Here is a 143243-nt window from a genome sequence, read left to right on the forward strand (position 1 = left end):
AGGGTTCAATGATCGTTAAAGAGAAGGAAAGGAGAACAGAAGCGGCATAATGAAAGGGTTACTGCTTACCAAACACTCATCAAAGCTTATGTTCGATATGGTAAGGTTACATCACTAAAGCGCTCAACAAAGCCTCAAAAGTCCACCAAATCATAGGACTAACAAGGACTCCACAATGGTAGGTATTCCTCAACTCAATTGGTTCTAAGAGCCAAAATCAATTCACCACGCAAATTCATTTGTTACCATCCATGTCCCAAAGTATCTCCTTTACCATTCTCATCATCGAACTTCACTTACTATGTCATCCCCAAGTACCATGGCTTGTTTACTCCCTCATCTCACGACTTAATACTTCTAGTCTCCGATACCATAAATTAGAATCACATCTTTGAACTCACGAACTACAATGACAACATTCCACCAAAATTCTCAAATTCAGATATGATTAAAAAGGTCAACCACGTGTTCTCAAATTTCGAAAGGTCAACAAGGGCTACTCTATACTAGATTTGGTCAACTCAAAAGGTTTAACAAACTAACTAATTCCAAAGTACGATACCAATCCATTAAGCAACATCAATGTCCTATTGTATTCCTTTCAAGGCCTACACGGATTAGTGCTAACTATCATTCCTTTAATTCTCCACAGGAAACATCGAGACTCTCAAATGAAGTAGCTCAGGTTCATTCCATCTTATGTGCTATGGTAGTACCCATGCTCAATCATCTATAACAAACAAGCTCTCAATAGACATAAATCCCAAGGTGTTTCTCATTTCACTAAGTTCTCATATCAAACACAACTAACAAGACTAACCAAAGGATCCCAAGTTATATTCTCCTATACAACTCAGACCCTAAACAATCAATTTCTCAACTCGTTCACGCTCTCCAATGATACATTCTCTCAAAACTGGGTTCTCTTGAACAGGGGAACTATCCTGCGGAATAAAAGGAAGGTGTCCACAAGGACTCTTATTATAAGAAGAAAACGAACCAAGGATGAATCGGGAGAAAGAATAGAAGAGTAGTTACCAAGGCGAGATAAGAGGAATTTGAAAGACGAATGAACAACGAAATTGGAAGATTAAGGTAAGATACACTGAATACGGAAAGAAATATCGAGAAAGTGGAAGCATTCTTCATTTGGCATAACCAATCTTTAACGGCACCAAAATTAATAACTAACAATCAACAAACCTAACAATTAGCAATCACAAATAGACTACCACATAAAATCCTAAATCTACCCATCCTACCCATCTCTCAAGTTTATTATTTAAAGGTCAAGTGATTTTAGGTGGGGTGCACAAACGTGCGTCGGGAGCAAATAAGCTCTGATACCAACTGTGACACCCTTAAAATTAGCGTTAAATAAATACGTAAATTCTACAGAAAAACTGACAGGATATGTTTGTAATTGGTTCAACTAGACAAAAACCTGTAATTTTTAAAACTTTTTCCTAAACCATTCACAAACATTTCCAACATTTCCAAGAGGAGGGTGCCAAAACCTGCAATGCTAACGAACTAATTTACAAGCCATAGCTAACGATAAGATGATATAATGATACAAACCAAAATAGAAAAGGGAGACATATGTCCCTTCAAAATATATACAAAACCAAAAGTTAAAAGGTTTACTATAAGAATAGCCAAACTAGGTCCAAGGTTCCTTATGCTCACTAGCTCGTCGGTGACCCCAACTAAGCATCATCAACCTGTCAATCGCATTTTATACAAACACGAAAGCCACAATTACGTGGGGAGTAACTTGAGTCCTCCCGACCCACGAAACGTCATATTTAATATAACATGTAATAAAACATGTAAACAACATGATAACCAATTTAATTATCAAGTATTCCAACCTATGACCCCTAACCGACCAAAATAAACTATCATGTGAAACATATAACAAATAGTAATCCAAACTTTATCAATTGTAACCGGCTTACATCTCACCTATTACAATTCATAAAATCACCATACAAGAAAGGGCAATATATCAAAGACAGGCATAAGTTCTTAGTACGGTCAATAGTCACTTTGTAACTCGAGTCTATACCACGAGGTAGGGAAGGTAATCGAACCGGTATCTTGGCTCAGCGGTTAATATTAATAAAACATGGCCAAGACACAACACAACCCTAGCCTAAAATCACAGAGACCTAGACATGCGGATACACACCACCGCACCCAAGACCCACAATTTTTCTAAAACAAAGTGAGTACCCTAAGGAGTCCACCAAAGGGTTGGCTAGTACTTAAGCTGACCACTTACTATCAAAATAAGTAACGAGGTCATGCCCCGACTTGGATATAAATCCACTAGTCAGGAACACAAAGGCTATCAAGCAGTGAACATATACTCGTCAAAGACTATAAAGACCTATCTATGATGAAGGCCGAAATACTCACCTAGGACCTAGTCCCTGACTAGTCCCACTTGAATATTTTAGCCCACACCACACAAGACAAGTAAGACACCCACTTAACCATAAGAGGGCAAAGAGTCCAACTTACCAACATAAATGCTAACATTCTATCATGTGAAAGGCTATATAAATGTCTATTCAGCAGACAATCCAACAATATCCTCAATAAGTATTCAATACCAATTTCCAATTCTAACAATATTAACCATATTAAAGGCTTCAGGGAATCTAGGGCCGTTTCTACAATATAAGAAGCTATTAAATTCAACTAACTACACATGTGGAATAAAGATATAATAAATGGCCTAAAACAAGAAAAAGGCCGATTATCCAATTCATTTAAAATTTCATCCAACCGAATTTTTACCCGCAACCCCAGCCCTGCGACAGGTACGGGTTAAATTGCGGCTGACCAATTACTCAATTGACTGACATCGAATCAGTCAAAGGGATTAAGGCTCAGTTTTCGGCACAATCATCAAAACATTGCAATTATTGCTATAAAATTCATTTTGAGCTTATTCATTACAATTTCACTTTAATTTATCCTATCATGTGTCTACTACCATAATAAGCATACTTCATCATCAAAATTATTTTACTACTAACTTTATTCGTTTCCTAAGACTACCCACATTTTACCTTTACTAAACATATCATTAATAACCCGAAACTACAAGTGATGCATGGAAATCCGCGAAACAAGCAACGGACTGACCCGGGCCAGCCGTGGGCCTGCCGTGGGCCAGCTGCCGCCACCCCTACACCTTTTTTTTCCATTTTTGTTCATTATAACATCGTATGAACACTATTTAATCGTTCCCAATACAACTATGTTAACTTAAACTAACAAAAGACATAAATTAAGCATGCATGCACCAAATTTTATCATGTGAAAATTACTACTCAAACAAAAATCACAAAACATACAAAAACAACAAAGAATGTGACGATTATTCGTCGAGTAACTCGAAATATGTTACCTTAAGCTAGAAAATGAGCAATTAGCACCTTAAAAACCAAACCCTAATATACACTAGCCGCTATCTTCCACAATATACGAGTCCCCAAACTCGTCTTCCAATTCTTCACCTAAACAAACAATAAAAACACAATAATAAGTACATAAACCGAAATTTGCCCAAAATTCGTCTTAAAACAACTTCAAGAAAACTGAAATTAAAATTTACCAGGTTGTAGATCTCGACGAGAGGATTCCGGAAATATAAATTATGCGAAAATCCGATAAGAAATGAGGGAGTTATGTCGAAAATTAGCTTGAATTTTTGTTGAAAATGGTGTTTGGATTTTTAGACATTGAAGAAGGTGATGGAAGCAAAGGAAAATCATAAAAAAGGGAAAGGAGGAGGGGTGCCGCGGTTAGGGGAGAAAGAGAGGAAAGGTGCGGGTTTAGTCGGGATTTTACGAGTCGGTTTTGGCTCGTTTCAATAATAATTAGAACCGTAGGTCAAATGCAAATTCCGACAAGACCAAAGTTTTTAAACACGAGATTACAAGAAAATTGAATACTCATACGAGTTACGACCCATTTCCAAATTCGTTTACCCAATGTTCAAAAGAATTGTCATTTCCCCCCCGATATGCCATTATTTCGAAATAAAAGATTTTACACGGTTTAAACTACTTGGCTATAGCTATTTCCCCACCTAGGATCCCCAAAAGAATAGCATAATAGATAATATAATAAAGTGAAAGATCAGATTGTTACAGAAGACCAGATCGAGGGAAGGTACCGGACAATCAAAGAAAGAAGCCGACTTAAAAAGAAAAGCACCACGGTCGGCGAAGCGCATGCGATGAGGGAAGAGAGAGACCACCAATGCAAGTGGATCGACTTAAGCATCGATTTAGAAGGCGACAACATGAAGCATGAAAAAAGAGCCAGCCGCTTTTCTCGTTAATAATGTTCTGTTACAAGCAACAACGAGACATCTCGAAACTATCAAAATAAATACTTTACCTCAAAATATAATAAAATTATATTTCTTTGAATTATTTTTACTTTAAATACATTAAAATCAAATTTTATTTGATTACTAAATTGCTTTCGAAATATATTAACGGTCCGAAATTACGGGGCGTTACATTCGCTGACAGTCAAAAATTTCAAAACTTCAGCTCATTTCAGGACGTGCGTCTTCTACCCAATACGGCCGGATTTCATGAAAACGGGCGGATTCTCCCGAATCCGCTCGGATTCGACCCCTTTGTACCCGGATTCAGTTCCATCCGTGTACAATGCATATCCCTTGTCATTCTTCCATTCTTCTTCATATCTCGTGTTCTTCATTGTGGGGGCATTATTAAGGCATGGATAGCCTAGGCAATTGTCATCCCCACACTAAGCTAAAGCATTACACATCAATTGAGATCATTAGTCCCTCCCTCACTTCTCTCAAACATGACAATTTTCTTGATCAAAGTAAATAAAAATCCAAAGATGACAAAAATGCAATACAAGAATTGAAATGCGAGTTAAGGAGTTAGAAATATTTACAAACGGTGGTTTAGGGAGGACTCCACCAAACTCTCATTCTTGATGAGATGTCAAGGGGGCATGTTCAAGGTGTTGTTGATGTTGCTCAACACCTTGAAGAAATAATCAAACGCTTGTTCATTGTCATTATAAAGCTCTTCAATAGACCTTGGCCCTTGTTGTCAGTCTTGATCGATGGCATTACCAATGTACCTTCAAATTCGTCGTCCCAAAGACCACAAACTTCATTAAGTTGATCATTGAAAATCTCTTGATTTGATGGAGACAATTCTCCCAATTTCTTCTCTTGGCCAATGAGGCCATCCTCTTCTTCTTTGCTTGATTTTGATGAGCTTTGCAAGCTCTCCTTGTCACAATTCACTTGCTCTTTGAATGGAGCATCTTCAATTTTCTTCTTCCATTGGAGTTCCGACTTCTTCCTATCATCCTTCCGGCTATAATGATCAATCATGAAACACGGTTCATGCAAACGAGGAGCTCTCATAGTCTTGTCAAGATTAAAGGTTATGCTTTCATCTCGCACTTCTAGAGTGAGCTCACCATGTTTCACATCAATCACCGCACCCGCGGTGTGTAGGAAAGATCTTCCTAGAATGATTGGAATGTTGGAATCTTCCTCCATATCAACAATGACAAAGTCCACCGGGATGAAAAACTTCCCAATTCGTACGGGAACATCTTCCCATATCCCTAATGGTGTCTTCGTCGATCTATCGGCCATTTGGAGTGTGATATTGGTGCATTTAAGCTCTTCCATCCCCAACCTTTTACTCACCGAGTACGGCATAACACTCATACTAGCCCCTAGATCACATAAGGCTTTGTTGATCGTGGTGTCGCCAATGGTACACGGTATTGAGAAGCTTCCCGGATCCTTTAGTTTTGGAGGTGAACTCCCTTGAAGTATTGCACTACTCACCTTAGTGAAGGCGATAGTCTCAAGTTTCCGGATCGACTTCTTCTTTGTGAGGATGTCTTTCATGTATTTCGCATAGGCCGACACGTGATTGATTAATTTCGTGAAAGGAATCGAGACTTCCAAATTCTTCACAATTTCCATAAACTTTCCAAGTTGGTCATCAAATATGGGCTTGGCTTGACGACTTGGAAAAGGAAGTCTAATCACAATGGGCTCCTTCTCCTTGACCTTGTCTTCATTTTTCTTTGAAATTTCTTCTTTTGATGATGCTCCATCTTTGGAGTTTTGCACAATTTCTTCCTTATCACTAGCTTCCACAACTTCATCCTCAACTTGCTTCTTCGGTGCTTCATACCTTGTACCACTTCTCAAGTGAATGAAACTAACCGTTTCATGTCTTGGGGGATTACTTTGAGGTGGTAATTGCCCCTTTTGTCTTTGTGAGCTTGAAGATGCTAGTTGAGTCAATTGGGTTTCCAACATCTTGGTGTGAGCTAGGATGTTGTTGATGGTGGTTTCCTTTGCTTGACTATCTTTTTGCATTTGAGTGAAAAATTCTTGTTGATTCTTTTGCATTTGGAGGACCGCTTTTTGGACATCAAAACCTTGGTCATTTTGGTGATTGTATGGATTTTGATTTTGGTAACCTTGGTTTTGATTGTAAAAGGGTCTTTGATTTTGGTTTCTCATGGGAGGTGGGGTGTATGTTGTTTGAGGATTTTGAACATTTTGGCTTTTGTATGAGAGATTTGGATGGAATTTGGTGTTCTCATTGTAATAGTTGGAATAAGGGGTACCACTCTTGTATGCTTGGAAAGCATTCACTTGTTCATTTGTTCCCCTACATTCACTTTGATCATGTCCCAAAGTTCCACAATTCTCACATATCCCACTTGGGATTGATGAAGATGCCGTCATGGCATTAACATGATGCTTTAGTGATTTTGAGACTTCTTCAAGTCTAACCATAGCTTTTTCAAACTTCAAATTGATTGTGTCAATGTGAGCACTAAGTTGAGCACCCAATTGAGTAACGGAGTCCACTTCATGCTTTCCTCCTCTAGTAGCCTTGCGAGGTCTACTATATTGTGAGTTATGGACCACCATTTCCTCAATTTTGTTCCATGTTTGATTGTCATCAACTTCGGTGAACATTCCATTTGATCCCATGTTGAGAATGTTCCTTGAATCTTCATATAAACCGTTCCAAAATTGTTGTACCAAGAACCATTCGCTAAGTCCATGGTGAGGACATGAGCGACAAATTCCCTTGAACCGCTCCCAAGCTTCATACAAAGATTCTTCATCCCTTTGCTTAAAACCCGTAATTTGAGCTCTTAGCATGTTAGTCTTTTCCGGTGGGTAGAATTTTTTGTAGAAAGCTAGAGCCAACTTCTTCCAAGAATCTATTCCGAGAGTGGCCTTATCAAGGCCCTTCAACCATTGTTTCGCAGTGCCAATTAGAGAAAAAGGAAATAAGACCCATCGTATTTGGTCTTGAGTTACACCGGTTTGAGAAATTGCATCACAATCGTTACAAAAGGTTTCCATATGAGAATGAGGGTCTTCACTAGGCATCCCCCCAAATTGGCTTCTTTCGACTAATTGGATAAAGGCGGATTTGGCAATAAAATTTCCGGTTAGATGTTGTGGTGTGGGAGTACCATTGGGTAGGTTCTCCTTGGTACGTACGGAATGTGATGAAAATTTAGGCATTGTAGGTTGATTTTGTGGGGTATTTTGTAATGGGTTCTCCTCACCTTCTCTTGCAAAAGGGTTGATGAACTCAATAGTTGGTTGAACAACCTCACTAATACCTCTCAAATTCCTCCTAGCAAATCTCCTATTGTTTGTCAAGGTTCTTTCAATTTCACGGTCAAAAGGTAACAAATCACCTTGTGACCTTCTACACATGCAAAATATCAAACAACTTGAAAACAATTAGAACAAACCTTCAGGAGTTTTACTTCTCCAAGGCAAAGAAAGACACAACTAATAACAATGTAAGAAAATCTAAATCAAGTAAACACCGTCCCCGACAACGGCGCCATTTTTGATCGGTCCGTTTCGTGTTCACAATTAAATAGATGTGGTCGTTGGGTCACGTCCGAATCAAAACACAATTTATAACTTCACAAACAACTCTACAATTAGTAAAGAGGCAAGTAAAGGTCGGATCCCAAGGGACGGGAATTGAGATGAGATTTCTATTGAGACTAGTGGTGTCTTAGGGGTGTTACAATTTGGGTTGATGTAGAAGGTCACTAAACTAAAATAGCAATGGAAATAAATAAGCAAGATGAATTAAAAGGGTTGTAAACAATTGATAAAAAGCACTAGGGTGTCATGGGGTCATAGAGGACGAAAAATTTATTGATTTCCTGCCAAATTATCACGTCTAAAGATGGATATTGAGCCTAATAGAGTCCTTATGTCATGGGAGTGATAAATGACAAGCTTGGTTACACGTCTAAGTAATCACTTAACGCCTAAAACTAAGTTTAATTGACGGAAAATAAAATTTAGGGATACACTTAGTGATAATGACAACAATTAGGGGTACCATGTATGTTTTAAAAAGTGTAGGGGTACCATGTAGAAAGTCAAAAAATTAAAGGGTACCATGTAGAATATCCCATATATTTATTTATATAGGTACCCTTTTTTTCATTGTTTGATTTTTAGTAACGCTAGACGTTGATTTAATAATGCTTAGATTGATTTTCTTACTATGGGTTTTGTTTATTGTATCATTGCAGATTTAAGAGTAAGAGTGTCAATTGACGAGATAAAGAATGTAAAAGAGGTGTAGTCTACCAAATGTATATGTAAATGTTGATTAGTCTATTAAATAAGATGTGTATGTCATTATTTATACACTTCGATGTAAAATTTTTGAACATGGACTTATTGTTCTGCCGGATGATATGGAAGTTTTTGGGTAGTTGGTTGCATTCTTGTGTATGTATTGTTTGTTCAATTAAATATTGGATTGTTAAATTTATGGGAGGTTGCTACAGAAATTTAGGTAGCAATTTTTTTTAAAAAAAATACCTATCTATGGCGTCGGTTCTAAGTTAGAAACGCCACGAGCTATAGTGACGGTTTTCAAGTAAAACCACCACTATAGATAATCAATGGTGGCGGTTCTTAAGTTAAAACCCGCCACTATAGATAATTAAAGTGTTCATTGAAATACCTATGGTGGCGGTTTTCTTACAATAACCGCCACTATAGATGAGTTACAGTGGCGGTTCTTGTCTAACAACCGTCGTATTATATAAGTCTATAATGACGGTTTTGTATAAGAACCGCCACTATAGGAGAGCTATAACGGCGGTTGTACAACCACCTATAACCGCCGTAAAGTTTATACGACGCCGCGATAAACGACGCACCCTAAATCTCTAAAAACCGCCACAAAAGGTCATTTATAACCGCCACCGTAAAGGGTTTTTCTACTAGTGATATAAATAAAAGGAGTATAAAATTATAAAATACAAAATCGTTAATTTTTCTTCGAAAATGACTTAATGCATACTTAAACTATATAAAACAATAAAATAATATTATTAGCTACGTGAAAAAAACTCATTAAGATAATTTAAGCAAAGTTATAAAATAAAATCATTAACTTTATGTTAAAAAAAATTCATGACATACTACGGTTTTTTTTCTCATATTAAAATACAATTAGGTGAAATATAAAAATTTGAAGGTATAAAAATTTGGAATGAATCCTCCTATATAATAAGAGAATAAAATTCTCCAAAGTTTTCCTCCAAAAAGGTATCAAGCTAAATAAGAAAACAAAAATACTTCTTTCTTTAAATTATTATCATTTCATCAAAATATAACCTTTTAATAAAATAATAATATTTTCTTTTAAAATCTAAATTATAATATTTTAATTAAAGAAGATAAATTCACTATAATTTTATAAATTGTAAATTTCTAAATTTTTGTTATGTATTATTATATATGAGAGAATGACTTGACACATTTTGTATAAAACAAAATATTAAACTGGTATAATTAGCTTCATCACAAAAAAAATAAAAAATCATTAACATAATTTGAGAAAATTTATTATTTGTAATCATTAACATAATCTAAAAAAACCGCGCATTTGCGCGGGATCTATACTAGTTTTATACTAATGGGGTCGAACATAGATCATGAGTAACATCTCATGACTTTACCAACTAAAGCATCTGCTATAGATTGTTTAGTCAAACCTGCTAAAAGTCTTGAATATGCCAAAAGTTCTCTATGGGGAGTGTTTGGTAAACAGTAGATTGGTGAATTTTCAGCATATTCAAGCCTTTTAACGTGTTTGACTCACCAATCTACTAATTTACGTGTTTGGTAAATGGCATATTTAAACAGTAGATTGAGCTTCAATCTACTGTTTTCCAACATGTTGTTCCATCCAGCATATTTACATTAGTAGATATGGAAAATTGTATCTGTCAACCATTTACATATAGATACAACAATCTATTAACTTAAATCCGTTAATTATCAAACACTATTATTAAATATGCTAATTGAAATATACTAGTCAAACCTGTCAATCCAATCTGTCATTTATAATCTGCTTAACTAATCTGCTTCTGCTATTATAAATCTGCTGAGTACCAAACATGACCATTATCCAGGTTATTAAAAAGGGTTATTTCATGGCAATAATCCAACCTAAGGCTCGTCTTCTCATATTAATCCAACCTAGTGTTTAACTGAGAAAAATCCTAACTTTGACATCATTTAACTTGTACTGAACTCATCCTATAATTGACCTGATACAACAGGTTTCTCAACAGGTGACCATATGGATTCATCTCTTTACTATTCTTCTTCTTCTTCTTCTTCTTCTTCTCCTCCTCCTCCTCCTCCTCCTCCTCCTCCTCCTCCTCCTCCTTTTTTTTTATTTCCTTAATTTATTATTCCCATCAAATCTAACACAAAATTAACATCTCCGGTCCAATCATTTCTGGAATTTTTAATCAATGCCTATGATTCACACTTAAATGAGATAATCTTCAATACCCCTAGTAGTCTTCAGTCACCTGTAACTTTTCCTTGCTATAAAGCTTTGCAGGGGACCTTATGAAGGGTAGGAAATGTGTAACCAAATAAACCCAGAAAAATCAAAATCTCAAACCCCAAAAATTGAATTTGGTTTGAATTTATGGGCTTAATTGGGATGGATTATAGGCGGGGGTGAGATGGCGGAAGGAGTGACGAGGTCCGCAGGAGCGGAGGAATATAGGGAAGGTGGATGGTTGGGGTGAAGCCGTGGAGGACTTCAACGGCGGCGAAATTACTGTGAACAGCGCCGACGTTTTTAAGAGATATGAAGTAGGTGCGTGTGCGGCGGCGAGGACGTTATGAGAGATGGCGACAGATTTCATGAAGGTTTTACGGTCATTACAACGGGATACTGCTTCTTTGTTCTCTATCTTTGAAATGGGTATATTGTTGAATGTTGAAGGTAAAAAGAATTGAAATTGGATCCGTCCATTATTTTTCTTCTGAATTTTGGGTAATATGTGAAGTTATAGGAATTAAAAATTGATGATTAGGCAAAGGTGATGATTTAATAAGTTTATGTGGATGATGGATTGATGGTGGTGGTGGGAATATAGGGGGAATAAGTGAACGTTGATGGTGGCAATAAAGAGGAAGAAGAAAAGGGTTGGGTTTGGGTTTATTATAATAACAACAAATAATAGAAAGAAGAAGAATGTCAGGTGGTTTTAATTTTTTTTTTTTTTAAATAAACCTTGACCTGATCAATAGGTAGCCGGTTACTCGGTGTAGTGTAAGAAAAATGAGGGGATAAATCGGATTATTGTGAGTTAAAATAGAGCATGGATTAATATGAGAATAAGAGACATAGTTTGGATTATTGGCATGAAATAACCTTATTAAAAAAGCAAATAATCCAACGAATAATTCACGCGGTACCCTTAAAGTTTGTCACTTTGCACGAAATACCCAAATTTTTGATCCAGAAATCTTAAAGAGGTCATAACTCGTGTTTACGAGTTCTAAAAGTGACGAATTTTTTTTCCAAATCGCTCATCTTTCCGAGAACTACAATTTGAAAAAAAAAATTATCGCATTTGGATTCCGCTACTAGGAGTTATTATGCGTTAAAGTTTTTTCGACCGAACAAACTTTGAGTGAGCATATCTCCTGGTCACGAGTTCCAAACTCGTCAAACTTTTTTTTCAAATCGTAGTACTCGGAAAGATGATCGATTTGAAAAAAAAAATCTTCACTTTCTGAGTCCATAAACACAAGTTATGGCCTCTTTAAGTTTTTCGGATAAAAAATTTGGGTATTTTGTGCAAAGTGGCCAACTTCAGGGGTACCGCATGAATTATCCGATAATCCAAATAATTCACCCTAAATCGAGTCCATTTTTGAAATAATGGTCAAAAATAAAATATTTGTCGTTTTGGGTCGGTTTTGAAAATATTTGTCAAAATGGTGTCCACGTAGGCTCGGGATTTCTAGACCTGAAACACGCCACTACTAATGGCGTGTTTTGTGAAGGAAACACGCCATTAGCAGTGGCGTGTCTTTACAACATTTTTTTTCCTCAACTGACTGAACTTAAAAAAAAAAAAAAAAAAAAAAAAAAAAAAAAAAAAAAGATTTACATAAGACACGCCATAGGGGGTGGCGTGTTTCCCCTCCGAAACCCGCCATTCCCAATGGCGTGTTTGTTTTAGTCCATTTTTTAATGAAGTTTCTTTCCCTACTCATTATAAACACGCCATTGATAGTGGCGTGTTTTAGGTCCAGAAATCCCGAGCCTACGTGGACACCATTTTGACAAATATTTTCAAAACCGACCCAAAACGACAAATATTTTATTTTTGACCATTATTTCAAAAATGGATTCCCCTAAATCGAACCGTACCCCATACCCTCCCCTCTATATAAGTTCGATAAAAAGTCGACACACCCATCTAATTTAGGGTAAATGAGTCCCTACTGGGCTACAATCCTACCTTTAACTATCAACCTTCTTCGTATGCTTCATACTTTTATTACTCTTCAAATTCAAATTCATTGAAAAATTAGTTAAATATTTTCTTGGCAAACCACACAAAAAATCAAATTAAATGGAAGACGTAGAACATTGTAATCCTGGTACTGTTGAACAAGTTTTTAGGGATTTCAAAGGCCGTCATGTTGGTTTAATTAAAGCCCTTACTTCTGGTTATTTCTCCTCCTTTTCCCGACATTTTTCAAAATTTTCATTTTTTTTTTGGTTCAGCTTTCTGGGTTTTTGATTATAGTGTGGTGTGAACTTTTTGGGGTAAAATTACTGTGAAAGATTTAATCTTTTAACCGTAGGGTTTAACGCTGACATGGTGAATTTTTATTTTTTGCAGATGTTGATGAATTTTATGCACAGTGTGATCCAGGTTAGTGTTAATCTCACTTGGTTGTGAAATTTATTGTTTGAATTTGATTTTTTGTGTGTTTGCTTATATATGGTTGAACATTGATGAGACTTCTATTAATGTGGTAATGTTAAGTATGAGTAATTATCGCGTAAGACCGTCTTATAGTGTGAGACGGTCATTTTAGTGAAATAGAAGTAGTGTTTAACGAATAAAAGACTATGATCCGAAATAGTTAGTTGTATTAAGCTTTCATTTGCTTAAAAGTTATATTAATTGCTTAATTTATTGGTAATGATGTTTATTGACATGATATATGATGTTGGATGGTGATGGTTTTTCCAAGTTTTGTAGGGAAAACTGTGAATTTTTTTATTAAATGATGTTCAGAATCAAACAAATTAACAAAAGGAGGCTGAGTTTAAAGAAATTATCGAAAATGGGTCCACCTAGGACAGATAGATAGTCGCTCAGCTCCATAGCGTAGTCGTCCTCTTGGTAAGCGACTTGACCACAAGTCTTTTGTTAAGAATTTTTTTCCAACAAGGCTCAAGTCGCCCTCTGGCTAAGTGATTGGGATTTGAAGTCGTCGTGGGACTGAGCGACTTTCTTTCTGTCCTACGTGGACCATTTGCGTTGTCTGACTTCTTTCAACTTAACCCCTTTTGTTAATTTGTTTGTCTCTCAAAGCCTGTTTGAATTTTGTTGAGTGCTGTGACTCCATGTATTACATTCAGATGACTTTGTTAAACAGTGTTTATTTCACGCGAATCATTGAAGTTGGTATACTTATTATGTTGATCAACTGTGCACAAGTTGCTTAGCTTTTTCTTGATTAGTTAATGAAATTTGAACTGGGATCCTGTCTCAATGCTCTGTGTGTCGTGAGAGTCGAACATGGTTAGTTGTTATATAGTGGGTGTCTGTGCTGTTGAGAGATTGGCAAGTGTTATTTCTGTAATGGTGAGGCTGGTGCTGGTCTTTAGTATTTATTACTCCTTAAATCATCTACTGTTGTGTCACATTGCAAGGTTCTTTGTTGGAATGAATTTTCTGGGTGATTCGTGCTCGTGTCGATTCATATAAATAGGATTCTGATACTCGTTTTGTAAAACATGTGCTAGTACTTTAATGGTTACTTAGACAATATCAAGAATCAATAGACTTGCGTCAGATTTGAACAACTAAATAGCATAAACACAGAATCTGACCGCAACAGTCTCATCTCATCTCATGTCGTGTTGTGTTGTGTTTCTTTTATTCGTTTTCGCTCCTTCATTACTGTTGCATGTCTATTGGAGGCAATGCATTTTTGAGCCTTTTTCGTTAGTATAGCGTTGGTAATCGGCAAATGGGTCTTTTAGAATTATCTTTAGTTATCTGGTAGTCTAGTTTTATATGTGCCTCTAACTGTCATTTTGAAATCACCTACATAGATTTAAATTTTTTTTTACCGGAAATCAACTGAAAGAGAGTAGTTCTTAGTTTTGTCATACGGTATCTTTGTATATTAGTTAAATTTGGGGTTGTGAATGTATGTTGTCCATGTTTGTTATAGGCAACTTATAGCACAATACTTTCAAGATAATATTGCCAATAACTTATATACTTCCTCTTATCATTGTTTCTCTTCTATTGTATTTCCTCGTCTAATCTCTATTTTAGCTGTTCTTTATTATATTCCTCATTTTCACCTGTAATCTTCAGGTCATTAATTTAAGTTTCTTGCTAAACAGAGAAAGAAAACCTATGCCTGTATGGGTTCCCAAGTGAGCAATGGGAGGTCAATCTACCTGCTGAAGAGGTGCCCCCTGAGCTCCCAGAGCCTTCACTGGGAATAAACTTTGCAAGGGATGGGATGAACAAGAAGGATTGGATAGCTTTGGTTGCTGCCCACAGTGATGCCTGGTTGCTGTCCGTTGCATTTTATTTTGGGGCTAGATTTGGCTTTGATAAGGCTGACAGGTATATCCGTATATATAGTTTGTATGTCTGAGTGCTTGTGTAGTCATTAACATCAAGCCGATATCAGTGGTCCATATGGCCTTCAAGTTATCTCTTCTCCGTTTTATTTTCAATAGGACCTCCCACTCCCTCACGAACTCTTCCGATGGTGTAATCTGGCTATTTTCTGAGTGTTCAATCGTGACCATGTATGTTTTTTGTCATTATTCTAGCGGAATTGGTTTTAGTGCCCTTGCTTTATGTTGTTGAGAATTAAATAGGCTAACAATTTTAGCCTATTGTCAGACTGTGAGGGGAGTCATAAATAGTAATGTGGTCCATACAAGATTTTAGATATCTTTTTTTATCAGTTTAGCAAAGGCGTCATTGTTTTTGCCTGAAAATTTAGCGTTTCAATCTTTGCGTGATTTTGCGGACTTATTCTTTCTAGGGTTAGAAGTTATAACTTGCATTCCCGGCATTTACATGTTTTGATTCAATCTTGAGATGATTATGCTAATCACCACATTTTGTTTGTTTCAGTCACTAATGTTTCTTTAACCCTTTTCTTCAGCTACGGATCACTTGTCTGACACTATGAGTCTATGACACAACACTTCATTTTAGCCAAAACATAAATATGTTTCACAAAATTGCTGGTTTCGACATTAGCTTTGTTTGAGTAACATTGGTTAGCATTCATGAAGGGGTCCATCAGCAGTCTATTGGCAAAATGAAGTGTTTTATGAGTTACGTTTACTGTAGCTTGCTGTCCAAATTTCTCCGTTTAAATTCTTGATGACCAGGAGTTAGGGGATTCCTAGGTCATTTATTATTACTTGCTTTTATGATAACTTGTGTGCAGGTGTTACTCTAACCAAAGTGTGGTCTCTTTGACTTCTCATATTTTTTTTGATGTAGGAGGCGGCTGTTCAATATGATAAATGATCTTCCGACTGTATATGAAGCTGTGACTGGCAAAGCTAAGAAACAAGTGGAGAGGTCTAAAGTCTCACAGCACAGCAGCACTAAATCAAAATCACATTCAAATTCGGTAAAAACTCGACTTTGTTGCTTTATTTGGCTTGTTCACTATCTGTATGCTGGCTTTTTCCTTGTTGCACACTTGTCAGTGGCGTGTTTTCATCGTGATTTCATCTGCCATGGTAGGGAGTGATACTGGTCGATATTATGGTTGACACCCGAGTCATGACTAGTAGTCTAGTACAACTGATACTAAACCAATACTGTTTTTATCATGTTTGCGTTCGGGATTTGTTTGGTTGAAGCTCAATCCAAATCATTTGACCTGGTAGGGAGTTAAGTCGCTAACTAGATTGCTAAAGTAATTTATACTTCTATTTTAAACTAGTTGAGACTAGGTAGAGCATTATACGCACTCGATTATGTTGTCAGAACCGATTTGAACACCAAACCATACAATAGTTTCACCGCCTTATTTCTTTCCCTACTTATATTCTGTGCATTATACGGTTTATTGGCTTATCTTCAAAACATATCAATCCTGCTCATTGTTTGTGCATGGGGGGGCGATGAAAGCAGCATCCTGGAATGCAGGTCAAGCATGCAAAGGCTGTTCAACCAAAGGAAGAAGAGGAAGACGAGGAGGAGAATGGTGATACTCTATGTGGGGCCTGTGGCGATACCTACTCATCTAACGAGTTCTGGATATGTTGTGATATCTGCGAAACTTGGTTCCATGGTAAGTGTGTCAAGATTACACCAGCACGTGCTGAGCACATTAAGCAGTACAAATGTCCTTCCTGCAATATCAGTAAGAAGACTCAGCCATGACATTGCTCAATTTCCCTGGCTCCGGGTTTGGTATCTCATTGATTATGACTTCTGTTCATTAGCTCTTGTGAATGTTTTTGGAACTTGTTAGTAGGATCTAGGATCTCGGTTACTTGATCACGTAATTGCTTAATCTTCCGTTTAGGACTTTAAAAACTTGTTTAAATATTAGCGTCCTAATGATGTCTTTACTCGAACACAAAAACTTTATCTTAACTACTCATTTTAGTATCATCGGCTTATTTGCGAATCTATTTATCTGACAATATCCATCTGGCAACGCTATGCTGTTAGTCGGCTATAAACCGGGGCCGGTCTCATAATACGCTTATTTCAGGACCGTTTATGGTTTGATGACCGGTTTTTAAAGCGACAATATTGAACTTCATAAATTTCACTACACCATTGTGTTTTATGAGAACTGACTTGAAAAAAATTGTCGAGTTAGGAATTCGTGACCAAGAAATATGGTCACTCAAAGTTTGTTCGGTTAAAAAAACTTTGACATACAAAAACTGTAGCCACGGGATTCAAATACGACAAATTTTTTCAAATCGTAGTTCCTGTAAAGATGATCGATTTGAAAAAAAAAAGTTATCAGTTTCTGGACTCGTAAACACGAGTTATGGCCTCTTAAAGTTGTTCGGATACAAAAATTGGATATTTCGGGTAAAATGTCAAACCTTAAAGATACCGCGTGCATTTTCTGAAAACAAATTGATACTCCCTCCAATTTCCTATTATCTTTCCTCTTTCCTTTTTCAAACAAGTTTGATTATCTTCCCCGTTTCCTTTTTTGGTAAGTTTTATTCATTTTTTTATTAATTTCTCTCCTAAAAAATCAACAACTCCCATTACTATCTATTCTTTATTCATTATTCATTCTTTATTATTGACAACTTACAATACTTTATTCATTCTTTCTTCCCCTTTCTTAATTTTTGTGCCCAAAAGAAAGGGGAAGATAATAGAAAATTGGAGGGAGTATATTACTATTAGTTTAGGTGTAATGACTAGAACGTGGTGGTAGATGGATAGATTCCTTCATTATGTTATTGACCAAAAGGATTCAATATATTACAATTAAACTTTAGATAATCCATTACTTTTATTGTGTAGGTACTTCTCTGTCTTTCTCCATTACTTGATGCTACTTAGATAATCCAATCCTAATCGAGGTAACTCAATCTCGTTAATGTAAAACGGTTTTAGATAAAAAAAAAAAGGGTTTTTTGTCAAAAACTACCTTTTATTTAGGGTCATTTGTGAACAACTACCTTTCATTTTATTTTTGGCTTTCAACTACCTTTCATTTCTTCATTTTGCGAAAGACTACCAAAATTCCACTTCCGGCGATAAAAAGTCAACTTTCCGGCGTTGAGTTACCATTTCATGTTGAATCTAACTCTTTAATTCATAACCCTAATAATAGATGATAAAGATTGATTCAACCCAACATTAATCACCTCAATTTGTCTATGTCTTACCCGAATCAAAGTCCTAATCACCGAAATAAAATCATCATTGATATTAATCTTAACATGGTAAATAATTCTTCAACAATAATGATCGATTGGGCCATGTTGGCAAGATTAACTCCTAGTGTTAACTATTCGAAAATAATCATGAATTCTCTCTTATGATCACTTATGTGGTATTATCTCATTAGTTTTCGTATACCCACCATCTTACCATGAAAAGAGAAAGAAGTACTTCAATATGACTTAAATGAACAGTAGATTGATGAATCATGTGTAGTTTATAAGGTTGTTGAAATGTAAGGGTAAAGGTGAAAGTGGTAGTAAAGGTGACGACGGAGATGGAGATTGAGATGGTTGATGCGTTGGTATTGTTTTAAACAAACTTTTGATAAGGTGTTGGGCATGGAGAGGAACTTTTTCGGATTTTGTTGGGTGAACAAAGGGAGAAATATGGGTTTATGTGTGAAAAAGGGAGAAAAGGGCAAGTCAACGCCGAAAAATTGACTTTTCTTTCGCCGAAAGTAGATTTTTGGTAGTCTTTCGCAAAATGATGAAATGAAAGGCAGTTGAAAGCCAAAAATAAAATGAAAGGTAGTTGTTCACAAATGACCCTAAATAAAAGGTAGTTTCTGACAAAAAAACCCAAAAAAAAATGAATAAAACAGATTCAATGACCAAAAAATCATGATCCATATAATATAAAACAGTTGTGTGTTTTATCCACAGAACTCAGAGAAATTGATCAGTAATCTAGACTGTAGAGCCCATAGAATCATAGATCAGTACATAACCCGAGTAGTAGTTGGCTTATACGATAAATTGTTGGAACTAACTTCCTACCTTATCAAAGGGCCAATCTCTAGATGAAATGCGATGATAACAAACCCGGAAACTGCATACATATGCTGATATGCACAATGTACAATGTACCCGTCACAAATGAGAATTTTGTGATCTTTGAGAACGATGATATTACTGCCAAAAGTTAATAACATTGCATCTCATTCCAAAGGAAGAAATCAGAATGAAAAATAAACAACAACACACTTATTTATATCACTACATTTGATTTCATTTCATTTCATTTCATCCTTAAACCTAAGTGACACCCTCTTGTGTCTTAGCAGAGAGCCGCTTAAGAAACTCATAAGTTGTGATCATAGCCGTGGCCGACATCGACATAGACGCCCATCTCGGTCCCAACCCACGATAACAAGCCGTCCACCCGCCTTCTCGTACCAAATTCCTAACAGTCTGACCCACTGTCGGACCCCTACGCCCATTCCCATTCCCATTCTCCTCATTGTCCAACACTTGCACTCGAGTCTTAATAGTATCCAATGGCATTGTAATCAAAGCCGATACACCACCTGCCAACGCTGCGCTCACTCCTTGGACCGCCATTACCGCTTTTGAACTCGGCCTATACCCCCCGCCATTGTTGGTATCCTCCTTTTTGCAATAATAGCAACTTATTCCACCCCAAATTAAACGCTGCGCAACAGAATAAGACGCCCACCAGACCGCATTTGACGGAGCATAAGTTAGTATCGATATCCCGAACCCTCTATATAACCCTCTTAAACCGTCGACTTTTACGATCTTTTTAAAAGCATCAACACCATTAACATACTTAACTTTGTTGTTGATGTGGTGATCCTGAACCATCAGTCTCTGGCTCACCACATCAACTGGGGTCCAGACCAGCTGAGCCGCTACGGCAGCCGACACTCCAGCTGCGGCATTAGCAAGTGTCGCTGCCGTCGGCTCTGGGACACCAAGCCCAAGGGTGGCGGACCCCACATTCGACTTAGTAACCTCTAACGCAGTCATGTAAAACGCTCTAGCGGGAATTGTGCCGGTCAAAGACGTCCCAAACCCCCTGTACAGCGCCCTGAACCCCTCGTTTCGTACCAAATTGAACGCGGTTCCGATACTTGATCTCTGTAGCTGGGCTGCAACTGTAACTTGTTGTCTTGTTTTAAGAACTACCACCGGGTATAACGCCGCCGATACGCCGGAGAAAAGAGCTGCTCCTAGGATGAAGAATTTGGATTTGTCAAGCATTTCCCAATTAATTTCAGCTGGAAGTTGAATTTCTTCACGGGATTCTTCTTCTGCTGTTCTTAAATTCATTTTTTGGGGGATTTTGGATTTACAAAAAAAAAAAACCCAGAAAATCAACACTAAAAACACAAGATTATATACAAAAATCTAAAAAGTGATGAGTTAGATGTAAAAACATGATTATATACAAAAATGGAAAGATTTGATGATGGGATTAGTGAAAATTTTAAGAAGATGGGATTTTTTTACGTTTACGAACCCAGATTTTAGAGCAAAATATATAAACAAAAGAAAAATCAAGCATTTCTGATCAAAATTAAAATAAAAAAGATGATTTTTTTAATAATAAACAAAATTAGGTTAAGATTATCATGTTAAAGATAATAAAGATTGAATCTTTATGATAATTTAGGGGGAAATGTGGGAAGAGTGAAGAGAATTGGGGGTTTAGGAAAAGGGGGAGGAGTTGGGAACTGACACGTGTAGGTAAGTGTTAGGGCTTTGCGGATGTTCCTTTATTTTTGGGGGTGTGTCTGGTATTAGCACGTGAGTGTCACGTGGGTCTGAGATTGTGTTCGGTTGCCCTTATCCGTTTGTGGGTTTGGTTCATGTAGCTCGTCATCTGCTCTTTTAGCCTTTTTAGGGACCATGAAGAGAGCTTTTGGACAAGAGAATGTGATTCCTTGATCTAAATTTGGATCATATTTGTATTATTCCCTACGTTTTAATCATTTATTTACCTAAAATTAGTTATTCGAGCTGGGTATTTTTAAGTTGAATTGCTTAGAGTCGGATCGAAATTGAGTCATCCAAGTCCAATTTACATTCTAATTTTATCGTGATTAGAGTACTACTCTCCCCATCTTGGTCATTTGCTTAGTTATTTCATTTTCTGATATCTAATTCATTTATTTACCTTTTTATAATAAAAATGCTTCTAATGAATAATCTTGAGTGAAATTCCCACGAGATCCAAGTTCAAGTCTCCTTAAAAGAATATTGTGGAGTGTTTATGGCAGGAGTCTTGTCACTCTCGAGTGACTAGTATACGTGGTTTGCAGGATATTATGTATTTACGTATACTCGGGGATTTATCCAGTGCACACCAAAGGTAGCGGCTGTAGATCCCCTCGTCATAAAAATAGAAAAAAAATACATTTGATGTGTGTGATATTAAAGAGGCTACAACAAAAATCATTTAACTATAGTAAATATGATCAATTTTTATTCAACAATAAAATCAACATAATATTTCACTTCATAAATATTAACAAAAAAATGTAGAACACAAACTTTACATTACCCCGTCCGTCCCGGTCATTTGTTGTCCTTTGGTTTTAGCACAAAGACCAAGAAAAGAGGAGAAGACCAATTACTAAATGACATGTGGATGAAATTGATTGTGAATCATCAAATTGTTCATCAAATGCAATCCTAAAATAGAAAGGACAACAAATGATTGAGACACCCGAAAATGAAAAAGGACAACAAATGACCGGGAGAGAGGGAGTATTAATTAAGAGTACAAATTAAAACGTATGTAGATCGAACAAGTAACAGCATCCGTTGACTTTCAAGCATTTGACAAAGCATTAGAACTCCTACCTCGCAACTTCCTTCTCTTAATGCAAGCTTTCATGCAAACCACAATCCACACAACTAGCCTAATGAGATTAAGTGCCGAGACCATTAGCAACAACCCAAACAAGATCAACACCGAAACAAGCGTAGGTGCATCGATTCTCGAGTATCGACTCTCATTCGAGATCATTGATCCGAGAAAATTCACCGCCAAAAACCCAATTGATGTGTACATAAGTTGTAGTACAAGCCATACACAAAGTTTGTTCCTAAGAGAAAATCCACTTACCAATAGGACCAATAAGGCCGAAACCGGTACAAATGTTAATGAGAATGTTGAGTAATCATCGGTCAAATCGGGTCCATTGGTATTCATGTTGATAACGGGCACTGCTGATGCCGCGGCTATAATAGCCGCGACAATCAGCAGTGCTCCCCGGTGTTGTTCTAATCGGATATTGTCAAAGGTGAAGAATTTTTTCCATGATTTCTTGGACCTTTGTTGTCTAGGAAGTTCCCTTATAGCGATTTTGCGTAGAGAATTAGGTGACGATTTTGGTTGAATTGCGGATGAAGAACTAGCGTTGTAGGTGGTGGCTCTTTGTGCATTCGATTGTAACATGAAATTGAGTATCTCAAGGCTTTTTATGTCTCGGGGAGAATTTTCGACCAAATCTAGTGCCGTAAGGCCATTGTTGTTCATCGCGTTTAGTTCAATTCCTGGCCTTGACATCAAGTACTTCATGATCTAATACAACAAGATAACAAAAATGATTCAAATAATACATATATATCGGCTCAATTAGATGATAATCAACCAAACCTACATAATTCGCTAGTAAGGTTACTAAAGGGTCACTTACAATCGATTTAAACTAGATAAAAATATACGGACGTTTGTGACTGGTCTTAAATTAAGACGTACTAATTTGAAATTAGGTAATTCAATACCAAATTATCATCATTATTAAGACAATCTTAAATTCCCATAGGTCCACTATGAAGAAAAAGACCAGATTAGAATGATTAATAGAGAAGTAGTTTTGTTTCAAAAGGTTGAAGTTGATAGCACGTCATTTTGCCTTGAAAGACACATCATTCGATCTAGACTTTGAAAGGTTAGCTAGATAAATACAAGAGTTGGGTTGCTCATGATTTTCATTTTTGTCAAGGAGTTGGTGTCTCTTAAGATGACTTATCCGTCTTAAAAGTAAAACAGGTTAAATACACTCCACATAATTAGATAAAGATAAATTGTTTTGCTAGTCTCTAAAAGCTCTCCTTTTGTCCTATCCTTCTACTTGACGTCTCAAGTTTAAGACGGATATATGCGTCTTAGACAATAATTTGTGCTTTCTCATTATATCCATTTAAAGATTAAAATGGATTAAATATCACCGTATTTAAATAGATGAGACAAGTTTTTTTTTTTTTTTTTTTTTTTTTTTTTTTTTTTGTTAAATCCTAAGCATTTTAGTAATTTTGTCTCATCTATCCTCATTGACCGACCTACTCTATATTCAGACTCGGAATTTAAGTTCTTTTCGGGAAAAAGTTAATAACAGTATAAAAAAAATAATGAGATTTTAATTTAATGTAATTACTAATTAGTGTACCTCAAAGTTCTTGTAGAGAGCAGCCAAATGCAAAGTAGTATATCCATCATCATTCCTTGCATTTAACAAGTCAACACCATCATTTTCACCTACCATCACCTCCTTAACCAACACTTGCAAAGCCTCCAAATTACCAAACTTGACACACAAGTGCAAAGCCATGTCACCCTTATCAACCGTCATCCGAATCGACTCAGGACACGCCCGAACCAACTCTTGAACCACCTCAACTCGACCACCCTTCATAATTGCGAAGTGAAGGGGCACCATCCCTTCCTTGCTACGAGCAAGGCAAGGATTGTGCCCCACACGCAATAAATCTCGCATGATGTCAAGGTGACCCTTGGCCGAGGCGAGATGAAGGGGTGAGTGGCCGAGGGAGTCTGACTCGGACACTAGTCGAGGGTTGTGCCTCAGCACTTCCCTTGCAAAGTCTGCATGGCCACGTAGGATCGCGACGTGGAGAGGAGTTTCATGGAAAAAAGTGGTGGTAACTCTATCGAGAATTAATGGATCGTCTGTTATCAAGGTTTTGAAGAGTACCACGTTGCCTTCGATGGCAGCTTCATACAGTTTCTTCTCCATTTCCATGTCTATGTTTATAATTTGTGATACTATAGAATGCGTTTTGTACGCTATTTATTGGAGAAATAGTAAATAATATGGCAAGTGGTAACAGCTAAGAATTGAAGTGTTTCGTAGTGGAAAACGTTGACTATTTGACTTTTCTAATATGGTCAAACGACGAAGAAAAATGAGAAATCATTAAAATTTTCATGAACATTGAACAGGTCAAGTAACGTGGGCATTCATGCTATATTCATGTTATTCCGAAGTACGAATCGTTACGGTGAGCTGTCGATAAGTTGTTTCAGGTTTGAGTCATTTTCAAGTTAATGTTTACATAAATGATCAGTTAGTAATGTTTGTTTCAACAAGAAATCATCAAGTAACTCGACTTGAGTAGGGTATATATGTGCAAGTCTATGTTTGCAAATAGGTTCAGTTGGTAATTTTTAGTTTGTTTTCGACAAGAAATCATCCGGTAACTCGACTTGGGTAGGGTAGATGTTCGCTGTAAACAATATAACGGGGGGAAGAAAAATAAGGAGAAGAAAAATGAAGGGCTAACTTGATATAATTGCTCAACACAATACTGCAGTTTTATCTGTGGATTACATTGTTGGCTAAACCCTGCCGGCTGCTGTCGATTTACAATCCCGCGTTACATGTGAATATTGTAGTCGTACCTCAAAATTGTTACTCCGTATCATTGAACCAAAGCTCGCCGGTATTCTAGCAAGTAGTCCAAAAGATGGACAGATCCACGAAGGTTTAGCAATTAATTATAATATTAGTCTCTTGAATTCTGCATCAGCTCAAACCACTGTAGGAGAAATCATTAAGTCGTCAGAAAGGGAATAAAAAAGATGGGGGGAAGCTGGAAGTAGTACAATAATAAGTTTGATGATAATGATACCTGTCTTAAGAGATCAGCCAGTGTTCTTGGAAGTGCCTCGATGTTCCGCAGAACAATGTAGTATGGGAATGGGAACGAGTTGAGATATAGATCAACCTTCTCTAGTTCTCCACTCTTCTTGAACCAGTAGCGCTTCATAAAAAAAAAGGAACTAGTAAGCAATGAAGCATAGACCAAAAAGTATACTTAATTATCCTGTTTTTACAGGGGAAAAGATTAGTGCCCCCTTGATAAATTTCTAAATCTACAACTTTTTCTATGACATACCGGGAAAGTCAAAATAGACTCTTTTGCGTTATCTAGAACAATAAACGCCACCATACAGTTTTTGTTCAAGAGGTCCCTAACGCGGTGCTCGAGCTTTTCGTTCTCATGGAAGCGGCCATCAGCTATGATCAGAACAAGCTGTTGTAACGGGTTCTGACCAGAAGGCGTTCTAGCATTTGTAGCTGCCTGTTCTAACATTTTGTTCAAATACACGAGGAGATCAAGCATTGGCTTCTCATTTATCGTATTCTCTTGTTTAAATGTCAGGCTTGAGATCATCTGCGCCACACACCAATAAATGTATTACTACCAAATTATAATCTTGCAAAGAATTAAATACGGTATTCACACTTAGTCACTACTTTGACCTCAAAAAGTCAAATGAGAAAAACGCTTAAACAAACAAAGTAGCTCAATCGAAGTTCATTAGTTGCTAGGTCACTAGAGTACTGACCTGCATCCCTGCCTCTCCTGTGAAGGGTTGATCGAAGTCATGTAGTAACCTGACATTCCCCTGTTTCCCAAAGCTTGTAACAGCAAGCTTTCCCACTTCCAGCTGAGACATTGCACGACAGACAGTGACCAGAGCTTCAATGGCGAAATCTCCACAGCAATTCTCAGACATACTACTAGAATCATCCACCACAATCACGACTTGGTAATCACGTTTATTAGGCTTGGTACGTCTCAACCATATCTTATCTTTCCGATAGTGACTAGCAATGTAAGGAATAATCTGTTCAATGAGCAAAAATATGAGTAAGATGAAACATGAGCACCAAATTAAGGAAAATAATATGGAGTACGGAGTATAATATAAGAGGAAAAAGCTTACTTTCTTCATGTTGATCCTCTTGCCGGTCCGGTAATCCCCTTGAAGTTTGCTAGCTAGTGTGGGTTCCATGATGAGACGCAGCTGCTCAGCCAATTCCTGAGACAGCCTCGTTGTGCGCAGTTCGTAGTTTCTCCAACGTGCACCAGCATCCACTTTCATGTCGTTGAATTGCTCAACAAGCTCATCAGCAAGATCTTCCGATTCACTTACCTCACTTTGATCACGATTCATATGAAAATTCTGCATTGAAACTAAACTCTCCCCAGGATTTCCATGACGAACATCATTTTCACTGACAGGTTCGTTATCATCAACAGACAATTCTTCGTGATGTGCATCAGGAATTGTCATACTTTGATCAATCCTACCAGTGGGAAGTGAATGGTTTTGGACTTGCTCAGTTTCATTATCCTGACTATTGGACGCCTCAGCTGTACCATCCTCGTCAGCATCAAGTCTGTCTCTGTCAGGCCTGTCGTTGCTAATGTTATGTTCCATCTGATCAGGCATTGCAGGTCCCAATGCCTGATCAGTATGCCTGTCAGACTCTGATGTATACCTATATTCATCTGCAGCTTCATCCATCACTTCATCTATAGGTCCTTTGTCTGTTTCTGGAAGGTCAGAAGAGACTTTGACTCTCTCTTTCCAGTCTTGGAGTGCATCCCCCAGGTCCCTTAAAGGGTTCGGCTGATTTTTCTGGAAAGGGGAGGAATCTGGCTCTGGTAGTTGTGATTTTTGCCGGTCATCTGTGGGATTTCCCCGCAATGAGTTGCCCAAAGTAGCGTCTATTTGGCTGGAATCTTCGCCCGCATTGAAGTCATTCTGAATATCACTACTTGTAGGCCACATCGTTTGGACAGATGACTGTGTGTTAGGATAGTGGTCAGCTGTCGTGTCGGAATTTTGATGCTCAGACACGTTCGTTGAAGGTGTATCAATATTACCACCCATTTCCTCGTTATTCTCCTCTGAATTATCCTTGGATTCATCATTCAAATGATCAGATTCTGCTTCTGCTAGAGTTTCATCTTCAGGGACAACAGTTTCATTCTCCAAGTCTCTATTGTCGCTGTCATTTTCTTGTCCTTCATTTTCATTTTCTTCTACGGGATCAGCCTGATCCACATCCATTAGATCGTCTTGGTCCTCTGAAGTTTGATTTGGCTCATTGAGGTCTATATCAGTGGGATCAGCATACATATCCTCCTTATCAATATTCATCCCCTCAGTTTCATCCTTGTCGGAACCCCCATCATCATCATCATCATCATCATCTTCTCCACCAGATGCATCAGAATTACCTTCGGCATGTCCATCAGTACCAGCAGAATCATCCTTAGCTCTAAGCTCCCTGTTATTAGGATCCTTGTCTTCCACCGCAGACCCAGGCTCATATTTCTCTTTGGTAGCATCAAGATCCTTATCCTCTTCCTTGTCCCATAACTTCTCGTCAGCGATCTTTCCGTCCTCCCCAGTGGCTCCCATCTCACTTTCCACTTGATCGACTTCATCATTTTCTTCCTCACTTGCATTATTCTCATCAGCAGAATCTTCACTGACGCTCAATGCGGGAGCATCAATATCATGTTCCATTTCAATGCCATTAACATCCTTGCTCGGGATTTCTTCTGAAGCATCCTCCTTTTCTTCCTGTGCACATCAGAATGGCATACACAAAATGAGGCACAGATATTCACATCTAAAAATACAATTCTTGCAACTTTAGTAGCAACCCTCTTTATACTAAAAGAATAAGTGTGCTCAAACATTTTCCCTCCAAAATGCATTTTCTTAAAAAAGGAAACTAATGACAATTAAGTGCATTAACTTAAATAAGAAAACTAATAATAAGAAGTTATTTCATTAAACTATTATCTTTTCATCAAATTATATTGTTTTCACTAAACTCTAAAACTATAATCATTAAATTAAAACAAAATAAAATTGATATATAACTAATTGTTTTATTGATTTTATTATTATACAATGACTTGACTCATACTCCATATAAAACAGACCTGTAAATTGTTATTATTAGCTTTGTGGTTAAAAAAATGTTTTTTCATTTGAAGTACATTTATTTTGTTAATTTTCTGGATTAATTTTCAGTTTCAACCTTTTTTTTTCTCAAAGTAAAATATAATGATGAGAAATATACTAAAAATATAAAACTAATATACTGTGGTATATACTAGTTATCAGTACGGATTTACGGGTCATTCTAAAAAAAATATTTGGGCGCAATAAATACCTCTTTAGAAGTTCCCAATAGCTGATTTTCATCAGTTATTTGGTCACTAACATCTTTCACTCCAACACCTTCTCCCATGCCAGTCCCACTAACATCTTCAGTTTTATCACCAGCGTCATCAACTTGGTCTTCAGTAGGTGTCCCGTAGCCTTCAGAAAACAAGCAAGCAAATACTTCGGCAAGGTTATGGGTCAGAGAAGATACCTGCACGTGCAGACTCAGTTAGGATTATGATACATCACATAATACCACCAATTAGACAAGTCGTAAGGAGTATACATACCAATTGGTGGACAGCCAAAAAGTCATGCAAAAGACCATCACAGAAGGTCAGTGCCAGTGTCAAGAGTTCTTCAAGACGAATAAATTGCTGACCCATTTTCCGAGATAGGCCATACACATTTGCCAGTTTGCCCTAGATGAAGAAGATTTCATTAGTGCACAAATAGATAAAAAACTATTACATCAAACTACACTAACAGGCTTGAATATGAAGCCTTACAGCAGAAGTCATTATATTTTCAAGTTCCTGGCTTATAAGGTCCAGTTGTAGATCTGCTACATACGAATCGAAGAGATGTTTCCCTGAGTTGATATTGTCTGATGACGCTTCGGCAGGATCACCCCTGTTACTCCAAGAACCTATTTTCTGAAGTGCATTGGTGATATAAATGCATGTACTATTGACACAGGAATACATTTCAGCTTCCATTTCAGATAGACCTTGCGGTGACAATGGTTGTTTGCCATGCTGCTCAGAGGAAAGGAACAGCTTTTCAAAGTCCTGTGCCTGCAATTCAGACATAAAATAAGCTCTCTCAATAGGGGTAGCCAATTGAAATGAATCATGCAACAATAATTGGGATACACACAAAAAATATAAGTTAGGAGCTACAACGACATTGGAATAAAATCAATAAATATATAAATATTTACATATATACATACATGGAGTTTATATACCTTATCAAATATATCCTGAAGATGCTCAAGCAGAATATCGATTGCCCTCTTGTTCATTCCCTTCTCACGCAAAGCAAGAAGATCCTCATGAAGCTCTCTTATGAACCGAAAATTCTGAGCGATGGATTGCTCCATATCCTTGGTAATCACAATAGCCCGCATTTGAGCTGTAAGTTTTATAGATGGACCAGCACCAAGTAATTCACCATCTAAGTATGCCTGTGAAAATTCATATTGAAAAATGATAAAGCTTTGTCAAAATACTCTCTAAAGATTGGAGGAAGATAGGGAAGAATGAAGAGTGCTATTGACAGTAAGATCACATTCCCACCTTAGAATCCTCAGCTAACTGATTCTTTTCCTTAATGAAGGTAAGGACGTCATCTGCTGCAGTTTTGATGTTTTGACAGGTACTCAAATGAGTACTTTGAATTGTTTCAAACATCAAGGATTCTTCATTCAATGTTGAACACAAGGTATCAAACAGTTCCTGCAAAAGGTTGACAAAAAATCATAAAACAAAGTTAAAAAAAGTAACAGAAATGAATCGACGACACATAGTACGTAATCCAGTCTGGAAATTCTCAGAGAACAAATGGTTACTTTTTGCTGCCACATGCAACGGAGAAGAACATGTTGGTTGGAACACGTAGCAACTCCATTATCGTGTCCCTCAGTCAGTGAACAACTGACTGATAGCTTTTTTAAACAGTGACTGAATTCTCTGAAGTCTTTCAAACGCCTGGTAAAATCATAAGCAGTAGCACGTTGCTCCATTTGATTTATCATTAGGTGTCCAAGAAAGCTGCTTGATCGATTAACCTGCAAGGCACCAAATAGATATTTCTCAATCACAACACTTTGTAACCAAGGATTAGAAGACACTTCGTATTAAAAGTGATACGTCCTAGCAATATTGGTTCATTACAATTTAGAAATCAGCAGTTACCAAGTCCACAAAATAGTCTTTATTATTTAAGCATCTTTACTACAAATTTTTAATACAACTAGATAGCCTGAATCGAAGAGTTAAAAAGCAATAAAGTAATATCTTCATCTTAGCTCCTCTGTGACATTTACCTGATCAGGATTGAAATCCTTGTGAAAATTAAGGGACATCTGTTCTAGATTTTTCACAGATGCCAGACTCTTGAAGTAGTGAAGATTAGCACATCTCCACCTCTCTTCCAAACTCGTATTGTTTGAACTTTTGGATCGGTAGGAAGCAACATCAGTTTCTTGAGAAGACAAGCTTTCAAGCTTCACCAGCAAATGGTTCACATTATAGGCAGGCAGAAAGAACCACCTATCTGATTGACACCTTTCATTTTGATCCTGCAAATTTGCAGTCTTAGAACCAAGTAACATGATGTCGAATGCGAGCTCAAATGGTAGAATATTGAATTTCAACTCCCAGATCCAGAAAGCATTGTAAGACAGCTTCTATCTAAACAAATGAATATGAGTAAAAAAGATGCATAAAAAGAAATCTGATGTGATAATATCCTTACATCCAACATGCCAGGCTTTGACTTAAACAATGTACTGCTTTCCAGCAGCTTTAGAAGACTCGATTTGTGTTTTGACAATCCGGAACTTTCCAAAAGCTTTAGAAGATCAGTGAATGCTCGTGTTTTCACTTGTAACTTTCCTTCTTCCTTCCATATTTCTGCAGTTTCCACCACAGTTCTACATATTGTTTCAAGGCTATACCATGCGCTACTCCAATATCCTTCGTAAGTCTGCCCTGGACACTTCAAAATACCGTTGCACCCTTCAGCAATACTATCCACTGCAAAAAAAAAAAAAGAAATTTAGACAGGTTAAAGAACAATGGTAAAATTGGCACGACGAGCACATTTTATAGCACGGAGAAAAAAAGATTTATAATACCACCGAACACCCCGTAAAAATCATATTAAATGTAAAAGATTAGTAATTATGTTTATTTCTCTGACAGGTACACAAGTAAACGAGCATTTTAGTAAATAAATAACCTTTCAAATCATTAGATAAAGGAATTGCAGACTGTGTCCTCAATCTTCCAAGTTGCAGGCGCTGCACAGCATTATCAAACTTGTTCTTCCAATCATCATACCATACAACCCTACACACAATTTATCATGTAAAAACAAGCGTTTAACAATTCTGAAATGAAGTGTAAGCATCAGATGATAATAATTAATAACCACCTGTTAACATCACTAAATTGCGACATGTCAAAAGCTGAGAGTTCTCCACTCTTGACAGTGGCGTGGCCAATTTTTAAAGATTTCAAACTTCTTCGAGCAGATTCCTGAGTAAGAACGAGCATAACTGGCTGCTCGAGCACATCCTACAATACATAAAGGTTGAAGGCACGTATAAACTCCTTTTATTCAACGAGTACAAACGAAAGACAGAAATGACTAAAGGTAAATTATCTGAATGCCATGTGAAACAACCAAGAGCCTATTAGCATTGGGTATTTCTTCCCATTAGATTCATAACTGAAATAATCTATTAATTAATAGAAAAGAAATAATATAAAATAATTCATTAGAGCATGCATAAGCTTAAGTTCCGAATAGCGCGCCCCCACCCTTGGCCGGAGCTAGCTAACACTGCTGGAATAAAAAAAATTGCATGCAAAATGATTTACGCACGGTGTATTTTTGCATAATCCTCTTCAGCTTTTGGCGGTTCCTTTTGGAGTTCTCCAAGTAAAAGTGCTTCTCAGGACGCTCCCATCGACACAGCTTCACAAGATCCTGAAGCTCCTTTTTTATACTTCTTGTGCTGGTTTCAATGTGCTTCATGACACTGAATAAATAAATCAAAGAAGCACCCACGTTTAATCCTTCCCTCCCAAAATAAAACTAACAAAATTTAAGAAAGAAAGATTGAAACAGTGGAAAGAGAACCGCGGCAATAAAATGAACTCACGTTGGTAGCGATTGTACATAAAAGCCGAACACATTGTAGAGAATATCTCTACTTTCCTTATCCGTACAACTGCATAAAAGTTCGGTAAGTTTGAATTTCAAATACGGATCCCACTTAAATGAAAAGAAGCTACGAGAACCACGTACCTCGTGTATGCTCCAAGGTATAATCCAGCATTAAGTTGTCCATAAAATGAAAGGATAAGCTGTAACCGCCTTCTAAACTCACCCAAGCTGGATGTCCGAATCAACTCCTCTAAGCTGCAGAAAGATAATCAGTCCACATTATATTACAAGTGACTAACTTCACTACAAATAAAGTTACTTCTATTTTCAAACTACATTAACACCACTACCTTTGCAAGGTGGACTGAGCATACTCCGCAATATCAGCACCATTCTTCCGGTGGAGAACTGAATACAAAGGAAACCATAACTGCAAAAGGAAAGTGAAAAAGTTTAACACCATAAATACATGATATGACAAGAACTCGGCTAACATAAAGTAAAGCACACAATCACCTTTCCAGCATTCATCTCGAATTGGACAAGTACTTCATCCAGTATCGTCTCCCATGTATCGAACTCCATCGTTCGAAAAGAGGAAATCAGAGATAGTATACGTTCCAGTTTATCTGTCACAATACACCCAAACAGAGTAAGTCACTGTTTCAAATCTTGGCAAAAATAAAAATTATGAACTCTTGCTTGACCAAAAGATCGAAGTGCCCACCATTTAAAGGAAGCCTGGCTCCATTTTCCTGTAGAGACTTGACTCGGCTGACAAGAAATTGCAGGCCTGAGAGAGCCTTAAGTACGGCAACAAATACGATAAGTACAAGCAACATTAGAATGCAATTGGCTGAAAGTTGAACTCTACCATAGTATCTACCTGTCTATCTCCACCAACTTATCAAAACAAATCAATTAAAATAAATCTGGGAGTGCTGAAGACTAGAAAAAATTCTAATTAGATTGTCGATGCATTTTTTCCGTTTTATGAAGTTAAGTTCCATTAATTGTCGATGCATTTACTGGGAGTTCTGAAGACTAGAAAAAATTAGAATTTTTGCTGCAGAGCGTTCCAAACTTGTCGGTGAATTTTTTCGAAAATAGAGGCAAAGAAGATTCATGTCAGCCGACCCCAAATCATTTTGGGATTAAGGCTCTAATGTTGTTGTAGAGGCAAAGAAGACATTGCAAACATAAAAAAGAATCCAATATCAGATTTTTTTAGCTTTAAATATTCCAAGAGGAAATTCACGGTGCATCTTTACCTATAGGGATAGCTCTTTGTAAGTAGTTTTCATTTAAATTAATAAAAAAAGGATAAATCAAGTGGTGTTAGTCCAGTAGTAGCCGGGTTAAACTTTGAAGCTTGCAGAAATGCAGGAGTTGAGAGGTCCCGACTCCCGGGTTCGACTACCAGCTAGGACGATGATCACTTGGCCACTGCAGCCCCCGAAGGGGGTGGCTTACATGGTCCATGTGGTGGTGCGGGAATGCATGGGCCCGGGGGGATTCAACCCCCTAGTCATCAAAAAAAAAAAAAAAAAAGGATAGCAAATATCAAAATCTATCTCCAATAAGCAGTTTAAATTTACCTGGCCAACAGAGGTACTTGGGGGAAGAGCCAAGAGCATTTCTGTAATATCTAGGATTTTTTGCAATCCTTGATCTTCATCCCTCACCTTCAAAAGGGAAAGAACATCTTCCCTTAGAGCAAGGAGCGACTGGATCATGCCTGCTACGACAGGAGGATTTGAATCCTGAAGAAGAAAATTTATCAGCAACATTATCACAAAAAAGTGAGAGTTGTTATCCACGATAATAGCCTCATAGTACATACTTACGTAAGGCAGTTTTACATATTATTGTAAAATTGCAGTTTATTTTACCCATATACTTACGTAAGGCAGTTTGACTACCAAATTCTTTTATACGAGTATTTACGTGAATAACATTTGGGTTTACATTATCTTAGTCTATAACCGTCTTCCAGGGGACATTGTCACTGTAATACCTTGTAAAAATTCCGCACCCCAGTTAATTTCTCAGGAATTGGGAACTTTTGCTCGTGCTCCAGACAAAGACGGAACACATGCTCAGCAACAAGCCGACCATCCAAGGAGGACGAATTAATTCCAGTCAAATCTGGAAACAGAGAGAACAAGAAGAACCTGTATTTTACTTGATGAATCCTGAGAAACAATGTTGACTTGGCAGATTTAAAAATAACAATCTACCTTTGACAACAGAAGTTCCAAGAGCGTAAGTTTTAATGAAAGAATGTATCTTATCAGCTTCAGAAAAGTGCACAATGCCAGGCTGCAGAATAAGAACTAATTTAGTAGGGCCTATACGTATCTCATGTTATAACAGTACCCTTGGAAAAGAGTAACAGAATTGATATGAAACAAAAACTCATTAGAAACTGAGTGCCCCTCTCACTAAATGCAAGGAAAAAAAGAGGCTAAGGCGAGGTTCCTGAAAACATACAAGTTCAGCGAGATTACTTGACCCAAACAACTGATTGTGTGCATTCACCATGGTGTGCATCACTGACTCTGGAACAATGTTCCATTGTCCAGAGCTTTCAGACTGATCAGTAGATTCCTTCTGCAAATCGAAGTAGATTGCTCAACAAATGGTGAAAATGTATTAACACACTACCACCGTGCTTACAAACTGAAACTTACCCTTTCAGTGCTTTCTTCATCATGAAGTAATTCCTTCCACTCTGAGAAGCTATCGCTTGAGAATGCATTGCCTAGAGATGACAAATCAATTTCACAAACATTGTCAAGGTTGAAGGCACGAGGTTTGAATTTGTACAATTGAGCTTCATTGTCCCTTTTAGTTTCTTCAAGAACTTTCACATCCTTCCAACAGCTCGTAAAGAAATTGAAAACATTATCAATTATCTGATGCACAAAACATTGTGGCAAAGTGAGTGTCCGGGAAACTCCAGTTAAAAGATCCTCACCAAAGAGGACGCAAGAATCAAAGAGCTCTCAGAAATTAAATCCTTACCCTGAAAGATGCATTATCCAATGTTTTGGTATTGGCGACAGTATACACAACATGCCTGAGCATGCAATCAAATAAAGAAGCTTCGGCTTCAAAAGATGAAACCTGTAACAGCATACAATCACTCAATATTCTAACCAATGTAGCATAATTGATACGAATATGCCTGAGCATGCAATTAAATAATCTTGCACCATGATAGAATATATAAAACAACTATTCGCTGGGACTTAGCGGATTAGGTAACCCAGATTTTAGCAAATATTTTTCAAGTCCTTGACAAACATGATACTAACCTTTTCTTCCCCATCAACTTTTTCAGTTGAAGTGATAAGCTTCTTCAATAATTCCATCTTCTCCCTCCAAATAGACAAAGATAAATCAATGGTATACATGGGATATTTGGGAGAAAGGACGTCAAGCTGTATGTGCCTCTCAAAAGGATACTTGTGGGGAAATCTCATGAATGAATAAATAGCATCCTGCAATACCTTACATAAATTAGATAATAGACAATGAGAAATGACATAGTATACAATAAATATAATGCTGGTGGAAAGGCACCCAATACCATAATACAATGAACTTTGCTTCCTTGTATTCTTCCAAGAAAATCCTTCTCCAGGGCATTTGTTAAGAGCAATGACATGCCTAGTTTCATTTCGTACACTGCAACTTGTATCGGCTGGATAATATCGACATAACTACTATACTCCTCGGCTAAGCGGCCCACAAACTGATTTGCTGTGACCTAAGTGGAACAATGCAACATTCAAAATTTTGGTTGACCTATACTTCTATACTCATTTAAAATCAGTCTTCAACCTACAACTTAAAAAACACCCAAAAGAAAACTAGCCACCATTTAAGGCTCAATTGAACAACCTTGTCTGACCAGTCTGTATTGACCAGACCTAACCCCTACTTAAACAGAATAACACGAATGTGACTTTCTAATCCAAATTAACTTGATTCGACATGAATGGCAAAAATTTCCGAAATGACACTACCAGAACTGTACCAACCTGAATATGTTTACAAGGTCTATTGTGTACCGTTAGCGAACCATGTGAACTAGTGTCACTTTTGTAACTTAGGATCATTACTCCAAAGGAGTTGAGGGAAGCTTATAATAAAGAGGGACAGAAAGACATACCTGCCAGTTACTAGCTCGACTAATAAGTGATGGCAATGTCATATTAGTCTCCTGAAGAAGCTTTAAGCCTAGCTCGACATTCTCAGAGAACTCTCTACACTCCTCTTTCAACTTGAAAAATTTTCCAGGATCCGAACGAAACACAATCTGTATGTGTAAGTTCAATCAGTTAGCAAAGAGCTATGAATTAGGAAATGAGAAATTCTTCAAAAACTCTTGTACACCTCTAATATTAGCTACAGATCGTCTATGGCAAGGTAAGAGGGTTGGGCGTATACAATCATCCTGTAAGGGCGTAATGAAAACCGACTGCTATATTACAATAATAAGCGCAAACCGGTTTGTAGTCTGTTTGAATCATTTGTGCAAGGTTTGCAATTTCTTAATGAAAAAGGGCCAAAAAAAAGTGGATATCACAGAGATAAAGGACAAATGAGTATTCACAGAAAGAAACAGCGAACACTTTAAACAATTACATGCCTGTTTGGCATATATCACAAATCTCTGACCCATAATGGAATTAAAGAGACATAAAGACAAAGTTCCATCAAGTGCTAAGGGGGTGTTTGGTTGGAGCTTTTGGAATGGATTGGAATGGATTCAATCCATTCTAGTGTTTGGTTGGGGTGATTTGGAATGAAGTTAGATACCCAATGGATTCTAACTCCACCCCAACCCCTTGGAATCCCATACCCACCCTCCTACCTTGGATTCAAACTCCATTCCCCCCTTATATAATTTATGGTGAACCAAACAAGTTTAGGCAAGTATGGATTTAGAACCCCATACTACTATACTATCAAACTCCATTCCATTCCATTCCAACTTGTTGAACCAAACGACCCCTAAGGAAACTAACAGATTTTCCTATACCTTTTTCTGCAAACGTTTGCGCTCAAATTCATATTTTTCCAATAACCTTGCTTTTTCTTCATCAGATTTTCTTGAAGAATGTGAACCCGCCAAATAATCACAATGCTGTCTGACCTGAAAATATCAAACAAAGAGCCATATATAAACATACAAAAGTAGAACACCCAATTTTCAACAAAGCATTACAATCTGGCACTAACAAAATTATCAATACCTCAATTTCCAAGGAAAGCGAATCACATTTTTCTACTAGCTTCTGATACTTGGAACTATATTTTAAAGCTGGATCAAGCTCATCACAAGCAAGAAGAAGGTGAAACCGTAGTCCTCCAAGTCTCAGCCAAGCAAAGCTAATCCGAAGCAATAAATCTAAAAAAGAAACCAAAAGTTAAAATTCCTGTAAGCATGTACAAGTACTAACACAAACAATCTATACCAATACTACCATCTGAAGAGCCCGTAATATAAACTTCTTTGACTAATGGTTCAATGAATGGTTTCACGAGGGAGAGGAATCTCTTATGCCTCGATGACGAAAGAAGTGCAACCAAAGCTTCAACATCGACTTCCTGCAATGTGTATCAAATAAACAATATGAAACCTTTCTCAAATACATTATATGTTAATTCAACTCGACCGCAAGTATCACACACGACACAGTGCGGAGTGAAAGACATGACTATCTTTATGGAAGTTATCGTGTTGCAGTGTCAGACACTCGTAAGTTGTAACAATACCAAAATGCAGAGTTCAAACTTCAAAGTAACATATTGGACGTCTGAAGTTCATAAGAACCAAAATTATAACTTAAGAAGCTAGAACAAACTACCTTAGAGACATTCTTTCGTAGAGACGCAAAACCTGAACTGATGGCCACAAAGTCTGTGGTAGTGAAGGACTTTCTGTGGGCAGATATAATCTGAAAGCAAAGGATACAAAGCTAAGAGAGAGAAAGAGAGAGACATCTAGCGTTTTAGAAAACTACATGAGCAGGATCACAGATAGCATACCTGCTGAAACAATGAACGAGCAGCATGTAAAAGAGAGTAATGTAAATCTTTACTAGGACTGACGCCACGCAGAATATGTAATGAAGCAACCCTAAGCTTCAAACGATGTAAATGGTAGTCCTTCATCACAAACGCCTTCTTCCTGCACAACATAATATCTATAAATGTGATACCACAGCAACCAGTAACAAATGACAACCCCGACAGGTTTTTGTCAGGAAAACTTATAAGGGTTAGAAACTGAGAGCCAGAAAAGATTAGAGAAAAAAATATGTTTGGACAGAATGAAGCTGAAGCTCAAAAGCGTTGAATCACCCAGCATGGAATATAAACTTTCTTCATTCAGGAATGAACAAAATTATACAAAAGCCATGAACAAATTAACAAACAAAGATGACCTTCTATATCTTAATATATGGACACGAGAACAAGCAATCAAACAACATTGGAAATAAGAGTTCTCTGCGTATCTCTTACATAGTAAGGTGAACAGTCTTCGTTTTAACAGGCTTGACAAGTATACTGGGAAGCACAAACTCAAAAGCATTTCTTCCAGAAGGCTCCTGAATAAAGAGTGGATAATTTAGTTCAAGCTGAAATACACACAATTAAGCTAGTAATATACATGTATTTACCACTGCTTTACAGGAATGAAACGAGCATACCTTACTAAAGGCATATTGGCAGTTCCACAAGGAGGAATGCCAGTTGCACCACATAGCATGAACAGAGCTGACAACCTTTGAACTAGCTGCATCACAAATAGAACAATTTTTTTAGATTTAAGACTTCTAAAGGATACTATGATGTCAAATAAAACACACTCTACCTTCAGGAATTTCTGACCATGCGTCAACTGTCCAAACCATTTCCTGATGAGGTACGAAGTCTAAAGGTGTTCTCGAAGAATACTTTATTGAGTAGTCACAAGAATATTTTAGACGCTCATTCAACCCGGATAGAAGCTGTAATTCGCAACAAAAGATTATAGGTTAGCCGACCCAACATAAAATAGAACTTGTCTTTAATGATAGTGCATATCAAGAAACATGCTCTACTAATATCCAACAACAAACAGCTAGAAATAAGCATGAAAGAGCACTTGAATATCATAGTGCAATGAAAAAACAGCCTTCTTGGCTAAAGACAGCTAAGAATACACGAATCAGGAGAAGTATCCTATGGCAAAATATGGTGAGATACCGTATGTTTGCTGAATAAATCTCATTTCCAGCGTTTCTTATTATACAAGGACCATAGAGCGTTTCGAAAAATCTAATCCAAAATAGAAGCCCCGGCACGGGTATATAAAATGACAGAAAACTGACCGTGCAAATAATTTTATGATCTCAATATGAATCTGGACATTGTAGCTAACTATCTTGCTTTGTTATCTTAATACAATCTCAATAAATAGATTTAGGAAGACAAGTGTCATTTTCCATGCAACATAGTACACGAAGAAATACTTCAAGGGACACTAAGAGCATCCGCAAAGGTGAGGTGCCCCATATTTTATCTCTCATTTTCTTATTCGTCCACCTCATTTTCCACTAACTTTTTTATCTACCCTCCCCATTTTATAACTACATCTTTGCAATAATGAGGTTCCCCAACAACATAAATTTACATACAAAATATGGGAACCTCCCCAAAAAGCACATCAATTTGCCTTACTTTTTCTTTTGGGAACCTCCTCTAAAAATAGAGGAATCCCAATATTTGGGGAACTTGGTGCGATAATGAGGAGGTCCATTTGAAGAGAGAGAACGCAAATGAGGAGCTAAAATCCCACCTTTGCGGATGCTCTAATAAGTCAGTTGAAGAATAAAACGGGAACTGTATTACAAATGGTGAGACATATCAATCTTACCAATTCCATGTCGCTTCTATCAGCAAGGACAATTTCTGAAAGATCTTCGAGCAATAACAAATCTAGTAAAAGGCTTGTGTCATCAGCAATTGGAATACTTTCCATCCAAGTCTCGAAACCAGACATGTTGCACATTACTTCCGGAATAATAGTACAGCATTCAGAAGCAGCCAGAGCATATGCGGTTGTTGGCGAAGCGGCATTCATCTCCAATTTGTTCTTCTCACTTTCGTATCTATTCAATAACATCTTTACAAAAGAGAAATAATGTTAGATAAAACAATAATACCGACTCCTCCCTCAAAAAATCCAGTATGATTAGGCATTGGTGCGTACCAGATACATCTCCTCTAGCCGCTCGGCAACATTTTCCACATTTCTGTCAAGACAAGATGTCATGCAAACACCTACATCCCAAGAGAGATATTGAGTATTTGTGGGCTTTAAATGCAACGGACACACTACAAAACTGAACATGGACCATTTTTTTTAAAGAAAAATAAGCAAAAACCGAAACAATAATATTTCTTAAACCCGCTCTCTAGAACTCTTGTTCATTGTTTGGAGCAGTAGTTGTACAATCATTCACCAGATTTATTTCATATTAATGGAACTTAAATTCATACTTCAGCTTCACACTAACTGATGTTTTTGAACATCATTACTATGACAAAACATTTAACTTAGTTGCCAGCCAAGAGTTTTGATCAGTAAAAGGTACAGTCAGCATAGCAGTTTTCTTCAATCATTCATACTTTCTTGTGCTTAAGGTTTGCCAAGTTTAACGAAGAGATAACAGTAAATCTTAGCCGTAATCAACCAATGAAGAGATAACCTGTATACCATGTACTAGCACCATGCAACCAATCATAGCTCCAAAATGGCATTCATTTCAGGAATAACAATCCAAAAAATAGATCTTGATTCATGTGTAAAACAGATGCCAACATATCACAGTGAACCCAGAAACTGCTTTTCAAGTGTGAATGCCAACATAAAAAAGAATCTACTATACAATTCAAAGGCATACACGTCTTACAAGAAACAAAGAGACATCACGGAGGCTTGCGTCTTACCTTGCATTGCAAGAAACCGAAGATCTGGCTTGGTTGACGTTGCAATCCCAGAAATGAGAAGATCAACTACAAAAATCAACGTTTTCAGCAGAATGCACGCTTGCAACTTTTATTAAAACTAATACATATACAAAGCATACTTACTCTGATTCGTGGAAATAATTTTACTAGGCCAGACTAGCTTGGTGAAGGCAACAAATTGCTGTAGTTTGTAGAATATGTCAGCAGATTGGGGCAATGAAGGATGTCCGCCATACGCCCATAATAAGGACTTCTCTGAGCTCAACGAATAAGGTAGTCTTCGACTTAGATTGGTTGACATCATGCCAAGATTATTCTGCATAATAAATACATAAATTAAGCTTTGGTTAGGAGAGCAAATCCAAATATCCAATGGACTATATTGACTGAATAATACTGCTTTTGAAACCACTGCACATTAGCATGGTACTGGATCTCGGTTTGAGGATCTCAGAACCGTTTGTCACAGTATTGTGCTATAAATCAGGCAAATACTGCCTCAAAATATAACCTTCAACAGTTCAACACTTCAACCTTAATAATCCGGTCACGGTCGATACTTAATACCACGCATATGTGTCACGGACTCACGGTAGATATTTAATACCATGCATATTAGTTAGAGTATCATGGCAAGATTAATAGAGAGAACTAATTTTCTTTTAGATAAAAGGCTTTGTTTCCGATCCCCACTCCGCCTTTAAAGTGCGGGGTATATGAAACGTTAAGCATATGGAGTATGGAACGTACCCACACATTCTCTATTGCATCTGGGAAGAGTATTCTCAATTTAAGCACAATCTTGATCAATGCACGCCAATAAACTAGCAGAGATTCAAACTGTGAAGATGAAACAGCATTCCAAAGAAAAATGTGCACTTCAAGAAGATTGATATAGGTCTGATGTAGACTATCAAAAATCGGGGATTCAATCATCGCAGCAAGCACTTCTTCTTCCAGCTTCTGCAAAGACTGAATCAAAGCTTTCAAATCTTTGTCGGTGCAATTGACCTCACGACTCCATTGATGTAAGCTCGCTCTTAATAATCCAACACTTCTAATAGCATTTGAAAGACGTTTCGCACAAGATATCGATACTCTTTCCAAAACATCAACTGACTCCAAATCAAGCAATGGCATTGAACGCAAGTCAACATCCATATTTCTATGACAAACAACCTCATCACGTATCTGAAAGATGGATTTCCAAATTGGATGTTCTAGTTCTCTTTTGAGCAAACCTTCCATAGAACCAAACAGCTTACAGAAGGGTTGCAATTGACAATTAAACCAGCTAAACCAAAGAAGATTTAGCTCAATATCAATTGGTCCAAGAACTTGCTCCATAACCCAATCAATTGCAAAATGTATCCTTTCACTGGTTTTCACAGCATCAACGTCACTGCCCATAGTATAACTGATAGTTTCACCATGTATGCCCTTAGGATACATAAATGTCTGCAATTCCTTCCAGTTCACTAAATATATTGACTTTGACCTGTGGCAGTTAAGCGAGTAGTCCTTCTTGGAGCTCATAAGTTGTTGTGATGCATACTGCGCCCCAAGATATCCCAGATAAATGCAATCTTGTTGCACACAAGCACCCTTCGAATACCAGACAAAATCTGTAAGTTTCAATGATGCGGGCCAGCCACCAGGCAAACAAAGAGACAACTGTTCATCGTGACAATTGCTAAAGTTGTTTCCTTCAGTAAATGAAGAATAGATTTTAGTCAAATATAAGGCTTCAGCTTCGCCGACAATATTCCATCCTGCAGATTCACCTAATGAAGAAATATATGAATGTTCCCAGCTCTTGAGAAGACTCCAAAGAAGATCATTCCCTGTCATCAAAAGCTGCTGGAATAAGTGAACCCAGCGTCCCAGCTCTAGATATGTAATTTCAACATTGAGGTGAAGACCTTTAGTCCTAGCATGTATATGTGCTTTGGCCATGGAATCAACTAAAATCTTGGTAGGAATGTTGGACAAAGCAAGAAACATCTTAACATCGTCTAATTCAAGTTCCTGGATCTTCTCCTCATCATTTGTATCAAGCAGCCAGTGTGGTTGCATCATAACAATTTCAATCCCCCTGTTTCTCATTGCCCGGGAAACATTGCCACGGCTTGGGTTAACTGTAAGAAACATCCTAAAATTAGGATGTGGAAAGAGAACTAAAGGTTTTCCATCAATGTTCCCACATTCATTCACAGTAATTGACCCATTCGATTCAGCTAAAGAATTGATGCGGTCGAGAACCTGCAACAAATATGTCAGAAACAAAGATCAGGAATTGAGTGAAACCTTTATATTAAAACACAACGTAGAATCAAAGAAAAACAATACTGCAAACTTGTAAACAAAAGTTCTATTTGATTTTTTTTTTTAATGAAGGCCTTGGTAATATTTCTTTTATAAGAGAGTATGTTTCTCAATGGGCATAACGAGGGTGTTGCCTAGGCCTTGAAATGAAAATGAAATACCGTTGGATTGCAGAGATTAGCGTCCTCCAACACAATCCATTCTCCATTTTCAATTGCTTTTATCAGCATTCCAGCAGCCCATTCAAATTTCACCGGAACTGGCTGTCTGTTTTGAATTGCCTGCAGCTGATGAACTTTTTGCAAAATTTTAGACAGGTCCTCCAAACCCCAAGAAATAGTTGACATATGACTCGGTAAAACTGACATTAAAAGTTCAATAATCTCAGCCAGCAACGATAGAGATTCTCGCCAATTTCCGTCGTCGCCATTATCAGACCTCGACATATAACCATAGTGTGCGTTAGATGAAAAGTGGAGCCATTTAGTGATCAAATCACTTCGCTCTCCTAGGAACTTGTCAGCTGAGGAATCTAACTGCAAGTTGCAATAGTCATTCACAAAACCTTCAACTTGATGGACAATCGAACCAAAATTTCTGTAGGCATTGTATTGCTCAAAAGACCCAAGTAACTCAGATATATCAGTCGAAGATGAGAGATTTATTTCATTCAGCACATTTCCAGTTAGGTGGGCAAGCAGCCTTATCATTGATGTCTTGCCGGACGCTGTGGGCCCAACCAAGATGCACAGCCATTGCTGCATAATACATTGTACAGCAGCTTCCAGGGAATTTCGGAATCCTGGTAGAATCTTTAGCTCACTGCCAATAGTCTTAATGGACTGCATATGGTTCCTCTTAATGCTCGCACTTCCTACTCGTAGATAGTTATCATCCAACTCCACGCGAGGGTAGGGGTTTATATAAGGCTTTGTTCCGAAAACTTGTTCATACAACCGCAGTACCTCCCTTCGGTCGTTCATGGTGCGCATCCTCTGCAAATAGATAACATTCAAGAAACAATCGTTCTTCCGATTTTCTGGCGCACCTGCAGTATGAAACAGTTTAGAGGGAAAGTTAAACATAACATGACACGCCCTTATCCCATATTGATTTGGGGTCGGCTAACATGAATCCTCAATTGACCCCGCCAATGCCATGAAAAGTAATATATGAATAAAGAAAATAACATGTTAAAACGATAGTAAATATAAAAATAAAGGTAAGAAATAGATAAACATGTTAAAATAGTTTTCTTTTTCTTAAATAAAAAGTTGAGAAAAGGGTAGATAAATAGAACAATAAATTAACATGGGAATATGCATACATTCAATTATCTGACAGGAGCGAATCACATCACGGAGATTGAACTCCCATGGAGAACCCTCTACAGCGAACTTGCGATGTAGCATTGTGTCCTCATATAACCTCTTGTTAAACAAAATCAACTTGGAAAGTGTGGACTCGGGGATTGCTGGAAAGAGGGAGCGACATATGAAATGATAATCCTTTTCACTTAATTCATCTACATAGACCTGATTTAAGAAGAAAGATGTGAGGTTTAAGGCATAGTGGTTCACTTCATGACTGTCTCAGTGATAACTGATAAGGAATGAGCCAACAAAAAGTCTGAATAGACAGTAAGCATAAACAATTAAGCACATACCTTGGTAAACCGATTTAGAAATGATTTCGGAAGACCTTTTCTCCCGCCTCCCTGATGAGTAGGATTTTGACAGGCAAAGACTCTAAAAGATGATGGGCACTTAAAGGAACGGCCCAGCTCTGGAATAAAAACCTCGGCTCTATGGTCTAGTATAGCATTTAACCCCTGTGCAATGAATACCAGAATAGAGTTGATGAAACAGCATTGAATAGGATGTGAGTGAAATAAATAGCGAAACACATGAAGTAACAAATTCAGAGAGTGATAGATACCTCCAAAACAGATTGCTGAGCCAAATTGATCTCATCCAGTAAGACCCAAGATCCCTCTTTCAGAGCCTGCACAGCCAGACAACAGAAGTAAGCATTACAAGCTTTAACAAAAATAATGAAGGAAGATGGTGGTTTGTTTACCTGAAGTAAAATGCCATCAGACCAAGCAAATTGCAGACCTTCCTCGCTCTCGATAGGCAAGTCTGAGCCAAGGAGATCCATGATATCAGTCTGCAGAAAGTCAACAACTACATGAAAATTAATGCAAAATTAACTATAAAACAACGCATAACGCCTACAAACCTACAGAAGAGACAAAAAAAATAACAATTCAAAAACACAAATGGATGGCAAAAGGTGAAAGATTATGACCTGATCAGATAGGTTGATTCGCACTACATTGTGTCCAGAAAATTTCCCAATGGCCGAGATTAGACTTGTTTTCCCAACTCCAGGGCTACCCTCCAATAATACTTGAGATTTTGAAAGCAATTACCCAATAAGAAAAAAATAATATACCAGGTAAAAAACAAAGTTAACATTAAATGAAAAACTAAACAAACCAGGCTTTCGTAGTTGCATAGCACGCAAGACCCGCATGACATTTCTGCTAGTTGTAGGAGCCAAGAACTCGAAACCCTTCTGGTCAAAGGGTGCACAGCCTACATAGAAGTGTAACCATGAACTAGGGCATCTCCCAAACATACAGTGACCATTATCATTAAGGGACGAAAAAAAGAACAAGCGCATAATCCCATAAAATTGATTAACAATGTCATATAACTAGCACATTTAAAAGCCAACAGAGATTCATAATGGTTACCTTTCTCAATATAAAAAGGATTAATACCAAAAAGATTATCACATTGCATCTCGTCATGCACTGAAGAAGGTGTAGTTGTGGTGATCTCCGCCCAACCATAATTTTCCATCAGAGACAGATTTGACTCATCCACGGAAGAATCCTGGCCCTGTTACAATAGACATATAAGAAACTGAATAAGCAAGAATCACAAGTAGCAAAGTGCACAAAACAACTAACACTTGGCAGTTGGCACTGTGTATCATCATAGCCTTATATTTGAAGCGCTAATATAGATACTATTGGCAATAAATATTCTATCTAAAGGTCCACATACATGTCTGGAAAAATCTTAGTGATGTCAATATGCGGCAAAACGGCTTCGCATCTACTGAATAAAATATTGTGGTTGTCCCACATCTCCATTCCAATAATAAGAGTTTTCAAGTTAGAACTTCTAGTGAAGCTATAATTGTATGAATACACTCAACCTAAAGAGCATAAAAAGAAAGAGGCCCCAAACACTAGCCATTTGGTCAGATAACTGATAAAGTACTACTAACTTGCTATGAATTACCAAATCATTTGGAAAACTGGGTTTTAAGGCATTTATAACCAGTCTAGAAACAGAGACAAAAAAGCTACAAGGACAAAAAGAAACAGTATCTAGCTGAATAGAAAACCTTGAGTAGCTTCACTAGATAGGCAAGACATTTCTCTCTTAGTTCAGTAGCTTCACTCTTTGATATACTAGTGCCTGGAAAAAATAAAAAAATAAAAAGATATAAAATAAATGGCAAAAGACAAACTTTTCTGTCCACCTTAAAAACTCACAGTTTCCTTTCTGGGGTTGTCCGTATTTAAAGTTCCTCATCGGAATCTTTCTACCACTATATATTATTTGTGGTCATTATGTGTTGTGATCCCCATCTTATTCAGCTAGCGTTTTCAAGTTTCAACCCCATATTATTAAGCTCTTTCATTCTTGCACCCAAAGAGACGTGACCTTTAAAGGTGGACAGTTTGAGAGTTATTTGTTTATAAGTAAAATACACACACACTGACTAAACTGATGAAAGGAATCTGAAATAATACCAGCAGATGTATAGCAAGATCTGAATTATGTAGAAAGACCTTTAACATCCTTAACAAGCTATAGCCAGGAAATACACTTTGTACACATAACTACTAAATGTAGATGGGAAAAAAAAAACTCCATTCAAGGAAGTGATAAGGGGTAATATCCCCAGTCAGTCAAATACTAAATCGTCTTATGAGTAATACAAAAGTTAGTCCTCCGCTAAAAACAACAGATAGATAATTACGGTAGATGTAAGTTGGTGAAAGATCTCAACCGCAGCATAGAAACAAAAAGCACATACCCAAGCTTAATCCATCTAGCAAAACGAGGAATGCCCCATGAAGGAATGCAAAATCAGGCTGCAAGCTCTTCATCGTGTGCACAACAAAATCTAACCAAGCAAGAAGGTCCCTCACAGTTAGGGTTCTGCCTGTTTGTAGCTGATTGTACCACTGTGGAAAAAAAACACCTTCTAAGAACACAGAAAGACAGAACACAGACACTTGCGGCCTTTTTTGGATTGCATTTTTAAGGTGGTGGTGGGGTTGTAACACTCCGAGAGAGCGAGATTCGTTCACATCTACTTAACTTAGTAATAGGGCCTTGGTTTTGAGAATTAAGAGGAGGATAGGTATTCTTCTCCAACATTCTCCTCCCAGACATAAATACATATTTAGCCATAACAGGGGAAAACCAGCTCAAGCCTAAATGAGACAAGGCTTAAAAGGCCACAATGACTTGTCATTTCAACATCCAAGAAATTCAGTCATCCCTTACCAGGCACATGAAAGAAGACAAACACTAGCAGTGTGTCTCAAACTCCTAATCATCTCAAAGAGATTACTCATCGTCATCAAAATCAGAAGTGGTTACATGTTTTATGGAAGATGAAAGTATTTGGAAGCCAGTCACGAGGCTTACGCTTCCTCAAACAAGCTATTCACGATTCCACGCATTAACTTTCTCCAAGCACATAAATTTTGCATTCAAAATAGGAATCTCAATAGCTCATCTTAATATTTTAAAGTTTGTGCATGATGGTAATAAAATGTGGTCTAAATAAAAGTATATACATATACAATCTAACCGAAGTCTTACTCACAGCATAATCCCGTTATGCTTTTCTATCTGGCAAAGACCGCAGTTCATTTAAATTTTAAAATCAATGACGGAATTTTTTTTTTAAAATGTAAATAATGCCTGGAACTTGTACAAATAAAAATAAACCAATCACTGGAGATGGAAGTCAAGAGAATCATACCTCCCAGAAGTTTATAAGAGGATCCACAAAATGATGGAGTTCGGGAATAAGAAACCTGTGCAAGTTCAAAAGAAAAGGTCAATGAAACACAAAGAAATCATAAGCAACCGAGTTATAGAACAACCATGTAAAACCCATCTCACTATGTTGCGTACCTTTTAGAAATCTCCCTAAGCTCATCCAGGTCACCAACAGAAGGAACCCAAATCTCAGTGAATCTATTGCGTAGTGCTGGAGATAATTCTTTTTTACCAAAATCACCACCAGGGTTCATTGTAGCAAGAAGAAAAAAATCATCATGAGCTGTAACAATCTCCAAGTCAGGTCCTCCCTTCTCAGCCAAAGACTGCAGAAAAATGAGAGGGCACGTCCTTTATTTAAGCATACTGGAGTGTGAAAAAGTAGACGTAAAAGCATGCATGAAGTCATGAAGATAAGCAAACCACCCAAGCCCCTATCTAACAGCAATCATTAGAAGCAGCTGCCGTAAGTAACACTCTATAGGTTACAAGATTAATTATTGAAGAAAGGTTACATAATCCTTACCAATTTTCGGTCAGGCTCGAGGACACTGTTCAATCTTTCAAGCACACTATCATCAGCCAATGAGATCTCATCTACAAGTAGTAAGTCGCCATGTTTCATAGCTTCTACTAGGGGTCCGTCTTGCCATAAAAAAATTGTTTGCCATTTCTGGTACAGCTGAGACAGCTCATCTTTTACTTTCTCAAGATAAGCAATATCTTGTTCAAAAACATCAGATATCAGACCCTTTTTACAGTTATCCAAAATTGTATTCAGCTGATCAAGGGTAGAAGGAGCTTTGCCAATATCCACTGAGATGTTCTGCAAAAAAATCATAATGGTCATGATCAAATCACCAATACATTACAAAGGATGCTGAGTGACAGCGCTATAGCAACCATACATTTTCATGAAGATAGAGTAAAGCCTTGGATGATAAAAGCTGCTCGATCAGATTCTTGAAATCGGATGCTACTTTTGGCCTCTCCCTGATGGGATAAAACCCCTGATATTCAAACATCAAAGAAACTTCAGCAGCGTACACCAAAACATCAGTAGTTTCAAGACAAATTAGAAAATTTAAGGTCAGTAAAAAAGTGTTTGCTTACCCCGAGAAAATCTGATGTTTCTGTATACTGGTGACAATTCAGAACATGTAATTTGGCCTTTAATGCCAAGCTTAGTAGCTGGCAAGCAGTTGTCTTTCCACCGCCAGTTTCACCGACCAACAACACAGGCTCCCTTAGCTCATAACACCGCTCAACAAGAAAGAACAGTCTCTGCATACTTCTAGTCTGAACGATCCTGTAACAGAGCAAAGAAGCTTCGGTTATATGAAGAACATGCACCAAAATCAAGAGAAGCTACTAACATATAGTTCTTTTCATCAACCAAGCAAAGGCAGGCCTCTCTGCATATACATACTTTTGAAAAGCATCAGTGAAGAAGTATGCTTGTGCTGGTCCCTGCATACAGTCAAAACCCCAACTTCATCAAACCGAACGCCAAGGGAAAGGCCACCTATGAACTCAAATATCTAAACAAGGAAAAAAAAAAAAGGCAGCTATGAACTGCTTCAGTTAACAATCGTTACAGTCACCTGATTATAGAGCTCATGAGTCTTCAGTTTTACTTTCAGGTGCTTCTCCAAAACTTCCTGTACAGTATTCTTCTCACTCTCATCGCGGAGTCGCTCAGCCAAAAGATAATAGCCATCCTTCGCCAAGTCCTCATAAGAGCACCCATCTTTCTGGAAACGGCTAGCCCATCGAAACAAATCTCGTGGAGTTATAAAACCATGTTTTCCAGCAAAGACTTTACTCTTCTGCCTAATCTTCTGCAGTTCCTTCATAACATCGATCATCTTGTCGGCATAACTGCGAGGGATTTTGCCCCGTCTCTCCAGAATTTCAGCCAACTCTCCCTCGGGTATTTCATCAACATGCAACTCAACAAAGCGATTACGAAATGCACGCGAAAGCATTTTACGCCCTCCATAAAACGTGGGCGGATTCTGAGTGGCAAACAACATAAAATCTGGGTGAGCACGAATAGTTTCACGAAGTTCGGGCACAAAAAGTTCTCTATTATCATCCAAGAGCCGATTTAATGCTTCTAGAACATCAGAAGGCGCAAGATTAAGCTCATCCAGGACAATCCAGTGCCCATTTCGGACAGCCTTAACCAGAACACCTTCATGAAATACAAGCCTCCCACTTTCATCAGTGATATATGAGCCTAGATATTCTTGCAAATCCGTATGCTCATGATTGTTGATACGCACAAACTCATGACCAGTTTTTGCAGCTAGATACTGCACCAGACTAGTCTTCCCGCTCGACGTTGGGCCCTGCAAAAGAACAGGATATCTCTTGATAAAGACAGCTCTAGCCAAGCTCCTTATGTGCTCCTCAACACTTTTGGTTAATACATAATCTTGCAGAAACTCTTCAGATCTAGCGCTTTCATTGACGTCCAAAAGACGGTCTAGAGGAATGGGGACAGGTAATTTAATATCAACACCAAAGAAATTTTTGATTATACTTTTATTCATCAGATCAGCACTTCGACCATCCAACAGGGTCATGAAGAACATGCAAAATCCATCATAAAGGGCTCTCTTAAATCCAAACTTGCTAGCTTTTCTTGTGTATTCTAAAGCACGATAAAGAGACCTTAGACTGTATTGTGGCCTCTGATTAGCACCATCCTGCAATGTTTCCTCAGAATCACTCTTTGCATCTTGGTAAAATTTGACAATCTTACTTACTAGATTTTTGTCCCTATGACTATCGTCAAGAAATTTATTAACAAAGAGAGACAAATCTGCATCACCCAAAACATCATCCACAAAATATTCGGTGAACCTGCTACGCAATGCATATGGCAGATCCCGCTTCCCAGCATCAGTAGCAGGGTTCATGCAAGCAAACAAGCGGAAATTAGGATGTCTCTCTACAAAAACGCCATTTTCAGCTAAGCATAACGAACTACTTTCCCGATCGAGGACGCCAATGATTCTTTGCAAGGTCTCTAGAGGAGCCAAATTAACCTCATCTAGCAAAATCCACTCTCCGTTTCTAAGCGCTGAAACAAAGACCCCTTCAACAAATGAAAATATCATTCCTGATGAGGCAAGAATTTGTTTCCTGGCAATCTCAACTTTCTGGTAAAAAAATTCCCACTGCGTCATTACTTCTTCTTTCAGAGGTCTCTTCCGCTTAGTTCCAGGTCCACATCTACCTATTTCAGCAACTCTTTGTACAACCTTCTGAAGGCCGCTCAGAAAGCTGGTCCAGTGTTTCTTGTTGACGTGTTTCCTCAGACTGGAAAGAAACTCATCATTATCCTGTACAAATTATAGCAGCGTGTCATACAAGGTTCACAGTCGATGCAGATAAGACAAACTACCTGCCAGTTTTAAAAGGCATGTGGCACTGTAGCAATGAGGGCCGGTGGCGAAAAAACACAAGCACGAAGCAAAGATGAGCACTTCACGAGTTCACGCCCACGCCGCATGCCGTTTTCACAAGAAATTACGTATTTTCAGAATAAAGAATTGGGCATCAACCCCCTTTTTTGCATTTTAAAGAGGGCTACCATGTAATATATGGATACAATTGGGTAAGATAGGAAAACTTCAAGGAAATAAATATGAAATTCACATAGCCCTGCACACCGCTTGGTACACATTATGCACAACGCACTTTTAAGGCACCACGAGGGGCTTTGGCTAGTGCCACACACAACATTGACCTGAAAATGTGACCAACGCACACGTCTCTACAGTAAGCTTTGAAGTTGATACCTTTCGAGAGAAGGTTACTGAGAACAGAAGTTCAAACTCCTTGTACAGAGGCAAGCATATATGTTGTGCATCTGTTGGTTTAAATCCACCTATCAGGTCAGCTACATCACTCTGTTGACTTAGATTCTGGAGCATCAAATAACAAAATGAATCAGAAACAAAATAGTTTAACAGACAGACATATCAAACAGAAGTCAGGAGAAAGGTCCTGCAAATACGATAATAACACAGAGTGGAAAGAAGAGAGCACAGAAGCTTAAAAAGATACCAGAACACTAAGCTTTTGACCAAGTCTTGCAGCAAGATTCTGCACAAGTGTAGTTTTCCCAGTTCCAGTTTCACCCACCAGAAGTATGGGCTCGTTCCATTTGACAGCACACGCTATCCTCTCCAGTACATGAAAAGAACTACGAATCTCGACAAATGGTTTAATTTCATGTAGAACCTGTGGCACAATTAGTGAAAGACAGTATGTGACACTCTAACAACTATCTCGGAAAAAAAATTATGAATGTCAAGGCAGAAATATTCATTCAACTTACAGAATCCTCCCTTCGTTCAAGAGTGACTCTTCCAATTTGCACAGCTCCACGCAAATTCTACATATTCGAGTTGGAGAACTTATATAACAAAGAGCGCCAATCAAAACAACTTCAGTACGAGATTTTAAACATAACTAACCTGAAGTATGGGTCTATCACTATATAAAGTTTCAGCTCTCGAAAGAGGAACAGCCCACATCTTTGCTATATGTCCAGCAATTGCCTGCCGTTTAACTCGTGAAGCAGAATAAGCGGCAAAAACATCGACAGCCTGGAATGAATATGTTAAGTCCTTAAACCAGAAAACCTAGTAATCCGGGAAAAGATGAAATTGAAAAATAAAAAATCTACCTCTCTATAGATCCCACTGCGTGTGTCAACTGACAGGCCATCAGCACTGATGCTTACGCCTAATCCAGTAATTCTTTTGCACCATTTCAGAAGATCCCTGAGAAGTGCATTGCCTTAGTAGAAATAAGAAATCACGAATTATTGTAGTCCAATGCACAACAATGGTTAAGCATACCTTAAAGAAAACTTGCTGGAAGAATTAATATTTGAGGGCACAATCAACTCAAAAGCCCCATTAAGTAATTCAAATGTTTCTGCAAGGGAAACACAATCGTAAAAACATGCACAACATGCCAAGATTGCAAGCCCATAAGGAAGAATAATTACCGGTGAGCTTCTCAGCAATAGCCTCCAAATTTGGATACCACGTACTCACAACATTCACTAAATCTGTGGAAGCAGCTGGCTTGACCATCACTCTCCTCCAAAAAGGAGATAAGGAACTCTTACCTTTAAAATTGAACAAAGTTTGTATTCTATCAAATTATCTTTTCAGAAAAAGAAAATGATTCTTTAGTAAGGATTCATTAAGAAGCTTGGCAAATCAAGAAATATATAAATATATCATGAAACGACGTCTTTGTGTTTGCATACAGAATAAGGCTACGAACATCTGATTATCCTTACCCTACCATAGGATTTTTAAGCTATGGTAGATCAAAAGCTTCTGTGCCAAAAAAACACAGAGTGGAAAGAAGAGCGCACAGAAGCTTAAAAAGATAATGATAGAGACCCAAGACAGACATACAAGGGCAAATTGGAGTTGAAAAGAACTCTGACACGTAAAAGAGACAGTCAAAGCTCACGACATCCAAAAAATATCATTGAGAAAGAACTGCTTCACAGACCTTCAGTACAGTGATATACATCAGCCTTCGAAGTTGAAATTGTTGAAAATAATCGAAAACCTCCAGCTACTTTTATAGCCTGCAAATAAGTGATTGCTAAGAAACCCTTCTGAGACCCCACCAGGTTAGATATCATGTCAACATAAATCACCAATTCAGAATCAACGAGATGACTACCTCTCCATAACCAGTCAGAAAAGAATTATTACCCTCCAGAAGAGGTAATAAGATGGACTGCACATCTGAAGCTGATTGATCTATATTTTCAAACACCACCCAAAAGCCACTTTTAACAGCCTGTTTAAGGGTAATCATTCGGTGACTAATGAGAACGCCTCCGTGAAATAAGAACATAGAAAATAAGAGCCCAAAGCGGCAAGCACAACAGTAAATAAACATAAAAACAAAAGACAACCTGAGTCAGGGGACCTGGTTGCCAACGGAACTCGCCAGGCTGCTCCGTACAGACATAGCTTCCAACTAAGGTCTTTCCGTCAATATGTTCATCCATGTGAATTGAAAGAACTTGTGGCAGGAAAATGTAAAAAGGAAATATACAAAGATAGTCAATAGGTACGTCAGACTTTTTTTATAAGTAATTTAGTGTATCAATAAAAGGACACTAATTGGAGGAAACCCATGCACAAAAAAAAAACTCCAACGGGGTATTGCAGTAAACAAAAGGAGAGCGAGAAGATAAAACTCTAATGAGACAACAGAGATTTGTGTTATGAAGATGCGATAACACAATCAGCAAGAATTTTTTTTTTTTTTCCTGCTACTATTAGAAAGCACCGTCTGGGATTTTAGATGAGGGAAATGTAACGAGGAGAAGAACGTAAACCACTCCATTCCTAGAATACTAGGACTAAAAATATATTAAACAACCAGTATGACATCACATTTTCATTGTTTACCGTCTACCAACTACGGTGATGACAACAATTAAAAAGACCAAGGCATACAATCAAGGAAATTTAATATAAAAGCAGTTTCCCAATAGAAATTCAAATTTACTGTGATGAAAAGACATAATAAATAGAGCTACCTTGACTTCCACTTTCCTCAGCTAACTTATTAAGAAGGGCAGTCTTCCCACAACCAGGCGGGCCATACAAAAGAACAGGCCATCTCTGATTGACAGCCATTATGACCCTCTCAAAACTACTCTTCATCGAAGTCGTCATGAGAAAAGGTTCATAGTTTCTGATCATTTCGAAAGAAAGAAGAAATATGACAATAAGTAAGGGAGTAAAGCAAGCATGGATGTCATTCTGATAAAAAACAGAAAAAGAAAGAACATGAAGAAAAAATTCTTAAAAGAATTTAGAACCGGATAACTAACAAGAAAATTTTTGAAGTATATTAATAGATATCATAGAGTTACGGAAGACCATGAAGTCCAATACCTCGTTGATTGGGATGACAATAATAATCATGTAGACAACAACATACCTTATTAAGCATTTTCTAGACTTTTTAGGAGGTGCATGGTCAAGAAGCTCCAGCCCACTAACAGCCATGGAATCTTCGCCAGTTAAAACAGTGACTCCATTTGAAGAATATGAAGCTTTTGTTATGGTCGTGTACCAAGCAGCCTTTTCTATTGACACATCCCAGCAAAACTCGCGCCACCTATCAAATGCAAAAGAAAGAAAATTAGTAACAACCCGACTTAGAATCCCATTACATGTACTCTACATGTTTCCTTACACCTGATGGCTGCATTAGGATGACCAAAGTGTGCACGTTGAAACTTACCTCGACAAACATGTTAGCCCTTCTACAGGTTGTATGCCAAAGCTAGCAGCCTTGTTTGGTAATCTCAGAAGAACACACAATATCTGGACACCCCCCCATCGTATATCTCTAACAATCCCGTGATCAGATGAAGCATCAAAGCTTCCAGACTGATTCACCAGATCCAGGAAACAACACCAATTCCAACGGCTTGAAAAGTATTCCGGTTGTAGAAGGAGAAGTCGATAAGATGTCCAGACAATGTCTCTCAAATGTCCTGCAACCTGCAGGAAAACAGAGACAGAAAGTACACAGAATGTTAATGACTACAAAACAGCACAGTAAAACATGAATACAGTTGCAACAGGAAAGGGAATACAACAACAGTGGTGAGAAATAAGATTTTTAGTAACCCCTTTACTTTGAGCCTGTATAGGAGGGTGATTTTATAACCTATTCTTATAGGGTTTCGTAAATACTCTGTAAACAAAAATAATGACTTAGGTTCTTAATTGAATTTCATTTTTCTATGGAGCCAAAGATTCATTACTCTTTTGTTCGGATTATGATGGAATAAAGCAAAATGTCTCACTAAGGTGACTGCACTTCTTTCAATTGAAGTGGGGTCTTCGGAAAAAGTCTCTTTGTGTTGCTAACACAAGGGTAAGACTGCGGACATCCGAAACAGTCTCGTTGAGTGTGGGACTTGCATGATCTAAAATTGTCACAATTTTAAAATTGGATCTAGTTGCACATAATCTCAAATGATTGGGGAGTAAATTGAACTTATGGAAACATTTGGGGGTAAACTGCACCTAACACCAAATGTATCGGGCAATTTGTTATTTTCGCCCAGCGAGGTAAACCTTGACGTCACAAAACAATATTATGAATAGATTTTCAGAAACATCAAATCACTGAAACCTAACTATACTCTTATATGGGGGAAGTTTCTAAACATTCATCAACACAAAAGGGTATTTTGTCAAGGAGTACCTAACGTGTACCCTCTTTGGCATCAAGGAACCTGATTTTTTGTTGGCCAGAAGTACCAAATATTTTGTGCTATATTGTCGCGTGGTACCAATTGCCAAATGGGATCGGAGTTTAAAAAGGCAACCTTCCGTCAGTTGGCTAATGAAGCTCCTTTTTTAGATGTTTTCTTCCCTCCAATTTTTCCCTCCTATTAGTTCCCACCAAAACCTTCTCTGCCTATTTAGTATCTTTATCTACTCCTTTATTTCTCTCCAAATTCATCCTCCCACAACCCAACATGCCAACTTATGCTCCAAAACAACTTCAACAAAGTTAAGAGAGAAATGCAGATGTGGGTATTCCTGCTTGTGAGAAAACATCATGATGCTTCCAAAATTCATGTTGAAGGTTTATGTTTTGCAAGTTCTACAGTTCCCAGACGGATATGTATAGCTGCTAGTTCTTCAAGTGGATAAATGAAGACATGACGTATGGACAAAGGAATGTTATCAATCAGTTGTTGAGTGTACAAAGGCGTCTCGAGAACGACTTGAATCAACAAAAGAAAGAGGTAGATGGTGCAAGGAAGCTTGAAATGCATGTTAGTGAGCTGGCTTTCTGAGTTGATGTTTCTAAAGAAGGAAATAAAGAAGCACAAAATAATGTTAAGCTTAGTACTTTTTGTAATCTGTGATTTATGCAAAAAGGGGTACTTTATATTCCTGCTATTATAATGGGTTTGTCTTTTAGTAAATCCTGACTAATTTTCAGCCCTTCGTTGTAACTTTTGTAAGCCATGAACTTAGTTATGTAATGTAATGAAAGTTGAAGAATGCAATGAAATTAGATGAGCAACATGTGTTTGATTTCACAAATCTGTCTATATATTAGATGTTTCAAAGTACAAACTTGACATTGTTTTATACAAAATATAAATTTGACTTGCAATGATCTTCAGTTTAATCACAGTAAATGTTAGAGCAACGTAAGGTAAGAAAGAGGGAGCAGTATAGTGGAAAGAAATTGGAAAGTAAAAAATGGGAGTTGGGGAATGTAGGTAAGTAAAGAGGGAGTTGGGGAGGTAAACTAATGAGGGCTCGTTAGTCAACTAACATAGGTTTGACTTTTTGTAAAGTCAGGCCCCATTTGGTAATCCGCGACAAGCTAATACAAAATATTTGGTAATTCTGGGCAAAAAAATAAATTGTTAGGTGTCTTGGTGCCAACGAGGACAAGGGTTAGATACTCCCTCTCAAAAATCCCACAAAAAATTGACAAAAATGAATAGACTTACATCTGTACCCCGCTTAGAAATAGAAGTCATCTCAATAATACGAGCAAATGGCGGACCTCCGAATTCATAGTAGCAGTCTACAACCCTAAAAGAAAAGGGGGGGGCAAGTTCAGCATATATATTTATATCACACGAAGTTCATCAACAACTACAAGGAAAAAAAAGTGAAAATAAAAGGGCGATCACGATTTTTTAAATCGCTAAAGCATTTCACATCTAGTGAAGAGTACTAAGAAAAATAGTACTCTTATATGAGTTTTATACCAGACAAGTTGCATTCCTCCGATCATGAGAACTGATAAAATGCAAAGATCGGATTTCATGATCGAAACACCATCAGGGAAAAAAGGGTAGCTACTTGTGTTTAGCTACTGCCCCACTATTTCTAAAATGCTCCAAGTATAGCAGCTGAAATTGCATGGATGCAGCGAGGAGCATGGAAGAGATTATCGTTTTCACAACTCACAACGAGTAGACGAATACCATACTATTCATAACAAAATGGATAGATGCCAACAATAATAAATACTCCATAGAACAAATGCCGCGCGCACAAGATTAAAACTTTCAACATGTTGATCAATATAAACGAAACCAAACAAGCTTAACCGAAATCAATGCCAAGAAACACTAAACCCGTGTGCGTACCAATTGAGAAAAGGTGCCAAATCAAGGACACTGCAAAAGGCGCGACCAGCAAGTTCATGAAGATCCAAAAACCTCCCATGGTTCGAATACACCTCAATCACTCCAACACTCTCTATACCATCAAATTCTTCACATCCAATAAAAAACCTATCATCCATAGAATTCAAAATTCCCGGAGAATTACTAATCCACCTCAATTGTGGCACCAATTTAAGCAACCCAATAACCTTTTCGACAATCTTTCGAGCAATAGGGCGAAAACAACCGATTATAGGTATTGTATAGCTAGGATGCAAGAACACAGTTGCCAACAAACTCACCACCTCTTCCTCATTCAGCTCATTACCCTTCAGAAACCAAACACATAAACCAAAATTAATCAATTCAATCACAAATTAATCAAAAAAAACAACACAAATTCATTAAATTAAGAAAACCCAAATGATATACCTTTGCAACCAACAAATTAAAGTTGGGTATTGAACTGAGTTTAGTACACCTGAGAACTAGTCTCTCTAACTCCATATGCAAACAAAAACTCCCGTCCAAAGACATCTTGTTAAACCCAAGTTTTCGCCTTTTGGTGCCGAAAACAGTGAGAAAATCAAGAGGGATAAAAGGGTTTGTGTGATTGAAGATAGTGAATAAGAGGGATAAAAACGCCTAATTTTCGCAATTTATAAAATTGGTAATTGTAGACGTTTGTAGTTTTGTGTTGAAAAATGAAATTAGGGTTTAAGTAGGGTTTTGGGATGGTTTGGTTCTTAAGGTTTTTGACAAGGACGGAATCCCTTAAACTTACTAACCTATCGGCGCAAAATGGAGGCGGTGAATAAGACTGTTTTTTTTTTTCTTAAAATATGACAATTTAAATGTAAGATGTAAAACTAACCCTGCCTAATAAATCGAGTCTATAAACATGGTTTGAGCCTTTAAAGTGAGATAGATAATAGGACTCATATCCACCCAAAATATATCACACATGCTGACATGCACAATACTTAATCGGTCTTGACTTGATAAAAAAATGATTTATTTACTGAGGTTTTTGGAAAGGAAGTCGTATGAGAAATGATATTACGGCGCAAGAGTTGAGGGCTTGAGGTGTTGAATATAAAAGTTTGGTTCCAAAAATAAAGAAATAAATGGAGAGATGATGCGGGGTAATTAGAAATGTGAAATTAACTTAATCAAATAAATCGATTTAATGGGTTTGATCAGAGTTTTGAAAGTTGGTTAGGTAGAATGGTGTAGACATGATTTGAGTTACACTTGACTCGACTTGAATTGAATCGTGTATGAGATTTGCTAAGGTGAAATTGACCGACTTGGAAATAATACGATTTAAGATGACATGTACAACACTACATCTACTCATCTAGTTTGAATTTACAACACACCTTCCTCATCCAACGCAATACAACTATCATCAACAAATATATACCCCGTCATACCTTCGAGCATTTGGAGGATAAAATTAACAACAGGTTGGCCGGCTGGTCTTCGAAGAAACTCTCTTTGGCAGGACGAGAGACCTTAGTTAAATCGACCCTCTCAACTAGGCCCTGTTTGGCAAATAGCAGAAGCAGATTAATGATAGCAGATAGCGTTAGCAGAATACGGTTGGCAGATTTTAGTAGCAGGTTTGACCATCATATGAAATTAGCAGAATTAAGAAAGCGTGTTTGGTAATTAGCAGATTATAGGACAAATCTACCATTTCCATGTATAAACTCAATATGCTATTACAATATGCTGCTATTAGCAAGATATTCAAAAAAATGAGATTAAGCCAATATGCTATCTGAATATGCTATTAACCAAACATGTAAAATTAGTAGATTGATTGGTCAAACTACTATTTAAGCCGGAATCTACTAATTTCACCTAATATGCTGTTTACCAAACAGGGCCTATAGCTAATTATAGCATGCAGACAGCTAAAATTCCACGGACGATATGTGATTCTATTGACAAGAAAGCACGTCGATTCCTTTGGGGAGGAGATGAGAATAAGAAGTCCATCCACTTAATTAAATGGGAAACAATACAGCAGCCGAAGTCTCGTGGAGGGCTGGGTATTGTTTCAGCGAGACAAGCAAATGCAGCCTTCCTTACAAAACTTGGGTGGAGAGTTTTAGCTGAGCCTCAGAGTTTATGGTCAAGAGTTCTCCGGGCCAAGTATTGCAACAACAGGTGTGACATCGATATCTTTCAATCAAAGAGCAACATGTCAAATATATGGGCTGGGATATCGTCTCAATCGAGAACCATTGTGAGGGGAACTGCGACGGCAGTCGGCAATGGCAGACGGACGCTATTTTGGGACCATGCTTGGGTTGATGGCATTTGTTTATCAGATAATGTGCTAGCCCCTATTCCAGACGATATTCTAGGGGCAACAGTTAGCGAGATGTGGTGTGAATCTAACGGCTGGAAATGGGACCTATTTGCTGACTACTTACCACAAAACGTGCTGCTCAAGATCGCCTCAATCTCACTCGTCAATGATCCGAGTTTAGAAGACTCGTTATATTGGCAGGGCTCATCATCGGGTAAGTTTACTATTAAATCCGCCTTAGGTTACTTGAAGGGTATCGACTATGATCAAAGTCCTGAACCACCAGTATGGCGTACTATTTGGCGCTTGCCGATACAACAGAGGGCTCGGGTATTTCTCTGGTTAGCAGCTCACGGCAGATTGATGGTTAATGTCAATCGGGTTAAAAGAAATATGGGAGACGACCCATTATGTCCTAGATGTCACGGCTCAGAGGAAACGGTAGAGCACTTGCTACGTTCTTGCTATGTCTCGAAACAAATTTGGCAACTAGTCGGGATAGATCCCTCCAACAGCTTCTTTTTCGACACCCCCTTCTTGACTTGGATCACGCAGAATGCTAGTATTGATATCGAATCATCCATCGAAGACTGGCCTATGTACTTTGCTATCACATGTTGGTGGATATGGAAGTGGAGGAACAACATTGTTTTTGGAAGGGATGATGATAACCCTCTACATCCGCGAGATTTTCTGTACCAACAATTCCATAGCACCAAGCAAGCATTAGATCGCCATAATATATTCGTGCCTATTCCACGCAGTCCAAGAACGGAGATATTCATCCGTTGGTCACCTCCTCCTCACGGGTGGACACTCCTAAACACAGACGGAGCCTCTAAGGGTAACCCCGGACCAGCAGGAGGTGGAGGTATTTTTCGCGATGAGACGGGTAATTTTATTACTGCATATTTCTTTTCATGTGGACATTGCACTTCTATGAAGGCGGAACTCCTAGCATTACTAGCGGGCTTAGAAAGAGCTAAGTCCCTTAATATTACGAAGCTACTCATCAATATGGACAACTCTCCCTGCGTCAACCTCATAAATGAAGACCAGCTGGTTAGCAATGGGTTGCAATTCATTGTTAAACGCTGCAAGGATCTCATACGAGGAAGGCAATGGAGCGTCAAGCTGGAACACTCGTTCAGAGAGGCGAACAAAGCAACGGATTTCTTGGCCAATAAAGGAGTTAACGCAAGTACTTTAATTACGCATTTAGATATTCCTTTTAATGAACTCCGTCCTATTCTTAGGGAGGATGTCTTTGGAGTTACAACTCCACGTGTAATAGCTAACAGTTAGTATCGGGGTCACGCCCCTCTTACGCACCAAAAAAAAAAAAAAAACAAATATATACCCACCCATCTCATTCCCCTCCAGCTAAGGCTCTGTTTGACAAAACTAACTGAAAAGGTAGCTGAAACCTGAAAAGGTAGCTGAAAACTGAAAAGGTAACTGAAACCTGAAAAGGTAACTGATAAGGTAGCTGAAAATTAGGAACTGATAAGATTACTGATTATATAAAAATGTGTTTGACAAACTAGCTGAAAAGGTAGCTAATTTTGGTAAAATGACGTAAAAATATATGAAAATTATTTAATATTATAGAATTAAGGGGTACAAAATGAAAAATAAGTCATTTCAGGTACCTGAAATGGTACCTGATTTCTCAAATGCTACTCGAGGTAGCATTCCATTTCAGGTACCTTATTTGACCAAATAACTTACTTGCCAAACACTTCCAAAAAAATCAGGTAACTGAAATTTTGATCAAATAAGTTACTTTGGTCAAATAAGCTACCTGAAGTGTCGTGCCAAACGGAACATAATTCTCGTTAAGGAAAAACCGTCAATCCAATATTCGTGGATGCATATCAGTCGATTGCCCGAAAACCAACGACATAGCCGCATCGTATTAGAACCACGTAATAGAAATTGCCATCATCAAAGAGAATCCACGTGCGTTAGACAAATTGTCCTCATATTTAAAATTTAAAATTCATAACAACTCGTCACATTCCTACTTTGATTTCTATTCTATTACATTGAGTTACTAACTTATCCCCTTTTCTATTTGCATAAACCTTAGTTTTATAAATTTAATTAACAAACTTAATCCATAAATCCTAAATTCATAAATTTAACGGGTAAAGTAATTGAAATAAATAATTTTAATAACTAGAGGAATTTGAATATTTGATTACGTATTAAGAAGAAATAAAAAATAAAGTGGGAGAAGTTTAGCAATATGAGGTAGTACCTCAGACCTTGTAATTTTTGAGCATATACACATTTTTTTCTGAGCATATTACCATTAATAAATATAGTTTTTGAGCAATATTATATTTTTTTAGTGTAATGTTTTAGTAAATGTGCTCAAAAACTTTATACTAAAGCAGAACTCAAAAACTTTAAAATAAAGCTCAGAAAATAATAATAAGAGGTACTACCTCAGATGTATAGTCTATGAACTGTTAAAAGGGTACATGATGGAAATTTCATAACAAAGTGTATTACTCCTATAGTCCTATGATATACTCCGTAGTAAAAAAAATCCGTATGTGCGAAAAAGTAATTCCGTAAATTATACCTGTATTTCCGAGTTGCTTTATGCCCTAACCAAACGAGAGGCCTCCTTAATAGCAATACCACGGGTCCAATAGCGCTCCCAAAAGGCCAAAACCCAGAAAACCTCTCTACACCCTCACACCTTCCAAGCAGGGGCGGATCTGGGGGTTGAAAAACGTGAAGGAAAAAAAAAAAAAAAAAAAAAAAAAAAAAAAAAAGACGCCATAGATACAGTAACTCAATAACACAAACTGCACAAAATAAAACCAAATAAACCCTTAAAATCCCTAAATACAACCACCAACTCCCACTTGCCGCCTCACTCCTCGCCTCCTCAGCCGTCCACGGTCCATACTCCACCGTCGGCCTCCCTCTCCGTCCACCTGCTGCCTCGCCTGCCTGTATTGGTAAGTTCATTTTTCCCCAAATTATTTTCCCCCAAATTCGATTATTATTCATTTGATTGATTGAACATTGATTGGTAATTTTTAAATTGTTATCATTAATTTGTTAGTCTATTTATTTATTTGTGTAATTTTAGATTTCTGTTATTTTAGATTGAATGATTTGGTCATTTTTGTCAAACCCTAAATCACTTCCTTACTTAGCAATTAATTTCGGTTAGGACACTTATTTGAGTTCAAGAATTATTTGCGAAATAGTTTGAGTAGCCATTAGGGAGTTAAATAGTATGTTCTGGTAATGTTTTTGTGAACTGCAAGCAACATAACCACCGATTATTTGGGTTGTCTGAAATGCATTTTTGTATGTTCTGGTGAAGTTTTTGTGAACTGCAAGCTACCGATTATTTGGGCTGTCTGAAATGCATTGTTGAACTGAACTGCAAGGTCCTGAACTGCTGACCATGTGGTTTGGTGAGAGTGACATTGTAAAATTTAGGCCTATCCAACTGCCAGCTTAAATTTTTAGACCAATAAATGGCGTGGATTAAGAAAACCATTATAAGAGGTGCAGAAGGAGACATGAGTGAGAGATGGTTCTTCCAACAATGTAGGATGTAAGTCCATAAGATCAGAACATACATATCAAATATCAGACACAAAAGGATCACATCAATGAAAATCACGAGATTGCCTTGGCCACCATAACTTTGTGGGTGGGATGGGAGGTCTTCCTTCCATCACAATGGGTGTAACTGTGTAAGGTATAGGTCCACTAAGAGCCCAAATATACACATCTAGTAACCAACAAGAATACCATGAGTCATGTCATCAAGAGTCTAGACAGCACAAATAGGTTAGTTACGGTTTTTTGTACGATCACATTTAAATAATTGTTTAGTGACTCGAAATTGGGAGAACTGGTTATAACTTATAAGTATGTTAGCTAAAGTTATGAAAATGGAAATTATTGTGCAAAAAGTACTCAGTTGAGTAAAGTGTGTACCGCGAAAATAAACCACGTTAATTATTATGTATTGACAATATTGGAATTCTAATGTATAATGTTGTCCGCAATTTTTTTTTCTTAGTGTGCCACCCCTTTACTCAAATCCTGGATCCGCCCCTGGTTCCAAGTTAAACACTCCCCTCTCTTTCTCTTACGCGCGCCATTGTTGTGATCCCTTGACATAGGTCAGTAAATTCCTCTACTATTAATCCTTACAACTCTGTTCCCCAATTTTAATTTGATTTAATCTACATATGCTACCAATTATTCCATTTCGCGATTGTTTTTTAACCCCTTTCATTAGGGTTTCCTTTTATTAATGATTTAGGTTACAATTTTAACTTTATTTTTGTTTCGTCTGTTTAGTTGATTTTTACTCAATTAATACTAATTCGTTTAATGGGTAACTGTTGCTTTTCTGATTTTATGCAAAAAAATTGCTGCTTTAATGGTTTTGATTAATTTTGTAGCCTCTGTGTAAAGATGGTGTTTTTCACATTGTTTGATTAGGATAGTAAATTTATTATATCGGTAGCTTATGGGTTTCGGAACACAAAAGTTAGAGAAGGATGGTCTGAAATGGTATTGTTATTGGGGTTTTTGTTAATTTTTAATTGTTGAACTATTGTTAGTTAAAATGGAGGTTGATTCCGAGATGCACGAGCCAGCCGTTAATGCAAATGAAAAAGATGAGATTATGCAGTCAATGGAGAACTTGCAGATTGAGGAACCGTCTTCGGGGTTCAAGAAGAAGCCTGTCATTATTATTGTTGTGGGAATGGCAGGTGCGTCTACTCTAGCGGACCTTTAGTTATGCCATTTTGTATAGTATTTTGGTCGTGAGTGTTGTTTGGATATGCTCATTTATTTCGTGGAAAATATTGATAAAACTGTATTGTGGTTAGGAAGTGGAAAGACGTCGTTCATGAATCGTTGGTTTGCCATTCACAAGCTTCAAATCTTCGGGGTTATGTGATCAATCTTGACCCAGCTGTCACGACGCTACCATTTGGTGCAAATATTGATATTAGGGACACAGTCGCGTACAAGGAAGTTATGAAGCAATTCAACTTAGGTCCTAATGGAGGAATATTAACATCGCTGAATTTGTTTGCTACAAAGTTTGATGAGGTAAAGCTTGACATATTTTTATTCTAGCATTTATTTCATTTTTGGTTTGAAGATTTCATGTGGTGTGTTAAAGAATTGCGGATTGTTCTGCTATGGGAGTCAGCCTGTTGAGTTAATCATGGACTTCACTGATGTCTCTAGTTGTATCTCATCCTTTTTAAATGACATCTTGTTCCGAGTTGGGTTTAACTTAATCTAATACACATGTTTTATCTGGATGTTCAATAATACGTAGCTTGTGATTTGTGACTCATATTCCGATGCATTATGATGCATTCTGATTGTCTGTGTTAATGGCTTCTTATGTATCTCATTCATGTATGTTTTTTTATTGGATGTCTTCAAATCTTGTTTTCTTGTAAAGTATCAATCTTAATCTCTCATTCGCTCAGGACTTCTGGATGTCCTATTTTCTTGCCTCACTCTTATTCACTTTTAGTTTTTAATGTGTGATATATGCCTTGTGGCAACCTAATATAATGAATGATTGTAGGTTGTATCTGTTGTTGAGCGAAGGGCTGATCAACTAGATTATGTACTCGTGGACACACCTGGGCAGATTGAGATATTTACTTGGTCTGCCTCTGGATCAATAATTACTGAAGCCTTTGCGTCTACATTTCCAACGGTGATCACATATGTGGTTGATACTCCTCGTTCCCAAAGCCCAGCTACTTTCATGAGCAATATGTTATATGCTTGCAGTATTCTGTACAAGACACGACTACCTCTTGTACTAGCTTTCAACAAGACAGATGTGGCTCAGCATCAGTTTGCTTTAGAGGTTAGTTTATTAAGTATGAAGACCTAATTAGTTAATTTCACTTCATCTAGTGTAAGAGTATCTTGTTCGCTGAACCCAAATCCGAAAAATTATTAGACTAATGCTTTGTTGGTGGCGGTGTAGACTTGTAGCATATGAGTTTTCTGTCTCAAACTTTGCCCTTCTTAATGCTACATGCAACTTGATAGAGTCTATGTCTTCTGCTGTATTATGCAAACTGTTATAAAGAACTTGGTGTTATGGTAAAAAAAAAAAAAATGAAATTTATGGACCTGCGTGCCTTGGTGGTAACTGGGGGTCTACTGTCTGGCTATTTAGAATTTTGGACCTGCGTGCTTTTATGCACTTTGAAGTTATCTACTTCAATCTGGCTAAGGGAGACTCGTGCTTTTGAAGTTATGTTTGAATCTTTGGTCTACCACTTCAATAAGTAATGCTAAAAGATATTCACAGTTATAGTCAATATTTGGAATATTTGGATGGTTTATAAATTATAATTATTTGCTTGAAGTATTTGGTACACTAGTGAATCTGAATCTAACTAGGGCATTATACTTTGTTTCTCTTTCTCTGGCTGTATGGCTTCAGAGCACGTTTGGAGCACTATTTATATTTGTAAATTATTGTTGTGAAGTTTGAGTTGCTGTTAGGCTCTTAGTTAAATCCTGAGATAATGCTTAGATCATGCCATGGGAAAGACTAGTGGCTTGATTGCTCGATTAGACTCTTTACTTGGGAAGTAGCGTCTCTTTGGTGGTGTAAGCATCGAGGAGAGGAAGTGCACCAAGTTGTAGTTGACGAGGTAGTTTTTAGAACTGTTGTGAGATATAGAGGCATATCTGAGACTTGATGCTCTTATAGGTTTAAGTATGACTTTGTTATAACAGCATTTCGGGCTAGCATATGTGCTATACGGCCATGTAATGCCAATTTTTTAGTTGTTTGTATAGTGCTGATAATTTTCAACTCCCCCCTGTGCAGTGGATGGAAGATTTTGAGGTGTTCCATGCAGCGCTTGACTCGGATCAATCTTACACTTCCACTTTGACTCGAAGCCTATCTCTTGTTCTCGATGAATTTTACAAAAACCTAAAATCAGTCGGAGTTTCAGCGCTTACTGGTGCAGGGATGAATGAATTCTTCAAAGTTGTTGAAGACAGTGCTAAGGAATACATGGAGACTTACAAGTAATTATCTCGACATTTTTCATGGTTCTCCCACCCAAACAAAGGCATTTTAAATTATTATTGTTAGTTATACATGGAGTGTGGTATGCGATGGTCTAAAACTCTCATACGTGATACAGAAATACTTCCTTATTCTTCATTTAGTTGTCTGGTTAATCGATTCGTCTTACAGTGTAGGCCATCTCTTATTAGTAGAGCCCTATTAGCGAGTCTTGTATCGGACAACTCAATATGATATCTAACGGTATGATATTTATGCAGAGCGGATCTTGACAAAAGACGTGCAGAGAAGGAGCGTTTGGAAGAAGACCGTCGGCGTGAAAACATGGAGAAGCTGAGGAAAGATATGGAGAAATCCCAAGGTGAAACTGTGGTATTAAGCACTGGTTTAAAGGATAAGGGAGCTGGCAGCAAGACCATGGAGGAACTCGAGGAAGAAGAGGAAGAAGACGAGGAAGAAGACGATGATGAACAGTCTAGTGAAGAAGAGGAAGATATGATCGATGATGAAGATCAAGTATTTAATAGGTTTTCTTCTTTTTAACAGAAAACTACCCGGAAATATCATATCTCCGAATTTGGGAACTTTGTAGTTATGGAATATTGACTGGAGGGATTCGGTAACCTCCTTGCTTATACAGTACTGGACTACTGGTTTGAGTAGAATGTGGAAGGAAATTGCTTAGTGTTGTACATACTACATATGCACATTTCTATTGTTTGTGGGTCTCTCTTGTGGCTAGAATGGAAACTCAGCATCATGGCAGAGGAATTGTTGGTAAAGTCCACTTTGATGCACCATGTTAACGTGCACGAGTATGAAGTTGTGTAGATTCAGATGTACGGTATAATTTACATAGCGATACCATGTTAGAACTTAGAGATGGGGATTGACCGAATGTTGGATACTTGGTTATACAAAGACCCTGTACCGAGTCCACCTAATCAGGTACCAAATATTATCATAATGAGCTCCATAATTAGGTACGGAGTACTACATAAAATCCGACATAGAGAGGAGATTTAAGTCTATTTCACAATGTTGCAAGCGCAAACATATGACTCGATTGCATATTTAAAAAATAAAACTACTCTTCCATGATCTTATTCATCGTCTCCACTCCACTCCCCCCGTTTCATCTCGGCTCTGTTCACCATCTTCGGGAATTGAATTTTCTTCGAAGAATTTTTTAGAGGGAACTTGTTCCAAGCGTTGTTCTTAGGTTCTTTCAATCCCATCGAATTCCAGTATTAACTACTTCAACGAAGGCTGACTGAATAGGGCGAGAAAAGCTGGAAATATTGCCAGAAAACAACGTATAGCTGAAATCACACGCTGTACTCTCAAATTTACTCGTATATACGGAGTATGGTACATATACAACAGCTCTCAAAACCTCTCGTTTGATGAACAATGAGACTTTTAACACAATTCCGACATTAGCTCTTGAAAATTTTGCTGCTATACATGTAAAAAAAGAAACAAAAATCCTAGCAAAAAATAAGCGAACTTACAAAACGTTAATCTAACGAGGAAAAAAAAAAAAAAAATCAATCATGTTACGGTGACTGGAAGGTTGAGCTTGCTCCTGAATGTTTCTTCTGCAATTTGATTTTCAACTGCCTGATTTTGGCTTCAACGCGAGCAGTAAAACCGATCTTGGTCTTTTGCCTTGCTTTCGATTGTTCTCGAACCCACATATGTTGGTCGTCGACGTGCTTGTTATAGTACTTCATTTCCTGGATTACATGGTGATCCATCGGGTTGAAAGCCCGCTGGAATGCAATGTGGGCAAAATACGGAAGATTACAAGCTACTGTTACTAATAGGGTTGTTGCCCAAAAGATGGGGGAAGGGGCAAGCGCTTCTACAAGGAGTTTATGAGCATTCCCTGAAATTGTAGACGGCATTGCCCCGTAAATCAACAGAAAAATGTACCACATTGCAATGCTGCCCCACACAAGCACGTGTTGGATCCAAGTGAAATGACTCATTGTCAAGGCTATCTGACAATTGACGGCCCATATGACGGTCGTGAACATGATGGTCCCCACTGCTGACATGTCAGCAGTCTGTCCTCCAACTCGGAATGCTTGGTGATGGAAGATGATGATGTTGAGGCCGAATACTATGAGGGACGTGTAGAGACCGTTTCCTATCCAACCAAGAATTCGAGGCCAGTCAAAGAAAAGGTTTCGCGGTCCTTGCTGATATAGAGCTGGGAACTGCACATAGCAAGCATGATACGATCATTATATGTCAAAAAAATTCCTATTAACACGGTCTTGTGGTAAGACTAGCAGGATGATTTTCACTCCCCATTTGATTTTCACTTTTCTTTTTCTATATTTTCGCATTTTGAGGTGTGCGATCACCCATGGACGGTTCTAAATAATGATTCATCTCAGCCGACCCCAAATCATTTTGGGATTAAGGCTATGTAGTAGTAGTTGTTGCTATCATTTTTTTGTGGGTTAGTATGTGTTTTGAGTCGGGTTTTTAGTTAAGTGGGTTGGTCTGACAAACAAATTAATCTGAGACAATCTCAAACTGATATAAATACTCCGTATCAAATACATAAAAATTATGAATTTGGTTGAAAGATAAAAACTTGCCTCCAAGCAGACATCAGAAGAAACATCCTGCTCAAAGACTCCAAGCGAAATGACTGGCAATGATGTGAGAATCACATTGAAAGAGAGCGAGTACCAATCATCATATATTGTTTGACCGGAAAATCCAGCAAAAATCTCGAAGTAAAAGAGTGTAAGACCAAAAGCTATGTTCTTGTAGAAAAAATAGCAAATCTGCACCAAAGTCAGTGAAGCATAAAGTCAAATCAGTCTCAAAATGAGTTGGTGTCAACTAACACAACTCATTGTATGGACCGGACCTCAGTCTGAGGAGGTGGGAAAACAAGATGTTAAAATGAAGCATAAATAGCTCACGATGGAAAAGAAACAGACGTAAATATAAAAGGAAACCTTTCGAATGAGAGTGCAAATAAGATTGACGAGAGAAATAAAAAGTGTGAAGAAATATCCACAGAAAAAGTAACAATAGATAGGTAAAGGTAATCAAGATAAGATTAAATGGAAAGAAAAAGTTCTCGGAAAAAAAAAGATAAGTAATGAGTCAAGACAAAAAATAAAGTAAAATCCCATCATCCACATAAACTCATGTATCATCTCCCTCCAACTGGTCGTCTAACTCTATAAATCACACCATCTATTGAAGAAACAGCACAAATTAAAAGAGCAAAAGATGGTACATGATCACCATGTAAAAGTGAGAAGCCAAGGACACACATGGCGGGGTACGAAATCCTTACCATTTGAGCTATTCTCTTATAACACCAATGTCCATGGACGAGCAGAAGTCTTTCCAAAAACCGAAACTGAGCAACAGCAAAGTCACTAGCCATCACCGCCTGCACAAAACTGAAAGTTAGGTATGTTGCATCAATATATTCATTGTAGCACAAATACAATTGAACATTATATTATTTCCTCAAGAGCCCAGACAATTATGTTTTCCCCATTTCCTTTTATAGTCCATTAAAAAATAATTTTTCCCTATATATATGTACTAAAATAAAATATAGAAAGGAGTGCAGAGTCAGTGTCAAAGAACACGAGAGCAAAGAAGGTGACGTACCTGCATCCCTTCAGCTCCACTAATGCCAACGCCAATATCTGCTTCTTGAATCATTCCGACATCATTTGCACCGTCTCCGATGGCCAGAGTGGTTTTCCCAGTCCCTTCTTTAACCAACCTTACAACCTACAAGGAAATCAAGCCAAAATTTTCATTTTCTTAAATTTGGAAAGGAGGGTTCTTAAAAAAAACAAATGGTATTATCCATGGAACACGGAATAAATATGGTACTATATACGAGTAATTGGATAAAACCACATACCAGTGCCTTTTGCTTGGGAGAAACACGACAGCAAATAACAGAAGCACACAGAACTGCCAGGTTCAAAAATTGGTGTTTCATGTCGTCTTCCAATGCATAAGCCAAACTTCTACCGTCGATAATCAGGGCAAATGCAGCGTGAGGATCCTTTTCAAGCTTGATCATTTGAGAGGCGTTGGTGATTTGTAATAAGATATTCTCTTTGATAGCCTGCTCAGTTGTCAACACCAAAACTTTCTAGCGTGAAATGTAATTATGTTTCTTGTAAATTAAAATAAAGTACATACAGTTCCTCTGAGGATGATAGGTACCTCTTCGGAATCATTAGAAGACTCTTCAACATTCATAGCTGCTATGCATATCTGCTTCATGCCTTGTCGGAGAAGACTGCAAGAGAAGCTGCAAAAGAAAGAAAATAGTACTAGTGATTCACTATGCAAACTGCTGAGAGATATCATGACTCAATTGGCCTAAATTCCAAATTTTATTCAACTCCACTTTCAGGTGACCTGAGTTCCCTAAAATAAGAATGGACAATAACTTTGTCACTTTGACTTTTCTTTAGTGTCATACCCGTCTCTGAAATGACTCAAGAATTATGGAGTTCATACCTGACCCTTACCATCTAACACTTCTAGCTAAGAAGCAAAAAGAGAAGCCTGTTTGACAAAAGCTGAGGAAGAGACTGTGTAAAAAAATCTATATTACTTGGACACTTCGCGGATGGCAGAACGCGGCATGTCCGACACTCCGAATGTTTCGACACGACAAGACCCCCCGACACTTCACTTTAAACCAAATATATGGAATTTTTCACAAAAAAAAAAAGTTATACCTGACAAAGAGTCAAGAACAAAGCATAAAACATATACTCTCTCCACACATCTATTTTCACCCCATTTGCTTTTAGAAGGTCAAAGTTTTCTAACTTTGACCGTAAATAAGTTGAATAAAAATTATTAGATTATAAAAAAAAGGGTAAATTAATAACTTATACCTATTATAAAACCATTTTTTAAAACTTATACCTAAGATAACTTTTTTTTAAAACTTATACCTAAAATCCTATTTTCTTTAAAATTTAATACCAAATCTCAAAAAAATAAAAAAATGGACTGTTTTACCCTTTTTAAATAACTCGTCCACCCTCTCTCCACAATGAAAACCCATTACCATCCCCCCACATCCACCTTTATACACCCCATTAATCCATTATCATTACCATTATAATGAACCACCACGACCAACCACCTCCTCAACCAGCACCATCACTGATGCCGCCACCGCCCCAACTTCTTAACGCCGCGCCGCCTCCCCTGTCGCCGCTGATTCCACTTCTCCCTCCTCCACCGTTGCAATCGCCAGAAAAATCAAATTTGATTGATCGAAATGACATGATTGCGACTGTGATTACGCAATCGAAGTCGGAGTCGCAGTCGATGAGGGTGATGATGGGGAGGATGAAATTAGAGTTTCGTCGAGTTGAGCGCGATTTGGGTCCTAATTTTTTTGGAGTTTCTTGTAAATGTGCTTCAGTATTTGTTGTTTATTTATCTCCCTGACAAAAATGTATGTGAGTGTGCATGTTTATCTATGACGACATCCATGTTTATTTATCTCCCTTTGGAGTTATATATAGTATGATGGTAGGATGATTGAGGGAGTAACACTTGATATGAAGACTACTAAAACCTCTGTTGCTTATCTATGACGACAAGATATGGGAAAGGGCTGGTTGTGTTTTTGTCGTTGAGATCAGGTATGCGGAATCGAACTGACAAATATGTATGTGAGCGTGCATATTTGAGTGTTTGACGGGTTTAAAGTAAAGCTGAAACGAGTCACCGACGGGAGGACAACCATGAGGTGCCGACGATGGCAATGGTGGAGGTATTTGGTGGGGGAAGAAGGGGGTTACATGGTGATTGTTATGGTAGAGATGAGGTTACTGGGGTATGTGGTGAAGAAAGGGTGGATGGATTAACTTTAGTAAGGGTAAAACAGTCAATTTTTTTATTTTTTTGAGATATGGTATTAAGTTTTAAAGAAAATAGGATTTTAGGTATAAGTTTTAAAAAAAAGTTATCTTAGGTATAAGTTTTGAGAAATGATGTTATAATAGGTATAAGTAATCAATTTACCCTAAAAAAAAACATTTACACTTATTTTCACGACATCTTTCACGAAAAAAAAGTAATGTATAGACGTCAAAAAACACGGTCAAAGTGCCGTCTTGGAGACCGCAATAAAGCAAATGAGGTGAAAATAGGTGTGTGGAGGGAGTAGAATCTAGTGATTTTAAGCCTTATTTCTCAAACTAGATAATTCACTTGAAAACTCTAGATTTCAAACTTGTAAGAAAATGTTGGCATTTTGAAAACATGTTGTGCACCCATACCCTCATTTTAGGATAGACATATAGAGTACCCATGTCTACAAAGTTGAGTTGTATTGAGTCTAACAATATGTTTATAGGAAGAGAATGGAAGTAATGGAACACATACCCAATGTTTATAGCAGTTTCCATTTTATCACCAGTGAGAACCCAGAGTTTGAGACCAGCTTGAGCTAGTTTATCAATGCATTCAGGCACCCCTTTCTGTAGTTTGTCTTCAACAGCAGTAGCACCAACAAGAATTAGATCTTTCTCCATAAGATCTGCCACCCGTTCTAAATTTGCATCTCTATCAGCCCCAATGGCACTCTTTGCTTTCTGAAATTCGTTGTTCCAAACAGAATATTCCGACTCCTCGAGTGGTTTATAAGCAAGGGCTAATGTACGCAACCCATTGTCCCCATAATCATTCAGATGTTTCGTAGTGGCTTCTAAATATGTTTTTCCATTCTTTGCCAGACGTTCAAAAATTATGCTGCATAACAACAAATTTACAAAGCATTAGATGAAGTTAGTTATATCAATGTAAATGATGAAGCTCCAAACCCAGATTAAAAAGGGTTAAGAGAAAAAGTTGGCAACACTCAAATGAGTAAGGCAGTCAACGCGTAATATTTGATGGAGAAGAACCAGAAAATTTGTTTCCAGTGTTGAAACACTTTTACGCTAAGTCCTTAACTAGCAGGTCAGAAGAAAACGAAGCTACGAACCTGTCTGCTCCTTTACAGAAAAGAAGTATTTGGCCATCTTCATCACGCACAATCACAGACATTCGCTTCCTCTTGCTCGTAAAATCCAGTAGATTAAGAATTTTGTACTCCCTGGCAAGTTCCTCATGTAAGCGGATTGGTTTCTTTAAATCAAACAAGAACAAAATTTCATACAGTAATAAAATTTCTAGGAAAAAACAAGTTATATACACGGACCTTTCAACAGGCTGGCTAGGGTTGGGATACCTTTCCCGGACAACAACAGTTGATTGAGTTCTTTTACAAAATTCAAAACCGAATTCTCTGGCAGCGGCCAGAAAAGCATTTTCATCTGGAGACTCTGCCTCATAGGTATAGGTACCAGTCTGTTCATTCAGTTCAGGAATTGCAGTGTGACAAACTGCAAGAATGCGGAAAAACAGTAACATGGTCTCCCTGTTAGGCTCATGTAGCCAATTGCCACCCATGAGCCGGTTATCCTCAAAGCCAAACCCTTTTATCCCAGGCTTATCTCGGGAAGTTATCACAGTTTCTAGTTCTATTTCTGACGTCCTAGAGGCACCGCCAGCATTAATTTCTGCTTCCTGGTCATCAAGGTCCTTAGCCATTTGTCTAGCAGCAGCAAGTTCCACTTCACTAGAACGGGTGCCATAAGCAATACCAGCAATAGAACACTTCAGAAAGTCCATTTGATTGCAAGTCAGAGTTCCAGTTTTATCAGAAAGAATTGTGTCAACTTGGCCCAACTCCTCGTTCAAATTCGATGTTCTCGCCTGTGCCGGAGTGCCAGACTCTTCATCATACATATGAATGTCCTGATCAATAAAAATGGCTTGCAAAAACTTCACAAACTCAATGGACACATAAAGTGAGATTGGAATCAAATACCCATACAATATGAGGGCAGTCACAAGATGGAAAAGACCCGACAATTCCGGCCTATTGGGATCGTACAGGTGCGCTGAGTCTGGAGCTTGTAAGTACCACCAGGTTGGCATTTCATACTTTGTCCTCACAGAGAAACCAAGTGAGCTGGCTAAGGAGATCAACACAAGCACGGAGAAGAGAAAGTATATGATATGGTCCATCTTCTTTTCTATCTTAGTTCTTTTTGAAGGGGACTCGGTTGCATTTTGCATCACTTTAGTGTCATGTCCAGTAAAAATGACCACTCCATAAACGTAAGCGGTATTCCGGAGCTTTGAGTCTCTTAAGAGGATCTGACTTGGATCAATTGGAAAAATCTCGCGTTCAAACTCCAAATTGCCAACAAAAGTATAAAGGTTGAAATTAGGGTCCTCACATCTGATCATGGCCTTGAAACCCTTAAATGTGGCATCATCATCCAACGGCAGGGTTACTTCCAGAGATCGCTTTACTTTTAAATTTGTCTCGCCATCCAAGTTCATAGTCTCCACATAACAAATACCATCCTCGTAGCTTGATGACAGCAACAACAAATCTGCAGGGAAAAACTCATCCTTTTTTACTTTTACCACATCTCCAACACAAAGCCTCTGCCAAGTCCTATCTCCGAACACACCGTCTCCTTTGTGAACACTAACTTTCCGATTATTAACCTTCATATCCTGAATAAACCTACGCCAATCTTCCACAGCTTCCTTAGCCATTGTAAGCCCAACCACAATGGTCAAAGGAGCAATCATACTAACAGGACTAAATGGCGATACTGAGGTGGTGGATAAACATGTTGCCAAGAGAAAATAAATGTTGGCCGCACGTCGAAATTGCTCAAAGAGACCTTTAGGAAGAAATGTAAGGATGTTGTATTTCGTGGTCGAAATATTATTAGACTTATATCTAAGAGGCTTTTTACGATGGAGATTCGATTGGTTACAATGTACTACTCGTGAATAGCCAGGGCCAGCAGGCAATGCACTCGGTTCCTCATCTTCACGGACTTTGGGTCGGAAGCAGGCAAATGTATGAAGATTACTCCTACGAATCTTTGCCCTTATCCTACCCCCAGCCATTCTTAAATTCGCAGCTCAAACAAGTCTCAGCAGAGATGTCTTAACCAAAGTAAAAGCATCTCTTTGAAACCTCCTCTTACTTTCAAGACAACTCCCAAGATACCACAGCAACCCAATGCTGTATTCGTCGATCCAAACGAATTCCAACAACCTCAATCAACCAGAAAACATAACCCAAATCAGACACTGTAAACTACATTCACTCTAATCTACAAAAACACCTCAAATTTTAAAGTCAACAATCAAGAAAAGTTCCTCTCTTGGCTCTCTAACCCAAAAACACGACTTTTTCAACCAAGAATTGCACAATTCATACCATGATTAGGGTAAAACAATCAAAAAAACGTAAAGAATCTGTTGAGTCGGAGGGAGTACATTATACATGCTGATCATACAATCACATAAAACTTTCAATATTCACAGAAAATGTCAAATTCTAAAACCTAAAAATCCTTAAAAAAAACCCAAAAAAATCAAAAGAACAACACAATTCCCAGCTAAAATTCATGCCGAAATCATCAACATTTCACAAAAACAAATCAAACCCAGATGATTAAAATACACAAAGATCTTTCCTTACATACAATTCATACCTAAATTAGATAAATCAACAAATACCCAGATAAAGAAAGATTGTATACCTTGGATAATCAATCAGAAATTCACAATGTTGAACTCTTGACCTAATAAAATCAAGATTAATGATAAACCCAGGTTAACAAACAATTAGATCTTAATAAAAATTCAATCTTTTTTGTTAATTTGTTACAATGATCTAACAAAATTAAAATGTAGTACTCCGTATTATGAATGTATTATTATTATTAGCTGAGAAAAAGAGGGTTTAACTCTTATCATTCCGAGACAATTACCAGATTTTGCAAGAGAATTTTATTTTTGTAAAAAAAATGGAAAAATTAATTTTAATTATAATATCCTTTTCCTAATACGGAGTAACAAACAAAATGGTACGGGGAAATTGATTGTAATTTGTGTACTTGTAAGTTGTAATTAGGTACGAAGTAGTGACATTCACGATTTATAATTTTTAATTTGAGTAATGAATGTATTGAATTGACTTGATATTGTTGTTCTATATTCAATGTAAGTAGTAGTAGCCTAGTAGCATGCTTCTTACTAAAAAAATAAAAAAATAAAATAGCGGAATTGTATTACTTTTCTCGAGTACTTTTCTCGAGTACTTTTCTCTGTTTTGTATCGTTTTATGATTTTATTGTTTTCAAGTACTTATCCATTGTAGTCCATTCTTTGATAAGTTTTCATAGATGTAGTTTTGGATGTTTTTGGTTGAGTTTTTGGTGAGAAGAGTTATCGAGTGAACATTCCAATTATGTCATTATGTGTATTGTATTTATCATTTACATGTACTTATTCCATTGTGCACGATTCTTTGAGAAGTTTTCTTGGATGTTGTAGTTTTGGATGATTTTGACTGAGTTTTGAGGCGAAGAGTTGTCGAATAAAGGTTTCTTTTTTGGCGTGAAAGATGGTAAAGAGAAAGTTTGATCGATTAATGAGACTAGTCACTAACCTCACCTCTGATTATGTAACGCGTAGGCTAGTAGTAGGTCAGTAGCATGCTCTTTGCTAAAAAAATGTAAAGAAAATGGCGAAATTGTATTACTTTTCTCGTTTTCGTATCGTATTTACTCAATTACCGTTTTCATGTACTCGTTACATTGTAGTTGTAGTCGATTATTTGAGAAGCTTTTCGATGTTGTAGTTGGCGGGTAAACGTTCATATATCCAAGGTAAGTATGTAACTAGTAGGCTAGTAGCATGCTCCTTACTAAAATATATAAGTAAAATATAGCGGAATTGTATAACTTTTCTCGATTATTTATCCTATTTATCGTTTTCATTTACTTCTTCCACCGTAGTCGATTCCATGAGAAGTTTTATTGGATGTTGTGCCTTTGAGTGATTTTGAACGAGTTTATGGGGGAAAGAGTTGTCGAGTGAACATTCCTATTATATATATATATATATCGTATTTATCGTTTTCAAGTATTTCTTCCATCGTAATCGATTCTTTGAGAAGTTTTCTCGGATGTTGTGGTTTTTGGAGATTTTGACCGAGTATTGAAGGGGAATAGTTCTCGACCAAACGTTCCTTTTTTTTTGCGTGCAAGCAAGATAGTAAAGAGAAAACTTGCATCGGTGAATGAGAGAGGTCACTAACCTTACTCTGATTATGTAACTCCGTACTAGGCTAGTAGCATGCTCCTTGATAAAAAAAATATAAATAAATTAATGAAATTGTATTACTTTTCTCATTTTTGTACCGTATTTAATTATTTCGTCGTTTTCATGTACTTATTCCATTTTAGTCGATTATTTGAGAAATTTTCATGGATGTCGTTGTTTTGGGTGATTTTGAAAGAGTTTTTTTTTTTGGGGGGGGGGGGGGGGGGAGGAGGTGTGCAAGATAGTAAAGAGAAGAACTTGATCGATTAATGAGAGATCAATCACTAACTTTGCTTCTGATTACACGAGGCTGATCCAAAGGGTGTCCTAAAACAAATTGAGACCCTCTGATCCACTAAATAATAACGAGACCCCAAATATGAACATACAAGTGTACTATACTTTAAGATTTGGATTGAACTCCATCAATAACGCTTGTAAATTTGATGATCTAATCTGGAGGCTCGGTTCCCGCACTCATGACTGAACATAGCCTTAGACGCCCTTATCTATCGAGAAACTGTAAAATAAAAGATTCTCAAAAGTTTCCCCTAAACATGTTTTTCCTGAATGATTTGTTTGATTATTTAGTAATCTGTTTGTCTAACAGCTAATTTTTTACCAGAAAATAGTTGAATCACATCTCATATATAAGTGGGTTATGACTTATGGTACAAGAAATGGTGTATTTGTACATTTTGATTCTTACATTCATTATTTTGATGTAATGTGAGACATTAAGGCACATTTGTTGTTCACAATATATAAATTCAAATCATGTCATGACATTATCAAATAAGCTCGTATCACAACCGTACCTGGTGCTCATTAATTAGTGCTCTACATGTTTAACATTGAGAGATCACATTTTATTGTGTATCTCGGTAGGGTTTATGACTTGTAGTTACAAAGCTAGCATAGTAAATTTTCATTTCAACTAATCGCCTTAAACATTTATATTTTCGTCGGTATAGATATTATGCTAATTAAAATATTAGATTGGGATCAAATACTCTTAACCAACATATTTGGATCAATTTTTGGACTGATTTGATTGGAAAAAAAGGATTGCGCATCCGATATATTACCTTATATTCCTTTTAGTTTTTGAGTTTACATGTATTTTTTATGAGTATTTAAATTTGGAGTTTTCTACGTGATACCCTCGTGTTTCTTTGAATTCTACGTGGTACCCCTCGTCTTTTGAAAACATTTTTGTTACCCCTAAACTTAATGATTAATGAAAACATCCAAAAATACACAAAATGTTCCAATCTACTGTTTTGTTTTGTTTAATTTATGCGCACTTTCTATTGATTTTTTGGGCAATACTTTGTCAAATCATTATCACAAATTCCGTTTACTTAATCTTAGATATACTTTCTTTATAAAAATTAACTGTTAGAATGCTCAAATTTTATTAATTTGGGTATTTTGTGATCAATTTATAAATCTAGGGATACTAGTGATGTTTTTAAAAACCAAGGGGTATCACGTAAAAATAAAAAAAAACACGGTACCATGTAGAAAATCCCTTAAAATTTACTATAAGTTATATGGAGTAATTTTTTGATGGCAAAAATCAAAATTAATTAAATTTATAAGTATAATTTTTTAGCAATGTTGTACTCGCTCTGTCTCAGTCAATTGTTGTCGTTTGGTTTTAGTACAAAGGCCAAAAAAAGAGGAGGCAGTCAACTATAAAATGACAAGTGGACTAAATTGAGTGTGAATGATCAAATTGCTCATCAAATGCAATCCTAAAATAGAAATGACAACAATTGACTGAGACACCCAAAATGGAATAGGAAACAAATGATCGGGACGGAAGGAGTATTATTTTATCTTAATAGTAAAAACTCATATTCTTTAAAAACTTAAAAGTAAAAACTCATTTCTTTAAAATTAAACTCAACAAATTTATCATAAAACTCAGAAAATATAAATACTATTAAACGGCTGATATTCATAGAATCATAGGGAATATATTGTGGACTTTTCATCAATCATTCAATTGCATTGCTTAATTGCTAATTTATTAATTGGATGGTGTACTATTAAACGGCTTATTAATTGAATGCAATAATTTTTGGTTCAAAAGCGTTGTGTGTCTCAATCTACATCATCTGGAGTTCTGGACATTCATATGAACACAAAATCTCCCTTATGACGGAGGGTATACTGTCATATCTGATACCAGCATCTTATTGCTGACTAATTGTTATAGAGAATACTACAATGCATTATTATCTAATTTTTTTTGGGTATATCCTCATGTTTATTCCGGATTTGAGTCAGTTAGGATTATTAGGACGGTATTCATTTCTCACCCACTTGCACTATCCACTCTCATTTTGTGAGAGGGACATTGTCGTCTAAAGTGAAAATTTGTGTACTTTTAAAATGAAGTGTTAACCTTTTTTTTTTAAACCGTCAATAAATTGTTTAGACTTATGATGCAATTTGTATTTTGTACTAGTCAATTCTCAACAATTATTTGTAGCATTATTATACGAAATTTAGAACATGAAGTTTACATACAGAAAAATAAAACGTGCATGCCTTAATACCAGATTCTTTATTTATTATTATTATTATTATTATTTGACAGGTTTTATTTATTATTAGTGCATGTACTATACATGGATTAGTCACCTACACATTTTAAAAAATCTACTAAATTAAACATCAAAACGATGTCGACGTAGCTCTTGATTTCTATTGGACCATTTGGAATGTACAACTTCATTTTCGTTTCAGTCGGTTGTGATTTGTGAGTGACGGTTATTCTTGCTTGTGACGAAAGAGGCTTGTAACATCTCACAAGTCACAACACAACCACCTACCCTTTTTAAACATTATTTTAATGAGACGTCATAAGCTTATGACGCGTCATAAATAAGAATTTGTGACGGACAAGTACCAAAAACACGAAATTTATTTACTATGTTAGATAAACTCTATAAACTAAAATTATTTCTCTTCAATAGATCACAACTTCCCCCAAGTGATTATTTTCCACCCAAAATCACGCAAATTCTAACATACCTAATCAACTCCGAGAGTTGAATCCAATCCGCGGTGTAAAAGAAACTGTAATATTGTGATTTGCAAGAATGGAATTTAATCTTGTAATTATACATTTAATGAGTTCTACACAGTATATCAATGATGGTTCACAAAGAGAAATCAGCAGAAAGGTAGATTCTATAATCACAAAGGCGACAAAGCACAAGCGCCTAAACTCTTTCAACAAGAGTTTAAATCCACAAAGAAAATCTAATGGATCATAACATCTCTATAAAATTGGACCAAAATTCCATGGCAAGAGGCACTTATCGAGCAAGCATGGAAACCGGAGATGGAAGTGAACACAAAATGTTCAGCTCAAGAGAGATCTTGCAGTGTGTTCGCGAGCCAAGAGAACGCCTGTGATATGCTCTGGATTGTCAGAAAAATAAGTTGTCAGTCTTAGTTTCAAAAAGCCCGGGGAAAGAACAGTTTTTACCAAAATCATACTGTATATTCTTCTAAATAATATTCTGTGTAAAAAAATGCCTCTTTTACAGATCTTGTGTGAACATGTTAAAAAGTACGGAAGACTCAATAAAGAATGGGAAAAAAAAGCAGGCATATGAGAAGGAAGGTAATCGTAATTCCATAATATTAGTGCCCTACAAGAAATGGTGGTACAAGGGGAAAAATAGGGAAGTTATATAGTAGTGCGCCTCGCTAGCTGCACCGTGGTGTATACAAGGAGCGCCTAAAGGCTAAAGAGTCTCGAGTCGTTTTGGCTAGCGCCTCACTAAGTCTTATGCTTAGAAGCACTTTTCTAACTGTGATAAGTAATCAACAGATATACAAGTTGCGAATCAACCACTTTGCAGAATTCAGTCAGTTCATGAAATTCGGGTTTTCAAGAGAAAGTGATTCTCAATCACTAGTACAACAAACACTGACACATAAATTGCAGAGGTGGAGGCATGGGCGGACTATGATTATGCCTAAGGGCTTGCTTGGGATGGGAGTAATAATTAAGGGAGTAATAGAGATAAAATAAACTAAAAAATGGAGGGAAGGGATGGGGGTTGGAGATAGAAATGGATATAAATGGGGAAATATAGTGTAATATTCCCTCCATTAAGGGAGTAATTGTTACCCACCTCCCCTTCCAAGTAATAATTACCTCCATATAGAGGTAATAATTCCTCCCTCACCTCCTCTTTCCACCATCCACAACCACCACAAAGCACCAATCTCCTCCCATTTCTTCTTATTTTAGCTCGTATTACTCCCTTAATGATTACTCTCATCCCAAGCAAGCCCTAAAAGGTAAAAATAGTAGTACCTGCTCAGATAAGGGTGCAGCTTGATCAACGCTGCTAGTCGCAACTTTGCCAGCAATGACATTACCATCTGTCTCAAGAATCATCCTGCAAAGAGAAGGGCAAGAAAACCAGAGCTGGTTCTGAAATTGTCTATATGTTAACACGCTCTACACAAAAAAAACATTCAATAACAGAGTTCCAAAATATTTTCAGTTGAAACATCCATAGACAAGGGGATGATCTAGTGTAAAGTTGAGTTATGACTTCTGCCGAGTCCGGCACTTTGGTATGTACTCGTGCCTGACAGCCGTACCCAATTCTAAAGTAAAATATATGTTCGCCATTTAAAGCATAGAAACATGGTCTTTTATGACCTAGATTCTTCTCCTAGGTTCAATATGATAAAACCTGTAAACATAAAGGCTATTAAGAAGGTGCCGTCTGTAAAATAATCTCAGCGCCTTAGGCATCTGAAAGAGGGACGACTAACTAGCTAGCTTTGGTTTCTACTTCAATATCCAACACGTTTATTTTGCTTAGTCAAAAAACATATCTGACAGTATTTAAGACGTAATTTATATGAGAATTGGTTATGACATTTTCTTACCCTCTGTCAACAATCTCATCAAGGCATAAAAGGATAAGATTCAAGTTCTCAAGAGCCTCGCTCTTGTCAACCTTGTTCCTGTAGAGAAACAAAACCAAGTACAAATGGCAATAAGCATAATTCAAAATCAGTTAGATTACGAATAGCATGAATCCATCAACTTATAAAAAAGCTACCTGAGTAAAAGGGTGACAGCATCAAAGAAACCCTGAAGAACAGCGTCCAAAATAAGTTCGTTTTCATCATCACCTCCAGTGACGAAGAAGTGGAGGTCTTCGACAAATTTATAGATGACTATGTGGTTGTCAAACATAGTTATCTCAGCTGCGAGAACAAATAGGAAAAGCATGAACACTTTTACACTGCATATTAGTCACCTTTTGACCAGTGTTCTCATATTAAACTTCGGCTGTCAACAGACAAAAGAGTTTCTCATTTTCCATTTTATACATTTTTTGATAAATAGAAGTGAGTGGAGTAGATAGATTAAAGGACTAGGAGGGGGTGAATCACAAATATAAAATGACAGCGTGCCAGCGATGCACATGTACAAAAAGACCGCAGGAGCATTAATCTCTTAAGCTATTATGAGTAATCTTGATTCTTGCCTAAAAATAGAGAAAAATTTTAACTGTCGGCACTGTCGTTTGAGAAAGACAAGATTTCAACTAACTGACGCAGGATAAGACTAGGTGTCGGCCCGCTGCAGTTTAAGATAGATAAACTAAGTGTTCCTTCATTATTCTGATTGTACTACTAAGCCAGATGGCAAAATTTCGCATAAATCCTTAATATACGATCAATTCTGAAAATTTTCACACTAGGTAGTATGGAGAGTCATATATATCATTCTGAAGTTTTCTCAGCACGATATTAAAGGTTATAAACTTGATAATTTGATATGACATAAAATCAGGTTCAAAGAGATTTAAGTCCATTTACTTAATACAGAAGTATCCTGATCATGGTATAAATATGTAGCGTCCAAGTTATTAACGGCAGCATTTATAGCACAACGACTATGATCAGGCAATGATGAACGATTTCAAGATCAAGTACTCGAACCAATATTTGAAACCATGATCCAAGTGAGATTTTAAGATCAAGTAATGCGAAAAAATTCATATCATAAGCTACCTTCCGTCCTGGCATTGGTCTTTTGAGTTTTGGTGAAAACCGACTTCTCATAAGCCAATTTTGCAGCATTAGTAGACCAATCATCTGAGTAATACTTGACAGCTACCCTTTTCCCTTCCGAATCGAGCAGCAATATATTTTTCACTAATGGGGTTGAATCCTACACAAGATTACATCATTTGCAAACATCAAAATTCAAGAAATAACACAAACTACCAAAAACAACTAACAGTTTCCCCAATCCTTCAGATTAGATCTTACATAGCACACAAATCACATATTTCAAACATTGTATTATTCCACAAACTAATAATTAACTCACATAAACCAATTAAAAACCCAAATTAAGATTAAAAGATGCAACCTTTTACATTAAATCACACAGAAGAGAAACCACTACACATTATAATTGATAATTGGGTGGATTCAATTGAATACGGATGGAGCTTCAAAGGGAAATCCAGGTATGGCAGGAGGCGGAGGTATTTTTCGGGACGAAACGGGTAATTTCCACCGTGCTTTCTACTTCTCCTGTGGTTTTTGCACCTCCATGAAAGCAGAACTCCTAGCTTTATTGAAGGGGCTAGAGTGGGCACGAGAGTTGAGGATCCCCAAGCTTATCGTTCACATGGACAATAAGCCGTGTATCAAGCTTGTCTTGGAAGATCAGTTGGTGAGCAATGGACTTAGGTTCATAGTATTGCGATGCAAGGAGCTTATAGCTGCTAGCTCGTGGACAGTAAGGCTCGAGCATTGCTACCGAGAAGCAAATAGAGCGAGCGATTGGCTCGCAAATCAAGGCATTAACTCCAGCACCTCGGCTACGTACCTAGAATCTCCACCCAATGCTCTCCGTTCTATCCTTCGGGAGGATATCTTTGGGGTCGCTATTCCCCGTGTAATAGCTTCTAGTTAGTTTCGGGGTTCGCCCCTCTTTAGCACCAAAAAAAAAAAAAATTGATAATTGGGGATTTTCCATTAAAAAAGTATGAACATAACCTAATTAAAAACCCAAATTCAAGTAAACAGATGCAATCTTTTACATTAAATCACACAGACGAACGAACAATCACTGCATAATACATTAGATAATTGGGGGGGTTTTAATGAAAAGGGTATGATCATAAACTCATCAAAATCCTAAATTAAGATTAAAAGATGCAATCTTTTATATTAAATCACACAAAAGAACAATCGCTGCATAATACATTGAATAATTGGGGCTTTTATGAAAAGGGCATGATCATAAACTAATCAAAAACCCTACAATAAGGTTAAAAGATGCCATCTCTTACAATAAATCACACAAAAGATAAATCATTTCACCATATATTGGATAATTGGAAGATTTCTATCAAAATGGTATGAACATAAACTAATCGAGAACCCAAATTAAGGTTAAAGATGCAATCGTTTATGAAATTAAATCAGATCAAAACAACTGAATCATTAAATAACAGTGTAAAGAGTGTAATAATGCAGAAGATCTAGAGGAAGAAAGGATTAATTTACTTGTTGCACCATCTTTTTTTTTTGAATCAGGGATCTCAAGTGTGGTGAAGAGGGACCAACAATGGAGCTAAATTCAGCAAAACGACGAGGATTTGACTTGTCTTGAAAATTTTATGTTGATGTGTTGCTTATACTTTGGAGTAGGGATGTCAATTTCACCCGCACCCGATCAAAAACCGATCCACCCGATTTTAAAAGGCGGACGAAAACCCGACTTAAATGGATGATGGATGGATGACGGATGTAATGGATGACGGATGACGGATGGGTTGGATGAAGAAATTTCACCCGTCATCCATCCATCACCCGATTTAATTACTTTTTATTTAATTTTTTTAACATATAATACATTATTAATATATAAAATATTCAAATATTCAAAATTTTCTACTTTTAAAATTTATATTTTGTGAAACTACCCATTAAAAAGTTAAACTAAAATAATTATCTATCATTATTTTTGTATAGAATAAAAAAATCATCACTTTTTGTAACTTGAAACATATAAATACACAACACCCGTTTATCACCCGATCCACCCGTTTCATCCATGGATGATGGATGGATGGATGACGGATGATCTGTTTCATGGATGACGGACGGGTTGGATGAGATTTTAAAGGGACGGATGGATGACGGATGAGGCTTCACCCGACCCGAACCCGATCCATTGACATCCCTACTTTGGAGGTCGTAATTGTATTAACTAGGAGTATTTCACAAAATCTCATTGAAGACGGCGATATTTACAAACTTGTGATGAATATCATTTTTTCTCACAAAATACCCATGAGAGGTGTGTGGGGAAGTACATGGGGTGCCCCACCTTATCACATCTCCTTTTAGTGAGAGGTCTTCAGCTTGTGACGGGATTAGCTCGTCAAAAGCAAAACGCTTTGTAACTATTTAGAGGGGTGCTAATGGGAAGATAAAAAAAATAGAGTAAGTATCAACAAATTTTAAAAAATACCGTGAATTTTTACGGGTTTAAAAGTGTAGAGAATATTTAGTTTAGTCCTATTTCCATATTATTAGATTGTGCATATATATTTTTATATTCATCTAATATTGTATAATCTTAGTTTAGGAATATTGTATCTTACTTACCTTGTTGCCCAAGGCCTCTTATACGGCTATTAGGCCCTGTTCTTTTGGACTTAAAGTCACTTAATTTAAGTTAACTTCAGATCCTATAAGTTCAGTTCAGTTCAGATTCTATAAGTTCAGTTCAGTTCAGATCCTATAATTTCAGTTCAGTTCAGATCCTATAAGTTCAGTTCAGATCCTATAAGTTCAAGATCCTATAAGTTCAGTTAAGTTCAGATCCTATAATTCAGTTCAGATCCTATAAGTTCAGTTCAGTTCAGTTCAGATCTTATAAGTTCAATTCAGTTCAAATTCTATAAATTTCAGTCCAAAAGAACATGACCTTAGTTTAGGGTTAGCTAGATGTGTGCCTTTCTCTGGTTTGTATTTATACTCATGTCCATCTTTGTATTCATTATGCAATTCTCATTATAATTAATCTTTCCCATAATTATCAATATAATTAATCTTTTCCACAATTGACCGAAACACTCCAAAATATAATAGATAACAAATAACTAGGATAAAGGGAGTATTCTGTAATGAAATGTTAAAAATCAATTGTAAGCTATACAAATAAGGCCTTATTGATCCATTTCACCGAGAATCCTCGATTTTGGTTGACATGGTCTTCTAACAACGAGTAGTATCAATCTACGTGTAGAGACAATAGAACGAAAAATGAGATACTCTTAAGTATATCGGCTATACCATACAATAATTTATAATATTAATAATAACTAGTTTTGCTACCCGTGCAATGCACGTAACTTTCATATTTTTATCATTATGCATTCTATTTCAAAGACATCAGATTGACTAAACCTGTTGAAAAAAGAACTTTGTATGAAATGGTAAGTTTTCGCGAAATGTTTTGCTTAGATTGCTTCTAAAAAAACTGGGTAGTCTTGTTACTTGTATAAGATGGTTCTGCATAAAAAAAAGTGTAAAACGGATCGAAACATAAGAAAAGGTAATGAATAAAGACAATTATTAAAATAATCTTGTTCAAGGTCGCTGTACACTAGTAAATGGGTCAAGAGTTGTTTGGTGGGCTTTTATTTATAAAATAGGTAATGAATACGAGGGATGATGAAGAGTTGTAGTTTGATAGTTTTTTCTTTATTTTTAATTTTTTTTTTAAAGAAACGTGTTGTTGATGAGGTGGAGGGTAAATGAGTTAATAAATGATAAATGTTGATCTGGCAAAAAGTTGGATATTTGATTTGTGTTTTTATTATTATACTACTTTATACAGATAGGAGTGTAACAACAATTTTTGTATTGCAATAAAACTGTAACACAAAACAGATAGACAAATGAGTTTATATAATATCAAAAAGTTATGTATACAACCTCTATTTTATCCACTGATTCTACAACAATATTTAAAGGTACGAGTCTACGATCTACGAGGCTCGCTTGCTTGACTCTAACTTCTTGAGAGGGTCGCGTTGACTTCAATATCTCTTTGATGCTTGAGTTTAGTTTGAGTTTGATTTGAGCTTCTTGAAAATGGTGGAGAAGTCTCTTATTTACACAGATTTCTCTCTTGATAAATGGACTTGAAGTTTGGGCTTTCATTGTGAGCTTGACTTCTCTTTCGGGCCCAATTGACTATTTCTTTGCTCTAGAGCCCAAATAAACCAATTTGCAATATGAATCGATCTGGATTCTATCAAGCGGGACAAATATAATTAAATTAAGCTGAAATTTGATATTAACTTAAAATAATTTATTTCTTTTATTTGATATTAACTTAAAATAGTTTTAGGCAAATTCCACACAACGTATCGAAATCCGAATGAGGGTAGAGTCCCACGACACTAGCAATATTGTAATTTAACCCTCGTAAAAATCTCGACATCTTTTGTTCTTCTATTTCTTCCAGTTCACCCATTAAAGCCAAACCCTCAAATTCATCTATATCCCACACTTAATTTCCCTTGTCTAAACTCAGCAATTTTACGGTAAGTAGCAATTTTATGGGTTGTCGGTACATACCTTTTACGGAGTTTTCGTTTAAGGGCCTCCCACGATGCTATTTTGTCCTTCCCTGCACGCGTTCGTTTGGACTTCATGCCCTCGAACCATAAGGACACTCCCTTATCCAATTTTAGGATAGCATACTTGCATCTTTTCTCATCGTTAAGGTCTTTAAAATCGAACATACGATCGATCTTCCTTTCCCACTCCAGGTAATCCTCGGGATTAGTGCCACCAGTGAACTCCGGGAGTTCCGTGACTTTGAACTCGTCCTGCTTTGGTCTGTAACGGCTTCCTGTGGGTTGATTACGAAGCATCTCGCGTACTTGAGCGAGCAATGTCTCGTCATCGAATTCGGCCATGTTTGTTTTCTGTAAGTGTGTTTCTGATTTTTTTTGTTTTTTTTTGTTTTTGTATTCTATAAAATGAAAATTGCGTGAAACCAAGAGCCTATAATCGTTTCGATTTATGGAAAATCAAGAGACGAAGCTCTGATACCACTAATGATACGAATTTACAGCGGAATGACTGAACAAGATAGATGACCCACGAGCCAGACCTATGACTCGAAACATCGTGATTGTGAGCAAGACCTATTACTCGACAATCAAACTCAAAAACTAGGAGTCGTGTCCTAATTGTTGAAAGCGAGTTATAACAATAATTCAGAAAGTTTGTTAAGCTTTTTTTTGTGAAAGATGACTGACTTTATTCAACCTCAAGTGCAAGACATATATAGCCGAGTAACAGCTAAATGAGTACAAACGAAAAGCCTCTATTAAGAGTGCTTAATTAAAGAAATTCAAAGCTAATAATAAACACCAATTAACCAAATTAAAAGTACTGAGTAAATGAGAGTAATTCTGCCAACTCCTCAGATCACCGTGAGCAAGCTTACGAACTGAACTCCCGAGCGTAAATGATCAGCCACGGCCACACCACGCAGCATTGCACTAGCCTTCGAACCTTCTTGTGAGCATACACCATCAACAACCGTATCATCAATGCACATAACTTTCATATTTTTATCATTATGCATTCTATTTCAAAGACATCAGATTGACTAAACCTGTTGAAAAAAGAACTTTGTATGAAATGGTAAGTTTTCGCGAAATGTTTTGCTTAGATTGCTTCTAAAAAAACTGGGTAGTCTTGTTACTTGTATAAGATGGTTCTGCATAAAAAAAAAGTGTAAAACGGATCGAAACATAAGAAAAGGTAATGAATAAAGATAATTATTAAAATAATCTTGTTCAAGGTCGCTGTACACAAGTAAATGGGTCAAGAGTTGTTTGGTGGGCTTTTATTTATAAAATAGGTAATGAATACGAGGAATGATGAAGAGTTGTTGCTTGATAGTTTTTTCTTTATTTTTAATTTTTTTTTTAAAAAAAGAAACGTGTTGTTGATGAGGTGGAGGGTAAATGAGTTAATAAATGATAAATGTTGATCTGGCAAAAAGTTGGATATTTGATTTGTGTTTTTATTATACTTTATATAGATAGGAGTGTAACAACAAATTTTGTATTGCAATAAAACTGTAACACAAAACAGATAGACAAATGAGTTTATATAATATCAGAAAGTTATGTATACAACCTCTATTTTATCCACTGATTCTACAACAATATTTAAAGGTACGAGTCTACGATCTACGAGGCTCGCTTGCTTGACTCTAACTTCTTGAGAGGGTCGCGTTGACTTCAATATCTCTTCGATGCTTGAGTTTAGTTTGAGTTTGATTTGAGCTTCTTGAATGGGTCACGTTAACTTGAATCTCCCCCTGATGCTTCGGTTTGATTGATGAGATTTGTAGAGAGTTTTTTATGTCTCTTTTCTCTTCACTTTGACAAATGATTTTTTCCCTTGTAAATTGATTTTTCTCCCTTTGAAAATGGTGGAGAAGTCTCTTATTTACAGAGATTTCTCTCTTGATAAATGGACTTGAAGCTTGGGCTTTCATTGTGAGCTTGACTTCTCTTTCGGGCCCAATTGACCATTTTTTTGCTCTAGAGCCCAAATAACCCAATTTGCAATATGGATCGATCCGAATTCTATCAAGCGGGACAAATATAATTAAACTAATCTAAAATTTGATATTAAATTAAAATAATTTATTTCTACAAAATTTCCGTGCCTACAAGGAGTATAAATAAATAAATAAAAGAATTTGAAAAAAAAAAATGGAGACGACAGGACAATGACACGATAGGAGGCAAGGGGCATCAAAGAACAGGAACAACCGAACAACACGTCAAGTTAACATCCTATTATCGTCTTTCCAATGCTCAATCTTAAACATAAAAAAAAAAAAAAAAACTTTACTAAGCTATCCTTCATTGTAGGATTATTACCAAATTATAAGGGTATCTTGGTATTGTTATTGTTATTGTAATCTTGCCTCACTAACTTCCTTTAATGGCAGACCATCCTGCATCACATCCATCCACCCTTAATCCTGGTATGTATTACGAAGTATAATTTAAATTAAAATTATTGCGGAAGGCAGCTTAACATAAGAGAAATGGTTTGATATTGGCTAACTAGGGAGTATCAGTTTCAGCTTGATACTCCCTCCGTTCCAATTATTTGTTTATTTTCGATTAAAAATACTCTTCACAGAGAATGAAAATGATAAACAAATGATTTATTGGGATGGAGGAAATATATGTTTTATCGTTGTATTTTTATTTATTTTTTAGTTTCATGTTTGTGATGTTTTCTAGTAGTGAATCTTGTTAAACAAATTTTGAAATGGATTAAATCTTGGAGGAATTTCCTTTCTGCACATTTTGGCGTTATTACCAATCATTGGTTGGCGTAGTGGTAGCATGAAGCTGCGCTTGGTAGGAAGGTCTGCGGATCGATCCCCACAACTGCGATTGGAAGGGGTTTAAATACCGTAATCCTTGGACACGCCCCGAAATCCGGATTAGTCGGCCTAATGTGGTTTGAATTTCCAGTCTGCACATTTTGGCGTTATTAATGAGGTGCACGATTCAATTTGTTTATTATAGTATATTATAGGAAAAGTGAAAATTAAGCAATGATAATATTCTCTTTTAACTTCCCCGATTTTCCGTGTCGCAATCAATGAACACGGAAATATATATGCGTTTGTATGTACAGAATAGGAATGGTTTATTGAATGATAAAACGATTTGCTTTAAACACATCACATTGGCTTGGTTTCTTGACATATCTAAACAGATAAAGAGGTGAAGAAGTCTGAGGACGTGAAAGACAGAGATCAGGACGGGAGGTCACCTGATCATCACGATGAAGAAACACACGGGACAAGTGACGACATTGATGAGAATACCCCTCCTGAAGCAGTTAAAGGCCCGAATGTGTTTCAGCGCGCCAAGGAAGAGGTCGAGGCCATTTTTGAAGCAATCCATCCTAAAAAGGACTCGGAAGATAGCAGCAACTAAGGACTATCCCCTTTGAAAGAGTTTTTGTAGTTCTTGTATCTCTAATCTGTCTTGTCTGTCACCTTGGTTATGTTATACCATCCTTGAACAACTCGAGACTATCCACCTTTAATTCCTGTGTTTTTCCTTCAAATTCACTACCTTTTTCTTCTTGGAGCAATAAGACGCAACACATCTACTGTGTACATCCGCGAAGATTTTTTTTTTTTTTTAACCCCCCGAGTTGTTCAAAGAAGCTGCACAGTATTTCTACTATAGACAAGCAACTCGTAAATTGAAATTTTCCATCATGTTTTCCTATAGACCATGAAGACTTGCTATATGAAAATAGGTCGAAGTAAATTCATCGCAAGTGCATGAATAACAAAGAACGACAGGTGAACTTGAAGGGTAGCTCCTATTAATATGACCTTTTTCAAATTCAGCGAAGGGGGAAAATAGATTAGGAAATTCTAGGTACAAACATCCTTACTCTAAAATCTCTAATGGAAACTTATAATATGCATACCAATCCCGCGGCATGGATTTTATGAGTGATACGTAATGCACCAACAAGAAAAGTCAAAAGAACGAACAAAGGTTTGACATCCCCAGGGTCCAACGTATACATAAAGAGGCCACATACAACTCCAGATTTTGGCAATTTCTTGTTCTAAAATCTTGCGTACACTAGATCCTATGCAGTGACCCTATGACGCCCCTTTGCAATTCTCCGAGCAATCACTCTCCGACCGCCCTTAGTAGCTTTCCTGCAAAGATAAATAGTAGGAGCTTCATAGTGTGTCTGGATTGAAAGAAATGCGGGAAAGAACAAAATGGGATAGAAACAGGAACTTTTCATATAGTTACCGATTTACATGGGGAAGGGAGAAATATGGACGGGTTGATAATCCCTTCCTCAAAATAGACGATAATCCTTCCAAATAATATTGGAGAGATTTTATAAGGAAATCTACCATGGTGTTAACTATTAAGATCTGTTTTGAGACTTCATCTCAAACCGGTCGTCGCTGCCAATATTTCGGTCATCGCATTGTAAATGCAAAACAGGGCAACCATAAAAAAAAAACTTGATTATTAGGCTGTCATTCGATGTCAGCAGCCTAAATCTAATAAATCATGACAGTCTTCTCAGTATCTTCCCTTTCTGTTTTTTGTTCTTCTCACACTCTCTCCCTGTGTCTAGGGTGCCACCATCATCATCCTGCACCTAATTTTGTCTCAACACTTATGAGTCCTCACCCTCCAGTCTCGACCTTTTCACGACCTTCCCCTCCTACATTCGTCTATCCAAACTACCAAAAGATTATCTACATCCATCATCAACTCCCTACACTTCAAAATGTTTATATTATGACCCTGTAAAAGTGTAAATTATGCCCCAATTTCCCCAAAAGAGGCTCCCGCTCTGACGGGGACCAAAAAATCTACAGATTTGATAGGAAAGATAATTTGATAAAAGCCAGTACAGATACGAGGAAAAAATCAAGCCTGCAACAGTTTGCCAATGCTTTTTGAACAATGGGACTTTACGAGCAGATACTTGAACAGGAAAATGCCACTCAAACCAAACACTCAGCTTTGTTCATAATCTACACGTGAAGATATTTACCGTGCAAAAAAACCATGATTCCTCTTACGCCGGAGGGTGCTAGGCTGAAAGGTTCGTTTAGGAAATAAGATCATTGAATCACTTGAAGAATCATCCGCTGCACAGAACAAAAACTTGGTTTTAAAATCAGAGGCCTTTTATATCAATATAGTTCGCAAGCAAATAGATAGGTAACTGAAATGTGATTTACGTACATGGGAGTGTCAACTTTGATTGATATCAGACTTCAGAGTCAACTTTGATTTAATTTCTAAAATAGTAAGTAATGATCCCTTGGGATTATATATAACAAGGCAAGATCCCAAATTTCGTTCAAACAAGACCACAGAAGTTGGCAGAAATAATCACATACAGCAACACCGGAATGTAAGAAACAATCCCCCCTACTACTAAGAGAATAAAAATTCTCTTAGTTTTCCCTCCAAAAAACATCTAGCTAAATAAGGTAATAAATACAATTTTCTTTCATTACATTATCATCTTTTCAATAAATATATTCTTATAATGAAATAAACTCTAATTTTTAAAATAAATTCATAATTATGATTTTTTCATTAAAATAAAATAAAATTGATATTAAAGTTTAAACTATAAAGTATAAGTTGCTAAATTTTTCAGTAATGCAATAATTATTACTGTAGAGAATAACTTGACACATGCTTAATTGCTTACTATTAGCTTCGTGACAAAAAAACATTCACTAAAAAAAATTCACAACTTAAATAAATTTTTTTATTAGTTTTCCATTTTAATTTTTTTGTTTCATATCAAAATACAATGGAGTGAACTGATAAATATTAATGAGGTGCAAATTTAAAAAGTATAAATCCTCCTATATACTAAGAGAATACAACTTTTCTAAAGTTTTTCCTTCAAAGTGCTCAAACTTATATATGGAAACAAATTAGATTTTCATTTATTAAACTAATTTTCCATTTAAAATAATCTATACATAAAAATTGCATCTCCTATTATTAACTTCGTGACGAAAAAAAAAAAAATTTTACATAATTTGATGTAGTTAAAATATTTTCATAAAAAACACAATTTATGGAATTATTCAATTCTTTTGATTAATTTTAATATTAGTTATTTTTTAGAAAAATTCGTGATATATAAATGAAAAATCTATAACTAATACACTAAAAATTAAAAGGCCTATATTTACCGCGCATTTGCGCGGGATCTACACTAGTTCCATATACAACAAACAAGCAAACAAACATTACCACATTGTCTCAAAGATACGGCGTGCTTATGACGAAGAAAAGGGGTCGAATGAATACACTGTAAAAAAAAAAAAAAGCTCAAATACATATGTTACCCCGACTCTTCTGATTCCCCCCACATACCCGTGTCCGATACGCAACACTCTGACAAGGGTGTGACACTTCGGACATGCATATTTTCTATAAAAATGGCCGAACCCGACACTTGGACACACACCCGTGTGAGCAACAAATCAGACAAGCTCCCCGAAATCCACCCAAAAATACAAGTACAAAAGCAGATGACAACTTGCAGCCCCAAATTTAGGCAAATTATAAAGATCAGAAAATCAGACAAGCTCCCCGAAATCCACCCAAAAATATCTCCACCAGGATAAAATCCATCAGATTAACAACCTTTATTCACAAGCGAACATTCTTAAAAGAATTACTCCGTACATGTTAGTTTCCAGTAATCTAGTCACTAGCTGACGGGCAAGCCACCATTCGGATATTGATGAATCATCTCACACACACTCTGATCATAACACACCTCTTCAGTCCCTAAATAATCTTCCGAACAGACGCTTTATCTCATATCCAAACTGCACCCAACACTATATATCCCGGTAATCCCCACACATACCCGCATCCCTTACAATTCAGAAACCCCAAGGTCATATTCTGACCATATTACTACAACCCAATGACCAACTGAGTTTTCAGCTGCTATGGTCAATTGATCATCCTCGCTTCTGTTAACATCTCGGACAAAGAATCCTACCATTCTACGAAATGACTCAATCTAACATCTAAATTTTTTTCCCCTGGAAAACCCACTTCTTCCCTTTTTCCATGATCTTTAAAACAAACAAGCAACCCAAACAAAACAAACGTCTTCATAATCATCTACTCACTTCATCCCAATCAATTATTCACCTTTCTATTCTCACACACATATATGTATCGAAAGTAAACAAATGATTGAGACGGAAGGAGTACAAAAATGCATAACTATAATTACCTTCGGGTAAGAAGAAATCAAGATCAGGATGACCAAAAGGGTAAAAATTCTTCACAATTTCCAATGCATTATTCTCAACCTCCTTCACTTTACCTAAATCATTCAAAAAAAAAACACACAATTAAATTAAATTAAATTGACTTTCAATTAATTTAATTAAATTAATCGGGGGAGCAATGTGCATACCATCGGGTAGCGGAAAATGTAAGGAAGGCAAGGTGTTGCATGAAACGGCGTCGTTTTGGGTGGAATTAGGGAAGAGAGGAAAGAGGGGAGAATTAGAGAGTGAAGGTGAAAGAAAGAGCTTTGATGTCGAAATTAGGGTTTGGTGAGTTGAACTCGGAGATGGTAGGGTTGGTGAGTTGAGAAACCGAGTTGCGAAGGATGTTCCGGTGCGAATTAGGGTTTTGGCCGCCATTGTTGTGGGGATGATTGAGAATTAAGATCGGAGGAGAGGGAAGGGAAAATGAGTGCTGTTATGGTCCGGTGTGGGTCGGAGTGACTGAGTGAGAAGCCAACGGCCCATTTATTGGTCTGGCCCAACATTTGGTCAAATAGTGGCGATCATAAATTTTGCGACCAGTTTAAAAAGCGATGATGTTTTAGTTTTTTCAAATTAAAGTTCTCATAAAAACGATCAATTTGAAAATGAAATTGTTGCTTTTGAAACTTGTGAACATGAGTTATTACTTATTATAGCATGTTAAAGTTTTTTTAGTGCAACTTTAGAAGTATATCTCAAAAAATTAAGAGATTCGTTCTACAACCCTTGCTCTTTGGGGGTGGCTGGCACATTAATCCCGAGCTAAGATTGTTGTCAATGAAGTTGAAAAAGAAAACTTCAAGCAACAATTCTGGTAGAAAGAGATAAAATGAGTGGAATACGATTTTTTGGTTACCAGACTTTTTATTTTTAGATAAATTCTAATACCCGTGGTTCGTGAACAACAATCAAATTATAATAACATTGCGTGTTTTGAACTTTGTTTTGATACCCGGTTTTAATTCAGTTTATTGGTAAGAGTTAACATTATTCAGTTTTTGGTCGATGATTTGCCATTAGACATTGTTACTTTCAACCGAATTACGTAATTATCAGTAAGCCTTTCAGGGATTTCCTTCAAAAAAAAAAAAGGAGTATGTGATGTGAGACATCTTTCGAATTTTTAAACTATAGTTGGCTGGTGTAAGTGCTAATAACTCTCATCTCTTAACCAAGTGATTAGAGGTTCGATTCCCGACTCTTGCGAATGATAATGCCAAACTTAGTAGGGGTCCCATTAATTTGCTTCAGCACCTCGAAGAAAATTGTCCCATTTGTTAGTAGAGATACTCCAGGTCAAAAAAAAAAAAAAAAAAAAAAAATCTTTAAATATAAAACCCTAAATTTAAATATAAAACCCTAAATAAACCCTGGTATAAACACAACCCCGTTTCCGTCATACGGATTAATTTGGTACCACCACTATTTTCGGCGTAATACTCAACGATAAAAAACAATTTCCGTCGTAACACCAGAACTAGCACCGCCTCAGCCACCGCTAGTAATGGAGAAAACAAGCAAGGAACTTTTACAGTTCGAACACAATCCCCCTTCTTCTTTCAAAGGTTCCCCCTTTCTCCCTATTCCTTTTGCCTTTTTTTTTTTTTTTTTTTTTTTAGTTTGTCGGAAATCGGGTGCGCGTTCTCTCGTTACATTAATTAATTTATTGTCAAACCGTCTCTTACAAGAATTAATCATCATATAGTATTAATCTGTAGAGTACAATTGAACTGAATTGTTATTGTTTTGAATTTTGATTGATTGTAGATTCTGCGCTACTGGTATTTGGTAATACCAAAACTTCCGCCCAAGAGAAGCCGTCTTTCGCTGCACCTATCCCTTCTTCTAGTCAAGGTACCGCCTTTTTGTATTCTACTCCGTATATGGTTCATTTAATGATGGCGATAACAACTACTCCGTATGTTGTAAGCTTGCGACGGTCTTAAAACTAGACTACCTGTCTGTTTTAATTTTAATTATTTACCGCCTTTAGGCCCTGTTTTTTTCGGTTGAAAGGAGCTGAATTGAAGTTAATGAAGCCGAGCTAAACTGAACTTAATTGAATAGAACTTAGCTAAATTGAATAGAGTTGAAGTAAGAGTTAATTTGTGAAGAGATTAGTTGAATTGAATTGAATGAAACTAAATTGAACTGAACTGAATAGTGCTGAGCAAAAATGAAACGAGCTGAAATTAAGCCAGAAAGAACATGGTCTTACTATGTTGGTCATATCAGTTAATCTTACTAGGTTTGTTTTTTGTAATGATTTTTTATTCGATGTAGTGTTCAGCAATTTATACGTAGACTGTAAATAACATAATGTTTGTAGGGAAATTTGAATCTGGAATTAGATGGAGATGGAACGTAGTTTGTCTGTTAGATTCTAGCTTTGAAAATATGAAGCTTGTTTACCTATTCCGTTTGGTGGTCTAAGGTTTGGGCTAATTTCACTATAGTCCTATGTTTCGCTCTGTTGCAATGAGGTTTGACTGATCGTGCTGTATTGATTCCGTCTTCTTCTGTTGGTCCGGCTTCTGTTCGCAACTGTCCCACAGAAGTAGGGGGAAATTTAGGCAAGCTCGAATTTTTAAGAGAGTATCTGTTGATTATAGTTATAGCACATTTGGTCTAAAATCTTGTCGAGTTATCGCATTGCATTTGATGTGTTTTGCCGACTTTTGCCTAAATCAGGAGCAAATAGAGTTACAGCTGATAATGTTCCCTCCGACTTTATGTGCAGTGCTTGGTAAGGTAAAGGATTTCTTAGGAGTGATATCCGAAGCTAACAAAAACCTTGAGCTCAAAGCAAAGGTAAACAACTTAAAGTCTTGTAGTTTTTTTGTGTGTTAAGAAGACTCTTGCCATATAAAAACCCATACTCCATTTGTAAACGGAGGTCAAATACTTTGATGTTCTTGGAGGAGGATCCAATAAATTGGAGCTCCATGATGGTCATGAATGCGATCGTGACCAAGAGTATGAGTAATTGATTACCCCATATTGCTCACCAAACTCACATCATTGGTGACGATATGCAAGTGACAAATCTCAAATGTCAAATCAAAAGGCCAAAAGACTGTGTCATTGTGTCAAGAGTCAAGACTCAAGAGAGTCAGTGGCAAAATCAGAATGGCTACCAGTGGTCATGTTTGCTAGCATAATAAACCGGTCCAGAAACATAAACATATGGATGAGATAAGTGGAGTATTTATTTTCAGTAAGTCTCCCTTGTGGCTTGTATATCCGTAACAAGTTTGTGATGTGGCAAGTGTCACCCACGTGGGTAGATAAGACGAAAATTAAAGTACCTAGGTAGGGAGTCACAAATGATTTGTCTTATCTACCTATGTGGGTTTTACTTGACCCGTCACAAGCTTGTGACGGATATCAGCCGTCACAAATGAGATTTATGAGAACTTGTGATTTGTTTTAGTTTTCTGGAGTCTGCTGATGAATAGTTTGCCTAATTTACAGGACAATCCTGAGGAGTACAACATTGAAAATCTAAATGGGAATGAATCCGAGTTAATAGAAATGGTAAAGTTGAATACTGTATTCCTTCTTTTACGATATATATGCAGCAACTGTGGAATCTGAGCTAAGGCTGGAGGATTGAAATAATGCAGGATCTGATGTTGGGTGTTGCCGATCTTCACACACCTGAGGCCATGGCTGCAGCAGAGGCAGCAATCACTGGAAATCAGCGGGTTCTCGATCTTTATAAGAATGATGATTCTTCAGAATCAGATAGTGATGATGAGGATGACGATGATGATGATGAGGGTGACAATGATGAAACTATGACAGGTGATGGTTCTGTAAAACAGCAGTCAGAAAATAACAAGAGAAAACGAGCAAATATTGTCGTACTCCCGTGATAAAGTTCTCGTTTTCTTTGGAGGATACGAGTATAACCCACTCATACTAGCCGTTGGATAGTTGTTTGACGGATGATGGGGGTTGATGTAGAAGATTGCTTGCCGGTGTCTTTAGTTTGCAGTTTGTCATCTTATAGTCTGGTCTATTATTAGTACACATATAATCGTCAGTGTTGATTGTCATTTTTTGAGAAGTTGTACAAGTAAAGCAGTTTGTTGAAGCCTTAAATGGCTGCAAGTCTTGTGTACTTTGGAGAAGTTCTCATTGTGGATAATTCAAAATTTAAGCGCTTTTTCGGTTGTGATTTGTTTCGACTATCCAATCTTTTATTGGCATTAGAAGACCTTGAAGCATGCATGTTGTGGTAATACTTCAGTCGATGTTGGACGATAAGATAGCCTTGATGAGAACACTATTTTCATCTAGCTCAAACCGTGGAACGTCTTTTAAATTTTCAGTGCTAATACATAATTACACAATTGTTTGAGCATAGATCAGAAAGAAGCCAACCTAACTGATCTCACCTACAGCAAATTCAGCAAACAAAAGGCATAAGGTGTTAATTTTACAACTAGCTGTAACTTCCATGGAGGAAATTCCCTAAGCTTTGACAAAAGGGGCTAAAGATTACAGAAAAAGAGCGGTGAATTCGTCACCATAATCATCTGACTGATATAATGCAAAGAATGCAATGATTGTTGCTTCTTAATCTTCAATAGACCTAATGATCTAACAGATCCACGTGAGCGTTTCTACTTGTCTTTTACAAGGGTAGATGTAATCCAATCGGTAGCCAACGTTTGAACATCAGACTCCATGTAAGGAGACAGAAAAAAGGGTGTCACAGAAACCTGACAATGAAACCAAAACCACAGCGATTCAGCGAGACAGGTATCAGATTCAACATTTGAACAAATGAAAGGGCAGAAGTAGTAAGGTTTGCCATCAAAATTTTCAACTTACAAAATTGTTTTCAAGTGCCTTAATGTCTGAATCATCATCGACTTCTTCATGTTCCTTGTCAAGAAACTGTAATGATTCAAATATATAAGTGAATCTACAATCTACAGTCTACAGACGTCTTAAAAAAAGCAATCTATAATTCTATATTTTGAATTACTGGCCTGGCATCGTTCTTCTATCAGTCTCTACAACCTTATTTTAATGGTTTATATGGGCAAGATATAACACATACTCCCTCGTAAGTCGTAACACTCATATTTTTAAGATTGCCGCCTTTCTCTATAAATAGCATATTTCTTACCTCCAAGCGGAAGGACTTCTTCACACCCCGATCTGTGTTGGACTTCCCAGCAACGCCAACTGATTCTATCTCCAGATTCTTCTTTTGAGTTGTCACACGGCGAGCTGCACCCTGACAAACATCCAAATACCATTAGAAGGATAGAATCACGATGAGATCGTGAAAAGGAAATAAAAAAGACTAGGCACCCGTAAAAACGATGAGTAAAAGTGTGATAAGCACTCACGGCAGCAGATGCATCTCGACCAAGCTGTGCTAGTTGGATGCCAAAACCTGGTTGATTAGGCATGTATCCTGTTGGGTGCCTTTTGGCAGATACTGCTTGCCAGCACAAGGTAGATTTCCACGAACTTTGTTTTGTCACTTTAAAGCCCTGCAGAAACATCAAACTCGTGAAATATGCCAACGTAATATGAAAGTACTTCGTATAAGATTTGGAGATAGTTATAGAAAATAACAGAAGGCAAGGCTCCAACAAGTTTCTCGCTAGATCCGCAGTTTTGATTGCACAATTATATACTTATTCTACAACCAAAGCACATATACCTAACTTCAACACCACTGAAAAAAAAAAGGCTTTTGACGACATACGGACATAGATCATGTGATTATGACCACAACACATGGCAGATAATAGTTACAGCGGGAGAAACCCGCCCCTGTTGTCTTTTAAAGTTCACCATGACATTCGTAAGCTCAATGATTGAGTGGCAAATGTTTCAAACTTAAGCTTACGGGTTCAACTTTTGGCAACGTGTACAATGTACTCTAAGATCCGCCACTGAACAATAAAATTAAATTTATCGAACAGACAGAAAAATCTCACTGGATCAGGAAGAAATGAACCTTGTTTGCAGAGGGAGATGTAGGAATTTGTATGTTCAATGCACATTGTTTAGGAAAACTTCCATTCTCTATATCTCTCACAGCAGAGTTTATTATTGGCACTGAAAGAGCCACAGCATCCTTTATATCGCTTTCACTGCTCTCATCCTTCTTCCTAAAAAGAGGATCACTATAAATGTCAAGAACAAGAAACAAAAAATGACATATGGTCGCCAAAAGACAGTCCTCAACCTTACCAATTCAATGATATGGCAATTGAAGGCACACCACCAATCAGTGCCTCTCTGGCCCCAGCAACAACACCAGAGTAGAACCTGCAGCCACCAGCAACACGTTAGATTGTTGAGTAGTATTCTGTGAAATTGCTTAGCAGAAATGAAAGAACGCAAACTCCCTCCATCATATACTATGATGACAACCTTTTTAAAAGGATCGTACGAAAACAGTTGTTTTGATAATCAAACGTGATAAATCGTAGATAAAGGTCAAAGTTCATATCGGACAAGTGGTTAACTACTAAACCATATGGGTCGAAAAAAATAGGAGAGGACGTACAAGATTACTTACATATGATGACCACAACTTGATCCCTTATTGACTCCACTGACGACCTAAACAAATGAAATTAACTGGTTAGTAGCCAATGCATATCCTTCGTTCCCAATGAGTGAAATTAGTAATGCATACCAATGTAGGTTTGGACCAAGAGAAAAGAGCCCCGGATAATCCCAGTGAGACACAGTCAACAGGGGTCCCTATCATATACAAGAGCACATAACTAGTAAGATACTTGAGTCACCAAAAACAAATATTCACCATCGGAACAAACTCATATCTTTGTGAACCTGGATAGGAGATCGACTGTACACGACAAGGATAAAAGTAGGGTTTAGACAAGCTATTAATTAAGATACCTCGACAATAGACTACAATTGAAGTGAGTTCATTTTGGTTGTTGAACTCAATGGTAGAACTAGCCAGTTTCATGTGCTATTCTTTGTCGGATAGCTGTTTAAGGGAAATATCAACACCCTAACATCCAATAACTCAAAACAAGACAATATACATTCATATGAAAATTTCAGAAATCATTTCACGGCATTCATTAATCATTATTCATTACTCTTCCATATCAAATTTTTAAAAGTTACTCCCTCCGTCCCGGTCATTTGTTGTAATTTGGTTTTGTCACAAAGACCAAGGAAAGAGGAGGGGCCAATTACTAAATGACATGTGGACCAAATTGTGAGTGAATGATCAAATTGTTCATCAAATGCAATCCTAAAATAGAAAGGACAACAAATAACTGAGACAGCCAAAATGAAAAAGGACAACAAATGACCGGTACAAAGGGAGTAATATATGGGTGCGAACTAACCTGAAACCTCATATGCAGTGGCACCATTCATCTCAACAGAAGAAACAGCTACAGTTTCTCCAAATGTCACTGAATGCCCGGCAACTGATTTATCCCTGGCACGACAGATCAAAATATAATCAAGCGCCACCATTTACAACATAATGGTCAATCAACCAGCTTTCCGCAACAAAAAGGTAACCTTTTAGCTGAGAGAGCAAATCATTAACAGTTTACCCCCACCCACCTTATTGACTTGTGCATTAACAGTTTACCCCCACCCACCTTATTGACTTGTGCATTAACAGTTTACCCACAGAGAATAGAAACGTATACAAATGATTGAGAAAGAGTTGCCTTGTTCATTACTAACAACTGAAACAGTTCACCTTTGATTAAAATACCCGTCACAAAGAATAAAAACCGGAAACAAATGAACAAGACGGGCATAAAGATAAAAAAGAACCTACATTTGAGGAGCACAAACATAAACATTATAAAGTCCTTCCTTAACAAGAGCTTCAACAAGATAAACAAGACCAAATGATTCAATCCCATCACCATTAGTAACCAAAATTCTAGGTTTTGAACAATCTTCTTCACAATCACCATTAATCTGCAACCCATCATCTTGTGAAGAAGATGAAGTTACTTCATCATTTCCTCCATTTTTTCTCCCCATTAAAGCTTGTTGAAGATTATTAACAAAGTTGGGTGGCATTACATTGTTCTTCACAGAAGTTGTCATCTTGAAAAAATTGATTGAAAACCCTAATGAAAGAGGAATTAAAAGTTGAAAAAAATTGAATCTTTGAAGATAAGTTGGGGAAAAAATTAGTGGGTTGATTAAAGGAGGAAGATTTGAGGGGGGAAAATGGTGGAAAGTTGTGAGAGAGGAACGATTCAAGCGGCGTTTATTTAGGAATGACAGTGAAAGGGAATATACAGGTGAGTGGTGGGAAAATAGGACATGACAATGTGTCGCTGATTTTTTTTTTTTTTTTTTCGACAATAGTAAACCGCCATAAATAAAGAAAAAGCTACCGAAAGTGCATTATGGTACAAACCGAGGGGGAAAAGAACCCCCAAAACTATTAGAAACTTGAAAAACAGAAGAAACAATAAACGCAGTCGAAGATAATATACGATACTTCTTAAAAGGGCGGTGATAATGAGCATCAAACACAAAAGACTGGATCTCCTTTCTCTTTGTCCCCGTAACTGTAGTGATAGAACGAGTGTACTTGCAACGCGAAAGTGAAACACGAACAGGAACGGATGAACGTTTTTTCGAACAAGTTGTGGGTCGACCCATTCTAGCTTTGTCCCCTCTCGAACCATGCAAATGCTCCTTATGATCCCTAAATGCGGTGAAGTTAAACTGGACTAACGAGGCCTTGATAACACAGAAAGAAGCTGAAGTGAGACGAGTCTTCTTATCAACCTAGAAGACAGCCTCCTCTTGCACCATCTTGATCTCCTCTTGAACAAAGCTCTCCGTTGTAGGAGAGGATGTGGGAACTTCTGCTGTCCCAGAAATTTCTTCATGGGGAGTTCCCGTCTTGATAGTTTTTGAAGTGAGGGTACAGACCCTCAAGAAAGACATGGACCTTGGGTGATAAAAGCCCAAATTTTTGCCATGTAATAGTTTCTCATAATCTTGAGGTGAAAGTTTGAGTGTTTTATGAGGTTGTTTCTTATTGATGAAATTGAAATGAGAAGACGTTGAGGAGCACAAAAGATAGTCAGCTTCATCCTTCAAGGTCTCAGCGTCATTCAAGGGCACGCCGTGTACACTACTGCTCTCGGAATCCATGGAATCCATAGGCACCACCGGGGAACAAACCGGAGCACAATCTATATTCATTATCAATCCAATATCAGGAGCTTGGGGAGAAAACACACACTTTTTCCCTACATGAACCTCATTGTCATCCAATGTATCCACTATAACGCGCTTTCCATTGTGATTAAGCTCGAGTGCCTGCACAACTTCTTCCAGTTCGCGAATAATGTCTTTATTATGTGGTTCAACCGCTTGTGCTTCCTTCAAGGTAACACTAGCCTCCGAAAGCCTATTCAAATGTCGAAGAGCTACAGCTTTACGGAAAAGGGCCTTAGCATTTTTTGGAAAGAAGGTTAAAACCATAGTACAGAAGAGAAGAGCTCCCTCAAAAGCTTGAATTTTTTTGGAACAAGCAGCTAGATTCAGACACAAAGAAACGGCTAAGGATAGAATTGAATTTAAATCGAGATCAAAATTATCCTTAAGGGCCACACCCAACTGTCGGCAAGCCTGGTCATAGCAATCACCCGCCAAAGCATACTGATGTCCTCGAAAGAGGTTATTTCCAAATTCATTGAGAGCTTGAATTTTTGAAAAAGGGAACCATCTAACTGTGTAAGGATACTCTGCAATTTAGCATCAACACCTACTGTGGACATGGGCCACGTCTCGGTCTGTGGATTTGGGCCACCTACCGATCTGCGGTCACGGGTCACCTGCACGCCAGGCCAATCTGTGGACATGCAGCGGTCTTTTGAAAGCCACGCTCGGCGGCGTAAAAATGCTTTCGACCGGATCGTTTTAGATCTGTCGATTTCGTCTCGGTAAGGGTCTCGAAACGATTAGAGATGTTCGGAGTCGCCACCAAGCATTTGTGGGATGCTTGGAACCCGTTCGAAATCCACTTTATACCTCGGTCAAATCGAAGCACAAAGCAGCGTTTGACATAGGTACTAAAGATAAGGAAATCGTCCCACTTTAGCATCCTATCTCTAGAATGACTCTCGTACGCCCTGGATAAGGTCGTCCACTATCCAAAGTTTCTGAGTAAGAGGTGAAGGTACGTATTGGGAAGCCCTTTAATCAGACACCCAATCCCGCCCGCGGTAGCGGCCTCTACTGATCGATCTTGGTTGGTTGAATGCAAAAGTTGATAAAACGGTTTAAATGCATGAATGCGCATCCGATAATTTAAACCTAACATGTGAGAGCTTTCTAAGTCGGTTGATTTAATCCAAGTATCAAGTATAAGATGTCGAGTTGGATTAATGATTGATTTGCATGCAAGACGGAAATTAAACATCCATTTACCGTATTAGGTTTAGGGTGCATAACGTGATCCATTTATCTTAGTAGGGCATTTTGCAAATATGATTTTGAATAGTCATATGATCTGTCCTATATCCGGGCTAATCGGAGTCGGGATCGTCCTGGACTGATGCTGGAAAGGGAACAGGCCCTGTACCAGACGGCTACATGAGGCGCGAGCCAGCCGGCGGTATAAGGGGGCCTCCCCTGGTTTTGAAAATGAGAAAGAAAAGGGCCTGTTTAGGCGCGAGTCAATCCACGGCCATATGCCGTATCCTGACTATTTGAAAAACGTTATAAAACGTATGAAAGAATGGGTATTTGAACCCGATTTGATTTGAAAGGGTCGTTTAGACCGCATTTGTTGATCTGAAGAACTAGACTCGAATAATCATCATTATTTTGATAATATTCGGCGTCAGGTTCGACTTGGCAAACTTGACATGAATAGTTTTGAAAATAATTATGAACTAATTATTTTAAGTTCATTTGGATGTAATTAGTCGATACTCATCATCGTACCCGGGTTAAAATCCGGCATGGTATGTAGAACCAAGGATGACTTTGTGTTGGTGACTAATATGTTTATTTTGAAAATGTAAAGAAAATGATGAAAGGCTTTAAAATACCTCCCAAAATGTAAAGAAATGAAATAAAAGGTTTTAAAATACCTTCTAAATGTCATTAACCAAATATTATCACCGAAACACGGATTTAACCGTCATGGTATGAGGAACCAAGGGTGAAAAATATTTTATGGTTAAAACAAATAAGATGAAATAAAAAGAGTTTGAAAATATTTGCAATGGTGAAAACCAATTACAAATATGAAAATGGATTAAAGGGAAATGACGAGAACAAACACGGTTGATCTCTGACCTGGACACCCCATTTAGGCGCGGGCAAGCCGGCGAACCAAGGGGCTTCTGTCTCAGGCCAAAAATCAGTTTTGGCTCGTTTATTCCATGTTTTGGTTCATGTTATGCATGTTTTAGCATGTTATAGTCATGAAACAAATGAAAACATAATAAAAGAGGATTTTTACACCCTCATACTTACATGTTTGGTTATGGCGAGTGACCGACGTAAGTGTAACAACTCGTTTGATCGGAAAAAACTCGGTTTAAAACCGTTTTGGTAAGTAAAAAGAGTGTTTTAAGTTTATTGACGGTGTAGTGGAGTGGTCGGTCAAGTGATTTAATGCACGATGACGGTACCAAACAATGTGTAAGGCTTGTATTTACGATTGGTAGGTCGCAAATACGCGTCGGATTGTGACTTAAGAAGTCGAGTCGAGAATTTTTAGGGAGAAAAGAGGGGGCGGACACTCGCGTAAGTCTCAAATGGGGGGCATTTGAGGGGTATTTATAGGGAAATGAGTGGTTGTGTGAGTTTTGAGCGACGTGGCCACTTGGGCTGCTCAAAGAGGCGCGAGCCACGTCGCGGTTCTTCGAGTTGTCTTGTCACTTTCACAACAAACGCAATCATGATTTGTTCTATCCTAGGTTTTGTAGTCATATGTTTGGTACTTGACCAAACATAAATACGGGAAAACTTAAGGTAGAAGGTTTGAAATGTTTTGTTTTTGGTGGTTGACTCGGTTTGACTCGTTGTTGGAGTCAGGATTTTGAATTTTTGAGTCGGTTTTTGGTCCGGTGTCGGTTTTGACTCTAGTTAGTGTCATTGCGACCCCGTCGTGGTGCATTAAACACTCCAGGTATTTTTGAAATGTTTTAAAATGTTTTATTTTCGAAATCGTTTTAAGTTTCCGACGTAAAGTTGTACACAAACTGTCGATCAAACGCCGCGATTCCAAAACATGTTGTAGTCCGATAATCATCGGGTGTTTGTTGGAGTCTCAGCAGATACTGGGTATCTACAGAGCCCCCACTTTGACTGAGGCTTGGACAGGGCGAAAGTCAAAGTAGAGCCCCCAGATCAATCGAAGATTACAACCTGGAGACCCAAGCGACGTCGAGGCGGCTCGAAAGGATTCAGGCCAAGAACCTGCCGCCGGGAAGGGCGACGCCGAGGCGAATCGAGGGTACGAGTCAAAGACCTGTCGTCGGGAACAGTTTAGAGTCTGTCGACTATCCGTGCGGGTCGTTTAAAGTCCATTAGACTACGTACAAAGGCTCGCCAGCCATAGGAAGGAGTCATACCTGAGTCATCTTCGGATATGTCCTTGCACGTTCGCGGACAAAGGCTCGCCAGCTGTGATAAGGAAATGTACCCGAGACATCTTCAGGATGTGTCCTTGAGTGTTTGCGGACAAAGGCTCGCCAGCTGTGACAAGGAAATGTACATGAGGCATCTTCGGGATGTGTCCTTGAGTGTTTGCTGACAAAGGCTCGCCAGCTGTGATAAGGAAATGTACCCGAGGCATCTTCGGGATGTGTCCTTGAGTGTTTGCGGACAAAGGCTCGCCAGCTGTGATAAGGAAATGTACCCGAGGCATCTTCGGGATGTGTCCTTGAGTGTTTGCGGACAAAGGCTCACCAGCTGTGGGGCGGTCGGTTAATGGACCGTGAAAGTAGCGAACTCATGATGCCGCCGTGGAAATAGTGACGTCAAATTTTCACTATCACTGTTTTTGAAATGAGCGGGTTCCGCGAGGAAGCCCTCTGCTGGTATTTGAAGGAATATTGAATTTGGGATCTTCACCATTCGTTGTTCTTTTTTTTTTGAATTTTGAAGTGGTTTTGATCGCCGTCTGTTTGAATTTTGAAGGAAATAAAAAATTTTGCTATCACGCTTGGAGTGACGGTTTATGTGCCGCCGTTGACATGTGATGGAAATAGTGAATTTGAAATCTTCACTATTACGTTTGAAGTGACGGTTTATGTCCCGCCGTTGACATTTGATGGAAATAGTGAATTTGGAATCTTCACTATTAATTGAAGTGACGGTTTATGTGCCGCCGTTGAAATTTGATGGATATAGTGAATTTGGAATCTTTACTATTAATTGAAGTGACGGTTTATGTGCCGCCGTTGACATTTGATGAAAATAATGAATTTGGAATTTTCACTATTAATTGAAAATTGAAGAAAATAGTGAATTTTGAATTTTCACTATTATTTTTGAAATTGGCGGTTTTGATCGCCGTTTGTTTGAAATTTTCGAAAATAGCGAATTTATATTTTCACTATGTGTTGGAGTGACAGTTTATGTGCCGTCGTTTGAAATCTTTGAAAATAGCGAATTTGAATTTTCACTATTTGTTTTTGTCTTTGAGAAAATGACGACCTTTAATATCGTCAATGAAAATTCGAAGTTTGATATGTGAAATTGGGCCAAAGCCCAAATTTCGGTGGAAAAGCAAGGGGAGGCCTGATTGAGGCGCGAGCCACCTTGCGAACCAAAGGGGCTTCCCTTTTTTCTGTAAAAGACGCGAGTTCAGGCTGCATTTCATTCCTCATCCGTCTTCAATCTTCGACAAAATAAACCCAAGAACGCCATTGTTGGTTCTTAAGCTTGTTTCCATTCGTGCCATCAACAACAATGTCATCTCAAGGTATGTATTTCCTCTTGAATCCATTTAAATTTGTTGGCCTTTTAGCTTAATTGAATTAGGGCGAAATTTACCCTAGAAAATCAAATTGGGTGTTTTTGATTGAGCCCATTTTGAGTGAAATTGATGATTGCATTAGGTTAGAAACCTGTTTAGGAGTATAGGGGTGTTTTTAGTTTGCATTTTGGTCCCCGTTCCTGCTCCCTATGCTCGAAAAACGTGAGTGAGGTGAGAAACCGTCTCATCTCGCCATGCCAAGTTTATTTGCTTGGATAGTGGGTCCCGCTAGGTTGCATTATAGTCGGGAAAGACCGTATTCGCCATTATGGACCTTCGTTGGGTATTGTGGGCAAAATTGGATTTTTTGCCTTTTGTGACGGTCTTATGTCTGACAAAATAAGCGCCTGTTTGGGCTTGAATTGAGTCAGTTTGCCTTGAAATGAATCTCATTGGTAGTTTAGGTCGCTTTGAGGCGTGATAAAATCAAGTTTGCCTTTTTGCGGTCGTTTTTCAATTTTTGACCGGTTTGTGCTCAAATTGGCGTATAAATTGCCTTTTTGAGCCGTAGAAAAATACCCCATTGTGTCGGGAATGTATTTTGGTTTGTTGGCGGACCTTGTAGGGGTCTTGAAATGCCGATTTTTTTTGGGGTGGTTTTGACTCGTCTTTTGCTTGAAAAGATGGGCGAGTCGTTTTTGTGCTTGTTTTTTTTTTTTTTGTGAATGGTTTTGTTGCTGTTTCGTTTGGCTGGGTTTGGGCGGGATTGCCCTTGTTTTTCTTTGCAGGTTGTTGTTTTTGTTTTTTTTTTTTTGGATTTGTCCATTTTACGCTGTCATAATGCCGAAATTTCGGCTGACGTTCTTTGTTTATTCTTTTGATCGCAGGGTATCATTTGGGACCTATGGGGTCTGCCGTGGAGGCCTTGGAGGAGGAAGACGATCCTGGAGGGGGAGAGACGATTGTTTTTTGTTACAGGCTTGGTTGTGTTTCATCCCGGCCAATGATCGGGTATCGATCGTTGGTCGTTGTCTGTAGAGGTTCGGATGACCGATGAGTGGGGTTCAATGCGGTCGTGTTATCCCATGTTGCTGCTTTCGATCGCAGTTGAATTCAGCTGAGTAGGGTTCAACATCGGGGTAGTATCCGTTGTCCTGGTCCCTTTTCACCCTCGAATTCTGACGATTGGAGGCCAACGTCGGGGTAGTGCGCTGAGCTACGATCTTCGGTTATCGCGTCGTCCAAAATCTGCAAGGCATCATTTTTCTTTTTGTCATGGAGCAGTAACGAGGTATTACCGTCATGGTAACCACCTCTGCTTCCGTTGTTGCTCCTCTGTCTCTTGTGTTGCTCCCTTTCTTTTCTGTTTGAGAGGATAGAGAGTGCTTAGTTCGGTAGGTGGCGGATAGCCCCCAGTTTGTTGTCTTAGGCCAGTGTCTGTATGATAGATAGTTGTTTTAGGCCAGTGTCTGTATGATAGATGTCTGTACTGGGTCCTGTTTGTACGGTCAGTTGTCCGTATCAAACGTGTGTCGATGTATTTTGCGTGAGGCGGTTTGTATATATGTGTTTTTGGATCGTGGTTCATTTTGTGATTTTTGGCTTTTTTGTGTTGTGTTTTGGAGGAGCGTTGTCGGCTGTCAATTCTCCTTTTTGCTTCGCACTAGCTCCTGCATCGTTAGTGTAGAAAAACAGGCAACAGGTAGCACATATGCATAAACGTAAACACGTAAAAGCATTTGATTGAAAAACAAAATTAATCGCGATGACTCGGAGTTAAAATTGAAATTTGAAATGAATTTTGAAAATTTGCGACAAGTCGTCACGTTCGGAATTCAAAAGGAATTAATTTGAAAATTTGAGCAATTAACTCGTGTCGTGAATTAAATTGCATCGAAATTATTGAAATTGATTTGTGACTCGAAAAATTCAAACTCAAACCGTCATATTTTTGCGAGTATATTTGATTTTTGATTTTTGAGGTCAAGACTCGAATTTGTGAGTGCTTGAATTTTTGAGGAAAACTGATGTCGTTCTATCAATTTTCGATTTTATTGCGAAAAAGCGAAAAATTTACGGAATTTCGACTGACATGGATACGATTTGTCGCGGATCGGGGCGACTAGCCCTTCCCTCCTTAAAAAAAGAAAGGAAAATCCGTATGTTTAAAGCTGCGTCATGGAAACCGTGTCGGATTTCGTACAACGCGAAAACAAGGAAATGTGAGTGTGAGGAAACACAAAAATGTCCTGGATCATCCCGAAGAGGCGCGAGCTTCCTGGCGGGAGGTTTGAGGCGTCAGGAGAAAACACGAGTTGAAAGAGACAAGTCAATAGCGGGAATCCTGGGGAAGCCTCAAAGAGGCGCGAGCAGCCTGGCGATGGAATCCGGCTCTCCCCTTTTTCTGAAAAACGCGCTGATCATTTTGTATAAATAGGGACGTTTGCGCTTCATTGTTTCATCATCCGAAACACAAAATCATCTCTACAAAACCTCTTCTTCTTCCACAAAAATATTTCATGGATGCTTTTGAGAACGCATTGCGACAATGGTGCCGGGATTTGTCGCCTCCCGAAAAGTATCAACTCATTTGCATGGGAGTTGGTCAATTGTTGGTGCTTCGTCAAGTCAAGGTGCAACCTTCATTTCTTGAAGCATGTTCTCGGTTTTGGGATTCGAAACATCATGTTTTCGTTTTCCCGAAAGGTGAGATTTGTCCTCTTGCCGAAGAAGTTGGAGCCATTGGTGGGTGGCCGGGTTGTGTTTCGGTGCTTCCTCCGACTCGATTGTGCTACAAGGAGAAATTCCGTTCCATGTTGGGCTTGTCAACAAGCCAAATCAACTCCCTTCTTGCTCCTCATGGTGTGGATATGTTGGCTCTTATCAACATCTTTTCAAACCGATTAGATGCTAATGTCTCAGAGGTGGCTAAGAGAAGGGCTCTTGCCTTTTGTCTTGTCCATGTGTACCTCTTTGTTGATGTTTTGAAGAAGGAGGGGCCAAAATGTTATGGTAGCATGACCCTTGTTCATGTGGTTGAGCAAATGGAGCATGGTAGAGATCCATCATGGTTGGTGCTTGGCGAGATCATCCAAGCTTTGGATAAGGAAGGCTCTTGTGGAGAATCTCCCTCTTTCGGATCCCCAAGGATCCTCCAAGTGTTGCTATTGGAGAGGCTAAGGTATGTAGAGCCTCCGGTTAATTCTTCTTCTTATTCCTTCCGTCACCTTACCATGAGGAAGAAGTTGTACCCAGATAGCTTTGCTTCCACCGAGGCTTATTGGGCCGCGAGATTGGCGGAGGAGGGTGGTCCTCACGTCCGTTGGGTGGTGCCGTGGTGGCACTTGAGGTCCTTCACGGGGTTGCCCGCTTCGGGTGCTAGTCCTCATTCTTTGATGGTGGTGGGTTTGAAAGTTGCTTCCTTCATATATCCCGAAAGGCTCATGAGGCAAATGGGGCATCAACAAAAGGTGCCCGCTCAAGATACTCTTATCCAAGAGAATGTTTTCCGGAACTCCGAGCTTGTGGAGGTTTTCGAAAGGTGGTGGGCCACTCGGCCGCTTTGGGAGGTACCAAACCCCGTTGCCACGACATGGGTGACTCCCGCTTATGTCAAGTGGTCACGAGCTCCGTCCTTGGAAGAGAGGTCCAAGTTTCGTAAGGACGAGGTTGTCGACTTTAAGTATCGAGAGGTTGGCAAGGCCAACCGTGCCTTCTTCGAGGAGTATGTTGATGGAGTTAGCCCGGATGTGATGAGACCACGGAAGAGGAGGAGTTCGGGTCCCAAGAATATGGTGGGCCGTGCATTGGCTCTTTTTGGGTCGAACATGGGATCTTGTGCTAGACCGGAGGCCGTCGCCATCTTAGATCCGTTGAGGATCCGTTCCGAGGAGGAAGTCCATGCTAGGCGGGCCAACAAGAAGAACAAGGGGAAGATGTACCCCGAAGGAAAAGGCAAGGGTAGAATGAAAGAGTGAAGACCTCCATTACCCGTTTTATTATTATGTTGTATTATTGTTGTAAGTTTTTATTATGTTGTACTAGCTAGTTATTGTGTTTTTTGTGCTAGTGTTATTATGTGAGGTGTTTTAGTCGACACCTTAGCTTTGACAAGTTGTAGACTCGTCGAGCTTTATTTGTTGTTGAAATTGTAATCCCTCCCATTATTAATTAAATATGAGGATTGCTCGTGTCAGAAATCGTGAACGCTTGTTTCTTCCATCCATTTGGTAAAGGAAATTCGATTTGAATCGTCCTAAACATTTGCACTTGGGAAAATGGTATTTTGTGAGGAAGGGAGAAAGGCTTATTATTTTTTGTGTATTTTGTGGGAAAGGGGAATGCTTTTCCCTTCTTTTTTTTTTTCTTTGGGATGTTTTTGTATGTGGGGATGGTTGTTTTTTTTTGATTTTTTGATTGTGGGAATGGTTGTTTTTTGATTGTGGGAATGGTTGTATCCTTCTTGTGTAAGAAAGGACTGCCTACGTATTCACCCGGGGAGGTGAAATCAAACCATGCTCGTAGTTCAGGGGTTTTTGTTTTAGTGCAAATGGATGTTGCCTTTGACAGATCAAAGGACATTCGAAACGGGCAAGGTGCCGCAGCTTAGACTCGATAAAACATGCAATTTCAAATCAGAACGCGTTGAGGAACTTGACTTGAAAAGGGGTTGAGGTGGTTGCTAGTTGTAAAACTAGGCTTAGGTCGTTGGTTGCTATGGTTCAAGGGTAGTATTTCTTGAGTTGGTCCAGGTTGGTCGGGTTTGTAAAATCCTCCCCATCTAGGTCACTCAGTCTCACTGCTCCCCCCGAAAGTATTTTCTTGACCAGGTATGGCCCGACCCAGTTGGGTTTGAATTTCCCCCTCGGATCTACGGGTAACGGTGCTCGAACCGACTTGAGGACCAAGTCGCCCTCCTAGATATTCCTGGGTTTAACCTTCTTGTTGAATGCCCGTTGTATACGTCGTTGGTATAGCTGGACGTTGTGCAAGGCGTTGAGTCGCCGTTCGTCTAGAAGAGTGAGTTGCTCGTACCTTCGACGGGTCCATTCCGCCTCGGGGACTTGACTCTCCAGTAAGATGCGTAGAGAAGGGACCTCTAACTCTACCGGTTGAACCGCCTCCATGCCATATGCTAGGTAGAAGGGTGTGGCGCCCATCGGTGTTCAAATGGAAGTTCGGTATCCCAGAGTACGAATGGGAGTTTGCTCGGCCAATCGCGGTAGTTGTCTTGCATTTTCTTGATAATGGTGACAAGGGTTTTGTTAGCTGCCTCCACCGCTCCGTTATTTTGGGGACGGTAGGGGGAGGATCGATGTCGCTTGATTTTGTATTTGTCCAGCAAAGTTTGAGTTTCCGCCCGGAAGTGAGAGCCTTGGTCGCTGATGATTTCATGGGGTACCCCATATCGACAGATGATGTTGTTTTGAATGAACTTGACCACTTGTTTGGCGGTCAAGACTGCATATGATTGCGCTTCCACCCATTTGGTGACGTAGTCGATGGCGACGAGGACGAAGCAATGCCCCTTGGTGCCTACCGGGTTGACTTTCCCGATGATGTCGATGCCCCAAGTCGAGAAAGGCCAGGGTGATGTCATGGTGTACAAAAGGGATGGTGGTATGTGTTGTATGTTGGCGAAGATTTGGCAATTGTGGCAATGTTTGACGTAGTTACGGCAATCAGCTTCCATGGTGGTCCAGTAGTAACCTAGCCGTGTGATTTTCCGGGTTGGCATCATTGCGCTCATGTGAGGGCCACATTCTCCGTCGTGAACCTCTCCCATGACTTTTTTGGCTTTGTGATGGTCAATGCAAAGGAGGTGAATTCTTTGGGGTGTTCTTTTGTATAGTTGATTTTGGTTTATCACGAATTGTGATGCAAGCAAACGGACGGCTCTTTCCCTCTTTGATCAGAGTTGGGAGAGAATTCGTTTTTGGTTTTGTAGTTGAGGATGGCTTGGTACCAAGGTTCATCATGGCTTTCCTCATCGTCGATGATGGTACAAACGTGAGCTGGCTCGCTCCTTCTCTCGACATATAGGGGCATCGATGTCATGTCGTCAGGTATGTTGACGAGTGCGGCAAGTTTTGCCAGGGCATCAGCAAATTGGTTTTCCTCTCGTGGTAAGTGCAAGTAGTCAATTTGGTCGAAAAACTCGGCCTCTTGATTGATCTTTGCTCGGTAGGGAGCTAAGCTGTCGGATCAGATTTTCCATGATCCGGACACCTGATTGATGCTGAGCGATGAATCGCCGTGGACCCTTAGTCCCTTGATACCGAGTGTGATGGCTGCTTGTAGGCCGATGAGGCATGCTTCATATTCAGCGGCATTGTTGGTGACGGTAAAGTCTAGCTTGACCTAGATCGGAACGTGTTCTCCGTCCGGTGATATTAGAAGGATTCCTACGCCGAAGCCTCTCAAATTAGATGCACCATCGAAGTATAGGTCCCATGCGTCAGAATCGGCACAAAGGATGTCTTCGTCAGGAAGTGACCAAGTGTCGGTCGTTGGATCCTCGTTGACGGGATTTTCAGCTAGGAAATCGGCAACTGCTCTTCCCTTGATAACCTTGAGGGGTACAAACTTGAGATCAAACTCGGACAGCATGAGCGTCAAACTAAACAGCCTTCCGTTTAGTACGGGTTTTTCGAAGGTGTATTTGACCGGGTCCATCTTGGAGTAGATGTGGACCGTGTAGCTGAGCATGTAATGCCGCAGCTTCTTTGTTGACCATACTAGGGCAAGGCATGTCTTTTCCAGTTGGGTATACCTCGTCTCGTACTCAATAAACTTTTTGCTGATGTAGTAGATGGCTCGTTCTTTGGTGACGACTGTTTGTGCTAACATCGCTCCCATGGCTGTGTTGGTAACAGTCAGGTACAGGGATAAAGGAATCCCCGGTTGAGGTGGCATGAGGACAGGAGGCTTGGATAGGATGTCCTTTATCCTGTCGAAGGCCTTTTGACAGTCGTTATCCCAATCGGTGTGATCGGAGGCGCGAAGCTTCTTGAATATCGGTTCACAAATCATGGTGAGCTTGGCAATTAAGCGGCTGATGTATTGGACCTGACCGAGAAATCCCTGAATCTCCTTCTCATTCCTAGGCCGAGGCATTTGCTGAAGGGCTTTGATTTTGGTTAGATCAATCTCAATGCCTCTTTTGCTGACGACATGTCCTAAGAGTTTTCCGGAGGTGACCCCTAATGCACACTTCTGAGGATTTAGTCTCATGTTATATTTCCGCAGACGAGCGAAGAATTTCCGAAGGGCATTGATGTGGCCGTCCCGTTCCTTTGATTTGACAATCATGTCATCGACATACACCTCTACCTCTTTATGCGTCATATCATGTAGGAGAGTGGTAGCGGTTCTTTGATAGGTTGCTCCGGCGTTGATGAGGCCGAAGGGCATGACCGTGTAGCAATATGTACCCCACTGTGTAGTGAATGCTGTCTTGTGCATGTCTTCCTCAGCCATTTTAATCTGGTTGTACCCAGCATACCCGTCCATGAATGATAGGAGAGCATGCTCGGCGGTATTGTCCACCAGAATGTCAACATGTGGCAAAGGGAAGTCGTCCTTTGGACTCGCCCTGTTCAGATCCCTGAAGTCGACGCAAACCCGAATTCTTCCGTCTTTCTTTGGTACGGGCACAATGTTGGCTACCCAATCAGAGTATTCAGACACTTTGATGAAACCAGCCTTGAACTGTTTATCCACTTCTTCCTTGATTTTCAGGACCCATTCAGGACACATCCGGCGTAGCTTCTGCTTCAGAGGTTTAGCTCCGGGTTTAATGGGTATCCGGTGCTCTGCAATTTCCCTGTCAATCACGGGCATATCTCTGTAGGACCAGGCGAACACGTCCTTGTATTTGTGGAGGAGGTCAATGAACTGTTGTCTTTCTGAGGGGTCCAGGTTTGTCCCTATCCTAAGTTCTTGAGGTGTGTTGTCGGTTCCTACGTTAATAGGTTCGGTCTCCTCAATGATGGGGGTTCTGTTTTCCCGTTTGTCAAGTTCTTTGGCTAGGTGAGGTGGGTAGTCACTCAAGTCAAATTCCTCATAGTCATTCAGAATTGCATTGCAGTTAAATTAAGACGAGTCATAAGCAAACTTAGCGTTCATTAAGTTGACACGAGCGAAAAGCTCGGAGAGGGCAGACATCTCGTGGTCAGTCAGAGGCGACACAACAGAGGAGGCGGCCCCTGGAACAGGCTCCAGGTTGTCACCTGTCATGGGAGTGGGGGTGACCCTAGTAGACTCAGCCTCTGAATCAGCCACGACTTTGTGATAAAACGGTGGGAACGGGACCTTGTCTGGGACATTAGGAGTGTTAGGAGCTATGACAGATTCTGACTCTGACTAAGGCTCGGACTCAGATCCTTCTTCACTTCCCTCCTTGAAGATAGGGCCTTCTCCAGTTGTGATCTTGAGGATGCGGCCTTGGCGATCGGTCCACTTGATGGTCTTCCTCCAGCCTTGGGTAGCTTTCTCCAGGTCAGTGTCGGAGATCAAGGCGGTTGGGTCAAATTGATTGTCCTTCAGGGCGATGTTGATAATGTCCTCATAGTCGAGGTGCTTGATGTTATCTTCCCCATAGAGGAGTGTGACAGCTTGTCCATCTAGGCATGACGACGGCTTAGACTCAGTTGATGCAGCTTCGATGTTGTCAGGGATGAAGTAGCAGTCCTGGAAGACTTCCACTCCCGGGCACCTAGCCTTCGCCACAGAGTCATAGATCGGCTCTGGAAAGCCATGGTAGAGCTCAGACTCTCCCTCGGGGACAAAGTATCCGTTGAGGGTCGGATGATAGGGACGGAGGATAACTCCGTGCTTCTTGAGCTTTCGAACTAGGAGGTTCATCTCCTGGATATCTTCATCAGTAGGCTCATATCCCAGTCCGAAGGGAATGCTGGGGACCTTAGCCTGTTTCAAGGGAGGCAATGGGTCCTTCAGTGGATTGAGCGGCAAACCCTGGAAGTAACCCTGGCGCATCATGATACGGTTGACTGTGAGGTTGGCAAACGGGTCACAATCAAAGGGTGTTGATTCATCAGTTATGGCATTCACAGCTTGGAATCCCCACATTTCATTATCATCTTCCTCAATGGTTTGGGAGGCTATTCCAATTCTCATGACAGCTTTGATCGGGGAAGCAGGAATTGTGATTGTTTTCCCGTTGAAGGGGACCCTGATTTTCTGGTGGAGATTTGAGGTAATCGCCTTGACAGCGTGGATCCAGGGACGTCCCAAGAGCATATTGAAAGAGGCGTCAATGTCGACCATCTGAAAACTGGTTTGCCTTTCCAGTGGTTCGGTTGCGACAGTCAAAGTGATAAGCCCTGCGACCTTACAACGAGTGCCGTTGTAGGCGCGTACTCCTTGGTTTGTCGGGAGCAAATCATCTTCCTTAATACCCAGCTTGTGAGCAGTCTTGAGAGGAATGACATTCACTGTGGATCCGTCATCTACGAGGACCATGGGTACATTTTTCTTGAGGCATTGTACGGTGATATACAGGGCCAGGTTATGATTGGCTCCAAAGGGAGGGATATCCTCGTCAGAGAAGACGACTGGGTTGTTCAGATCAGGGGCGTCCCTCATCATATGTGCCACTATTTCTTCTGGGGAAGAGGTGGAGGGCACGGTTAACTTTCCCAAGGCCTGTAGTAAAGCCTGTCGATGCTCAAAAGATGTTGTGATCAGTTGCCAGATCGAGATCTCGGCTCTTGCCTTCTGAAGTTGTTTGAGGATCAAATTTTCAGGAGCCTTCGGTTGAGTGTCTAATTCCGGGACGACTTGGTCATTCGTTGTTGGAACGACTGTTGGATTGTTTGGGTTCTGATAGGGGCGTCCGGACCGGGTAAGGTGGCCGATCTCTTTCGCCCGTTTCTCTTTTTCTGGGACCAGGTAGACATCTTCAACGTCGTCTCTCCAGATGCCGTTGATTTCAGGATCTCGAAGGCACCTTGGAGGGGTATTCCTTGGTAAGTAGTTCTTGTGAGGGATATTTTTGTGGGGATGATTTTTGTGAGGGTGATTATTGTGATAGTAGTTATTGTGAGGGTAGTTATTGTGAGGGGGATTTTCGTGAGGTGCATGCCAGAATGGTCGCGGGAGGAATCCGTCCTCGTGTGGGTAGTTTTGGGCGCTCGGGGGACTCTCCCTTGGGCGTGGTGGTGGAGGATTGGAGATAAGTCGACGGTAGGCATCGTCAAGTCGGGTGATCCTCTCGGAGAGACTGGCTATGGCTTCCTCAACCTGTTGGAACATGGTGAGCATAGTGGTAGCACTAAACACGAATACTCCATCTGAGGGATATTTCTCCAAGGCATTCACCTCATCATCAACTGGCAGGATGAGGTGAGAGCAGTCCAGAGTCGGCTCATCGTCGGAGATGGCGTGGATTCCCAGAGGATTTGTTTGGCTTAGTCGGTGGGGGTAAAGGCAAATCTCCTTTCTCAATCATGTCTTGGATGATGTGTTTGAGTTTGAAGCAGGTTTCAGTATCATGCCCCTTCCCTTGATGGTACTGACAATAGGCATTGGGGTTCCAGAAGCGGGATTTCTTAGCATCGGTCGGATCCGGGGTGGGTCCGATTGGTTGTAACTTTCCCTGGTCCATGAGCCTCTTCAGAGCACTTGCGTAAGTTGACCCTATATTAGTGAACACTCTCTGGGGGCGCTCAGCTCTCTTAGCAGATGGTTCAACGAGGTTAACCTCATTGATCTTGTTCGTTTGGCCGTAAGGGTGAGATCCGGTTGAGGTGGATCCCTGGTAGCCTCTGCCAGTAGTCTTGGCCAAGACACCCTTTCGGAGGTCATCTTCAATGCGTGTCCCCAGAATTTGCAGATCCTGGAAGGTCTTAATATTTTGATACCTCAGCAAGTTGGCATACATCGGGCGGAGATTGTTGACGAACTTTTCCACCAAAGTTGATTCACAAACTTGCCATCGACCGTTGAGTACTCACCCTCCTCCAACGGGTTAAGAACTCGGTGAACTCCTCCTTGTCGTTCTGGGTTAGCACCTCGAGAGTACGGGTATTGGCCTGGATTTTGACATTGTCGGAATATTGTTTGGCAAACTCAACTGCGACCTCATCCCAAGTAGTAAGGTTTTTCGGATCAAGGGAGTAGTACCATTGTCGAGGGATCGGTTCCAAGGAGGAGGGGAAGATCCGGGTGAAAAGTTCCTGTTTGACTCCTTTAATGGCCATGTAGTCTTTGAAGGCACGGATATGATTGAGCGGGTCCTCTACTCCTTTGAACTTAGGCACATCAGTTAGAGTAAAGTTGTCAGGTAATTGATCCCCAACAGGTTCGAACCTTCGGTTGTTCTCAAGATGGATATTGTTTCCCCGGGCTAGGAGCTGTTCTTCCAAGAGCTTTAGCCTCTTCTCAGTTTCAGTCAGAGGTGGGGTATTATGTTCCCCAGTTTCCTTGTTCTCCAGGGCATCGATACGGGTCTCGACGCGATCCAGGGTGACCTTAAGAGCGGTGAGCAGGCTGGCTAGCTGATCAGACGTGACATCTCTGTTGTTATCATTGTTGTTGTTGTTGACAGAAGAAGTTGAAGACGCGGCCATGGCTCTGAGGCAGAAAAATGGCTCACATTACAACTCAATCTGACTCGGTTCAAAGACTGAACGCAGACAACGCAAAGGACGAGACAAAGATCAGACTCAACAAGACGAGGGTGACCATGTGTGGTTCCTCGGTGCTGACTCGATTTATGACGTGACGGTGTTGACCGAACCTTTGACACGAGTCCAACATGACGGCGCGACGCCATTGGACGGGTCTCGTGGTGAGACGACTCATAAGTAAAGACCCATAAGTATGTTTGCTTCGACTCGATAGACATGAGGCGGAATTAGAATGGTGGACTGAAGTTTTCGAAAATAGAAATTTTCAAAAAGATTCATTTGTCACTTTAAGGACGGCTTCTGAAGATAGAGATCTCCGCAAGTCGATCGGTTGAAAGGGTTGTCTTAAGTTTATTTGCAAAAGACGGTTTTGAGTTTGAGTCGGCTCGGAAAACAGTGTATTGTTTCCCGAGACAGTTTTGAAATTCAAAATTGTATGTTTTGAAAATCGGGTTTGAAATGTTTGAAGAGGTCTCGGGGACGGTGCATGGTCCTCGGGATATCGAAAGTGTTTCGAGAAAAGGGTGTGTGCTTTTCTCGGGTTTTGAAAGAGCCATTGTCGGCGCGAAACGGGTTAAAATCCGTGTCTAGACGCGGCGATTATAACGGCGTAAAAAAGTGATTTAAAATGGTTGTAGAAAACCGAGTTTGAAAATTATCATTACGACGGCCTAGAAAGGCGTGTTGACATGGTTATAAAAAACCGGGTTTGAAAATCGTCATTACGACGGCCTAGAAAGGCGTGTTGAGATGGTTATAAAAACCGGGTTTGAAAATCGTCATTACGACGGCCTAGAAAGGCGTGTTGAAATGGTTATAAAAACCGGGTTTGAAAATCGTCATTACGACGGCCTAGCAAGGCGTGTTGAAATGGTTATAAAAACCGGGTTTGAAAATCATCATTACGACGGACTAGAAAGGCGTGCAACGGTCGGCGAAAAACCGAGGTTTGAAACGGCCATTATAACGGCGCAAAACGGTGATTTTGAAAGTTTTGAAAATGACACGGAAGGACTTATGATCAAGTAGCACATAAGCACTCACAGTTCATTATATTATGCATTATGCTGACACGGGTTTTGGCTTAAAAGGGTGGGTTACACACCAAGCAATCAAACCCCGATTTGCAAGAGAGATACCAATCCAAACAAAATGTGTAAGGAGGGTGCCCTAGCCTCGTGCTCGAAAGTGATGAAAGCTCTTTGACGAAACATAAATGTGTGATGTCAATGGTATGCTTGACTCAATCGGGATTCGAAACTCGGGGATGAGAAAACTCACGCCGACGAGACGAGCCAATTGGTCGATAAAGGTTAGGTTATGGGGCCGGACAAGGAACCCGACCGTGACCGTAATATCAATTAATGCATTCCAACCAAGACCTCGTTCGAGTCTCACCATCTAGGAATCACAAAGACGTAAGTGTCCTAGTTCTCCCCAGCGGAGTCGCCAATCTGTGGACATGGCCCACCTGCGAGCCCACTTCGATCCGTGGACATGCAGCGGTCTTTTGAAAGCCACGCTCGGCGGCGTAAAAATGCTTTCGACCGGATCGTTTTAGATTGGTTGGTTTCGTCTCGGTAAGGGTCTCGAAATGATTAGAGATGTTCGGAGTCGCCACCAAGCATTTGTGGGATGCTTAGAACCCGTTCGAAATCCACTTTATACCTCGGTCAAATCGAAGCACAAAGCAGCGTTTGACATAGGTACTAAAGATAAGGAAATCGTCCCTCTTTAGCATCCTATCTCTAGAATGACTCTCGTACGCTCTGGATAATGTCGTCCACTATCCAAAGTTTCTAAGTAAGAGGTGAAGGTACGTATTGGGAAGCCCTTTAATCAGACACCCAATCCCGGCCGCGGTAGCGGCCTCTACCGATCGATCTTGGTTGGTTGAATGCAAAAGTTGATAAAACGGTTTAAATGCATGAATGCGCATCCAATAATTTGAACCTAACATGTGAGAGCTTTCTAAGTCGGATGATTTAATCCAAGTATCAAGTATAAGATGTCGGGTTGGATTAATGATTGATTTGCATACAAGACGAAAACTAAACATCCATTTACCGTATTAGGTTTAGGGTGCATAACGTGATCCATTTGTCTTAGTAAGGCAATTTGCAAATATGATTTTGAATAGTCATCTGATCCGTCCTATATCCGGGATAATCGGAGTCGGGATCGTCCTGGACTGATGCTGGAAAGGGAACATGCCCTATACCAGGCGGCTACATGAAGCGCGAGCCAGCCGACGGTATAAGGGGGCCTCCCCTGGTTTTGAAAATGAGAAAGAAAAGGGCCTGTTTAGGCGCGAGTCAACCCACGGCTATATGTCGTATCCTGACTATTTGAAAAATGTTATAAAACGTATGAAAGAATGGGTATTTGAACCCGATTTTATTTGAAAGGGTCGTTTAGACCGCATTTGTTGATTTGAAGAACTAGACTCGAATAATTATCATTATTTTGATAATATTCGGCGTCGGGTTCGACTTGACAAACTTGTCATGAATAGTTTTGAAAATAATTATGAACTAATTATTTTAAGTTCATTTGGATGTAATTAGTCGATACTCATCATCTACCCGGGTTAAAATCCGGCATGGTATGTAGAACCAAGGATGACTTTGTGTTGGTGACTAATATGTTTATTTTGAAAATGTAAAGAAAATGATCAAAGGCTTTAAAATACCTCCCAAAATGTAAAGAAATGAAATAAAAGGTTTTAAAATACCTTCTAAATGTCGTTAACCAAATATTATCACCGAAACACGGATTTAACCGTCATGGTATGAGGAACCAAGGGTGAAAAATGTTTTATGGTTAAAACAAATAAGATGAAATAAAAATAGTTTGAAAATATTTGAAATGGTGAAAACCGATTACAAATATGAAAATGGATTATAGGGAAATGATGAGAAAAAACACGGTTGATCTCTGACCTGGACACCCCATTTAGGCGCGGGCAAGTCGGCGAACCAAGGGGCTTCTGTCTCAGGCCAAAAATTAGTTTTGGCTCGTTTATTCCATGTTTTGGTTCATGTTATGCACGTTTTAGCATGTTATAGTCATGAAACAAAAGAAAACATAATAAAAGAGGATTTTTACACCCTCATACTTACATGTTTGGTTATGGCGAGTGACCGACGTAAGTGTAACAACTCGTTTGATCGGAAAAAACTCGGTTTAAAACCGTTTTGGTAAGTAAAAAGAGTGTTTTAAGTTTAGTGACGGTGTAGTGGTCGAAGTGGTCGGTCAAGTGATTTAATGCACGATGACGGTACCAAACAATGTGTAAGGCTTGTATTTACGATCGGTAGGTCGCAAATACGCGTCGGATTGTGACTTAAGAAGTCGAGTCGAGAATTTTAAGGGAGAAAAGACGGGGCGGACACTCGTGTAAGTCTCAAATGGGGGGCATTTGAGGGGTATTTATAGGGAAATAAGTGGTTGTGTGAGTTTTGAGCGACGTGGCCACTTGGGCTGCTCAAAGAGGCGCGAGCCACGTCGCGGTTCTTCGAGTTGTCTTGTCACTTTCACAACAAACGCAATCATGATTTGTTCTATCCTAGGTTTTGTAGTCATATGTTTGGTACTTGACCAAACATAAATCCGGGAAAACTTAAGGTAGAAGGTTTGAAATGTTTTGTTTTTGGTGGTTGACTCGCTTTGACTCGTTGTTGGAGTTGGGATTTTGAATTTTTGAGTCGGTTTTTGGTCCGGTGTCGGTTTTGACTCTAGTTAGTGTCATTGCGACCCCGTCGTCGTGCATTAAACACTCCAGGTATTTTTGAAATGTTTTGAAATGGTTTATTTTCGAAATCGTTTTAAGTTTTTCGACGTAAAGTTGTACACAAACTGTCGATCAAACGCCGCGATTCCAAAACATGTTGTAGTCCGATAATCATCGGGTGTTTGTTGGAGTCTCAGCAGATACTGGGTATCTACACCTACCAGCTTTTCACTACCAAAGGCAAAAGCAAAGTACTGAAGATAATCAACAGAAGAAACTTAAGACATGATTTGAAGAGGAAAGCAATTACTACAACCGACCCAAACCCATGACACCAACGCAAACCGCCACCTCAACCAAACAATCAACCATGGAGACAAACTTAGAATAAACAAGACACCACCACAGGAAGGCACCGACAAACCAAACGTAATCGGCAACCGCAACCAAAACAAAGCGAAAAATCCAAAGCCAAGTTGTCTCCCAGAAAGAAAAACAAACTGAAAGAAAAGAAAAACACGAAACTGGCAATTGGAAAACAAGAAATCTAATAAAACTTGCAGCTTGACATTAAAAGTGGGTAAATTGTCCCCAAACAGGACACAACATCTTCGGCAAAGTTTTCATTTTTATGAAACTAAAGTTGGAGAAATGAATTGGCTCAAAGAACTGAGCCAATCACACCAGAGAAGCGAAGCTTAGGCCGCCAATAAGAGAAAAGCAAAAATTTTGGTTGCGAAAAAAAGGACGACATGTCGGAGTAAATTTCACCCAATCCAGGGCACTTTGATTTAAATGAGAAAGGAGGAAAACTGGTGGGTCAAAGGAAACCAGAGAAAATGGAACACTGGTCGAAGATTTGGAACCGCCAGAGATAAGCCTCAGGGTGGCCTCTGTGGGGTAATATCCGTATAAGACCCTTTAAATTTAAGGATTATAACCTAAATTTAACATGTGAAATATGGTCATAAACGAAAAAACAACAATGAAACGATAAAGATTAAGAATCAACCTTGGGTCCTTTGTAGTGCGGCGTAAAGAACAGAAATCAACAGAGATTTCCTCCTAATCGTTGCACCCAAGACCGTCTGAGACTATGCCCTTGTGCTAGAAATGCTCTCTAATTGACTTGCAATATCGAGAGAGCTATTGTGAGGTTTTACCGATGTGAGATCTAGGTTATTGAGAGAAAAATGTTCTCCAAACCTAATTTCTGTAAAAATGAAATTCTACCAGGCAAAAAGAGAGGGAGTCTCTCCTTTTGTTTGGTTCGGCCAAACCGAGAGCCCAGGGGAGGGAGTGGGCTTTCACTTCCTCCTTATTATAACTCGTGGTCTGACCAATTCCGCTAAAATGTATATGACGCGGTTTTTATTATAAATCGTCATCGGTTATCGGCTATTAAAATATCAACTAATAACACGGGTTAGTTGAAGTATTAATACATGTCCGACAACGACGATATTGTATAATTAATTTATTCAATATACATTAATCAAATATAATCGCTTATATTTAATTTACGAATTAACTGCTTAATTCGCCTTAGCCCATTTTATTTAATCCGTATTAAATAAAATATCTCAACATCACGTTTGACTAATTACTAGTCAAATAACTCGGACTAACTGGTTAGTCAAAATTGGCATCAACATGACTGTATTTTCATACTGTCACATCTCTCAAACGTATCCTATAGGTGTGACTTTTAGGGACCAGTTGATCACCGCCATCTGTATGACAATAACGTCAAACTTATCTAGCAAGCCAACCGTTATTGATAAACGTGGATCAACTGATAATAATACCAAAAGTATGCCCTTTGATCCTTTTAGAGATTTATAAGTCCTTGCACTAACTTTTAAGGACACCAGCCCCAACAAGCTCCCACTTGTCCGTACAAGTGTATGTGCAATGACGTTATCCGCACTAACTGGAGGACACAAGCTCCAACAAACTCCCACTTGTCCGTACAAGTGTATGTGAGATAACCGATTCTCATATTCATTTAAAATCTCTCCCACTCAATGTAAAACAATTTGCAGATCCGGATCCGCAAAGGTCGTATTTTACAATCGATCTGTATCAAGAGTGGTTTCCCCGACTAGAGAGTAACTTAACTGATAAAACGAATCCGTATCCGAGCATGGCCATGCATTTCGATTCTGACTCCTCGAGTGGCCCCGAGAAATATCGAGTACCTGATAAAGGCTGAATATTTCCTTCAACTCGACTCCTTCCGATCTAAGCACAGCATGAAATGACCCAGAAAAATCTACTTGGCCCCCTGTTACGGATGACCGTGAGAAAGAAACCAAAGTCACCCAAAATCCGCCGTAGTCTCAAGAGACAGTCGATAGTCAAAAGAATCGACTCTTAGGATCACCATGGAGGTCCTATCCACGACCGGGCACCGAATGTTATAAAACATTTAGGACTCCACGTCGATGTCACAATGGTGTCCTACGAGATATCCGTATAACTCGCCTCTGTGATTGGTCAGTCAACCGGTTGACTTATGGCTCGTTGAACCCACCATCAACCAACGTCACAAAATAATTGCCAGAGTTATCAGCTCATGTGGGCAATTAAGGACTAAAAATATAATGTCTGTTCAGTTCACTTTGTGGTGTTCAAAATTGTCGTACAATTCCACATGAAAAACAAAATATATATAAATATCAAAACGATGATGTTGTATAGAGTACAAACGAGAATGAATCTAATCCATAAAAGAGTACTACAACTCAGGAACACGTTTAATTCCCATGGAATTAACATGCCCTTCATGCTTATCTTGTCGTAATGGTTTAGTGAGAGGATCTGCTATGTTATCATCGGTAGCAATCTTTTCTATCACTACTTTCTTTTGCTCCACGTAATCTCGGATTAGATGAGCTTTCCGTTGTACATGTCTAGATTTGTTGCTAGACCTAGGCTCCTTAGCTTGGAAGATGGCACCACTATTGTCACAATAGATGGTGATTGGGTCATTCGAACTAGGCACTACAGATAGTCCTTGTAAGAATTGACGCATCCATATCGCTTCCTTTGCAGCTTCAGACGCGGCATAGTACTCGGACTCAATCGTAGAATCTTTGTAACACTTTGTTTGGAACTCTTCCAGCTGACTGCAGCGCCATTAAGAGTAAAAACGAATCCAGACTGAGATTTCGAGTCATCACGATCCGTTTGGAAGCTAGCATCTGCGAAACCGGTTGCGCATAGCTTTTGTTCGCCTCCATAAGTCAATGCCCAATCTTTAGTCCTCCGTAGGTACTTAAGAATGATCTTGACAGCCATCCAATGTGAATCACCCGGATCTTTGTTGGAATCGACTTGTCATACTCAATGCATATGCCACGCCGGGCGTGTGCATATCATGGCATACATGATTGATCCTATAGCCGAAGCATAAGGAATCCGTGCCATGCGCTCTTTCTCTTCCGGTGTCTCTGGTGCCTGAGACTTGCTCAAATGCACCCCTGGAGCCATAGGAAGAAACCCCTTCTTGGAGTTAGTCATGCTGAATCTCTCTAGGACTTTGTCTATGTAAGACTCCTGACTGAGAGATAACATCCGACGTGATCTATCTCGATAGATACGGATGCCCAAAATTCTTTGTGCCTCACCCAGATCTTTCATCTGGAAATGGTTCTTCAACCATACTTTCACCGGTTAAGAGAGGTATGTCATTCCCAATCAGGAGTATGTCATCGACATACAATATTAGGAAGACAATCTTGCTCCCACTCGACTTGATATAAAGACATGGTTCCTCGACTGATCGAATGAATCCATTTTCTTTTATCACTTGGTCGAAGCGATGATTCCAACTCCGAGATGCTTGCTTAAGTCCATAAATGGAACGCTTAAGCTTGCACACCTTCTTAGGATGTTCTGGATCGATGAAACCTTCGGGTTGTACCATATACAACTCTTCCTCCAAAAAGCCGTTTAAGAAGGCGGTTTTCACGTCCATTTGCCAAATTTCATAGTCATGAAAAGCGGCAATCGCTAAGATAATCCGAATGGAACGCAGCATGACTACGGGTGCAAAGATCTCATCATAGTGTAAACCTGGCACTTGGGTGAAACCTTTAGCAACTAGTCGTGCTTTGTAGATATCTTGTTGACCTTCCACTGAATGCTTTATCTTGTAAAGCCATTTGCATTGAAGGGGACGAACCTTAGCAGGTAAGTCAACAAGATCCCACACGTTGTTCTCATACATGGAGTCCATCTCGGATTGCATGGCCTCAAGCCATAGCTTTGAGTCAGAACTAGTCATGGCACCTTTATAGGTTGCGGGTTCACTACTCGTTAAGAGTAGAATGTCATCTATGTCATGTTCCTCGACCATACCAATGTATCTGTCCGGAGGAATAGAGACTCTTCCCGACCTCCTAGGTTCCTCAGGAATATTAACCGCATAGGGATTGAAGGAACTGGTTCCTCCAATGGTTGCTCGGTACTTGGTTCTGGAATCTCCGACAGTTCGAAGGTTCTATCACTCTTTGCATTCTCGAGAAATTCCTTCTCTAAGAATGTCGCACTAGCCGCAACAAAAACACGTTGTTCGGTTGGCGAATAAAAGTAATGACCAAGCGTTCCTTTAGGATAACCTATAAAGTATGTCTTGACCGATCGCGGGCCGAGCTTATCCTCGTGTCTCCACTTGACATAGGCCTCGCAGCCCCAAACCCGTATAAAGGACAAGTTAGGGACCGTTCCCTTCCATAGTTCATATGGAGTCTTGTCAACAACTTTAGACGGACTTCGGTTAAGTATTAGAGCGGCTGACAAAAGAGCATAACCCCATAATGAATCAGGTAACACCGTGTGACTCATCATGGATCGAACCATATCAAGTAGAGTTCGATTTCTCCGTTCGGAAACACCATTCAACTGAGGTGTTCCAGGTGGAGTTAACTGCAAGGCAATCCCACAGTCCTTTAGGTGTTGATCAAACTCGTGAGAAAGATACTCGCCACCACGATCTGAACGTAGTGTTTTAATCTTTCTACCTAATAGGTTCTGTACCCTATTCTGGTATTCTTTGAATTTCTCAAAGGATTCACTTTTGTGCTTCATTAAGTAGACATAGCCATATCTACTTAAATCGTCCGTGAAAGTGATGAAATACCTATAGCCTTCTCGTGCGGTGATTGACATAGGTCCACATACATCCGTGTATATGAGCCCTAATAGGTCAGCAGCGCGCATTCCAACACCTTTGAAGGAAATCCGAGTCATCTTACCGATGAGACATGATTCACACGTGCCAAATGATTGAAAATCAAAGGCTGAGATAGCTCCATTCTTTATGAGCTGTTTTACGCGTTTCTCATTAATGTGTCCCATACGGCAGTGCCATAGATACGTTTGATCTTTGTCACCAACCTTTAACTTTTTATTCATTACGTGTAATATTTATTGGTCCGATCTAAAACATAAATTCCGTTCATGGAGACTGCCTTGCCATAAATCATATTGTGTAATGAGAAAATGCAAGAATTATTCTCTATTACAAATGAAAATCCAAGTTTGTCAAGTGCAAAAACTGAAATAATGTTTTTCGAAAGACTGGTACATAATAGCGATTATATAAAAATAACTCAAATCCGCTAGGAAGCCTGGATCACATATGTTCCCCTCGAGACGGCAGCCACTCGTGCTCCATTCCCGACACGCAGTCCACCTCACCCTTTACGAGGGGTTCGATGTTTCGGAGCCCCTGCACATGATTACACAGATGAGAACCACAACCAGTATCAAGTACCCAAGTTCCGTAACTTGCGTGGTTAATCTCAATCATATGAATAAAAGTAGAAGAGGAAGAAAACATACCAACAGGTTTAACGCGACCTGCCTTTATGTCCTCATGGTATACCGGACATGTACGCCTCCAATGCCCAGTCTTGTGGCAATGGTGACACTCCATGTTACCATCCTTGCTCTTTGTCGCGCCTGATGAGTTGCTCGACTCACCAGGACCACTCTTACCTGAACCCGACTTCTTGAACTTCGCCTTACCTACTGCTAGGTCTGCTTTAGCTTTGCCCTTACCCTTGCCCTTGTTTGACACAACGAGAACATCCTGTTTCATGCTCCCACTGAACTTCATGTCCTTCTCGGTCTGTACGAGAAGGGAGTGCAGTTCATGGGGACTTTTCTTCAAATCATTCATATAGTAATTCGCTCTAAAGAGCGCAAAACCATCGTGGAGTGAATGAAGCATGCGGTCGATGACGATGTTCTCGCTGATCTTACAATCAAGCGTCTCCAGTTTCTCGACATTCTCAATCATGCTGAGAATGTGTGGGCTAACTGGTTGGCCCTTCTGGAGTCTCGCATCAAAGAAGCGAGTGGTATGATCATAGGTCACGATTCTCGGTGCTTTCGAGAATTCCTTAGTGAGCGTGGTGAAAATCTTGTTTGCACCATGGGCTATGAAGCGTTTCTGCAAATTGGGTTCCATTGCAAAAATGAGTACGTTTTTAATCGCACCCGCTTCCATACAGAAATCGTTAAACTTGGCGATCTCATTAGCTCTAGCCGTGGGACCTGGGTTTGGCGGGATGGGCTCTATTAGATATTTGAGCTTCCGTCACCGCGGCAAAGCATTCCGTAATGCCGCCTCCCGTCCGCGAAGTTTGATCCATCATTCTTGATCGAGTAGACCGATTCATCCGATTCATGAAGATCCGGCCGGGACTCACGGTCCAATGTGGCACTTGGCATTGGGTCGTTAGTAGGACCAGCCATTTCGTTATAGCAGTTATAAAAATTCGTGTTCTACACTGAAAAAGAAAGAAAAACAAAAACGAAATAAGCAACTCATCGAGGTGATTTAAGTCTATTTTAAAAAATTCATTTTAACGTGTAGACTCTCGCACTTGCATAATTGATCTCCCTCAAGAATCATACAAGTGATCCCAAGACTCAATTTCTGTAAATTGATAAGCCAACTGTTTAGCTAATTCTTCCGTAAGAACTCTTGGTCGATAGATTTCCGTAAATCCTATCTATAGTCCACCATAATCACAGGATCGTACGAGTGACCATAGTGTTGAGATAAAATAGGTCAATCGGTTCCAACTTACCCGACGTAGAAGGGGTCATATTATGCCTACCGACGAAGAAGGGACTCATTGGAGTTTGACCTATAAAGACCATTCTCAATTTTGGTTTATACGAGGAAGATCCCATCAACTTAATTATAATTCATTTTAAGTGAACGAATAACTAGCGTCTGCGTGAATGAATTAATTTAGGTGATGGCTTAGCATCGTGTGACATAAGAATGTCAAAGAAAACTAACTCGTGACCTCTATATGTGTCAGTTTTCATGCAATAATTAGGTGGTTTGGTTTTTAGGCGAAATATGATGCATATAATCGTTGCGAAAAATAAATAAAAGAATGCAATACGTAAATAAAAAATTCCTAGTGTGGCCTATCCTAATAAAAAGAACATAAAACAACTTTGGAATCCACCGTTGGACCCGAGAAGCTTGTCTTGATGTTCCATCTTGATCCATGTAGCGGGAGTGAGCATCCGGTCTCCATCTTTGGTCTTCTCAAAAATACAATTTAAAATTTACAAATATAAACCTATTTACATTCTAAATACAAAAACTGTAATTACAAGTGAAAAGTCCAAAACGGAGATACGAGATCTCAAAATACAACCAAGACCGTGTTCCATCATTACGGTAACACGTTCTACTAAGGCCACACTAAGTTACAACCGTTTGTAAAATAAATAAATACGTAATATAAAGCATTCACGGCATTCAAAATAACGATAAAAGAAAATGCATCAACTAAAACAAATTTATTCGTGACATAATTCCGTAATTATGTTAAATTTATCCAAACCACCTTTTAACGATTAAAATTTATGTGATAAAACTGCTTCTATCAGTTTAATTTTAATCTTTTACAATCCGTTACTTTAAATACGCTTTAAAATAACTCAATGGTACGTGTGTGAACCGTTTCACAATCATAGCGAGTGTACAATATCCGTATAAAGTACATATTAAGGCCAAAAGAAAATTTAAAACAAAAAGAAATAAATTTTCAAAGCTGCCAGAACAAAAATCCCTCGATCCAGGGACATAAGTGCTCGATCGAGGAACAAAAGGGCTCGATCGACTGAACTGCTAGTCGATCGAGAGGATTGCCAAACAGAAAGTGCTCGATCGACTAAACTGGTGGTCGATCGAGTACTTTTATTAGCAAATCTGTTCGATCGAGTACGAGGACTTCTCGATCGAACAGATGGGGTTTTAAAGGTGGTCGATCGAGTACGGCAAGGACTCGATCGAGCAAAATTAAGACAGACAAAGCTCTCGATCGAGTAGAAATCCACTCGATCGAGACCAAACAAGTTCTGAAAACTTAAAACCCTCGTGAAAACAGTTTGTCAAAACAAAACCTATTGCAATTTAGATCAAAACCGTGTAAAATTAAATCAACAAATTGCAAAACATTAACATATTGCTATAATGATCGTGTAAAATAACAATATGCAACGGACAAAAAGCGTATCAGCCGTGTAAACACAAGACACGGTTTACAAAGCACAAAAACGCAACAGCCAAAAAAAATATATTTCTGCCGTGAGAAAATGGCTGATGCCGCACGGTTTTTAAGACAAAAACAAAATCGTTTCAAATCGATTTATGAAAAATCACAACGAAAATTTACGTGGCCTCGCTCTGATACCACTTGTGGGGTAATATCCGTATAAGACCCTTTAAATTTAAGGATTATAACGTAAATTTAACATGTGAAATATGGTCATAAACAAAAAAACAACAATGAAACGATAAAGATTAAGAATCAACCTCGGGTCCTTTGTAGTGCGGCGTAAAGAACAGAAATCAACAGAGATTTCCTCCTAATCGTTGCACCCAAGACCGTCTGAGACTATGCCCTTGTGCTAGAAATGCTCTCTAATTGACTTGCAATATCGAGAGAGCTATTGTGAGGTTTTACCGATGTGAGATCTAGGTTATTGAGAGAAAAATGTTCTCCAAACCTAATTTCTGTAAAAATGAAATTCTACCAGGCAAAAAGAGAGGGAGTCTCTCCTTTTGTTTGGTTCGGCCAAACCGAGAGCCCAGGGGAGGGAGTGGGCTTTCACTTCCTCCTTATTATAACTCGTGGTCCGACCAATTCCGCTAAAATGTATATGACGCGGTTTTTATTATAAATCGTCATCGGTTATCGGCTATTAAAATATCAACTAATAACACGGGTTAGTTGAAGTATTAATACATGTCCGACAACGACGATATTGTATAATTAATTTATTCAATATACATTAATCAAATATAATCGCTTATATTTAATTTACGAATTAACTGCTTAATTCGCCTTAGCCCATTTTATTTAATCCGTATTAAATAAAATATCTCAACATCACGTTTGACTAATTACTAGTCAAATAACTCGGACTAACTGGTTAGTCAAAATTGGCATCAACATGACTGTATTTTCATACTGTCACATCTCTCAAACGTATCCTATAGGTGTGACTTTTAGGGACCAGTTGATCACCGCCATCTGTATGACAATAACGTCAAACTTATCTAGCAAGCCAACCGTTATTGATAAACGTGGATCAACTGATAATAATACCAAAAGTATGCCCTTTGATCCTTTTAGAGATTTATAAGTCCTTGCACTAACTTTTAAGGACACCAGCCCCAACAAGCTCCCACTTGTCCGTACAAGTGTATGTGCAATGACGTTATCCGCACTAACTGGAGGACACAAGCTCCAACAAACTCCCACTTGTCCGTACAAGTGTATGTGCGATAACCGATTCTCATATTCATTTAAAATCTCTCCCACTCAATGTAAAACAATTTGCAGATCCGGATCCGCAAAGGTCGTATTTTACAATCGATCTGTATCAAGAGTGGTTTCCCCGACTAGAGAGTAACTTAACTGATAAAACGAATCCGTATCCGAGCATGGCCATGCATTTCGATTCTGACTCCTCGAGTGGCCCCGAGAAATATCGAGTACCGATAAAGGCTGAATATTTCCTTCAACTCGACTCCTTCCGATCTAAGCACAGCATGAAATGACCCGAGAAAAATCTACTTGGCCCCTCGTTACGGATGACCGTGAGAAAGAAACCAAAGTCACCCAAAATGCCTTAGTCTCAAGAGACAATCGATAGTCAAAAGAATCGACTCTTAGGATCACCATGGAGGTCCTATCCACGACCGGGCACCGAATGTTATAAAACATTTAGGACTCCACGTCGATGTCACAATGGTGTCCTACGAGATATCCGTATAACTCGCCTCTGTGATTGGTCAGTCAACCGGTTGACTTATGGCTCGTTGAACCCACCATCAACCAACGTCACAAAATACAACCAAGACCGTGTTCCATCATTACGGTAACACGTTCTACTAAGGCCACACTAAGTTACAACCGTTTGCAAAATTAAATAAATACATAATAAAAGGCATTCAAAACATTCAAAATTAACGATAAATAAAATGCATCAACTAAATTAAATTTATTCATGACATAATTCCGTAATTATGTTAAATTTATCCAAACCACCAAAGTTAATTAAAATTACATGACAAAACCGCTTTAGTCAAGTTAATTTTAATTCGAGATAATCCGTTACAATAAATCGTTTTAAAGTAACTTTATTTTACGTGGGTGAACCGTTTCACTAACAAGCGAGAGCATAAAAACACTTTATGCATAAAAGGCCGAAAAAAAACAAAAACCAAATTTTTTTTTTTTTCTCTGTACTGCTGTACGTGAACAGTACCAGAACCAAAAATTTTTTTTTTTTTTTAAAATGTTGCTAAACCGTGAGCAACAATTTGAAAGAAAAACGGCTCAATCAATTCGAGATCAACAAGTGATCAAACAACAAAACGATTTGTAAAAACTCAATTGCAATTTAATCTAATCCGGATTAAAGCAAAAATACAATTGACATGATCCTCACAAATTGTTGTAATTATCGATTAAAACAACAATTCGCAAAGAACAAATCGTAAACAAAACCAAAAATCGACAAAGCAACGGTGTAAACTTGACACGGTTCCCAATGCAAAAAACAGGCCGAGACATATAAAATGTCGAGACCTTCAAGCCACACGGTTTTATCAAAATTTTGTACAAAAAAATATCGATTTGATAAAAACCAATTGCGATATCACCTAATCCTTATAGAAATGAAATAGCAATTGATAGATCTCCAACATATTATAATGAATATCGATTACAAAATAATATGCAAAGATAAAATCGACAACAAAAACAAAACATGGCACGAAATTCAAAGCAGCCGTGCAAAAAAAATTGAAAATCGTGAGGAAAAAAAACTGCCGAGGGAAAAAAAATTCCAGCCGTGACATTTTTTTTTTTGAACAAAAATCATCGATTCAAAAATCGTTTGATGAAAATCACATAGAAAAATTTACGTGGCCTCGCTCTGATACCACTTGTGGGGTAATATCCGTATACTACCCTTTAATTATAGGATTATAACGCAAAATTTGCATGTGATTATAGTCATAAAACGAAAAACATGATGAAACGATTAAGATATAGAAATAACCTTCGGTCCTAGTGCAAAAGGCAATGAGAGATCAAAGTAGATCTCCTCCTAAATGTTGCACCCAAGATGGTCCGAGAAATGCCCTTGTGCTAGAGAGAATCCCCTAATTGCCTTGCAATATTGAGGGGATTGTTTTTGTGAGTTTGTGTTGGATGAGAGATCCGAGTTTCGAGAGGCACAATTCCCAAAACCCTAAATTTTTGTCTCAAATGAATTAGGTTTAGCAAGAGGAGAAACTCTCCTTTTTGTTCTCCCAAAACCGGCCAAACCGAGTGGACAAGGGGGAAATGGGCTTTCATTTTCTCCTTGTTTTTGACTCGTGGTCCGAGGCTCAAATGTATACAACGCGGTGTTTATTATATACTGTCATCGGTTATCGGATATTAAATCATCAACTAATAACACGTATTAGTTGAATTATTAATACATGTCCGACAAAGACAATATTGTATAATTATATTCAATATACATTTAATTAAATATAAAACGCTTATATTCAATTTTACGAATTAACCGCTTAATTCGTCTTAGCCATTTTATTTAATCCGTATTAAATAAATATCTCAACATCACATTTTGACTAATTATTAGTCAAATAACTCGAATTAACCGGTTAGTCAAATTTGGCATCTACATGTGTATTTTCATACCGTCACATCTCTCAAACGTATCCTATAGGTGTGACTTTTAGGGACCAGTTGATCACCGCCATCTGTATGACAATAACGTCAAACTTATCTAGCAAGCCAACCGTTATTGATAAACGTGGATCAACTGATAATAATACCAAAAGTATGCCCTTTGATCCTTTTAGAGATTTATAAGTCCTTGCACTAACTGTTAAGAACACCAGCCCCAACAGCCTCATCTCCGGCGGCATCTGAGGTGCGTAGGAAGGGTCAAGGGCTAGGCGGTGGTAGTAGAGAAAAGAAAACTTAAGAAGGGGGAAACTAGAGAGAAGGAGGAGAAATGCGGTTTCTCTCTCTAGCGTGTCGTTTTCGTCTTCGTGTCGCTAACTTGCTGTCCTAATAAAGATTTAATGCAGTACGGACTATTTCCCGTTTATCTGAGGATCAAAATGGGTTAAATACGAAGTACTAGTAACATCTTTTTTATTTTTTTTTATTAGGTAAGAAAATTAGGTTGATCATTTAGGATATGACCAATCTATCTCATCTTTTTGAATGAGGAAGATAAGTTAAAGTCATCGGCTATCAAACTACCTCGAAACAGTTGGACATGGATGTCCAATAGAAGCCATGAAGTCAGCAACCATGTTGGCTTCACGAAATCAATGTTTAATTATCACTTCATCGAAAAAATGAAGGTCTAATTTCACATCCTTGATAATACTAGAAATTTCCCAAGGAATCTGCCAAGTACCTCGAATCGAGTTAATAACACATAAATAATCAACCTCCACAATTAACTTTGAAATTCCTAAGTATTTAGCTGCTAAAATGCCTTATTCTAAAGCGAGAGCTTCCGCAACAAGGATACAATTGGATCCGTACTTTTTTTGCTCCAAACAAAACGACTTTACCATTGTGATCTCTTATAGAATATCCTAAAGCAGATTTGTTATCTTCTATTCTCGATTCGTCAAAATTTAGCTTTAGGAAAACATTTTCAGGTTTTTCCCACCAAATTTCTTCCGTACTAGAGTTGTTTCTAGTTGACTCTTCTATCTCGGGATTGTTGAGATCCTTAAATCTAGTCACATTCCAAGTCCTAGTGCTATTATTACATAAAGTAATAAGTTTGCTGATACTTAAATTAATATTATTAAAGATAATATCATTTATATGAAACCATGCATTCCACCAAATAAAAATAATCTTAATGAAATCATCTTTTGTAATTAAATCTTTGAGATAATTAAGTTTCGTTAGAAAACTTTGACTTGTAATATTATCATAATTTGACAAAAACTCGTTGAAAGTAATAATGTTCAGGTCTTGGATGACAGACCCAATCAAGGGACATTCGTAAAAGAAATGATCTTTGTTTTCAATAGGATTGTTGCACAGAACACAATGAGGTGGGACATCAATATGACTCTTGAGAAGTCTACTTTTCGTCGGAAGGCCGTCAACACATGCTTTCCAAAGAAAAAATTTCAATTTTTGAGGAATATTTAATTTCCAAATCCACCAAAATTCACATTTGTCAAGAGTTTGATCGAACAAACCTTGCGCTAACCAATAGTAACATTTTTACTTGAATATGCGTGTGTTTGCCTGACTTTTAAAAGTATTTTCGGACTTAAAAACACTTTTTGGTCACACACATCATTATTTAAAAGTTAAAGAAAAATTTCTCAAAAGCCAAAAAAATATTTTTTTAACCATCAAAAAGAAACAGCAATTTGGTACTTCTACTTTTGAAAAACACTGTTAGAAAATTAAGTTTGAAAAATAAAAACTCATTTTCAACAAGTTAAGTCAAACATGCTCTATTTTATATACTTAAGCCTTGTTTTTTTGTACTTAAACTGTCTGAACTGAATTGAACTTATTGGAACTGAACTGAACTTAATGGAACTGAACTAAAAGTTAATTTATAAAAAGAAGAGCTAAAATGAACATAAACTAAACGGAGTATAAGTTTTCTGCTAGTTTTTAGTCACTACCCATTGAGTCCCTAAGTCCCTCTAAGGGTCATTGGATGGACTCAATGGATGGTTGAGATGAAATTGATTAAGGGCTATTAAAAAGAAAAGGAAAAAAATGTGGATCGCTGGATTGAGATGAATGGTTGAGATTGAAAATAAAAAAAAATAATTATCACTAATCAAATTTTTATACACTAATTAAATTTTCTTTCTCTCTCTAGCCCCTAATTAATCAGTTTTGAGTTTCAGATTTCATGAGTTTAAATGTCATGTTGTATGAGTTTTACAAGTGTAACTCTAATATTTTACGAGTGTAACTTTGAAGTTTTTTAGTGTAATTTTTATTTTTTTATGACGGAAAATTTGAATTTATGTAATTTAACATTTTACGAGTGTAACTTTGGTGTTTTACGAGTGTAAATCTAATATTTTAAGAGTGTAATTTTGAATTTTTTGTGACGGAAAATTTGAATTTTTTTAAGGCAATTTTCTATATAGAAATTTGAATTTATATAATCTTAACATGTTACGAGTGTAAATATAGTATTTTAAGTGTAAATTTGAAGGTTTGCGAGTGTAAATTTGAAGGTTTATGAGTGTAAACTTTAGTCCGACCACCAACAAACACCACCACCGTCATCCTCCACCACCAACTCATACCCACAAAAAGATCTATAGTAGATCTTAAAAAATACAAAAAAATGAGATATTTGACGAGTGTAGCTGTAAGGAAATAGGAGTGTTGATGCGTGTCTTTTAAATGATGTTTTACATCCTTTTTTCCACGCATTTCAGAGCTCATTCATGTAGTTTATGCTGCATTTATCCCTATTTCCGTCTACTTCTGTATTTTGTACATTAATGCAGAAATGTGAAGAATTCAACGGGAAAATCAAGCTAAATCCGTCCCCGGGTATCCTGCATTGCAAATGACGTAAAGGAATCACTTAAGGAACGAGCTTGGTGCGCATTTCAAGGCTCAAAAGACAAATCCACGAGTTTATAAGAGTCGATAGCAGCTCAAGCAGTCGATCGACCATACCCATCAGTCGATCGACCAACTATCGGGATCCAGAAGCTACTGTTCATTGCTATCCCAGTCGATCGACCATCTTGTCCAGTCGATCGACCACACTGCTGTTCCAGACGTGAATTAAAAGACCGAGGAACTTGAAGCCCATTAAGTTTATGTTTTGGAATAATTGTTACGTATACTTTCTATATAACATAACTGAGAATACCTAGTTTAGGAGGAAGCTTTATTATCAGAAATTTACATTGAGTTTAGTTTACTAATTAGGGTTTGGGATATTAATTTGCATTGGATTTCCGTTGTGCTTTCAATCACTGCGTTACATTCCTTCTGCGAAATTCGGTATTCCTTCTGTCCTAATTTCCAGATTATTACTTATTTCGTCATTAGTGTAGAATTGCTAGTTAATTCCCGCAGCCAATTTATTGTTCATGTTAATTGTTCTCTTTGTCGTTTCAAGCATGAATCCATTGGTTAATTTCATTATTAAAGTTATTGTTTTTACCCTTAGCATGAGTAGCTAAATAGATTGTGCTAGGATGTAGGCGAGTTGTAGCATAGGCGGCATTAGATTATACACGGCCTGAACCCGCGTGTTAGTCGATCGACCACCCTATCCGGTCGATCGACTGACCTCGTGAGCTTTGTCTCGTTTTAATTGATTTTAATTGTTGTATTTAACGAATCGAATGCATGCGACCAGTTAGATACCTAATTCATGACTGACCCATTAGATCGAAAGATAGGGTAAGTTGTTAGACCATCAATTGAATCGACTAAATTGTGCTAAGATCGAAAGATAGGTATAGTTT

General features: G+C 38.4%; 10 protein-coding genes, 1 non-coding gene and 1 pseudogene across 12 annotated transcripts; 5 read left to right on the forward strand and 7 right to left on the reverse strand.

The window, feature by feature from the left end:
• The first annotated feature begins 7115 nt into the window (after positions 1–7115).
• Positions 7116–7222, forward strand: LOC141625860 (small nucleolar RNA R71). Its single transcript, XR_012535608.1, has one exon. It is a non-coding gene; the product is annotated as a small nucleolar RNA R71 (small nucleolar RNA).
• A 5637-nt stretch (positions 7223–12859) lies between these two features.
• Positions 12860–17292, forward strand: LOC141622739 (PHD finger protein ALFIN-LIKE 4-like). Its single transcript, XM_074438735.1, has 5 exons — positions 12860–13114; positions 13291–13323; positions 15039–15267; positions 16168–16300; positions 16810–17292. Exons 1-5 carry the CDS (start codon positions 13018–13020, stop codon positions 17059–17061), a joined length of 744 nt encoding a protein of 247 aa, XP_074294836.1. The 5' UTR covers positions 12860–13017; the 3' UTR covers positions 17062–17292.
• Positions 17293–19480: 2188 nt separating this feature from the next.
• On the reverse strand, positions 19481–21106 carry LOC141622740 (uncharacterized). Its single transcript, XM_074438736.1, has one exon. It carries the CDS (start codon positions 20676–20678, stop codon positions 19641–19643), a length of 1038 nt encoding a protein of 345 aa, XP_074294837.1. The 5' UTR covers positions 20679–21106; the 3' UTR covers positions 19481–19640.
• Positions 21107–21846: 740 nt separating this feature from the next.
• On the reverse strand, positions 21847–24555 carry LOC141621180 (uncharacterized). Its single transcript, XM_074437856.1, has 2 exons — positions 23807–24555; positions 21847–22938 (listed from the first exon to the last, which is right to left on the reverse strand). Exons 1-2 carry the CDS (start codon positions 24395–24397, stop codon positions 22183–22185), a joined length of 1347 nt encoding a protein of 448 aa, XP_074293957.1. The 5' UTR covers positions 24398–24555; the 3' UTR covers positions 21847–22182.
• Positions 24556–24917: 362 nt separating this feature from the next.
• LOC141622741 (midasin-like) lies at positions 24918–60031 on the reverse strand. Its single transcript, XM_074438737.1, has 76 exons — positions 59656–60031; positions 59206–59552; positions 58558–58642; positions 56310–56572; positions 56004–56183; positions 55597–55754; positions 54964–55073; positions 54726–54845; positions 54549–54627; positions 54028–54150; positions 53876–53954; positions 53701–53797; positions 53489–53620; positions 53350–53406; positions 53076–53252; positions 52808–52933; positions 50600–52348; positions 50425–50465; positions 50109–50304; positions 49904–50005; positions 49522–49821; positions 49131–49321; positions 48976–49030; positions 48016–48166; positions 47317–47390; positions 46655–46802; positions 46395–46493; positions 46204–46304; positions 45973–46062; positions 45832–45897; positions 45560–45724; positions 45221–45428; positions 44055–44941; positions 42319–43830; positions 41692–41884; positions 41548–41613; positions 40808–40878; positions 40472–40720; positions 39428–39563; positions 39264–39349; positions 39076–39161; positions 38599–38740; positions 38418–38507; positions 38034–38157; positions 37803–37957; positions 37589–37702; positions 36716–36862; positions 36131–36310; positions 35856–36041; positions 35563–35664; positions 35229–35453; positions 35029–35148; positions 34776–34857; positions 34553–34683; positions 34134–34298; positions 33263–33338; positions 33052–33164; positions 32886–32965; positions 32677–32790; positions 32531–32599; positions 32251–32407; positions 31798–31940; positions 31603–31712; positions 31117–31397; positions 30686–30940; positions 30209–30427; positions 29937–30095; positions 29606–29824; positions 29145–29432; positions 28926–29057; positions 28643–28846; positions 26389–28041; positions 26008–26289; positions 25554–25832; positions 25287–25418; positions 24918–25193 (listed from the first exon to the last, which is right to left on the reverse strand). The coding sequence occupies exons 1-76, from the start codon at positions 59758–59760 to the stop codon at positions 25161–25163; spliced, it is 16221 nt and encodes a 5406-aa protein (XP_074294838.1). The 5' UTR covers positions 59761–60031; the 3' UTR covers positions 24918–25160.
• Positions 60032–64236: 4205 nt separating this feature from the next.
• LOC141622743 (GPN-loop GTPase QQT2-like) lies at positions 64237–69395 on the forward strand (annotated as a pseudogene).
• Positions 69396–70050: 655 nt separating this feature from the next.
• On the reverse strand, positions 70051–78794 carry LOC141622742 (putative phospholipid-transporting ATPase 4). Of its 2 annotated transcripts, none has more exons than XM_074438739.1 (10): positions 78290–78794; positions 75871–77799; positions 75655–75765; positions 75054–75419; positions 72861–72948; positions 72550–72759; positions 72288–72413; positions 71962–72060; positions 71246–71437; positions 70051–70855 (listed from the first exon to the last, which is right to left on the reverse strand). In XM_074438739.1, the coding sequence occupies exons 2-10, from the start codon at positions 77646–77648 to the stop codon at positions 70190–70192; spliced, it is 3636 nt and encodes a 1211-aa protein (XP_074294840.1). In that variant the 5' UTR covers positions 77649–77799; positions 78290–78794; the 3' UTR covers positions 70051–70189. The 2 variants fall into 2 exon arrangements, with proteins under 2 accessions (XP_074294840.1, XP_074294839.1); XM_074438738.1 differs by having other exon boundaries at positions 72550–72786.
• Positions 78795–83048: 4254 nt separating this feature from the next.
• Positions 83049–87550, reverse strand: LOC141622759 (coatomer subunit zeta-3-like). The gene is made up of 6 exons (XM_074438756.1): positions 87441–87550; positions 85929–86088; positions 84968–85115; positions 84792–84869; positions 84205–84289; positions 83049–83295 (listed from the first exon to the last, which is right to left on the reverse strand). The coding sequence occupies exons 1-6, from the start codon at positions 87450–87452 to the stop codon at positions 83239–83241; spliced, it is 540 nt and encodes a 179-aa protein (XP_074294857.1). The 5' UTR covers positions 87453–87550; the 3' UTR covers positions 83049–83238.
• Positions 87551–92776: 5226 nt separating this feature from the next.
• On the forward strand, positions 92777–94130 carry LOC141622747 (uncharacterized). The gene is made up of 2 exons (XM_074438742.1): positions 92777–92973; positions 93723–94130. Exons 1-2 carry the CDS (start codon positions 92931–92933, stop codon positions 93944–93946), a joined length of 267 nt encoding a protein of 88 aa, XP_074294843.1. The 5' UTR covers positions 92777–92930; the 3' UTR covers positions 93947–94130.
• A 194-nt stretch (positions 94131–94324) lies between these two features.
• Positions 94325–98295, reverse strand: LOC141622746 (uncharacterized). The gene is made up of 4 exons (XM_074438741.1): positions 97977–98295; positions 97791–97883; positions 95559–95655; positions 94325–94695 (listed from the first exon to the last, which is right to left on the reverse strand). Exons 1-4 carry the CDS (start codon positions 98206–98208, stop codon positions 94623–94625), a joined length of 495 nt encoding a protein of 164 aa, XP_074294842.1. The 5' UTR covers positions 98209–98295; the 3' UTR covers positions 94325–94622.
• An 885-nt stretch (positions 98296–99180) lies between these two features.
• On the forward strand, positions 99181–102016 carry LOC141622761 (uncharacterized). Its single transcript, XM_074438758.1, has 5 exons — positions 99181–99398; positions 99601–99687; positions 100574–100644; positions 101308–101370; positions 101460–102016. The coding sequence occupies exons 1-5, from the start codon at positions 99338–99340 to the stop codon at positions 101709–101711; spliced, it is 534 nt and encodes a 177-aa protein (XP_074294859.1). The 5' UTR covers positions 99181–99337; the 3' UTR covers positions 101712–102016.
• A 111-nt stretch (positions 102017–102127) lies between these two features.
• Positions 102128–106119, reverse strand: LOC141622760 (uncharacterized). The gene is made up of 10 exons (XM_074438757.1): positions 105650–106119; positions 105201–105295; positions 104510–104577; positions 104390–104433; positions 104059–104136; positions 103823–103976; positions 103203–103349; positions 102977–103087; positions 102676–102741; positions 102128–102563 (listed from the first exon to the last, which is right to left on the reverse strand). The coding sequence occupies exons 1-10, from the start codon at positions 105925–105927 to the stop codon at positions 102465–102467; spliced, it is 1140 nt and encodes a 379-aa protein (XP_074294858.1). The 5' UTR covers positions 105928–106119; the 3' UTR covers positions 102128–102464.
• Positions 106120–143243: the final 37124 nt, after the last annotated feature.

Source organism: Silene latifolia, chromosome X (assembly GCF_048544455.1).
Source record: "Silene latifolia isolate original U9 population chromosome X, ASM4854445v1, whole genome shotgun sequence".
NCBI classification, from domain to species: Eukaryota; Viridiplantae; Streptophyta; class Magnoliopsida; order Caryophyllales; family Caryophyllaceae; genus Silene; species Silene latifolia.

Excerpts from the sequence above, each read along its gene's own strand:
- LOC141622742 (XM_074438738.1), bottom strand. The coding sequence starts at position 77,648 with ATGGCTGGGGGTAGGATAAGGGCAAAGATTCGTAGGAGTAATCTTCAT. Across the intron at positions 75,420-75,654 it reads TTCTGTAAAGGAGCAGACAG|CATAATTTTTGAACGTCTGG; the intron begins GTTCGTAGCTTC and ends GTTGTTATGCAG. Across the intron at positions 72,414-72,549 it reads CTCCCAAGCAAAAGGCACTG|GTTGTAAGGTTGGTTAAAGA; the intron begins GTATGTGGTTTT and ends ATTTCCTTGTAG.
- LOC141622747 (XM_074438742.1), top strand. The coding sequence starts at position 92,931 with ATGGCAGACCATCCTGCATCACATCCATCCACCCTTAATCCTG. Across the intron at positions 92,974-93,722 it reads TCCATCCACCCTTAATCCTG|ATAAAGAGGTGAAGAAGTCT; the intron begins GTATGTATTACG and ends ATATCTAAACAG.
- LOC141622740 (XM_074438736.1), bottom strand. The coding sequence starts at position 20,678 with ATGAATTTAAGAACAGCAGAAGAAGAATCCCGTGAAGAAATTCAACTT.
- LOC141622761 (XM_074438758.1), top strand. The coding sequence starts at position 99,338 with ATGGAGAAAACAAGCAAGGAACTTTTACAGTTCGAACACAATCCCCCT. Across the intron at positions 99,399-99,600 it reads TCCCCCTTCTTCTTTCAAAG|ATTCTGCGCTACTGGTATTT; the intron begins GTTCCCCCTTTC and ends GATTGATTGTAG. Across the intron at positions 100,645-101,307 it reads ACCTTGAGCTCAAAGCAAAG|GACAATCCTGAGGAGTACAA; the intron begins GTAAACAACTTA and ends CCTAATTTACAG.
- LOC141621180 (XM_074437856.1), bottom strand. The coding sequence starts at position 24,397 with ATGGAAATGGAGAAGAAACTGTATGAAGCTGCCATCGAAGGCAACGTG. Across the intron at positions 22,939-23,806 it reads CTCTCTACAAGAACTTTGAG|ATCATGAAGTACTTGATGTC; the intron begins GTACACTAATTA and ends TTGTTGTATTAG.
- LOC141622760 (XM_074438757.1), bottom strand. The coding sequence starts at position 105,927 with ATGACAACTTCTGTGAAGAACAATGTAATGCCACCCAACTTTGTTAAT. Across the intron at positions 105,296-105,649 it reads TATGTTTGTGCTCCTCAAAT|GGATAAATCAGTTGCCGGGC; the intron begins GTAGGTTCTTTT and ends CTGTCGTGCCAG. Across the intron at positions 104,434-104,509 it reads CTTGGTCCAAACCTACATTG|GTCGTCAGTGGAGTCAATAA; the intron begins GTATGCATTACT and ends TCATTTGTTTAG.
- LOC141622741 (XM_074438737.1), bottom strand. The coding sequence starts at position 59,760 with ATGTCTTTGGACGGGAGTTTTTGTTTGCATATGGAGTTAGAGAGACTA. Across the intron at positions 34,299-34,552 it reads GGGTGCGGAATTTTTACAAG|GATTCAAATCCTCCTGTCGT; the intron begins GTATTACAGTGA and ends TTTCTTCTTCAG. Across the intron at positions 32,408-32,530 it reads TATGTACAATCGCTACCAAC|TGTCATGAAGCACATTGAAA; the intron begins GTGAGTTCATTT and ends TTATTTATTCAG.
- LOC141622759 (XM_074438756.1), bottom strand. Across the intron at positions 84,870-84,967 it reads GCTGTCACCCTTTTACTCAG|GAACAAGGTTGACAAGAGCG; the intron begins GTAGCTTTTTTA and ends GTTTCTCTACAG. Across the intron at positions 83,296-84,204 it reads CTGCACCCTTATCTGAGCAG|CATATCACAGGCGTTCTCTT; the intron begins GTACTACTATTT and ends GACAATCCAGAG.
- LOC141622739 (XM_074438735.1), top strand. The coding sequence starts at position 13,018 with ATGGAAGACGTAGAACATTGTAATCCTGGTACTGTTGAACAAGTTTTT. Across the intron at positions 13,115-13,290 it reads AATTAAAGCCCTTACTTCTG|ATGTTGATGAATTTTATGCA; the intron begins GTTATTTCTCCT and ends TATTTTTTGCAG. Across the intron at positions 15,268-16,167 it reads GGCTTTGATAAGGCTGACAG|GAGGCGGCTGTTCAATATGA; the intron begins GTATATCCGTAT and ends TTTTTGATGTAG.
- LOC141622746 (XM_074438741.1), bottom strand. The coding sequence starts at position 98,208 with ATGGCGGCCAAAACCCTAATTCGCACCGGAACATCCTTCGCAACTCGG. Across the intron at positions 97,884-97,976 it reads ACATTTTCCGCTACCCGATG|GTAAAGTGAAGGAGGTTGAG; the intron begins GTATGCACATTG and ends TGAATGATTTAG. Across the intron at positions 94,696-95,558 it reads AATCATGGTTTTTTTGCACG|GAAAGCTACTAAGGGCGGTC; the intron begins GTAAATATCTTC and ends TTATCTTTGCAG.